Source organism: Salmo trutta, chromosome 10, assembly GCF_901001165.1.
Source record: "Salmo trutta chromosome 10, fSalTru1.1, whole genome shotgun sequence".
Taxonomy (NCBI): Eukaryota; Metazoa; Chordata; class Actinopteri; order Salmoniformes; family Salmonidae; genus Salmo; species Salmo trutta.
The window spans coordinates 10,814,361-10,940,240 of record NC_042966.1 but is presented as its reverse complement, the minus strand read 5'-3'; the positions used below and the strand labels follow the sequence as shown (position 1 = coordinate 10,940,240).

The 125,880-nt window shown below is 42.6% G+C and overlaps 3 protein-coding genes and 1 long non-coding RNA gene across 10 annotated transcripts; 2 read left to right on the top strand and 2 right to left on the bottom strand.

Annotated features, from left to right (window-relative positions):
• The first annotated feature begins 7,503 nt into the window (after positions 1–7,503).
• On the top strand, positions 7,504–20,520 carry LOC115201098 (tumor necrosis factor receptor superfamily member 13B-like). 2 transcript variants are annotated; one of them, XM_029764385.1, is made up of 5 exons: positions 7,504–9,025; positions 9,923–10,072; positions 10,407–10,523; positions 19,115–19,411; positions 19,639–20,520. In XM_029764385.1, the coding sequence occupies exons 2-5, from the start codon at positions 9,958–9,960 to the stop codon at positions 19,890–19,892; spliced, it is 783 nt and encodes a 260-aa protein (XP_029620245.1). In that variant the 5' UTR covers positions 7,504–9,025; positions 9,923–9,957; the 3' UTR covers positions 19,893–20,520. The 2 variants fall into 2 exon arrangements, with proteins under 2 accessions (XP_029620245.1, XP_029620244.1); XM_029764384.1 differs by having other exon boundaries at positions 7,504–10,072.
• Positions 20,521–21,476: 956 nt separating this feature from the next.
• LOC115201097 (ubiquitin carboxyl-terminal hydrolase 22-like) lies at positions 21,477–68,157 on the bottom strand. Of its 5 annotated transcripts, none has more exons than XM_029764379.1 (13): positions 67,571–68,153; positions 42,160–42,292; positions 38,913–39,026; positions 35,338–35,439; positions 32,227–32,393; positions 31,663–31,810; positions 28,496–28,601; positions 26,970–27,305; positions 26,486–26,612; positions 26,290–26,381; positions 25,303–25,362; positions 24,471–24,620; positions 21,477–22,876 (listed from the first exon to the last, which is right to left on the bottom strand). In XM_029764379.1, the coding sequence occupies exons 1-13, from the start codon at positions 67,688–67,690 to the stop codon at positions 22,834–22,836; spliced, it is 1,698 nt and encodes a 565-aa protein (XP_029620239.1). In that variant the 5' UTR covers positions 67,691–68,153; the 3' UTR covers positions 21,477–22,833. The 5 variants fall into 5 exon arrangements, with proteins under 5 accessions (XP_029620239.1, XP_029620240.1, XP_029620241.1 ...); XM_029764380.1 differs by having other exon boundaries at positions 28,496–28,598; XM_029764381.1 differs by having other exon boundaries at positions 27,147–27,305; positions 67,571–68,138.
• Positions 68,158–78,650: 10,493 nt separating this feature from the next.
• LOC115201095 (COP9 signalosome complex subunit 3) lies at positions 78,651–90,140 on the bottom strand. The gene is made up of 12 exons (XM_029764378.1): positions 89,974–90,140; positions 88,899–89,028; positions 88,493–88,605; positions 88,223–88,272; positions 82,235–82,327; positions 81,268–81,447; positions 80,745–80,885; positions 80,442–80,615; positions 80,054–80,140; positions 79,792–79,905; positions 79,575–79,655; positions 78,651–79,401 (listed from the first exon to the last, which is right to left on the bottom strand). Exons 1-12 carry the CDS (start codon positions 90,026–90,028, stop codon positions 79,348–79,350), a joined length of 1,272 nt encoding a protein of 423 aa, XP_029620238.1. The 5' UTR covers positions 90,029–90,140; the 3' UTR covers positions 78,651–79,347.
• A 137-nt stretch (positions 90,141–90,277) lies between these two features.
• Positions 90,278–97,093, top strand: LOC115201096 (uncharacterized). 2 transcript variants are annotated; one of them, XR_003879686.1, is made up of 6 exons: positions 90,278–90,573; positions 90,777–90,896; positions 94,209–94,269; positions 94,382–94,532; positions 94,697–94,951; positions 96,563–97,093. It is a non-coding gene; the product is annotated as an uncharacterized LOC115201096 (long non-coding RNA). The 2 variants fall into 2 exon arrangements; XR_003879685.1 differs by having other exon boundaries at positions 94,382–94,544.
• Positions 97,094–125,880: the final 28,787 nt, after the last annotated feature.

The following is a 125,880-nucleotide window of genomic DNA, read 5'->3' as shown; positions in this document are numbered from 1 at the left end:
AAGCTGTTAAGGAACCTTTTGGACGTAGAATTGGTGCTCCGGTACTGCTTGCCGTGTGGAAGCAGAGAGAACAGTTCATGACTTGGGTGACTGGAGTCTTTGACAATTTTTTGGGCCTTCCTCTGACACCGCCTAGTATATAGGTCCTGGATGGCAGGGAGCTTGGCCCCAGTGATGTACTGGGCCGTACGCACTACCCTCTGTAGCGCCTTACGGTCGGCTGCCGAGCAGTTGCCATACCAGGCGGTGATGCAACCCTTCAGGATGCTCTCGATGTAGCAGATGAAGAACGTTTTGAGGATCTGGTGACCCATGCCAAATCTTTTCAGTCTTCTGAGGTGTTGTTATGCCCCCTTCATGACTGTCTTGGTGTGTTTGGACCAAGGAACTTGAAACTCTCGACCCGCTCCACTACAGCCCTGTCGATGTGAATGGGGGCATGTTCGGCCCATCTTTTCCTGTAGTCCACGATCAGCTCCTTTGTCTTGCTCATGTTGAGGAAGAGGTTGTTGTCCTGGCACCACACTGCCAGGTCTCTGACCTCCTCCCTAAAGGCTGTCTCATTGTTGTCAGTGATCTGTTGTGTCTACAGCAAACTTAATGATGGTGTTGGAGTCGTGCTTGGTCACGCAGTCGTGGGTGAACAGTGAGTACAGGAGGGGACTAAGCACCCCCCCTGGGGGGCCCCCGTGTTGAGGATCAGCGTGGCTTATGTGTTGTTGCCTACCCTTACCACCACCTGGGGGGGGCCCGTCAGGAAGTGCAGGATCCAGTTGCAGAGGGAGGTGTTTAGTGCCAGGGTCCTTAGCTTAGTGATGAGCTTTGTGGGCACTATGGTGTTGATCGCAGAGCTGTAGTCAATGAACAGCATTCCAGCCACACCAATGTGTCGGAGGAAACACCGTACACCTGGTGACTGTGTCAGCGTGTATGCGCCCGGCCCACCACAGGAGTCGGTAGAGCGCGATGGGACAAGGAGATCCCTGCCGGCCAAACCCTCCCCTAACCCGGATGTCGCTGGGCCAATTGTGCACCGCCCCATTGGCTCGTGGTGGCCCAATGTCCTATTTAGACACTTTATGTCGGTGTTTCCTTTATTTTGGCAGTTACCTGCATCTCCTCTGACACTTTTACAGGTTGTGGTCTTTGAAACCCTGTACTGATAAAATGGTTGGTTAGTTTTATTTGAGAGGTTGAGTTAGCAGCAGTGGCACACAGTTAGCCTATTATTAGAAAGATGTTTAGAGGTTCTGTTTACTCACAATGGCCATAGAAATGGAGGAATATGTATCAGAATGTGTTGAGGTCATGTTGAATGGCTAATACTAACTAGCTTTTCATCCAATTAGCGACAGATTTTCATGTGAATATTCAAAAATCTGCATAAAAAAATTCCAACAGAAATATGTTTCCATGAAATTGACTTGTGCGTAAAAGGCTGCATGATGACGCAATGCACATAAAAATAACTTTTGCGGTTAAATTCCTATGTACCGAATAAAAAATACAAGTTAAATGGGTTTCCATGGTATTTATGATGTTTTTTTCACAAAAAATGTTGCGTTATATAACAAATGTGTCCACTCTGGCCTTAGCACATGAGCTCTAGCCAACACCTCGCACTCGTAGATACAGTGCGGGTAGGCTACCTACTATACATAATGAGATTATTATGAACAAAAGAACTAGATTATTTTTACTTGTTAAACAGCAACCAAGCATTGTTCATCATCTCATCTCACCCTCAATATTTATTGGAAATGAGCATTAAGCTCATCACCGTGCACTTTCATCACCCTGTGAAGTTCATAATAATTGATTTAATTTGTAGCCTAATAAACTGCATACCTTCCCGAGTCGTAGTGGGAGGACCACACAATATCATTGCGTGACTCCAATTTACTTTGAAATTGATTGTTATTATATCAATATTTGCTCATAAAAGCATTTCCACCACCCTTTCTCACACAATACATTTTACCGACATTAAACATTCCACCTTGTCTAGCGTATTTTGTTTAGTCAACATTTGTAAAGTTTACCGACAAATTAGCAGTTTCCATCAGGCCCCTCATGAAAAGTTTTATCCGACATGTTCTTTACTTGCATTAAAAGGTTGGACGGAAACCTGCCCACTGGACACAGACATCAGTTCAACACCTAGTTTTGATTTACATTTGGTTGAGTTGTCATCTAATGTGAATTCAACATGAAATGAACAAAACATGTCTCCATGTCATTGCATTTAGATTTTAAATTTTTTTGAAAAAAAAACACTAAATGCCCTTACGTTGATGACTTTTTGTAAATCTAATCAGTTTTCCACGTTGATTCAAAGTCATCACATAGATTTTTGGGGTTGAAATGATGTGGAAACAACGTTGATTCAACCAGCATTTGCCCAGTGGGTGGTTACTGAAACACGTAAAATCTGGTTGAGACATCAACAAAAATGTTACTAAATGTCTCCCTCATATGGTTCGTTTTGGAAATTATGTAATGTGATTGCCCCAAGGATATTATCTAGATATAGATATACAAACTACTTTGCAATGGTCAGACAAACCACTGTGGATACATTGGATATACAGTCAGGTCCATAATTATTGGAACCCTTGATAATACAATTCCTCAGAGAAAGTGGATTTTGTTTAACAAGTAATACAAAATTATTAAAAAAATATATGGTTCTACATTTTTAGCACACATGTTTTTTTTAAAATAATACTCTTGCACCCTCCCCTTGCGAGGATAACAAGGGTGAGCCTTTTTTTTTTTAAATATGAAAGATTGATAGGAGAACATGTTAGGAAGGATCTTACAGAATCTTTCCAGATCCATGATATCCCTCTCCTGCTCTTATAGACTGCCCTCTTCAATTCAAACCACAGGTTTTCAATTGGGTTCAAATCCTGAGACTGAGATAGCCATTGCAAAATGTTGATTTTGTGGTACATTAAACATTCCTTTGTGGATTTTGATTAGTGCTTGGGGTTATTGTGTTGCTGGAAGATCCACTGTGGCCAAACGTCAGACTCCCGGCAGAGGCAACCAGGTTTTTGGCAAAAATGTCTTGGTACTTGGTAAAGTTAATGATGCTGTTGAGCCCAGGACTAGCGTCATAACACCATATTTTACCGTAAGTATGAGTTACTTTTCTGCATATGCTTCTGTTATTCAATGCCAAACCCACCACTGGTGAGTGAAAAAAATGATTCAATACATTTTAGAATAAATCTGTAACGTAACAAAATGTGGAAAAGTCGAGGGGTCTGAATACTTTCCGAAGGCACTGCATATTTAATGTTATCTGCCCATAGCACTGGATAAAGTTTGATAAATGGCATTGGCACATTGGATTGGAACCAGTGCTATGTTCAGATGACATGAAAATAGAGCTCCTTGGCCACGCACACCAGTGGTGGCTCAGTGACGTTATCCTCGCAAGGGTAGAGTCCTAGACTATTGAATACAGGGGTGCCAATCACTTTGACCCCTATGTTTTTTGTTGTTGATTTTTTTTGTATTACTTGTTCAACAAAATCTCTTTATCTGAGCAACTGTAATAGCATAACATAATGTTGTTTCCCATTTTTTTGGAGCATACAATATAGCTCAGTATTTGTATAATTGATTTTATACAGTATGTTTTGCTCATCTTTATCAAGGGTGCCCATAATTATGGACCTGACTGTACTTACTCTGTTAGGCTTGAAGAAGGCTCTTTGTCCATACAGCCAAACAAACAGACATTGTGAGATCCTAAATGGTTTATCTGAGAATACCTGGGTGGAGATCATTTGTTCGATTTCTCATTGTATTCAAAGTCCACTGTAATATTTATGTTGGTTTCATATCAACTGTCTGTTTACTGTAAATACGTCATATTGTTGCTACTGTTGTTGTTACTACTACTACTACTACTACTACTACTACTACTATTACTATTACTATTACTATTACTACTACTACTTGCAATTAAAACAGTTCGATTTAAAAATGGCTGGCTTCACTCGTTTGGGTTGACAAATTTGTTAGCATTTCCAGTGCTGTTGAGGTTTGAGTGTGTTGACTTGTTTGGGTTTTCCTTCTTCCTCCTATTTGACTGAACATCTGTTTGTAGGCCTATTCTGAGGGTTAGTAGGTTTCTGTAGGTGAACTGTTCAAAAACAGGTTGCCTGTTTCTACATGATGTCTACTAGTACACAGAGAACTAGTACACCAGGTGCAGAGCAGGGTACAATTATGTGTCGCCGTTTATAGTTTCACAGTGACTCAACACACATATCTTTATAGCTGGGAAGTCATTGCAAATTCCCTTCCTTTGCAGTTGTGTTGTTATTAAAGTAAGTAGGGGAGACCAGGGTTGGTTCTCAGCACAAGCATACTGTACATACAATGAGTAAACAAAATATGAAGAACACCTGCTCTTTCCATGGCATAGACTGACCAGTGGAATCCAGATGACAGCTATGATCCCTTATTGATATCACTTGTTAAACCCACTTCAGTGTAAATTAAGGGGAGGAGACAGGTTAAAGAAATATTTTTAGACAATTGAGACACGGAATGTATATGTGTGCCATTGTCACGTCGGTATAAAGGGATCGGGAGACAGGCGCAGGAATGCGTAATAGTTTTTTTTTATTTACACAAATTACAGCGTGCCATGTAAAGGCACAGAGACGAAGACCAAACAAACACGTATACAAAACACAGGGTTGAGACCCAAACAAAAGAGCGAGGAGTACCTCGAATAAATACACAAGCGCACAATGATACAACACAGGACGAGACCCATAATCATCTGCGCAATACAAGCGGCACGAAAGTCAAAACAACACAGCACAGGTACTCACATGACCAACGGACATTGGAACAATAATCAACACCCCAATGGAAACCAAAGTGCACGTTTAAATAATTACAATCAGTGGGAATGGGGTCCAGGTGTGCGTAATGACACAATTCCAGAGGGATCCGTGACAGCCATTCAAAGGGTGAATGGGCAAGACAAAATATTTAAGTGCCTTTGAACAGGGTATGGTATTAGGTTTTATTTAACTATTTAACCTTTATTTAACCAGGACGACACTGGGTCAATTGTGCGCCGCCCTATGGTACTCCCAATCACGGCCGGATGTGATGCAGCCTGGATTTGAACCAGGGACTCTTGCACTGAGATGCAGTGCCTTAGACCGCTGCGCCACTCCGGAGCCACTGCCAGGCGCAACAGTTTAAGTGTGTCAAGAACTACTGGGTTTTTCACACTCAACAATTTCCTGTGTGTATCAAGAATGGTCCACCACCCAAAGGTCATCCAGCCAACTTGACACAACTGTGGGTAGCATTGGAGTCAACATGGCCCAGCATCCCTGTCGAACGCTTTCAACATCGTGTTGAGTCTATGTGCAAAAAAGTGGGATGGGGGGGTGCGACTCAATATTAGGATGGTGTTCCTACTGTTGGTATGTCACGACTGTTCAAATGGTCGAACCAAGGCGCAGCGTGTTCGTAGTTCCACATCTTTATTAACCGTGAAACTAAATGCAATACACCAAACACTTGAAATAACAAAACAACAAACCGTGATGCAGAGAGAAAACACACTACTCAAAAATGAATCACCCACAAAACCCAGGAAGAAAAACCCCCTACTTAAATATGATCTCCAATCAGAGGTAACGAGGACCAGCTGCCTCCAATTGGAGATCAACCCCAAAAAAACAACAACATAGAACTTAAACATAGAAATAGAAAACATAGAAAAACACCCCCTGTCACGCCCTGACCTACTCTACTATAGAAAATGACATCTTACTAGGGTCAGGACGTGACATGGTATGCTCAGTGTAAGTCATCTATATATCATGGGCTAGGCTCTGACAATGGGAATTCCAAACCACCAGTTTGTATGACTCATTTAAAAATGTATAGAAAGACCAAAGTCTTGGGGTGAAGTGGGGACTCTTTTTATCCTCATATCTAATTCCAACATGTAGTTACTAGCCAGTCAACTTGTCACAATGTTTGCTAGTAGCCTATTAATTTTGTAACAGGAAATAAAGCAATATGGCATACAGTCTTAAAAATAGCTTTTCATTGATCAAACGATATTCCTGAGAAATGCAGTGTTTTATGCCTTGAGAACAACATATTTTTGTGTGTGTGTATGCACATGCATGTGTGTGGGTATGTGACAGGAAATAATATGTGTGTGAGAGAGAAGCAACAAAGGGAGCTCTTTATGGCACAAGCACAAAAGAGCTTGGGATTTACTATATGCTGGCAGGGGCAATGTACCCTGAACAATATGGTTAAAATTAGTTAGATTGCGACAACCAATCCCCATTTTTTTTTTCATAATGGAGTTGATAGTAACAACCCCAGATTCCATGTGGCAACAATCCCCAAACTCAGCAAAAATGCTAACTATAATGCTAGTTACCACATTGCTCACATCTGTAGCCATGAAATGCTTTGAAAGGCTGGTCATGGCTCACATTAACACCATCATCCCAGACACCCTGGACCCACTACAATTCGCATACCGCCCCAACAGATCCACAGATGCCCTTTCCCACCTGGACGAACGGAACACCTACATGAAAATGTTGTTCATTGACTACAGCTCAGCGTTCAACACCATAGTGCCCTCCAAGATCATCAGGACCTCTATACCAAGCGTTGTCAGAGGAAGGCCATAAAAATTGTCAAAGACTCCAGCCACCCTTGTCATTGACTGTTCTCTGTGATTCTGCACGGCAAGCGGTACTGGAGCGCTAAGACAGGGACCAAAAGGCTCCTGAACAGCTTCTAACTACAAGCCATGACTGCTGAACACTTAGCTACCTGGGCTATTTGCATTGACCCATTTTTTTCTTGCACTGACTCTATGCACACTCACTGGACTCTAACCACACACTCACACACACACACACACACACACACACACACACACACACACACACACACACACACACACACACACACACACACACACAACATATGCTCACACACAGTTGAAAAATATATGGCAAATAGAAATCCAAAATGGATGGTGTTAAGAGATAGATGGGAGGGGTTGAAGGGGGCTGAAGGGTGGGACTAATAACAACAAGATAACAAATGTAAAACATACGGGGTCTGTAAAATGATTATAGGTTCATAAATGTTGTGAAATAGCACAGTTACAAATAGAAATCAAACTGGATGGACATTAGAAACAGAGGAAGGACTAAAAACAAACAAAATATAACTATTGTAAAATAGATTGTGTCTATAAAATGTGTATAACATGTATAAACCAAGTGTATATTCTTAAAAAAGTATGTATATCTATATAGGTGTGTGTATGTATATATGTATGCATACGTGTATGTATATGGATATATTTACCCCAAAAATATATGGGGGATTGGAAATGATGCAGACAATTACATTGATGGAAGCAACAATCTTTCCGCAATATTAAGCTGATCCACCCCTTACATTTAAAAAAAAAAAACATGCTCACACACACAAAACATACACACACATGCATATTGCCGACACACACACACTGCCACTCTTTTTATTATCCGTTTTTCTGTCCTGATTGCCTAGTCACTTTTACCCCTACCTACCTGTACATTACATATTACCTCAATCACCTCAACTACTTCGTACCCCAGCATATTGACTCGGTACTGGTAGTCCTTGTATATAACCTCATTATTGTTATTTTATTGTGTTACTATTTCTTATTTATTTTTGTTAATTTTCTTACTATTTAACTCTGCATTGTTGGGAAAGGGCTCGTGAGACCACACCTGTTGTATTCGGCCCATGTGATGAATATAATTTGATACTTCCATAATTCAAGAAAATATCAACACATATAAAAACACATACAGTACATTCCCATCACCTAAATGTTTCGTCATGCCGATATTAATTGACCAGGTGGATGAGTTCTTTCCAAAAATGCACACATTTTAAATTTAGAATGATTACACAGTGCTCTCTGGATTGGTAGTAATAAGCAACGGGAGGGACAACCAACCTGTGACACAACCAACCCTGGTCTCCCCTAAGTAGCCTTGCATGAGCGAGCCGGAACAGCTCATAGGAGTCCATCTCCTGTGTCTGTAGCGTGAGGCAGCTTGATGTACAAGTATAGCCCCCTGGAAAGTATGTGGCTAGTCTATAGCAGATGCTTACCCCCCAATTATATCTCCTTAATGCTACGTGGCAAGCAGAGACACATCAGGTCTTTGGTATGAATCTGCCCGGGATCAAACTCTGAACCTTCCGATCTCAGGGCAGACACTCTAACCACAAGGCCATTGAGTGGATGCTGTTATTACAGCTTAATCTACAAACTACTTGCATGCATGTAAAAACATAAACATTGATTTAAAGTAAATCTGCTGTGTGTAAGTCTAGCAATATTTATGAACAGTAGCTTATGAAACAGATATGCATGCATACTGTATCTAACCTCTCTGTCAAATTATTATTAAAAACAGACAATTGTTATTCTGCAGAACACCTGTGCAAATGAACAGAATATGGTTATGCAGGACAGGTGAGTGCATGCTCTTTCAAATAGCATAGTAAGATGGTCATGGAAGTCTATTGCAATATAAGAACCTTACGTTATATTGCTCTCCAAGTCTGCATTCTCCATGAACTTGACACAGAACTGACATTTTACCAATTGTACCGTGTATAAATGACACACCACTGAAAATAACTTATGGTCTCATTCAACATTTGGGAAAGGTAGGCAAATTCATATTTCTTAGTAATAGTATATACATAGATATGACAAAACTCCACATTTTAGTCACAATTCGCACCTATCAAGCCTGACTCATCATAACTGGAGAGGAGCTTACCTTCAGTGCAAGGGGGAAGTCCCAGAAAATGCATTGTGGTTGCACCCAAATCAGCCCCTAACTCCAATACATGTAGCCCAAGGTCACTGCAAGAGGGGCACATTTCAAGCTGAGGTCCTTAGAGGTCTTTCTTCTCTCTGTAGGTAAGTCATACGATGTTATGTTTCATTACATTGGGCATTGTTATTCCATTCCATTATGAGATTAAATTTTTAGTTACAAGTGAGCTGGTTAATGAGTAAACTGTTGACGGTTTATAACTTTTTAAAAGATGGATGTTGCCTTTGATTATTCATAGACCACCTGGGAATGGTATTGAAGGAGAACATAAAAAAAAAAAAGGTTTACTTATCGGATATCCAGACTTAAAGATCAACATCATGCCTTGAATACATGACTTACTGGTGTAAGCAATGAGCCACTGCTTATGCTACAGAGTGTTACACCAACCAAGACACCATTGATCATATCATATGTGGTAAAAGGAATGAATAACCAGTAAAGGCGTTAAAGGGTATTGTTGGAGAACGATTTCGGCAAATTCACAGATAAGAACAAATGTATAAGTCCATTTTATGAAGTTGAAGACCAAGGCGAGGCGTAGCTTCATTTGTGGAGCGTGTTATTTCTCCAGCTCAGTGATTTTGTGCCCAGTAGAGCACAGCGCAGTATGCCTCTGTCAAGAAAAGTGTATTTAAATCTTTGAAGTTGTGTATAGAGGCTTGTCCTCTCTTCTGATACCTTCTAGAGTTACTTGGACAGAATAATATACTGTACATGAGTAATTCATTCTTTTTTTGTATCCGGTTTGTTTGAGCCTGATTGTCTGCCTGTAGACGAACCTACACCATCTAAAAAGTAAAGAAGAAAAATAGAACACAAAATCTAAGGATTCCATCATAAATGTAAAATCTGGAAGCCTAACCCCCCAAATCAACTTGATTAGTGTCAGGTTTGAATCAATCCCAATCAAGTGATACAAAGCTGATTACGCAAGGATTCCATGAACTGACCCTGATTTCCCTCTGCCTGTCATTCAGTGAGTCAGAGTGTGAGTTGACACCCGAGCTGAGCCATGGGGTTAGGCTGCCATGAGGGTCACTTCTGGGATGGCCTGGTCAGGAAGTGTCTGACCTGTCAGATGGTCTGCCAGCAGCCTCACCACCACCTCAGATGCATCGAGTACTGCGGTAAGTTCACACACACAAACGCTCACCGGAGGAAATAACACATACACTTAAGAAGTCAACGAGAGGTCAACGCACCGCACGATTGTCCATATGACTCAGTCCTCAAAGTTATACACAGAGATACATACATGCTATATTTCATTCTATGGTGTTATATCAGTGGTAAAAGGCTCATACAAAGATCAATGATTCTCGAGATCCTTTTTGTGGGGTTAAGTAACAAGTATAGCCTAGTGCAATTGTGATTGATACATAGCAGCCATTTTGTATCAAAACACAGGCATGTTATAATACGTATACCATCCCTGTGCCATTGTGTGTATGTTTGTGCCAGTGTCTCTAGGGTGTAAGGCAGTCCCAGGGCAGTACTACGACAGGCTGTTGAAGAAGTGTCTGACGTGCGCTGTGGTGTGTGGCAACCATCCCGCAGAGTGTTCCCACCAATGTCAGGGTGAGTGTGAACAGTATTATTTTTGTATCACATATGTTCTCTCTCTCTCTCTCTCTCTCTTTCTCTGTAAAACACTCACACACACACAGGCAGGTACACACATACACACACAGCTCTCACAAACAGTCATAAGAGTTTGTACACGACTAAATAATTAATTGAGCCTACAGCCATCTCCAAAATAGTTTCTGGCTGATGATCCAATATTTAGACACATTTTTTATTTAGAAAATTGGTCCAAAATTCCATGACCCAGAAGTACTTTTTTAGTGTTGCTGATGACACGCTGATCATGTGATGAGTTCGCAAATCAAATGCCCCACGTTAACCTTTATTTATTGTAATTTAAATTATTTTGTAATAGTTAAGTCTTGAGTTAGATTACATACTGTAGCTACCTTAATCATTATTTTAAGTTATTTCAATGACTTCACAGCAATTTCTTGCTAACCGAAATGTAACTAGCTAGCAGGCTCAACTAAATACAAATCCCTCTAGATACAGTGTGCAAAGCTGTCATCAAGGCAAAGGCTGTCTATTTGAAGAATCTCAAATATAAAATATATTTTGATTTGTTTAACACCTTTTTGGTTACTACATGATTCCGTATGTATTATTTCATAGTTTTGATGTCTTCACTATTATTCTACAATGTAGAAAATAGTAAAAATAAAGAAAAATCCTTGAATGAATAGGTGTTCTAAAACTTTCGACCGGTAGTGTACATACCCCATCAGACACGCCACTATGGGTTTCTTCACGGAACACAAACCAAAACAGATTTAATGCTTCGCTCAGTTATGTATAGAGTCATGTCATCATGGAATGATCTCCCACCAGAGGTTTCTCAAGCAAAAAGCAAGTTTAGCTTTAAAAAACAGACAAAAAAAGATCCTGTATCACAGCACCTCTCCTCTTTCTAAAGATCTAATTTAACTCTACTGTATATAAGAATATGAATATGTACTGTATATATGAATAGTGCAAATAGCATTTTTTGTTGTTGTTTCTTGGTGTCTTCCCAATATACAGTGCTTTCAGAAAGTATTCACACCCCTTGACTTTTTCCACATTTTGTTGTGTTACAGCCTGAATTTAAAATTGATTCAATTGAGATGTTTTTGTCACTGGCCTACACACAATCCCTATAATGTCAAAGTGTAATTTTATATATATATTTTTTTACTAATAAATAAAAAATTAAAAGCTTAAATGTTATGAGTCAATAAGTATTCAACCCCTTTGTTATGGCAAGACTAAATAAGTGCTTAACAAGTCACACAATAAGTTGCATGGACTCATTCTGTGTGCAATAATAGTGTTTACCTTGACTTTTGAATGACTACCTCATCTTTGTACCCCACACATACAATTATCTGTAAGGTCCTTCTGTTGAGCAGTGTTCAAACACAGATTCAACCACAAAGACCGGGGAGGTTTTCCAATGCCTTGCAAACAAGTGCACCTATTGGTAGATGGGGGGGGGGGCATACATTGAATATCCCTTAGAGCATGGTGACGTTATTAATGACACTTTGAATGCTGTATTAGTACACCCAGTCACTACAAAGATAGAGGCCTCTCTCGTAACTCAGTTGCTAGAGAGGAAGGAAACCACACAGGGATTTCACCAGGCCAATGGTGACTTTAAAACAGTTACAGAGTTTAACGGCTGTGATAATAGAACACTTTGGATGTTTCAACATTGTAATTACTCCACAATACTAACCTAATTGACAGGGTGAAAAAGAAGGAAGCCTGTACAGAATTTAAAAAAATATTCCAAAACATGCATCCTGTTTGAAACAAGGCACAAAAGTAATACTGCAAAATATTTGCCAAAGCAATTCACTTTTTGTCCTGAATACAAAGTGTTATGTTTGAAGTAAATCCAACACATTACTGAGTACCACTCTCCATATTTTCACTCTTAGTGGTGGCTACATCATGTTATGTGTATACTTGTAATCGTTAAGGACGGGAGTTTTTCAGGGTAAAAAATAAACAGAATGGAGCTAAGCACAGGCAAAATCCTCGAGTAAAACCTGGTTGAGTCTGCTTTCCACCAGACACTGGGAGATGAATCTTTCAGCAGGACAATAACCTAAAACACAAGGCCAAATCTACAGTACACTGGAGTTCCTTACCAGGAAGACAGTGAATGTTTCTGAGTGGCCAAGTTACAGTGTTGACTTAAATCTATAATCAAGATAAGACAAAACTAGAGTCTGCAGGACTTGCTTTTGAGAGTGTGGTGTCAAAAAAGTAGAGCATCTCTTTATTACGGACAGACATCTCCCCATCTTTACAACCATTGAATATATGTTTTGACCATGACAGTTTACAATCAATCAAATTTATTTCCAATGCCCTTTTTACATCAGTCGATGTCACAAAGTGCTATACAGAAACCCAGCCTAAAACCCCAAACAGCAAGAAATGCAGATGTAGAAGCACAGTGGCTAGGAAAAACTCCCTAGAAAGGTAGGAACCTAGGAAGAAACCTAGAGAGGAACCAGGCTCTGAGGGGTGGCCAGTCCTCTTCTGGCTGTGCCAGGTGGAGATTATGACAGAACATTGCCAAGATGTTCAAACGTTCATAGATGACCAGCAGGGTCAAATAATAATAATCACAGTGATTGTAGAGGGTGTAACAGGTCAGCACCTCAGGAGTAAATGTCAGTTGGATTTTCATAGCCGAGCATTCAGAGTTAGAGACAGCAGGTGCGGTAGAGAGAGAGAGTCGAAAACAGCAGATCCAAGGACAAGGTAGCAGGTCCGGTGAACAGGTCAGTGTTCCATAGCCGCAAGCAGAACAGTTGAAATTGAAGCAGCAGCATGACCAGGTGGACTGGGGACAGCAAGGAGTCATCAGGCCAGGTAGTCCTGAGGCATGGTCCCAGGGCTCAGGTCCTCCGGGAGGGGAGAGAGAGAGAGAATTAGAAGGAGAATACTGAAATTTACTCAGGACACCGGATAAGACAGGCGAAATACTCCAGATATAACAGACTGACCCTAGCCCCCTGACACATAAACTATTGCAGCATAAATACTGGAGGCTGAGACAGGAGGGGTCGGGAGACACTGTTTCCCCGTCCGACGATGCCCCCGGACAGGGCCAACCCGGCAGGATATAACACCACCCACTTTGCCAAAGCACAACCTCCACACCACTAGAGGGATATCTTCAACCACCAACTTACTACCCTGGGACAAGGATGAGTATAGCCCACGAAGATCTCTCCCACGGCACGAACCCGAGGGGGGCACCAACCCGGACAGGAAGATCACGTCAGTGACTCAACCCACTCAAGTGACGCACCCCTCCTAGGGACAGCATGGAAGAGCACCAGTAAGCCAGTGACTCAGCCCCCGTAATAGGGTTAGAGGCAGAGAATCCCACACTGTCAAAAATATTGTCCCCCTTTTACTTAAACATTTTTGGTAACTATTTGCCTCAGCTTTTTAAGTAAATCCAACAAGGAGGATGTTTTAAGTGTAATATACTTTGCTTTTAGTATATAACAAACTCAAATATATTAAGTGCAAACAACTAACTGGATCTCAAAAATTCATTTCATTCAACTTTATTTTATCAGTTTCAGAACTGTTTTTTTGTTGTTGACCTGCTTAAGTCATTCAAGTCCCAGAACTAATGTTATAAGTTTGATATACTTAATGTAATCAGCTACAGAACTAATATTGTAAGTTTAATTTGCTGAATTTACTCAGTATCGTAATTGATATTCTGTTTTATCTACAAATGTTTTTTGCTCAGTTACTTATGGTACTCAGGTTAGTAAAATGTATTTAAATTGGGTTCGTACTACTCAAATATATACTCACAACTATACTTAAAAAGCTGATGCAAATAGTTACCTCAATATACTTGAGATAATTTACTTTAATTATTATTTCTATACAAGGGAATATGCAAAAAGAAACAACAGTGTTCAACTTCAGACACCTTTATTTTGAATAAATGTTATCATTTTATCATTTCTTCGAACTTCAATCTCAAATTGCCCCTTAAAGTTTCTCGAAAATCTACCAAGTTTCTATAATTCATATTTGTGCCGGGAAATACCTCAAAAATCAGAAGTGCGAATTTAAAGCTTTTAAAACCAAGATACTTTTACTCGGGTTTCTCCCCCAAAAAGATTGTTGCTGTGCCACTTTGTAAATATTTTACAGCAAGTGAAACTGATATTAAAGAAATGATAGAGTAACTTTGATCGACAATGACATTGTTGTGAATTGCTAAACAGGCCGGTTTTGAGGTTTATCATGTTCCACAATCAATTCAACGCATTTCAGCTGTAGGCTACCTTAATAACACAGAGCGGTCCCCGAGTTGGCCATAGCGTTGTCAAATTATACAAACTTTGTAACGGCAGTCAAACAAAAGAAAAATGACCAAAGTTGCAAAGCTTGCTAGATAACCTCTAACGAATGACATAATATGTCCTATTTGGTCAAATCGAATTAGTGATTATACAAGTAGCAGATCAGCTTGAATAATGGGGAGATGAAGAGAGGAAAATGCTTAAATATCAAGGTATAACGGGGACCAACTCTGTTAATAAAATCCATATCTACTCTCAAACCAATTAATGATCACATATTCTCTACCAAAGCTCTCATATGGACAGAAATACGGGGAAAATGTTATAACAATGTTATAGCAATATTTTGACATGCATAGAGCTACAACTTCGAGTTTTCCAGACAGAGATCAACTAACCAACTACTGTGTACAGACAGAGAATCAGTGGGAAAAAAATCACATTGATTAATTATCAGACAAATCACAGGCTTTTGGTCGGGACTATGACAGGCTACTATGCGAGTGAAGAGCAAAAACTATTTGCATAAGATGCTAGCAAAATGTTCTGATCAGCTAATATATGAGAAAACTAGAATGAAGATGATGATTAGCACTCACCTAACATTTTCCCCAGCCTAATAATCCAAACGGAGATTCTGCGAAAACAAAGATCTGATTAATGTATCTAGACGAGTCCCCTACACTCGTTTCAAAAAGGCTGCTGTCCCAATCAAAACAAGTAGGGGTGCTGAGGGTGCTGCTGCATCCCCTGAAAAATCTGAATACAAAAAAATATAATTTTTTAAAAAATATATTTTTTCACAAAGTATTAAGCTGGAGCTTTAAAGTCCTGTATTAGGGGAATGATATAGACGTCTGCAGCGCCCGCGTTTCAACCTACTTGTAGAGAAATGTCAATGCCATTCTCCTCTCTTTCATGTTGACTAAACGGTCTGTGACTCTGTCATACAGTACACACTTTTTTTGTTGTTGTCCTAGGCTACCTCTCTAGCCTAACTTCCTTTCATGGGCAACGTTAGTTAGTTAACATTAGCCTTGTACATCTACTGTAGCTACATATTGAACTTCCATCCACTCAGGCCAGGGGCACAATATATGAATTTATAATCATTGGCCAGTTATAATCACTGGCCAGTATAGATAATTAAGTAAAACCACGAGTCTAAATCCCTATCTCCATCCATGGCTAATTTAGGAAAGGGACAATTTTTGCTAGCTAGTCACCGAGGGACAACAACACAATGAGATGCAACAATTGAAGTTGTTTCTGTCAATGACATATAGCTCTCGATTTGATTGGAGTGAAGGCAAATTCAAACTGGCTTGCCTTAACACTCTTTTTTTTGGTGTGCCAGGACCATTCACAGTTGAGCTCACTTGGTTTAGTTTAATGCCAGTCGGCTGTGATTTTATACTTTTTTTATCAAGGGAGGCCAAATGCTTGCTGGCTTCCCTTGCATTCAATGCTATGGGTGGCAACAATGTCATACTCTTTTTGACCAAACAGCATCAGATAGATGGCCTACACATACAGAGACAAAGGAACGCTGTTTCACTTGCTCTGATGATTTCTCCGGTCGGATATATTCAGCCTCTTGAAAATGGAAGGAAAATAATGAATCACAGAGACAAAATCTAAATTATTTTATGTTTTTTTCTTAGTACATATTTGGGGAAAGCCTGGCTTCCCTTGGCATATATGAATACACGCCACTGAGTGTCAATTATGCCTTTGCTTTGAATTTATGGCGACTTTGTATGAAATAAATACACTAGGCTAAAGGCTTCCACGCAACAACCTGTTAGTATAATGTGATATTTTATTTTTTGCTTATCTGCTGCTGTGTATTTTTTCGAGTTGCGACATTGGTAGAAAATATTGTAGTTTTCTAGGTCTTGTCATTACCTTTTTTGGGGAAATGTGAAGAGTGGTCCCAGGACAGTCCCAGGTTCCCGGTTACTCATGTTATTCCCTAGAGGGGACTAAGCACGCTCCTCTGAGGGGCCCCCGTGTTGAGGGTCAGCGTGGCAGATGTTTTCTTGCCTGCCCTCACCACCTGGAGAAGTCAGGAAGTCCAGGATTCAGTTGTAGAAGGTGTTCAGTCCCAGGGACCTTAGCTTGGGATGAGCTTTGATGGCATTATGGTGTTGATGCTGAGCTGTAGTCAATGAACAGCATTCTCACGTAGGTGTTCCTTTTGTACAAGTAGGAAAGGGCGGTGTGGAGTGCAATAGAGATTGCATCATCTGTGGATCAGCTGGAGCAGTATGCAAATTGGAGTGGGCCCAGGGTGTCTGGGATGATGGTGTTGCTTTGAGCCATGACCAGCCAGCCTTTCAAAGCATTTCATGGCTACAGGTGTGAGTGCTACGGGGCGATAGTCAGGTTTAGATAGGTTACCTTGGTGTTCTTGGAAACAGGGACTATGGTGGTCTGCTTGAAACATGTAGGTATTACAGACTTGGTCACGAAGAGGTTGAAAATGTGAAAACACTTACCAGCTTGTTAGCGCATAGAAGGCATTTAGCTCATCTGGTAGGCTTGTGTCACTGGGCAGCACGTGGCTGGGTTTCCCTTTGTAATCCTTGATAGTTAGCAAGCCCTGCCACATCCGACGAGCGTCAGAGCCGGTGTAGTAGAATTTGATCTGTCCTGTATTGACGCTTTGACTGTTTGATGGTTCATCTGATTTTTTATAAGCGTCCGGGTTAGTGTTCCGCTCCTTGAAAGCGGCAGCTCTAGCCTTTAACTCAGTGTGGATGTTGCCTGTAATCTATGGCTTTGGGGTGGGATATGTATGCACTGTCACTGTGGGGACAATGTCATCTATGCACTTTTTCATGAAGCTGGTGACTGATGTGGTAAACTCCTCAATGGCATCTGATGAATCCGGGGAACATATTCCAGTCTGTGCTAGCAAAACAGTCCTGTAGCTTAGCATCCGATTCATCTGACCACTTCTGAATTGAGCTTGTCACTGGTACTTCCTGTTTGAGTTTTTGCTTGTAAGCAGGAATCAGGAGGATAGAGTTATGGTCAGATTTGCAGAATAGAGGGCAAGGGACAGCTTTGTATGCAGCTCTGTATGTGGAGTAAAGGTGATCTTGTCACATCCTGACCCTTGTAAGATGTCATTTTCTATAGTAGAGTAGGTCAGGGCGTGACAGGGGGTGTTTTTGGGTGGTTTTCTGGTTATCTGTTTCTATGTGGGTTTCTAGGTTTCTATTTCTATGTTGGGGTTGTTGGGATGATCTCCAATTAGAGGCAGCCGGTTCTCGTTGTCTCTAATTGGAGATCATATTTATGTAGGGGGTTTTTCCACTTGTGTTTGTGGGTTGTTAATTTGTGAGTAGTGTGTATTTCTCTCTGCGTCACGGTTTTGTTGTTTTGTTATTTCAAGTATTTGGTGTATTGCAACGTTTCACGTTAATAATAAATATGTGGAACTACAAACACGCTGCGCCTTGGTCCGATCACAGCCGTGACAGATCTAGAGTATTTTTTCCCTTTAGCTGCAGAGGTGAATTGCTAGTGAAAATGAGGTCAAACGGATTTCAGTTTTCCAGCATTGAAATCAGTGATTGTACATTCGCCAATAGAACAGAGGGTAGAGGCGGTTTATTTACTCACTGACGTAGTTTCATCAGGGTGCCCCCTCGTCGGACTCTATATCGCCGTCTGTTGGGGATTAGGGCCTGGTCCCATGTAAGCATTATGTCCTGCCGGAGTCAGGGAAGTAGGATTCTTCATCCATATCGAGGTTAGTGATCACTGTTCTGATGTCCAGAAGCTCTTTTCGGTCATAAGAAACAATGGTGCAAACATTATGTACAAAAATATTTAAGATCAGGGCAACAACAACAAAAAAGACAAAATAGCATAATTGGTCAGGAGCCATAAAACCGTTGCCATACATTCCAGCTTCATTCAGCGCCAATGGCTGAAATGTATTGTCTACGTCCCAAACGGCACCCTGCCATAAGGCACTGTCCAAAAGTAGGGCACTATTTAGGGAATAGTGTGCCATTTGGTGTCTTTTCTAATTCAGTCACATTTAAATAGGATAACCTTGGGATTAAATGCATTTGGTTTTGATCTTTTGAACTGAGAACCTCCTAGAAGTAGAGCTTTGACATTTGGAAAGGGTGCACACATTTGTTTAGACTCACTTTGCATTACATGGATGTTATTGCAAGGCAAATAAGAATTTAAATTAATTTAAGTAATTGAATTCACCTTAAGCCCAACAGCCTGACTTGAGAGCAACCTTGAGGCCTGTGGACGGGACAGTCTACCAGAACCCTACCACCAGGGAGGACTCCCTACTCAGTGGTCTGCCTAACTCAGTCATCCTGGTGTACTCTCTGCTGGGCTTGGGTCTGACTCTGCTGCTGTTGACCCTGTCTTTGGCCCTGCTTGTGCTGCTGAGGAGGGCCAGTGCCAGAGGTCCCCGACCAGGGGCCACACAGAGCAGTCCCACCCAGGGCCGTGGAAGCCAGGAGGCCCAAGAGCCTAACCAGCACAGCAAGTCCTCCAAAGGTCAGTTTGGGCACAACTCTAGTCTAAAACATAGCTCAGGGCATGTCTTCATTAAGCCAGAGTAGGAGTGCTGATCGGGGATCAGGTCCCCCTGTCCATTTATTCCTATTCATTAAGATCTAAAAGGCAAAAATTATCCTAGATCACAATTGAATAATTCAGCATGGCTTCTTTTAGCTTGTTTATATATCTCTCTCTCTGTGTGTATGCATTCGTACCATCTTTAGACAACCTGATGGATCCATCCCTGCCCAAGCTGAACAGCGTGACAGCGGGCCGTTCGTCCAGCCCAATAGAGACCTGTGTGTGTGTTCACTGCTTCCCTGACCTCAGAGTGCCTGGCAGAGGAGAGAAGCAGCAGAGACCCCCTCTCACCCTCTACCAGCAGGCTGTCCCCCAGGACGTCCACACTCATACCAGACCACTCACTTGTGGATCATCAGAAAAAATAATCTGCTCCCCCTCTCAGCCTAGCTTCTGACAGGAGCAGAACTGAAACCCACTGGACACTACGGCAATCATCGAGATCCTATTAAATTACTAGAGGGGCTATGTCATAAACCCTCAAAGTTCCATAATGGGGTGAAAATGGCAGCAATCTTGGTCAGGGAAGAAATCCAAAACCAGTCTAATTGGAATGAATGGCAGAGGCATAGGTGACGCATTTCCTGCTTTTACTTATGCAGGAAAATAAAAGGAAGGCAGGTGATGTATTAGAAATAGTGTAATTATAATTATAGTCAACTTAAAATAGTGTGGTAATTATGAATACATTTGATACTGGTTTTATACCAATTTTCTGTACAAATACCTTCTAAAAAACATGTAAACAGACCAATTGTCTGACTTCTTGGAAAACGGTGTGCTATTCTATGATACAATATCAGTACTTGTTGCATTTAGGTCTCTAAGTCATATCATCAACTGATCTGAGCCAGTGTATGGCTGTGTATTGATTGCCTTGTTTGAATGGAATGTTTGCTTGCTGTCAGTTAATTAGAAACATTTATGGTGTCATTCCTCGAAAACTGGTTGGCCAGCTAGCTAGCAAACACCCATACTGTCATGCCCTGATCTGTTTCACCTGTCCTTGTGATTGTCTCCACCCCCTCCAGGTGTCGCTTATTTTCCCCAGTGTATTTATCCCTGTGTTTCCTGTCTCTCTGTGCCAGTTCGTCTTGTATGTTTCCAAGTCAACCAGCGGTTTTCCAGTTCTCCTGCTTTTTGCATTCTCCTTTTTCTAGTCCTCCCGGTATTGACCCTTGCCTGTTTCTGGACTTTGTACCTGACTGTCTGACCATTCTGCCTGCCTTGACCACGAGCCTGTCTGCCACTCTGTACCTCTTGGACTCTGATCTGGTTTTGACCTTTTTGCCTGTCCACAACCATTCTCTTGCCTACCCCTTTGGATTAATTAACATTGTAAGACTCCAACCATCTGCCTCCTGTGTCTGCATTTGGGTCTCAACTTGTGCCTTGATACACACAGAGCAGATCAATTCTTCATATTCATTGTTTTACACTATCACAGCACTGGCAAACCAAGGTTGACCAACTCCCTGACCATCATGGATGATCTTTGGACCATCATGAGGTTCATGGCCGTTCTAGTATTATAGTTCTATTATAATCGCAATAAACAACCCTAGACATATTTGACACCGCCCACTCCAGGATCAGCTTGCCCTCCACAATCCTAACCTGAACCATTAGGAGGAAAAACAAACTCTAAACTGTCCCAAGATCAGCCACATCTGTGGGTAACTTCACCTGGCCTACACCATCCAGACCAGAAACAACTCTCACTGTGACGTGAGAAGTCTGGAGAGCAGAAATGAATAGGTGGTGAAGGAAAAAGGATACACAAGAAACGGTATTGAGGGAGTGACACACAAGGGAGTAACAGAGAACATGATTTATGCCTGTATGTACTCACCCCAAACAAATGACACCTGCTGCATCTCTCGGGAGATATTCACATGTGGGTGGCCTCCTTGCGCCATGATTCAGCAAAGACCTCCAGTAAATCTTGTACAAGTTAATAAAACCCTGAAGCACACGAGAGTATAGATATAGATTTTTATTGTGTGTGTCTCACCATCAGTGTCCAGTTCTTGCAGCAGATAAAGTGTGGGGGATGTATTTTGACTAGCATAATAACCCTTGACCTTTTCCAGCAACATGGATAAAGGAACTCAGTTTATACCTTGGTTTTCTTTTTTAACATACATACTTTAACATACATAATTAACATGTGAAAAAAAAAGTACTGATTCAGTACACAAACATGCGCACAACACATGTGCGTACACCCACACACACACACAATTAGAGCAACATGTGGCCAAAGTTTAACACTGTTGGATCGAGCCGCGGCAGGATACACACCGTGTCAGAATAGTTCTCATCTTTTTCTTAATCACAACAACGCATCACCTGAAACATCTTCACAACCATGTCAGCAACAAAATAATTATCCCATCACAAGAAACAAACAAACAAACCAACCAACAAATGTGAAAAAGGCTCCACAACAGCAGTCTCATGAGAAGAAGCATACATTTTTCAAAAATACATGATTGACTGCACAACATAACAAGGACAGGGGTTCGAGGGGGGGGGGACATTGGAAACTGTGAACAAGGATTCAAATGACTTACAAAAATATACTTCTATATTTTCCCTGCCCTCAAAGAAAAAAAAAAAAAAAAAAAAAAAAAAGAGGGGGGGTTTTCACAGAACAACAACCTCCCGTTCTCTGCCTCCATCTTTTTTCAGTAAAAAAAAAAAAAAAGTGCGCTAGATTCATCATACAGTATTTTCAAAACTAAAAAGTTCAAACAACGATTATAGTCATCTCTTCTTGTGTTTGCAATGTTCTTAATATCATTTCTCAGCTTGTTTTGCATTCAGAGCAACAACAATGCATATAATGAACTTAGACAACCAAATGTCTTCCCTCAGAAATGTTTGGTCACTTGGGAGGTGGGTGTGTGTGTGTGTGTGGGGGGAGTGGAATTATGGTTTTCAGAAAAATAATACAACGTGAAGTTGACTGTTTTTATGACTTGTGGCCACTGTCGGACTGTTCCTTCATCTGCCCGAAACGAGAGGAGGAGAGCGAGAGAGCGAAGCACCTCATCTTCCAACAAAGGCTTCTCGTTTCTCTCTCCATTCTGCAATCTTCCCCCTCCCCTTCCTCCTTTCCGTCCTATCAAGTAGATCCTACGTAGTAGCTTCCATGCAGATTGGTTTTGGAGTGTCCTTTAGTTAGAAAGGATGCGGGATTCCTTTTCCTTTGCCTCCATTCCCACAGCTTCAATCTTCACTGATGTAGAGTTTCAGGTAGGCTTGTGTTATGTTGCCGTTTTGTTGTTGCGCAACTCTTGGTGGCGGTTGACATCAGTGCTGAAGGAAGCTGGCTATTCATACTCCAGAAACTGTTTATGGTAGAACAAAAGGTACCTGACAACAGAAAAAGAATCACTGATAAGATTTCACACTCAAAATATATTTTTCTCATTATCATGAGGAATTACACAATGTAGAAGCTACTGCATAATAAGGATACATGGAAAGAAGAGGGGAGATGGAGTTTTGGATGAAATAATATACACAGAGTGTACAAAACAAAACACCTTCCTAATAGCAGGTGTTCATAATGTGGCTTTGAAGTTCCTTAAAAATAAAAAAAATAATGTAGCTTTGAAGTCTACTGATTGACCATAAAATATAAACTGGGCTACAAGTAAGTTCAATGGAGAATCTCCAAGTGCTTTTTAGTCCTGGACTAGGCTTAATTGACGTCTGGGAAACCTCCCCCAAAAGACAGAGTAGGTAGAAGTTGCCCCTAACCCCTGACACCAGATCTGCTATATGTTTAACCCCGTAATGGTAAAGGTAAGGATTGTATGAGCTTTTAACCCATAAGAGTCTAAGCCCTCTCTAAGCCAGGTGGGGGTTTCTACATTTTAGTCATTTAGCAGACGCTCTTATCCAGAGCGACTTACAGGAGCAATTAGGGTTAAGTGCCTTGCTCAAGGGCACAGACAGATTTTTCAACTAGTCGGCTCAGGGATTCAAACCGACCTTTCGGTCACTGGCCCAACGCTCTTAACCGCTAGGCTACCTGCAGCCCAGTTCTACTAAGCTGTATGAAATAGTTTTAAGAAGGTCATACCGAGGATAATTTAGCTATTTGATTTTGAATGTTAGGACCCCTTAAAGTACCGCAAAAAAATATAATTTGATGAAAAACGATTTTTTGGCTAACTGCTATTAGCCCATACAAAACGCATTGACTAACAAATTCACTACATGGAACAGATCGTTCCCCTAAAAAATCGAAAGGAAGTTTGTTCTGAAGTGGCTGACTATCTGAGAGATAAGAAAGATCAGGACACATTTGTATTATTTTTATTTATCTAACCCCTTATTTTTGGCACTAAACAGTGTCCATATATACTTGCATTAATGTTTTCTACCGGTACCAGGGAACCTTCAGACGAGTCTTGTGAGGCCTAATCATCCTAGAGCAAAACAACATGACGTGTTCTTGAGAGTCTCACCTTTCTACAGAGGGGTCATATTAGTGTGTAGCCAGAACTGTTCTGACGCTACCGACAGAAGTTGGCAGATCAGCTGTACCGACTTCAGACCAGTCCCAAGACGCGTGTGGGGTTCAAAGAGCAAAGCGGAGAACACCACCGTGTTCGTTAGAGTCTCATCTTTCCACAGAGGGGTCAAAATAGTTTGTAACCCATTCGGACGCTACAGACGATTTTGTGAGGAGAATACATTTTCACCACGTCTCATGGTCTGACAAACGCCGCTCTAGCGCTGTGACCGCAGATGCGGAAGTGCGACATCGGCGGATACGGTGGATTGAGACGCATTCAATGCAAAAAAAACAAAAAAAACACACATCTGTAGCTTAACCTGACAGATTTCTGTGGGGATTTTTTGTATTATTACGCTAATTCAATTTCCGCAGGGGAGCGGACGTCGAGCTTAGGGGGTTAGCACCGTAAAGGCCGAGGTTGCAGCGGTCTGAGCTCACCCTTCACTGTCCAGCACGTCCTTGTTGCTCGCCTTGGTGATGATGGCATCGTCACACTTGAACCACTGGTCCATGTGCTGCCGGATGAACGTGGTGTAGTGACCGCTCTCCAGAGTACCCTGGTGGTTGACCACCGCAAACAGAGAATACCTGGAGGGAGGGAGGGAGGGAGGAGAGGGGAAGGTATGGAGAGAGAGTGGAGGGAGGGAAGGAGGGGGAGGGAAAGGGAAAGAGAGGAGAGAGAGAGCGAGGAAGGGAGGCAGAAAATGGGTGAGAATTGGTTCAAATCAAAGCAAAAGAGAACAGAGCAAATTCACTGTCATTATATATTGTTCTTTACATGCAACATACACTGAGTATACCAAACATTAGGAACACTTCCTAAAATGTAGTTGCAACCCTCCCTTTTGCCCTCAAAACAGCCTCAATTCGTCAAGGCAAGGACTCTACAAGGATGCTGGCCCATGTTGACTCCAATGCTTCCCAATGTTGTGTCAAGTTGGCTGGATGTCATTTGGATGGTGGACCATTCTTGATACACACGGGAAACTGTTGAGCGTGAAAAACCCAGCAGCGTTGCAGTTCTTGACGGACACCGGTACTTAAATCTTTTGTCTTACCCATTCACCCTCTTAATGGCACACATACACAATCCATGTCTCAATTTTCTCAAGACTGATTGAAGTGTATTTAAAAAAAAGTGGCATCAATAAGGGATCATAGCTTTAACCTGGAATCACCTGGTTAGTCTATGTTATTATGGAAAGAGCACGTTTTCGGAATGTTTTGTATACTCAGTGTAGTACCAGTGTTAGAGGGACAGTCCACTTACTTATTGTCGTTGAAAACGTCTACTGACTGCTGGTACTGTCCGTTCATCCTGTTCTCTTTACTGAAAGACACACGATCAGACAATATGTCAGCAACAATGAACAAAGACCATCACACTAAGCCATCCTCTAGCGTAATACCACACGTATACATTACAATCAATCCTCAGAGCAGGCCTCCTCAGTGGCGCAGCGGTCTGAGGCACTGCATCTCAGTGCTAGAGGAGTCCCCACAGACCCTGGTTCGATCCCGGGCCGTATCAAAACCGGCCGTGATCGGGAGACCCATAGGGCGACGCACAATTGGCCCAGCGTCGGCCAGGTTAGGGGAGGGTTTGGTCATTGTAAATAAGAATTTGTTCTTAACCGACTTGCCTAGTTAAATAAAGGTTAAATAAAAAAAACACCTTAACACCTCACCCTTTCTGGCACTGGTTCTAATAAGGCCCCTGACTGACTGCTTCGTCCAATATGGCGCATCCCTTTCATACGTACGTACACCCATTCATTCAATTCATGCAGTTCCAGTCATTTCTCTCTGGAGGAGAGAGATTTGAGTCCCCTTCAGCAGCAGGTGCTGTTTTGACATGCTGCACATCAGGGGATACGCATGGGGAGTCACGGGTTGATGTGTGTGTGTGTGTGAGCGCACACCTGTGTTTGGCTAATTAAGTTAAAAACACCAATTACACACACACACACACGGCAAATGAATGTGGCTGGTCGGGCAGCACATACACACACGAATTACGCGCACACCTATATAAGTCTATGCCTCTCAATCGACTCAAGGGGCTTCCTTTCCCAGGCTCCTTCATGTCACTAGCACTGATTTAAGAATCAGCAGGTGAAGGCTACATAGCAAAGAGACCATCAGCGGAGTGACTTTCACTTCTCTCGGATCAGTGCAGATGAAGAATAATATGAATAAAGGAAGGGTCTTCGGACTATTGAGATGCAGCCCTTGTCTCCGCATTGTTCAGACTGACCTGGAGGCCATGAAGGGAGTCATGTCCAGCTCTAAGGGGAACGAGACGTACGTAATGATCTTCCTCCGCAGCTTCGCAGAGTGTTCAAACCTCTGGGGGGGAGAGAGAGAGGTTAGAGATATTACAGTGCTAAAGTTGAGCTCTCACACTTCATTTCTTTTACACAAATACAGACAAAAAACACACGCGCGCTCACTTTGAGGTGGAAACACGCCACAATGGGGAGCTTCTTCATAGTCAGCTGTTTGGTGGACTCCTGGTAACTATGGCAACCGCTACACTTAATCTTGGCGCCGCTCCCTAAGTGCTCTGGTCGGGTAAACCTGCAGAAGACGGACCAGGGTCAGAACCCACACCGTGTGTGTGTGCGCGCATGATAGAAAGATGGACAGCAGAACAGAGATACACAGAGAAGGTTAAAGCGATGATGTGGAAGGAATTAGCCAGAGGGATGATTACCAGCATAGACAGAAAGTGGGAGTGGTGGCCCCTGATAGATGAAGAGAGAACGAGAGAAAGAGAGCGATAGAGAAAGGGATGGTGATAAAGGGATGAGTAGAACCTGCCTAGACAATCAGTGAGTGTGGTGGCCCCTGAGAGAGGGGTAGAGTGATGAGATACCTGCTTAGACAATCTGTGAGTGTGGTGGCCCCTGAGAGAGGGGTAGAGTGATGAGATACCTGCGTAGACAGTCTGTGAGTGTGGTGGCCCCTGAGAGAGGGGTAGAGTGATGAGATACCTGCATAGACAGTCTGTGAGTGTGGTGGCCCCTGAGAGAGGGGTAGAGTGATGAGATACCTGCGTAGACAGTCTGTGAATGTGGTGGCCCCTGAGAGAGGGGTAGAGTGATGAGATACCTGCGTAGACAGTCTGTGAGTGTGGTGGCCCCTGAGAGGTGGCTCTCTCCGTTGAGTGTGCTGCCGTCTCCCCCGGGGCTGAGGGGCCAGAAGGGCGTGGACGACCCCGGCAGGTCCAGACTGATGTCCCAGAACGGGTCTATCGTTGTGGAAACACCACTACAGGACGAGAGGGGAGGGGTCTGTTAGGGAATTACTTTTGGGCTTTGACTGACCCAAAGCCTATGAATCCATCTTATGACCCCTACATTTTAGTCATTTAGCAGATGCTCTTATCCAGAGCGACTTACTGTAGCAATTAGGGTTAAGTGCCTTGGCACATGAGATTTTTCACCTAGTTGGCTCAGGGATTCAGTTACTGGCCCCACGCTTTTAACCGCTAGAATACCTAAGTAGCCAGTTACAACACTTAAACAATGTTAGCTTGCATGCGAGTGTGAGTGTATATATAGACGAGTTAGCTGACAGTCACGAAAACGATGCGCACGCTTCAATGGGGTAGAAGTCGGAGTTGTTGTGATTCGGGATGGCTACCAACAATGACAAGAAACTGTGATGCGGGGAAACATTAAGCGACTCGTTTCCGCTAGTTTCTTGTTCTTGATACGATGTCTTGTTTTGAGGTATTTCCACTGATTTCATGTCAATCCTAATATGGCTCAAGTTTGCTAGCTAACCAACCAACAAACATCTGTAACGATGAATTTGAGCGACAACAAGTGCTCACTGTGCAAATTAACTTATGTTTTGATGAAATATTGGAGACGGAAAATTGTTTCCATCTTGTCACCAATCTGAGCCAACCCCGTCTGTTTTGCCCCCTAGTTGCGTCCACGTCGGTTTTGTTGCTAAACAACCAACCCGTCTGTACACATTTACAAAACGTAGCACAAATGCTTCTCAATCAGTGTTGCAAACTCCACACGTAATCACTGATTCTTTGTGAATGAGTAAATATTGTGCAATACTCCGTGTCCACCAGATGTAGGTAGAACACTATGTCAGAGTCTACACTGCCCAGTAGGGTGCCTGGCTGCTACAGCAGTGGGAGTGGAGCAACGGGTGATGTGTGTGTAAAAAAAATTATAAATCAGTCCCACTCTCCTTGACTCACTGCAGAGAGGGGGTCTGACCAGGGCTGAGAGTGAGTGATGTAAAACAAAAGAAAATGTTTTTAAAAGTGCTGGTTTGAAACCTGATCAACATGATGCATCAATAGTACACACGCCCACACAAACAAACAGTAAGGGTGAAGCAAAGATGTAGAGGAAAGAACTTTCACACGGCTGACACACGCGCACACACACACACACACACACACACACACAGAGAAAGATGGAGGAGCATACTGGCAGACTTGACAGGTGACGTCAGACTGCAGACCCCCAGTGAAGATTTGGTCGATGATGCAGTTGCAGTTATTGGGGTTGTTGGCCTTCTTCCCGTTATCATCTCCTTGGTGAACATCGAGAGGACAGGGACAAAAACACACGATTGAGAATTAAAGCTTGTCGACTGCTGCAGAACTCCCCTCCCTCCCCACCACAGTATCAGAGAAAGACAAATCGAGAGAGAAAGAGTGGAGAGAATGAGGGATGTTGAAGGAGGACACAGAGCTAAGCAAACACAATCAGCACTTATGTAAAGAGGCTCTTTGTCTGTGTCAATTAGCAGCCCCTCATCTCAGCTCATCCAGGCAGTCAGATTGAAGAAAATGACTGGTCTGCTCTCTCCTCCTCTCTAGTTCATTCTCCCCCAATCACTGCTCCCTTCCTTTCCCGTATTCCTGCTTTTCCTCCCACCATTTGACTGTAGCAGAAGTAGAGAGCGTGGGTGCCATTTGAGTAGAGCGGTCTGCTTTCTACAATCTGATTGTCTGTACAAGTTTGTATGAGTACATGTACAGTGCCTTCGGAAAGTATTCAGACCCTTTGAGTTTTTCCGATAGAGCCATATTCTAAAATGTATTAAAAATAAATCTCAGCAATCTACACACAATGCCCCATAATGACAAGCGAAAACAGGTTTTTAGAAATTTTACAAAACGTATTAAAACGAGAAATACCTTATTTACATAAGTATTCAGACCCTTTGCTATGAGACTCGAAATTGAGTCCTGGTGCATCCTGTTTCCATTGATCATCCATGAGAAGTTTCTACAAGTTGGAGTCCCCCTGTGGTAAATTAAATTGATTGGACATGATCTGGAAAGGCACACTGTCACAGCAAAATCCAAGCCATGAGGTCGAAGGAATTGTCCGTAGAGCTCAGAGACAGGATTGTGTCGAGGCACAGATCTGGGGAAGGGTACCCAAAGAATTCTGCAGCATTGAAGGTCCCCAAGAACACAGTGCCCTCCAACATTCTTAAATGGAAGTTTGGAACCACAAAGAGCTGGCCGCCCAGCCAAACTGAACAATTGGGGGAGAAGGGCCTTGGTCAGGGAGGTGACCAAGAACCCGATGGTCACTCTGACAGAGTTCCTCTGTGGAGATGGGAGAACCTTCCAGAAGGACAACCATCTCTGAAGCACTCCACCAATCAGGACATTATGGTAGAGTGGCCAGACGGAAGTCACTCTTCAGTAAAAGGCACATGACAGCACGCTTGAAACCAAGATTGAATGCCAAGTGTCATGTCTGGAGGAAACTTGACAACATCCCTACGGTGAAGCATGGTGGTGGCAGCATCATGCTGTGGGGATGTTTTTCAGCGGCAGGGACTGGGAGACTAGTCAGGATCGAGGGAAAGATGAACGGAGAAAAGTACAGAGATCCTTGATGAAAACCTAGTCCAGAGTGTTCAGGACTTCAGACTGGGGCAAAGGTTCATCTTCCAACAAGACAACGACCCTAAGCACACAACCAAGACAACACAGGAGTGGCTTCAGGACACGTCTCTGAATGTCCTTGTGTGGCCCAGCCAGAACCTGGACTTGAACCTGATCTAACATTTCTGGAGAGACCTAAAAAATAGCTGTGCAGCAACGCTCCCCATCCAACCTGACAGAGCTTGAGAGGATCTGCAGAGAAGAATGAGAGAAAATCCCCAAATAGAGGTGTGCCAAAGTTATAGCATCATACCCAAGAAGACTCAAGGCTGTAATCGCTGCCAATGGTGCTTCAACAAAGTACTGAGTAACGGGTCTGAATACTTATGTAAATATGATATTTCAGTGTTTTGTTTTATTATAAATTAGCAATATTTCGAAAAACCTGTTTTTGCTTTGACATTATGGGGTACTGTGTGTAGATTAATGAGGGGAAAAAACAATTTAATACATTTTAGAATAAGGCTTAATAACCTCTTTGGGCTAGGGGGCAGTATTTTGACGTCCGGATGAAAAGCGTGCCTAAAGTAAACTACCTGTTACTCAGGCCCAGAAGCTAGGATATGCATATAATTGGTAGATTTGGGTATAAAACACTCTAAAATAATGTCTGTGAGTATAACAGAACTGATATGGCAGGCAAAACCCCGAGGACAAACCATCCAAAACAAAAAGATTTCAGCCTACCACTGTTTCCAATGGCTGTCATGTTTATTATGAGGCACAATCCTCCCAGAGTGCAGTTCCTAGGGCTTCCACTAGATGTCAACAGTCTTTAGAAAGAGTTTCAGGCTTGTTTTTGGAAAAATGCGCTAGAATTTGTAGTTTTTCTAAGTGGCTCCCATTTTGACTGTAGTGTTTTCATGCGCGTGGATGAGAGCGCGTTCTTTGTTGTTTATCTCCGGTAAAGACAATAACGATTCTCCGTCTTAAATTTTAGCGTTTATTTACGTATTAGGGTACCTGAGGTTTGATTATAAACGTTGTTTGACTTGTTTGGAGAAGTTCATTGGTAACGTTTGGGATTCATTTGGTATGCATTTTGAAGCAGGGAAACCGGTGGATTATTGAATGAAGCGCGCCAGCTAAACTGAGTTTTTGGGGTTATAAAAGAAGGACTTTATCGAATAAAAGGACCATTTGTGATGTAGCTGGGACCTTTTGGAGTGCCAACAGAAGATGATCTTCAAAGGTAAGGCATTTATTATATTGCTATCTCAGACTTTTGTGGCGCACCTGCCTGGTTGAAAAATGTTTTTCATGCTTTTGTATGCGGGGCGCTGTCCTCAGATAATTGCATGGTGTGCTTTCACCGTAAAGCCTTTTTGAAATCTGACACAGCGGCTGGATTAACAAGAAGTTAAGCTTTATTTTCATGTATGACACTTGTATTTTCATGAATGTTAAATATTTCTATTTCTGTAATTTGAATTTCGCGCTCTGCAATTTTACCGGATGTTATCGAGGTGGGTCGCTAGCGGAACCCCTGCGCCAGAAAGGTTAAACGTAACAATGTGGAATAAGTCAAGGGGTCTGAATACTTTCGGAAGGCACTGTATGTGGGTGTAAGGCTGTGTAATGTATTCGTGTTTGCCACTGTATATATAAAAAGGTAGGTCTTATAATGTAGTGTGTGTGTGTTCCTGCGCGATTCTATGCGTACGACCCCTGTACTATGATGCAAACCTTTGCAGTGGCGGTGCAACACGTCCAGGGCAGCGATGAGGAACTCGTGGGCATCCTGCTGCTCGTAGCCTGCTAGGTGGCGCGCGTGAGTCCACACCAGGTGCAGCAGTCGGAAGGGAATGTGGGGCGAACGGTGGCCCGAGTAGAACTGACAGAGAGAGATGAGAAAAATAGGAGGAAGAAAGAACGGAAACGTTAAAGGTGAAGGGAGAAGGAGAGGGGGAATGGAGAGAGAGAGAAAGTGAGGCGAGGGAAAATAAAAAGAGGTGTAAGAGAGAATAAGGGTTGGAGAAGGGGCGGGATGAAACAGGAACTTAAACCATGCAAATCCCACCACGTACTGATTCAATGTGACAACAACCTCGCTAGCTAAGTACTTCCACTACAATGGTTTTAGAGGGAGAGAGGGGGGAGAGAAAAATAAAAAGAGAAGATAGTTTTGGGTTGAGAGAGATTTAGAACAAGAGCGTTAGACAGCAGTAGAGGTGGGGTGGGAAAGAAAGAGGGAGGAGAATGGAGGAGGTGTGCGAGCCTGAAAGAGAGAGATATTTTGAACCCCCTTACCTCCTGAAAGAGCTGGGACATCTCACACACCAGACAGGAGTTGGACTGCATTTCACACTTGTGTCTGTCGGACAGGAAGAAGTCCCGCAGCAGGGGTGTATGGGTGAGGGCCTGGACGATACAGTTCATAAAACACGTGTTGCCCAGGTTGATCAGACCTCGAAGACCTGACGGCGAGAGGGGAGGGTTAGAGGTCGAGCAAGAAAGAGAGAGAAGCAGGAGGCAGAGGAAGATGGAGAGAGAAAGGAAGACAGGTAAATGGGGGAAATAAAGAGAGCGCTTGAGAGAGAGAGACATGCAGAAACAGACATAATACCAATCTTGAATATCAATCTTGAATATCATTTCCAGTGCCAAAACCAATACAGTAAATGAGAACCAGTGGAGACATGGCTGTAACAGATGGCCACAGTGGTCCCTAGACAGAGGCTGGAGTGAACACAGCAGCCTCACACTGGCAGGAGGGCAACAGGGTAAGACCCACTGAGCTGGGATACCCTGACAGGTAGGGTTGCATGCAAAGCTACAGGTAATTTACCGAAGTTACTGGAATTTTCAGTCATTTGGGTAAATAACAGGTAATCTACGGCAATGTATGGTAACTTTGGTAATTTATACTTGAATAATAGTCCCCCGTGCCCAAGAAAGCCAAGGTAACCTGCCTAAAGGACTATCGCCCCGTAGCGCTCACATCTATAGCCATGAAAAGCTTTGAAAGACTGGTCATGGCTCACATCAACACCATGACGCAATCTCTATTGCACTCTACACTGCCCACCTGGACAAAAGCAATACCCAAGGTAAGAATGCTGTTCATTGACTACAGCTTATCATTCAACGCCATAGTTCACTCCAAGCTCAGGACACTGACTGAACACCTCCCTCTGCAACTGGATTCTGGACGTCCTGACCGGCCGCCCCCAGGCGGTGAGGGTAGGCAACAAGACATCCGCCACGCAGACCATCAACACGGGAGCCCCTCAGGGGTGTGTGCTCAATCCCCTCCTGTACACCCTGTTCACACGCGACTGCATGTAAGACGCCAACACCATCAAGTTTTCTGACGACACGACGGTGGTAAGACTGACAAAAAACACATGACAATGATGCAGCCTATATGGATGTTGTCAGAGACCTGGCAGCGTGGTGCCAGGACAACAACCTCACCATCAGCAAGACAAAGGAGCTGATCGTGGACTACAGGAAACTACAGGAAACAGAGGGGCGAGAATGTGCAAAGCTGTCATCAAGGCAATGGGTGGCTACTTTGAAGAATCTCAAATACAATATATATTTTGGTTTAACACTTTTTTTGGTTACTACATGATTCCATATGTGTCATTTCATAGTTTTGATGTCTTCACTATTATGCAGAAAATAGTAAACAAAGAAAAACCCTGGAATGAGTAGGTGTTTCTAAACTTTGGACTGGTACTGTAACTACCTCAATTACCTGGTACCCCTGCACATCGACTTGGTACTGGTACTCCCTGTATATAGCCATGTTATTTTTGACTCGTTATTGTTATTCTTTATTCACTATGTGTTTATTCCTCGTGTCTCTACGTCATTTAATGTTTTATCTTTAACTCTGCGTTGTTGGAAAGCACCTGTAAGTAAGCATTTCACTAATAGCCTACACCTGCTGTTTACAAAGCATGTGACAAATACAATTTTGATTTGAATAACTTTTTATAAAATGAATCATATATACAGTATAGATGTGTTATATCTCTGTCCATGAGTTTCTAGTAGATAGACCATATGGTTCAAGAGAAAAATAGCCTAATTAATGAAAAAAAAAGCATTGAAATCAACAATGGCATTATTTTCAATTATCTCTTCTAAACTTATTATACAAATGCCACGAAAACAAAGACATAATGACATACACTACCGTTCAAAAGTTTGGGGTCAGTTGGAAATGTCCTTGTTTTTGAAAGAAAACGCCTATGTAGATATTCCTTAAAAAAAATCAGCCGTTTCCAGCTACAATAGTACATTTATAACATTAACAATGTCTACACTGCATTTCTGATCAATTTGATGTTATTTTAAAAAATGGCAATTTTTTTTAGGCTTTTCTTTCAAAAACAAGGACATTTCTAAGTGACTCCAAACGTTTGTGTATTAAAAAACACATTGCCCCTGACCAGCTGCTCACCCTAGAACCCTGGGGTGAGCAGCATGTTGCCGCCCCCCCCCCCCCCCCCCCCCCCCCCCCACCACACCATTACACACAGTACAGGGCATCTTGACAAAAAGACAAATTGAGATTTGCAAGTGCGAGAGAGACAGCGAGCGAGCATGAACGTTTAGCACCTAGCAGTAGCATACTGCGATGCTGTTTAACACCACTCATCTCCAACTCTGTCTGAGCTGCTCCATAGCTGTGTGGAGGAGGAGGGGTGAGAATTAGAGAGGGATGAGAGAGAGGAGAGGAATGTCTTATTTCTCCACTGGACAGCACTTCCTAAATCCCTGATCAATAACTCTCTCTCTCTCTCTCCCTCCCTCCCTCTCTCTCCCTCCCTCTCTCCCCCTCCCCCTCTCTCCCCCTCTCTCGCGCACACACACTTTCCCAGATAAACACATTTTTCAGACACAGCCAACAGAAGTCTCTGCAATGAGATTAAGGAGAGACTGGGGGTTCTATCCGCCCACAGACATCACACAGTCTGTACTGCAGATGCTGTCATCACACTGAACCTCATAGGAAATGAACTACGCCCATATAGAGAGAAGCAGACTAGAGCTGTTCGCCCTAGTCCCTTCCACAAACCCTTCTGTGTTGGCAGGTCTGAATGGACCAATATGGCGGGTTCAATATGGCAATGGCTCCACCAAGCCTTATAATTTCCTTCTGCCATATTGCTTATCCCATTATTGGGATTCTTCAGATTTGGAAATACAGAAAGGGGAGAGGGTATGGGCTAGGCAGGGGTAAGAAGCTAGGATAAGGGACCAGGGAGTATGGTTGGTTTTCAGACCAGGCACAAGACAATCCAATTTGTAAGTCGCTCTGGATAAGAGCGTCTGCTAAATGACTTAAATGTAAATGTAACTCTTGCTGTAGCCAGACAGTGCAGCACTGGGAGGAGGAGCCCTTACCGATGGTGCAGTTTGTCGTCATTTTCCGACGCTTTGGATTGTGCCGCAGCAGCTCCAGCTCTCGTTTGGTAGGCTCCCACGTCGAATACTTCTCCCCTACACCTGACACACACACACACACACACAAACGACAACAGGAAAGAAATCAGTAAAAAAACAAGTGCAAGGCGGAGAGCTAGAGAGAGGATGTGAGGACTTAGATTTAACTAGATAGGTAGCTTTACCTTAAACCTGAAAGGAGGGGAATAGGAAAACCTACATGGCCAATGCAGTGGAATCTCTAGATAATATGCCTTTTATATATACCAGAGGTGCAGTAATGTACTGCACAATAAAGGGAAACCCCCCAAAATTATTGCGATTTTGGTCCCAAATATTGCGATTTTTACTTGCGATAGTCAAGTTCTTCCACACCGACCAAAACCCTTTCTGTATGGACCTCGCTTTGTACACTGGGGCATTGTCATGCTGAAACAGGAAAGGGCCTTCCCCAAACTGTTGCCACAAAGTTGGAAGTAGATAATTGTCTAGAATGTCATTGTACGCTGTAGCGTTAAGATTTCCCTTCACTGGAACTAAGGGACAGGTAACATTCTCCAGGCATCTGCCAAACCCACTCCAGCCAACGCTTGGCATTGCGCATGGTGATCTTAGGCTTGTGTGCGGCTGCTCTGCCACGGAAGCCCATTTCATGAAGCTTCCGACAAACAGTTATTGTGCTGACATTGCTTCCAGAGGCAGTTTGGAGCTCGTAGTGAGTGTTGAGGACCAACGATTTTTATACGTTAGGTGCTTCAGTACTCGGCCATCCCGTTCTGTGAGCTTGTATGGCCTACCACTTCGTGGCTGAGCAGTTATTGCTCCTAGATGTTTCCACTTCACAATAACAGCACTTACAGGTGACGGTGACAGCTCTAGCATGGCATAAATTTGACGAACTGACTTGTTGGAAAGGTGGCATCCTATGACGGTGCCACGTTGAAAGTCACTGAGCTCTTCTGTAAAGCCATTCTACTGCCAATGTTTGTCTATGGAGATTGCATGGCTGTATGCTTGATTTTATACATCTGTCAGCAACGGGTGTGGCTCAAACTGCCGAATCCACCAATTTGAAAGGATGTCCACATACGTACTTACAGCGCATTCGGAATGTATTCAGACCTCCAAATTTTGTTATGTTACATACTTATTCTAAAATTGATTAAATTGTTTTTTTCCCCCTCAGTCCACACACACACACACACACACACACACAACACCCCATAATGACAAAGCAAAAACTGTTTTCTAGAAATATCCCAAGTATTCAGACCCTTTACTCAGTACTTTTGGCAGCGATTACAGCCTCGAGTCTTCTTGAGTATGACGCTACAAGCTTGGCACACCTGTATTTGGGGAGTTTCTCCCATTCTTCTCTGCAGATCCTCTCAAGCTCTGTCAGGTTGGATGGGGAGCATCGCAGCACAGTTATTTTCAGGTCTCTCTAGAGATATTCGATCGGGCTCAAGTCCGGGCTCTGGCTGGGTCACTCAAGGACATTCAGAGACTTGTCCCGAAGCCACTCCTCTGTTGTCTTGGCTTTGTGCTTTGGGTTGATGTCATTTGGAAGGTGAACCTTCACCCCAGTCTGAGGTCCCGAGCACTCTGGAGCAGGTTTGAATCAAGGTTCTCTCTGTACTTTGCTACGTTCATCTTTGCCTCAATCCTGACTAGTCTCCCAGGCCCTGCCACTGAAAAACATCCCCACAGCATGATGCTGCCACCACGCTTAACCGTAGGGATGGTGCCAGGTTTCCTCCTGACGTGACGCTTGGCATTCAGGCCAAATAATTCAATCTTTGTTTCATCAGACCAGAGAATCTTGTTTCTCATGCTTTAGGTGCCTTTTGGCAAACTCGAAGCGGGCTATCAGTTGCTTTTTACTGAGCAGTGCCTTCCGTCTGGCCACTCTACCATAAAGGCCTGATTGGTAGAGTGCTGCAGAGATGGTGGTTTTTCTGGAAGGTTCTCCCATCTCCACAGAGGAACTCTGGAGCTCTGTCAGAGTGACCATCGGGTGCTTGAGACCAAGGCCCTTCTCCCCCGATTGCTCAGTTTGGCCGGTAGGACAGCTCTAGGAAGAGTCTTGGTGGTTCCAAACTTCTTCCATTTATAATGATGGAGGCCACTGTGTTCTTGGGGACCTTCAATGCTGAAATCATTTTTAGGTTCCTTTCCCCAGATCTGTGCCTTGACACAATGCTGTCTCCTCAATGTATTTGAAAAATATTTCCACCTCTCTCCCTTTCGATAACCACTCAGCATGAAAGAGAAAAAGTTAATAAAATAGGCCTACTTGATTACTTCTTTTTCCTTCCCAAACTAGCCTATATATCTGTGTCTTTCCCGAGCTTACTGGCTTGGGAAACTGAGGGCCCATAATATCTTATACAATGTTGCAATTTTGCTAGCATGAGCTTCAGGCCAGACCCATTAGTTAATAGTTAAACCAATGTTTCAAGTTAGTTGCAGACAGGCCATGCATAGCCAATGTGATTTATTGGATATCCATTTTTTTTTAATGGATATTTTCTACCTGCAGGCTGCAATGTTTTTATTTGTTGTCTTTATAGGCTATTTTTACATACATTTTCATTTAGATAGAATTTTGATACCACATGACATACGAAGACATTATAATAAATTAAATTAAACTGTTGCACAAAAAAGTGCATATGAAAACCATAACTGGCACGCAGATCAGGTAGAAGTGGTAAGATAAATTGAAATTCCACATCAGAAAAGGTTGCTGACTCCTCGTGTAGCCAATTACCAGCAACTTCAGGAAAGTAACAGCAGAATCTGCCAAAGCCAGTAGGAGCAGTATGGGGATGGTCGGGTCAATTTTTTTCTTCTAGTTATCCTGATATCTGGCTCCCCTCTTGTTTGTGTCTTATTTCGAACAGTACGCTTAAAGCATCAGACAAGATCGATGCATATAGGGTGTGTCTATGTGGGAAAAAAATACACGTTTTAAAAAAGTTGAGACACTTCACACCACTTAGAGAAAAAGGGATTTCGTAGCAGGTTAGGAGTGCATTTTCGCTAACCCTTTTCCTAACCTTAACATCAATCTCCTAACCTGCTATCGAAGTAGTGTGAAAAGAGTGTTTCCCAGATTTAGCTAGCAAGCGATTAGCATTAGGGGCACTTTTGTAGCTTGCTCTAACCAACTTACTAGCAAGTTACAGAAAAGAATAGTATAATGCAGAAAACGTGGATTTATATTAAGAAGCAAAATGGAAAGGTGCGTTGTTCTTTTTTGGAAAGACCTGTTGACTGCATGCCGTTGTTTGGTCAATGCATTGCACTGTAGAGTGAATCTTGAGCATGAGAAACTGCCTGCTTGAGTGACAGGGGGGCAGGGCTTGGTGAATGGGACTGGGTACAGGCCAAAAGAGAGAGCGAGAGAGAACGCTAAACTCGAGCAATAAATCAAAAAGTTTAAAAAAAACAAAAGCTGTGATTATAACCGAGGTGTCACTGTATAAGTCAGAGGGAAATACTGGGGGGATTGAATAGGGGAAAGAACTTACCTTGCAATTTCCACGCTTTCCTTTGTTCCTCTTTGGCAATCTGTTCCATATCTTTGTCGTATATGTAGTCTTGGCACACAAAGCAATATATACCTCCATACAATAGATCTATAGCTGGAAGAAAAACAGAGACAGAAAGAGAATGAAGTGACAAATGATAAATGGGGAGGAGAAGGAGGTATGAAACAGCTCAAGGCTACGTTGGAACATTCTGTTCATTTGTAGCTCTAGGGGTGCATCCTAAATGGCACCCTACTCCCTATATAGTGTACTACCTCTGACCAGGGCCCAGTGCACTACAGAGGGAAAAGGGTGCCAATTTGGGGTCGCAAATCCAAGATTTGTCCTGGAGAAAGGAGTAAGCAGCTAGCTAGCGCTCTACCTCTGCAAGGCCAGCTTACGCACTGACATCTTGACTTTCTGATAACATTCTTGGCGTAGAAAAAGATCCGGGGTGAGAGGGAGGGATTATAGTCAATGTGACGATGTGAACACATCCCCACTTGATAATGTTTTGATAAATGTCTATTTATGAACGTAGTGTAAAGTGCCCCCCGTTTTCTAATACCATTGTCAGCCATTGTTGATATCTTCACACCACTTCATCTGAAAATCCGACTTTTCACAGTCAACTAGTCAGCTACCATGCATGCAGGTACCCACACAGACAGAGGACAGAAAGAGGATAGAGCCAGGTAAAAGCTTCACCTCTCCCTATTCCTCTCTCCCCCCCTCCTTCTCTCATATCCTCCTCACCTTCTCAGCAACCGCAGCTCCAATACCTGTTTGCAGTTCCCATGACAACCTGCCTATGCAATTGGCTGCTTGAGGCAGACATAACAATCATTAGGTGTATGTGGAGAAAGCACGGGAATGCAGGTTGTGTGTGTCTAAATGATCGCCTGAATGATTCATTACGGGTATTAAAATGTGGATAGATATGCTGTTGACTGGTGTCCCAGCTGTGACTGAATGTATTGAAATGACAGACTGGGCCCTGCAGGTGTTGAAGAGTACCAAGCTGCAGCTAATAGCAAAGAGTGGAACATCAAGTCTGCCTGTGGATTCAATTCACACACCAAACCAAATACAACCAGTTTTACAGCTGTAATATGTTGTGGATATTGGACATAAGTGCTTATAATGCTGTCATTACAGTGAAAATATAACTTTCCTGCAGATTGCCACATCAAACGAGGGATACAATTTACCTAAAAATCGGGCACAAAAATAGGATAGAGAGGCTGAAAAAGTAAAACACTAGCCTTAGGACTCAGATTGAATAACAGCCACACTGTTAATGGCACAATAAGAGCTGGAGAGAGAGAGAGAGAGAGAGTGAGAACAAAGTTGCGTAACAAGGTGAGACTTGCTGAGAGAAGACAAAATGAAAATAAACCCACAGACCTTCATGTAACCATGGGAACCGAGAAAAAGGAGGGAGAGAAAGAAATAACCCGATACAGGGAGAAACAACATGAAGAGCCAAAATAGAGGAAGAACAGACCAAATATCTGAAAGGAAGAAAGAAACCCCCCCCCAAAAAAATGACTGCAAAATGAAGGAACTGGTTTAATTGAATTGTGTTGGGTTTTTATTAAGACATGTTAATTACTCTGCGCACTCATCTAGTGAGATCGGCCGTTCTTTTCTTCTCCTCCCGCTGTAGCGTAAATCTATCTATCTATCTATCTATCTATCTATCTATCTATCTATCTATCTATCTATCTATCTATCTATCTATCTATCTATCTATCTATCTATGGCCTATAGGCTAATAGACCTGGGCTGCAATGCACTGAGCTGCTCAGGCACATTTGTGCAACAGAGAATCAGCAACCCCACTGGTGCCTAGTGCTTATGTGGCCAACTACACAGGCGACATTCAATAGCCCCTGGGGCATCAGTCCTGGCGTGTTGCATTGTGTTGCAATGATGTTGCGTTAGGTTGCATAACGAGTTGGTGATTTATGTCGCCATCAGCTCCATCTCTGATGTGGTACAGCGACGATAACCCAAACAAGGTTTGTCGACACGTTCATCTTGACATTGGCTCATTTGGGGTTCTGCCACCATAAAAACCCTTGAGCGGAACAAAAGGACGTACATTTTTATTTACTGGGTGCTTATTACCCTCCTCAACAGTATAATTAGCTACTTAGCAGCCTTTGTTCGGGCCCCGTGTGTGATTGGAGGCTGAATGGGGGCGGAGGAGGGGCGGCCGAGGCCTGCATAGTTAAGCGAAGGGGGTAATTAGGAGTCTTTAATGTTTCAGGGGTGTGGGACCTGGCAGGGGGCGGAGTGTCGTGGTGGTGCTGTACAGGTCTGACGTGTCAAATATGAACGAAGTAAGACGGAGGAGCAGAGCACATACATTTTTTTGTAATTATCCGTGATCATTTTTTAATATTATATATAAAATAAAGATCTAGTGCCATTTTTTTCAATTTTAAAACGGGCGCCATTTTTATTATTATTTCTTTCTTTCTTTTTAATCGGGTGCCAGCACGCTTCTTTCTCATGTCAGGCAGTCATGTGCGAGGTTCTACATGGTCTAAATAACTCAACTGGCTGTCTGTAAAGAGAAGGGCGGGCTGTACGTTGATCCTGCTGCTCTGATTGGATAAAGTGAAACTGTATTTCTCTGTCCACTCGCGTCATAATTTCACCCAATCACTTTTCCTTGCATGTTTTTCGGTTTAGATTGCTGCTGCCTGCTACTATGATAAATTACACGGCGAGGACGTTTGCTATGAAGCTATCAATGTGAATAATATCTAACAAGCGGGGGCAAGGGTAAGGGGGGAAAAAAAACGAAACGCTGATCCGCATTCTAACTGGTTGACAGCAAACTTGGCTGCACGCTGCAAGCTCAGACACCCCTCTGTGCGCTGCTTCTATTCTGCAGATTCTCTGCAGTGAGAATGTGCAGGGAGGTATTTTGCCTATATCTACTTAGGCATATTAAAAAACACTTCAGTTTTTCTCCAATCCTGAGTATCATCTGATCCGACTAGCAACTGTCGATTTGAGTATAGGATGACCAGTACGGCCATGTCGGCACAACACTATTCCTATGGCTTCCCCTCTGTGAGGGCAGTGTAGAGCTGGTGTGGACTCAAGCTGTGGTCCATAGGAGAGGAGGAGAGCTATACGACAGCACCGCCCAACCTGACAGGACAGTGAGCAGTTTGATGTGATGTTCTCAAGCGTTTGTTGCGCTTGTGTGTGCGCGTGCCCGTCTTACCTAGATTGTGTCGTTTGTTTTTGGCGTGCTCGTGGATGTGTTTCTTGGCGAAGCAGCCGAAGAAGACGCAGTAGAGGCAGGAGTGGAGCCGGTTCAGGTGGGCACCGCACATGTGACAGACACACGACTTGGCCTGCGGGGGACGAGAGAGATCCACAGGTTGAGGATCACTGATAGAAACCAAAAGCGTCATCATCACCATCATCAACTCACAAAGACTCAGGTCGGTCAATCAGACCGGATTTATCCGGTTTATAGTGAAAGTCGGCAGCCATGTTAGAGCTTAATGGAGAGAAAGTCTGCAATGAAAAGAGGAGCAAATTTACATTGCTGTACTTTACTTTCTTTTCACATAAGACAAACAGGCTGAAGAAAACACCTGGCATCTCTGGGACACAAAGGGATGGAAGGCACATGATAAAACACCACATCCATTTTGTCATGGAGAGAGAAAGCCAGTGTCGTTTTCAGCTGGCGTGTGGGTGTTTGCTTACACTGCCCTTGCCTCATCTCTGCACTTTTCGCAAGGTGGAAAAGATCACTAGCTTCCACACCTGCCAAACCCCTCCCCTGACATCATCAGCCTGGAGATCACAAGTCCACTACACACAATGTATTCTCAATAAAGAGAACCCATCTGGCATCATATCAATCATATAGGTAGGCCTACAACCAGATCTGGAAATAGACCTAGATTTTTGGTTCCCTTTTCTTTAGGCTGTTTTTAGGGTAGCCTTCCTGTTAGTTGCTTTGCTGTAACATTTTGCACCGAGCCCATTTCGGCGTGGCAAGCTGTCCTGCCACAGTGTCCCTGGTGACATGCCACCTGAATGAGCTGAGAGATCATAGTGACACGTGACTATTGCCTCGGCCAAAATCCGTTGGTGAGGTGGAAGCACAAATCACACACACAGAGACAGAAACGGAGAGGAGAGAGAGAGTGCACGCGTGAGAAAGAAAACACAGACAAGACAAAAACTCCATAAAACCCTGGGGCCATACTTGCGAATATTAGGAAAAGTTTAAGCATCAGCCAATTAAAATCATTGACGTAGTAGTACGTGATCAAAGGCTACATGTTAGCCTTTCCCATTACATAACCTGGCTCATTTAGCCCCATGTCATCCTCACCAGGTGGCCGTGATTATATCCGGTTTTAATTCCGTATCAGCCAATTAAAATTGTCGACGTAGCTGGACGCGATAGAACACTTCTCCGTGACAGCCTCCTTAACAGCAATCAAAACGGCACGGTCTGCTAATCAAAGTTAGCTAAAACACGCACCAATTTTCAAATTGGACAATTAGGCTAGCTCACAGTGTTGCGAGCCTGGAACCTGGTTATTTTATCCATTTGCGGCAGGTTCAAATCCCAGCTGAGTTTTTTTTATTTTGAAATGTAGAATTACATTTATTGTGCTAGCGTGTTGTGAAGAGAAGGCCAGCCAAAACCTTTTAAATGAAGATTGAATACATTTAAAGAAGAGCTTCTTGTTGGAGTCCCTCTTGCAGACCGACACATATGCTACTGGCACTGATACATAATAAATAATTGCTGCTACTATAGCCGATATTATATAGATGTTCAGGCCTACACTTACATGTACTTGGGATGCAAATTTCAGACAATTTTGTTGCCAACTAACCAACCCTCATTAACCGGTCAACAAACAGCAATTTTTTCCCTAAACAGTAAAATGTGACTAACAGAAAATGCATACAAGGAACGGACATTTTTCGTTGAGAGCTTAATGAAAACATCCAACAATAGCAAGCCTATGGTCTTACAGTCAAAAGGCTATAGCCTATTATCGAACATGCAACATCAAAGTAGCCACCCTTTGCCTTGATGACAGCTTTGCACACTCTTGGCATTCTCTCAAACAGCTTCATGGAGGTAGTTACCTAGAATGCATTTCAATTAACAGGTGTGCCTTATTAAAAGTACATTTGTGGAATTTCTTTCCTTCTTAATGCGTTCAAGCCAATCAGTTGTGTTGTGACAAGGTAGGGGTGGTATACAGAAGATATCTGTATTTAGTAAAACACCAAGTCCATATTATGACAAGAACAGCTCAAATAAGCAAAGAGAAACGACAGTCCTTTACTTTAAGACATGGTCAGTCAATCTGGAAAATTTCAAGAACTTTGAACGTTTCTTCAAGTGCAGTCGCAAAAACCATCAAGCGCTATGATGAAACTGGCTCTCATGAGGAAAGGAAGACCCAGAGTCACCTCTGCTGCAGAGGATAAGTTCATTAGAGTTACCAGCCTCAGAAATTACAGCGCAAATAAATGCTTCAGAGTTCAAGTAATAGACACATCTCAACATCAACTGTTCAGAGGAGACTGCGTGAAATCAGGCTTTCTTGGTTGAATTGCTGCAAAGAAATCACAACTAAAGGACACCAATAAGAAGAAGAGACTTTCTTGGGCCAAGAAACATGAGCAATGGACATTAGATCGGTGGAAATCTGTCCTTTGGTCAGAGGAGTCCAAATGTGAGATTTTTGGTTCCATCCGCCATGTCTTTGTGAGACGCAGAGTAGGTGAATGGATGATCTCTGTGATGGTGCTTTGCTGGTGACACTGTCGGTGATTTATTTATAATTCAAGGCACACTTAACCAGCATGGCTATCACAACATTCTGCAGCGAAACGCCATCCCATCTGGTTTGCTTTTTTTTCTCCATTTGTTTTTCAACAGGACAATGACCCAACACACCTCCAGGCTGTGTAAGGGTTATTTTACCAAGGAGAGTGATGGGAGTGCTGCATCAGATGACCTGGCCTCCAGAATCCCCCAACCTCAACCCAATTGAGATGGTTTGGGAAGAGTTGGACCGCAAAGTGCAGGAAAAGCAGCCAACAAGTGCTCAGCATATGTGGGAACACCTTCAAGACTGTTGGAGAAGCATTCCAGATTAAGCTGGTTGAGAATGTAACTTTTTTTGGTTACTACATGATTCCATATGTGTTATTTCATACTGTTGATGTCTTCACTATTATTCTACAATGTAGAAAATAGTAAAAATAAAGAAAAACCCTTAAAATGAGTAGGTGTCCAAACTTTTGACTGGTGCTGTAGATTCAATGGTTGTAAAGATGGGGCTGAGGTCTGTCTGTAATAAAGACATGCTCTGCTTTTTTGGCAACACATCCCAAAAACCAAATCCCGCAGGCTCTAGTTTTGTCTAATCTTGATTATTGTCCAGTCGTGTGGTCGAGTGCTGCAAGGAAACACCTAGTTAAGCTGCAGCTGAACAAGAACAGAGAGGCACGTCTTGCTCTTCATTGTAATCAGAGGGTTGATAAGAGTTGAGGAGAGACTGACGGCATCACATTCTTTTTATAAGTGACATTAATGTGTTGAAAATCCCAAATTGTTTGCATTGTCAACTTACACAGCTGACACACATTTACCCCACCAGACATGCCACCAGGGGTCTTTTCACAGTCCCCAAATTCAGAACAAATTCAAGCGTACAGTATTATAGAGACATTATTGCATGGAACTCCGTTCCATCTCAAAATGCTCAAGTGAACAGCAAACCTGGTTTAAAAAAACAGATAAAGCAACACCTCACGGCACAACACCTCTCCCCTATTTGACCTAGATAGTTTGTGTGCATGTACAGTTGTGAACAAAAATATTGGCACCCTTGCACTTTTTTCAAATAATGCACCATTTCTTTCAGAAAACTGTTGAAATGCAAAACATATTTTGGTATCCACATATGTATGGTCTTCGGTGTGCAGTTGAATGAAACAAAAAAAAAAATCTAAATAATTTACTAAATCTTAGCCAATTCCACAAAGAAATCCTAAAAATGGCCTGGAAAATATTACTGGCACTTTCTAGTAGTTAGAAATAATTTGATTTCAAGCAGGTGATTCTCATTTACTTTGGAATTGATCTCACCTGTTGTGAGTTGAAGGTGCCTGCAGTATAACAATCACGTATTCAATCAGTTTGAATAGAGAGAAGGACTTATTCTCCTGTTGTGTCACTGTGTGTACCGCAATGAGCATGGACAAAAGAAAACCAGAGAAATATCCGAGGAGGTCAGACAAGATTGTAGCCAAGCATGGACAATCAAGGCTACAAGTCTATCTCCAGAGACCTTGATGTTCCTGTTTCCACTGTACGTAATGTTATCAAGAAGTTTAAGGCCCATGACACTGTAGCCAACCTCACTGGACTTGGTAGCAAGAGAAAACTTGATGGAGGATTGGTTGAATGGTGGAGAAAGCACCTCCGTCAACTGCCACACAGATTCAAGCTGATCTTCAGACACAATGGATGACAGTTTCAACTCGCACCATCCGTTGCCAATTCAATGAAAGGGGGTTATATTGGTAGTAGAGCCAGAAGGACCCCACTGCTGAATGAAAGACATAAGAAAACCCGACTGCAATATGCCAAAACACACCTGAACATGCCAAAATCCTTCTGGGAGAATGTCCTGTGTTCAGATGAGACCAAATTAGAGTTTTTTGGTAAAGCACACCATCTCTATGTTTGCAGAAAACAAAATGAAGCTTTCAAAGAAAATAACACCTTCCCTGCAGTTAAAGCAAGTTGCTTTGCTGCCACTGGCACTGGGTGCCTTGAACGTGTGCATGGCATCATGAAATCCGGTGAATACCAAGGTATTTTGGAGTGCAATGTCGGACCCAGTGTCAGAAAGCTGGGTCTCCGTCGAAGGTCATGGGTCTTCCAGCAGGACAATGACCCCAAACACACTTTGAAAAGCACCCAGGAATGGTTCAAGACAAAATGTTGGACTGTTCTGAAGTGGCCAGCAAGGATTCCAGATCTAAATCCCATTGAAAACTTGGGAGAGATCTGAAAACAGCATTTAGGAGAAGGCACCCTTCTAATCTGGGAGAACTAGAGCAGTTTGCACAAGAGGAGTGGGCCAAAATTGCCAGTCCAGAGGTGCAGGAAGCTTATTGATGATTATAAGAAGCGCTTGATTGCAGTTATATTGACTGAAGACTGTGCTACCAAATATTAAGTCTAGGGTGTCAATAATTTTGTCAATGCCATTTCTGTTTATTTTCTGATTTAAATGGATATATTAAGTTCTGAATCAAAAACAAAGGTTCTGTAATATTAACAGTGAAATAAAGAATTGTGGAGACCAAATATTGAATTTTAAAAAACTGTGAGTTACTTGAAAAAACTGCAAGGGTGCCAATATTTTTGGCCACGACAGTAATGGTATTGATATGTAGGCTACGTGTGCCTTTTTTAATTGATGTAGTTCTATCCTTGAGCTGTTCTTGTCTATGAATGTTCTGTATTATGTTTCATGTTTTGTGTGGACCCCAGGAAGAGTAGCTGCTGCTTTTGCAACTGCTTAAAATGTCATTTACAAACATTTGCCAAAATGCAATTCGGGTCCATATGTGACAGATGAAAATCTTAGAAACTTAGAGGGGGAATCTAATAGCAACAACTAGGATGTGTTGCTAATATGACTAGGATTGTGCCTTTGGCTTCTGGACAACGAAAGAAAGTTGATATGAAAACCAATAGAACAGGAAAGAAATGCTGGTTAATGGCACGAGGAAAGTCTTTATAAAATAATTGCCTCCACATTTCAATGGTTGGGTTTTGGCTAGGCTAGGCTACTAAGACATGCCTCATTATTTGAAGTAAAGTAAAACGTTCAGGTTTCAAAAAATTATACTGCCTCAAGTTCAGATTGTAAAGTGGTGGGTGACGCGCTGATGCCTGCCTACTGTCGTCTATAGCCTACGCACTTGAATGGCGAATGGGAGGCGCACTTTAATTATGGAGTTGGGAAATAAAAAGCGAAGGGGGCTTGAACCGAAGATAAATTAGCATTGTCGTTTTCGAGTCAACCGTTTTAGCAGTGTGTGCCACCAGGAAAGCAATGATGGTTACTGTCCATGACAGCTATTTGACAAGTCCATAAGGTTCTTCGACAAAGAAAATAAACAGTACAATAAACTTTAACGTTGTATAGACCTCCTTTATGTACAGTGGTTCTTCCTTTAAAAGTTTTGAGCTTATGCCGCGACCGTTAGTGGTAGATTGTGGCATTCTGTCATTGCACCACACTATCACAAGGGGGAGTTAGAACGCTGATCTATCGGTGGCACAAATTGACTATCTTTTGTAAATTAAGGGAGGTGTGTTCAGTCCGAGAGTCTCTCTTCTCTGGCACTAGAGTCCTGCATCAGGCAACAACAAAAATAACTGTCCGTGGCCTGGAGTTAAGTCAACTGATGCATTGGAGGAGAGTCGAGATGGAGTCACAATCCATGCCAGGCACACCTGTGAGCTTTGGAACGCCACCTCCTGTTTGTGAAGTCTGCAAACAACGTGTCCTTGATGGGCTAGAAGCTATCCACCCTTGATGGGCTATCAGCAGGACAATAGACTCTTGCCCGAGTTTAGGGACTTTAAATATACAGTTTTAAATGGATGTTTGCAAGACATGTCACTTCTCCCATACATCTTTTGCATAGCCCACCAAATGCACTGTTTTCTAACCACATCTGGATGGATCCATAACGAATTACTATGGGAATAAATATCACTGAATGATAGAGCATGGGGACTGGTCTTTATAAATTAATCAGATTTTTTATGTGGAAATCTAAGGATTTTTATTCTCTTCACTCACAGTCACAAGGCCTACTCCCGACTGGTCACATTGTACAGCGCCATATTTTCCTACCTGAAACCCTTAATTAAAATCGCTTTAACCGTGATTGTAAAATTAATCAAGACTCCCTTTGTAGGGCGGCAGGTAGCCTAGTGGTTAGAGCTTTGGACTAGTAACCAAAAAGGTTGCAAGATCGAATCCCCGAGCTGACAAGGTAAAAATCAGTCGTTCTGCCCCTGAACAAGGCAATTAACCCACTGTTCCTAGGCCGTCATTGAAAATAAGAATTTGTTCTTAAGTGACTTGCCTAGTAAGATAAAGAAAAAATTAAATGTTGTTTTATAACTAAAATAAGTAAGTTAGGCATAAACAGCTACAGTAACAAATTCATTTTGGTTTTCTTGGAATAGAAACACATTGTACAGTGCCATATTTTCCCAATGGAAACCCTTAAGCCTACAGTACATCGGCTACAGTTAGAAATGCATTTTCGTTTTTCTTGTAATAGAAAAACCATAATATTCATCAAATTAATTAAGCTACATTTCTAAAAATCAATCCCATAAAGTCTGTTCTATTCAAGGCTCCCTTTGACTCTTAGGCCTACAGCTCCATGTCATTTCAAAAACGTAGCTTCTCAAAGATGCCCTCTGGTGGGAAAACTAGCACTAACCACCAATAGTGGCAACAATGGCTGACACTTAAATAACGTGCCATAGAATTTTGCAGCAGCACGCAAGGTGTTCTGCAGTAGGACGCAACTTTTAAAGGAAGAATCCCTGTATAGACCTCCATCGTTTCTCCGTAAAAGCACATGGTGTATGTGAACTGGATAAGCAAAAACATGGGATTTAGTCATATGCGAAATAAGCCTCATGAACTTTGTCTAAGGTAATGTTAGCGTAGTCAAGGGTGCGATGATCATGCAATATTGGCACTCTACACTTGACAGACCAAGTGAAGGGGAACAAAAGTAAACCTTGAATTTGGAGGTTTAAATATACCCCTCTCGTGGCCAAGTTGACCTATTTTAAGAAACACTATTGGTTTGTGGAGAAAAAGTTTAAGATCTTCGATAGGCTGATGCGGAATTTGTTACAGGAAATAATTACGGCCACCTGGTGAGGTTAGAATAGCGCTGAATGTGCCATGTTACATAATGGGAACAGCTAACATGTAGCCTTCGATCATGTGCAACTTCGTCTACGATTTTAATTGGTTGATGCTTAAAAACTCTTAACGTTCACAAGTATGGCCACCCTGAGTCTGACACGCACTCCAGGTGTGTGAACGTTTAAACCTTAAAACAAAGTTGGGACCCTTAATGTTAAGAAAACATTTCCATTTGTCACATCCCTAACACACACTGCTGGATGTTCTGCACTCATGTTGCAAGGTATAGCGAAACTTCTGTACTTTTTTTCGATACTAGAATTTGTGTTACTTCAATCAAATGTGTCTCCCGTAGTAGTTTACTGATTGAAAGAGGATCCAGTTGGTCTACTGATTGAAAGAGGATGAAATTGGTCAATCAGCACAGCCAATGTCCCCTTATAGCACGAGCGCACCGTGCCTGCTCCACTTTCTCCTTGCCAGCTGTAGCCTGTCCTGAACCACTGCACTCACTGGGAGTCTGGGCTGCATCATGTTAGCTCCCCACTCATGCTGCACAGAAGTTAACACACTTCAATAATGCAACACGGAATGTAGAACTACTGCAAATTGTTAAAAGGGAGAAAAAAAAAGTACAATTTCATATTCAGCATCTCCACCCCAACATCAACATGTGAAATGCACCATTTTCACATGTTGGGGTGGTGGTACTGGAGATTATGAATGCAAACCATGCGTGTGGTGTTTGATTTCATTCCGTTCCAGCCACTAGTATAAACCCGTCCTCCCCAATTAAGGTGCCACCAGACACCTGTGATTCACCTGTATTGCGAATAGACCTAGGCTACATCTTGATTAAACCAGCTTATTAATAGAGATGTATCATTCAAATCAACTATTACTATTATGTTGTTATGTCGTTAAATTGGTCAAAACTAAGTCAAATCGATTGTATCACTGTATAATTGATTCATTAATGCATGGCTCTCTCTTGAACTCAAAAGAGCTGTTCTGTAACCGGCAAATACGGCAAAATACGTGGGTATCGTGACAACAGGATTCTGCACTGCAGTACAGCTGCTCTCAGCCTCCCTCTCCTTGGTCTGTCCCAATCTCACAGCCTGCCCTCTCACACCCCCGCCGTCATACATCTCTCCTCCACTGCTCCCTCTTCCTTTCTATCTATTCCTCTCATCGTTCTCTTCACTTTCTCCATCTGTATTTTAACCAGTATGGATGCATTCTCTATCCTCTCTCCTTTTCACTTTTTTTCCCCACAGTCCTCCATCCTTTCCCGCTATCCCTCCTTCTCTCCTCTGTAGCAGGCAGGCCAGGCAATGTTGTCAGCAGTCTTTCCTGTTGGTGTTGATGTGCTATTAGGGGGTGCATCGATCACAGCCTTGCCCGTGACCAGAGCATCTGATAAAGAGGGCTGAAGACAGATCAGATCAGGGCCCATCTTAAGTTCATCATTACAACCTTCGTAGGACCTAGGCTTGGGCGGTATCCAGATTTTCATATTGTCATACCCTCCTTTCATACCGGGATTTACGGCATTACCGGCATAGCACACAAGGGGGCGCTAAAATGCAAGAAAAGTCCATTGGGCCTCTAACCAGACTGCAAAATTAGCACAAACTAAAAGTGAAATCACATAGCTAAATGTTAACGAGCTAAAACTAACCTAAACTAATTGCAAAAACTGGCAAATCCAGCTTATAAAAAGTTAAGCATAGCTAGCAGCTACCAAATCTTTTTATTTTTCAACTGGTAATTAAAGTGTGCCTCCCATTCACCATTCAAGTGCAGGCAACAGTCAATAGCAGTAACTGCATAAAGTTAGTGTGAAACCAAGGTAAATAAAAACAATTTTTCTCAGTTCCACGCTATCAGCAGTTACTGCCTTTTTGCTTGGTAGGGCAGCATTTCACACGCTAAAGAAATTAGCGTGTGGAACTCATAGCCTATAGGCCAATGTATCAGTAGGACAATAACTTCCATTGGGCTTTCACACTGAGGATTGGTGATTATCAAATGGGAGATTGTTGGAAAGATTTTTCAAATAACTTACTTTGAGGAACTATAGCTTTACTAAATTATCATTCGCAATGGATGTTAAAAACACTCCTACATTTCAACGCAGCAGGCCAGGTACTTCTGTGTGCGCGAGCTCCTTCAACATTATCAGGACAGAGAAATCAGTTTACCTGTTTATTGCTCACATGGAGCACTCCAAACAAAATAAATCTCGTAAATTATGGTTATGAAATGAACCAAAACTTGTTTGTTTCTCACAAATGTAGCAGTTCGTGAACTCTGCAAACAACATTTCCACTCCGAGACTGAGAACAGTAAATGGCAGGGCTAGAGCGGTGCTTGTCAGACAATGAGACATCCCGGAAAAAAATGGCTCTTCTCACTTAAACGTCTGTAGCATCCGAACAGTTTGACCTAGAAACTATTACCACTATATGGAAAAGGGAGACTCAAACGCGATGGTGTTCTCCGTTTTTCTGTACGACACCCACAAGTGTCACAGGATTTTTGTGCCTACCCAAAAAAGGGGTTAATGTGTTTAAAAAAAAAAAAATTATAAGATATCTCCTAGATTTAGGATAGACACATCAAAAGCCTTGTTTCTTATTAAAAGAAATGACTGTCCTTTTTGACATTTATGAATGTGTTGTTCAATGCGTCTCTATGGCCTTTAGTAGTAAAGGCCAAAATACAATTTTTATCAACATTTAATATTTTCTTTTGATACCTAAAGGGGTACTAAAATTAAAAATCAAATAGCTAATGAACCATAATATGACCATCTTAAAACAATTCCATATGTCAGCATAGCAACCCACCCCCAATGTCTTAGACGCTAAATAAATAAAATAAATGTAACCAAATGACGGGGATTAGCTGTAAATTTACGACTGGTGACATACACTTAGGTTGGAGTCATTAAAACTCGTTTTTCAACCACTCCACACATTTCTTGTTAACAAACTATAGTTTTGGCAAGTCGGTTAGGACATCTACTTTCTGCATGACACAAGTAATTCTTCCAACAATTGTTTACAGACAGATTATTTCACTTCTAATTCACTGTATCACAATTCCAGTGGGTCAGAAGTTTACATACACTAATTGACTGTGCCTTTAAACAGCTTGGAAAATTCCAGAAAATGATGTCATGGCTTTAGAAGCTTCTGATAGGCTAATTGACATCATTTGAGTCAATTGGCAGGGTACCTGTGGATGTATTTCAAGGCCTACCTTCAAACTCAGTGCCTCTTTGCTTGACATCATGGGAAAATCAAAAGAAATCAGCCAAGACCTCAGAAAGAAAATTGTAGACCTCCACAAGTCTGGTTCATCCTTGGGAGCAATTTCCAAACGCCTGAAGGTACCACGTTCATCTGTACAAATAATAGTACGCAAGTATAAACACCATGGGACCACGCAGCCGTCATACCGCTCAGGAAGGAGACGCGTTCTGTCTCCTAGAGATAAACGTACTTTGGTGCGAAATGTGCAAATCAATCCCAGAACAACAGCAAAGGACTGTAATGGTGAATTTATAAAAAATAAAATAAAAAGGGCAAACAATTCACACAATGAAACAATGAATGTGCAAGAACTGGAGGGAGACAGCTGAGCCATTCTGGAGAAACGCGCCTATATCTACGCCACACACCCCTCACCTTCTTCTTATCTCAACATTTGAAACAATACTCAAGACACATTTTAGATCCTTTTCACCAACAGCCGCAATTCAATAATAAGCTAGGCCTCCACACGCGCTGCCCAAATTACAGGCTTCCCAAATAGACATAGGCCTACGAGCTTGTGGTTTGAAACGATCCACAGGAACAACAAAAAAATTAAAGAAGCTAATGATCCTCAATTCCTCTGTGGCCATGTCATGCTTGTTGGTGAAGTATTGTAGGCAGACTTTTGATCCAACCCTGTTCAAACACAGCAGTCAGCTTATCAAGGTCCTGTTAAGCAGCTGATGTTTTACAATGTGGCATGTTCGAGCAGGGCTGGAGCAAAAGCCTGCACACCCAGTAGCTCTCCTGGAGGATGGTTGGCCACCCTGCAATGTTACAATTACAACCAAAATAATTCCCTCATTCAATTAACCAGGGATCAAATGGCTAAAGTGGGGGATTTAGCTAACGAAAGATGTTTATCTATTTGTAAGGTTAAAATATTCAGTGTTTGATCTTGACAGCATAGGAGTTACTTGTCAATTAAAATATTTCTGTAACTTTGTCAGAATTGGCCAGTATTGAATCTTAGACAATGTTGAGTTTTACAACTGGAGTATGCAGCATTGGTTTCATCCACTGTGCACCCGTATCAACTGTGTGTCGGCCATTTGCAATTATACACGAGTGCCTGTGGAAGATTATTTTAGTACATCGGACATGACAATAATACATGCTAATAGCTAAACAGCGAGATAGCCAATTCAAAACATACTGTGTAGGTTGGCTGGTTATCTAGTTAGTCTGTTGTATATAATCATTTTTCCTGCTGTGCAAAATGTCTCTCGCTCCTCTGCCAACGGCCCACTGGCACACGCAGGTGATGCACACACCATGACTTTCCCAGGATATTCATTGCTGACAAAAAAAAAATAGCTGTAACTGGGCAAATAACTCAAATGTGCACACTGATCTGATCTGAAAGAACGCATCTCTCGACTACATGATTGAAAAACCACTCGTGTCGGTCAATTCAGGCCTAGAATATTACATGAAAGTAAGACATTTAAGCGCGTTAACCCTCGCAAGGCTGCCCGCCCAGGCGGCATTCCTAGCCGTGTCCTCAGAGCATGGGCAAAACAGCTGGCTGGAGTGTTTACGGACATATTCAAGCTCTCCCTATGTCCACCACCATTGTTCCTGTACCCAAGAAAGCAAAAGTAATTTAGTTCAGTTACCATCTTCTGTCATCATGAAGTGCTTTGAGAGGCTAGTTAAGGATCCTAGAACCACTTCAATTTTCTTACTGACCCAATAGATCCACAGACGATACAATTGCCATCGCAAGAGGAATACCTACGTAAGAATGCTGTTCATTGACTATAGCTTAGCCTTCAACATCATAGTACCCTCCAATCTCCTTCCACACCATAGAACCCCACCCTGTGCAACTGGGTCCTGGACTTCCTGACAGGCCCCCCCAAGGTGGTGAAGGTAGGAAACAACACCTCCACTTCGTTGATCATCAACACACAAGGGTGCATGCTCAGCCCCCTCCTGTACTCCCTGTTCATCCATGACCGTGTGGCCAAAAACTCAATCTTTGCAGACAACAACAGTAGTAGGCCTGAATACCAACAATGACGAGACAGTCTACAGGGAGGAGGTGAGGGCCCTGGCGGAGTAGTGCCAGGAAAATAACCTCTCCCTCAACAAAACGAAGGAGCTGATTGTGGACTTCAGGAAACAGCAGAGGGAGCACTGCTTGAAGTCATAAACAGCGCTCAAGCATTGCTAAGAGCTGCTGGAAAACGCAGTAGAGTGCTGTTTGAATCAATGCTTACGAGCCTGCTGCTGCCTACCACCGCTCAGTCAGACTGCTCTATCAAATCATAGACTTAATTATAATAAACACACAGAAATAGAAGCCTTTGGTCATTTTATTTTTTCACCTTTATTTTACTAGGCAAGTCAGTTAAGATCAAATTCTTATTTTCAATGACGGCCTAGGAACAGTGGGTTAACTGCCTTGTTCAGGGGCAGAAGGACAGATTTTTACCTTGTCAGCTCAGGGATTTGATCTTGCAACCTTTTGGTTACTGGACCAACACTCTAACCACTAGGCTATCTGCCGCACCATTAATATGGTCAAATCCAGAAACTAGCATTTTGAAAACAAAACGTTTATTATTTCAGTGAAATACGGAACCGTTCCGTATTTTATCGAACAGGTGGCAACCCTAATTCTAAATATTGCTATTACATTGCACAACCTTCAATGTTATTCTGGCAAATCAATTACGGTCTTTGTTAGGAATAAATGGACTTCACAGTTCGCAACGAGCCAGGTGGCCCAAATTGCTGTATATTCCCTGACTCTGCTTGCACTGAACGCAAGAGATGTGACACAATTTCGCTAGTTAATGTTGCCTGCTAACATGCATTTATTTTAACTAAATGTGCAGGTTTAAAAAAAATATACTTCTGTATTGATTTTAAGAAAGGCATTGATGTTCATGGTTAGGTACATTTGTGCAGCGATTGTGCTTTTTTCACAAATATGCTTTTGTTAAATCACCCATTTGACAAAGTTGAAGTAGGCTGTGATTCGATGGTAAATTACCAGGCACCGCTTTGATTATTATATGCAACGCAAGACAATCTAGTTAACCTAGTAATATCATCAACCATGTGTAGTTAACTAGTGATTATGTGAAGATTGATACATTTTTTTTAAGATAAGTTTAATGCTAGCTAGCAACTTACCTTGGCTCCTTGCTGCCACAAGGTCCTTTTGATGCTGCACTCGCGTAACAGGTGGTCAGCCTGCCACACAGTCTCCTTGTGGATTGCAATGTAAATCGGCGTCCACCGATTGTTATGAAAACTTGAAATCAGCCATGCCGATTAATCGGTCAACCTAATACATAGGCATGGATTCACTGGTCACTTTAATAAATGGAACACTAGCCACTTTAATAATGTTTACATGCTGCTTTACTCATCTCATATGTATATACTGTATTCTAGTCAATGCCACTCGGACATTGCTCGTCCTAATATTTATATTTCTTAATTTCATTATTTTACTTTTAGATGTGTATTGTTGTGAATTCTTAGATACTACTGCACTGTTGGAGCTAGGAACACAAGCATTTCGCTACACACGCAATAACATCTGCTAAATATATGTATGTGACCAATAAAATGGGATTTTGATTAGATTATACTCCGATGCGCTCTGCAGATTGGTAGGACAGTGTGCAAAACATTGCATCCGGAGGACACTGATACAATTCTGATCGGAGTAGCCTAATTGTTTGAAAGTGATTTTTGTTTACTTGTCCATTCGGACAACTTAAATCTATATTTTTGTTGTCTGACATTTTTTTTATTATTTTTTTTTACCCGCAAGCGGACAAGCATTAATGTTGAGCCCTGAAGCCATTCTAGTTGATATACCTTTAGATTCCCCCTTTAAGTTTCTTTCTAACAGAGATTTTAATCTCTGTCACAAATGGAACTGCTATCAGGATCGCTGTTTAGAATGGTGTATTCCCGCAAATTTTATTTTGTCAAATGTTTCAAAATGACATTTTATTGGCAGCTTCATTACATGTGTTGCATGTTCTATTAAGACGCATTACCACAATCTAAATGTGATTTATTACCCTAATCTAAAATGTGATTTCTGTCATTGAGCACTGTGGGTAGACAACCTAATGGGATATGCACCAAATGCATATGGGTACGGTAAATTTCGCAAATGGGCGGTAAATTTAAATCTTCCCGTCACGTTGTCTGGCTCCGTTTTCTTAACGAAAACCCTGACACACACGCACAAATGATACAAGCACAAACCCATTCATGCTGATGCATTTTAGCTCACACACTGGTGTTCAATGTGGAAGTGGAATTGGACAAGAGTGAGCGAGGCATAAGAATGTTGATTGGTCTTCTTCCGGGATGACATCAGTGCTTGGCTGGGCCAGAGTGAGAGAAGGGCTGCTCTGTGTTGGCGAGGGGGCATGGTGCAGTGAGGGTGAAAGGGGGCTAGGCAGCAGAAGTGCAACAGTGGCGACTAAATCAGACAAACATCAAAAGGAGAGGCGAGCAGCAGGCTGATGGAAAGATCCCGTGAACTGACCAAGACTCACTGTAATGCTCGGACTGAAAAACAGAGAGAGACAGAGAGCGTGACTGTGAAACGCAAGACATGATGGGATAGAAAGCAAATGAGCTCAGAAGAGCCAGATAGATCAAATGTCATATGCTTCATAAACATGTGTAGACTAACAGTGAACTGCTTACTTACAGGCCCTTCACAACAATGCAGAGAAAAAAAGAGATATAATAGAAAAACAACACAAAGAAATACACAATGAAAAACAATAACTTGGCTACACACACGAGGTACCAGTACCTACCTAGTCCTGTGCAGGGGTACCAGGTCATTTAGGTAGATATGTACATATAAGTAGGGATAAAGTGACTAGGCAACAGGATAGATAAACAGTAACAGGAGTGTATGTTATGAGTCAAAAGAGTTAGTGCAAAAGCTGTTCAGTGTCCTGTTGGTTCCAAACTTGTTGCATCGGTACCACTTGCCGTGCAGTAGCAGAGAGAACAGTCTGACTTGGCGGCTGGAGTATTTTACAATTTTTAGGGCCTTCCCCTGACACCACCTGGTATAGAGGTGCTGGATGGTAGCGAGCACAGCCCCAGTGATGTACTGGGCCGTACGCACTACCCACTGTAGCGTACTCCTGGTCGGAAGCCAAGCAATTGTCGTACTAAAAGGTGATGCAGCCAGTCAAGATGCTCTCAATGGTGCAGATATGGAACCTTTTGCGAATCTGAGGGCCCAAGCCCAATCTTTTCAGCCTCCTGAGTGGGAAGAGGCTTTGTCATGCCCTCTTCACGACTGTGTTGGTGTGTGTGGACCATGATAATTCCTTAGTGATGTGGACACCGAGGAACTTGAAGCTCTCAACCTGCTCCACTACAGCCTCATCGATGTGGATGGGGTGTGCTCGGCCCACTGTTTCCTGTAGTCCACGATCAGCTTCTTTCTCCTAATTACATTGAGAGAGGTTGTTGTCCTGGCACCACACTGCCAGGTCTCTGACCTCCTCCCTGTAGGCTGTCTCATCGTCGTTGGTGATCAGGCCAAACTTAATGATGGTATTGGAATTGTGCACGGCCACGCAGTCATGGGTGAACAGGAAGTACGGGAGGGGAGTAAGCATGCACCCCAGAGGGGCCCCGTGTTGAGGGTCAGAATGGTGGATGGGTTGTTGCCTACCATCACCACCTGGGAGGTGGCCCGCCAGGAAGTTCAGAAGCTAGTTGCAGAGAGCAATGTCTAATTCCAGAGTCCTTAGCTTAGTGATGAGCTTGGAGGACACTATGGTGTTGAATGCTGAGCTGTAGAAAATATTATGGATATACTGACAAGATACAGGTTTCTCTGCCCTAACAATGGGAGTCGTTGTCCACAAAAAGACATCTATCTCTCACCTATCCTTTCTTTGGATTGGTGGATACATCTCATTATTGTAATCTTTTTTGAATATTCGATGAGGGTTGTTGACGTCACCCGTCGGTATTCAATGGAAAGAGATGCTATGCTACTAATCTCATTCCATGAATATGCATAACCATCGAGACAACTCCAATATAGTTTTTTCTCAAAGTTGATGGAGGAAGACAGATTTTCTGCCAAGTTGGGCCTTGCTCTTCCTCGTCGGCTATAGTCAATGAACAGCATGCTCACCTAGGTGTTCCTTTTGTCCAGATGGGAAAGGGCAGTGTGGAGCGCAATAGAGATCGCATCATCTGTGGATCTGTTGAGGTGGTATGCGAATTGGAGTGGTTCTAGGGTGTCTGGGATGATGGTGTTGATATGAGCCATGACCAGCCTTTCAAAGCATTTCATGGCTACAGGTGTGAGTGCTACGGGACGATAGTCAGGTTACCTGGGCGTTCTTGGACACAGGGACTATGGTGGTCTGCTTGAAACATGTAGGTATTACAGACGGTCAGGGATTGGTTGAATATGTCAGTGAAGACACTTGCCAGCTGGTCAGCACATGTTCTGAGTACGTGTCCTGGTAATCCGTGTATATTAATCTGTTTAAAAGGTTTTACTAACATCGGCTACGAAGAGTGTGATCACAGTCATCCAGAACAGCTGATGCTCTCATGCATGGTTCAGTGTTGATAGACTCGAAGCGAGCATAGAAGGTATTTAGCTCATCTGATAGGCTTGCGTCACTGGACAGCTCGCAGCTGGGTTTCCCTTTGTAAATCGGAGATCGTTTTCAAGCCCTTCCACATGCGACGAGAGTCAGAGCTGGTGTAGTAGGATTGGATCTTGGTCCTGTATTGATGCTTTGCCTGTTTGATGGTTCGTCTGAGGGCGTAGCGGGATTTCTTATAAGAGTCTGGATGTGTGTCCAGCTCCTTGAAAGCAGCAGCTTTAGCCTTTAACTTCTTATGGATGGTGGCAGTATTGAGTCGCTTGGATGACTGACGTGCCCAGAGTAAATCACCTCCTACTCACTCCCAGAAACTAAGATATGCATATTATTAGTAGATTTGGATAGAAAACACTCTGACGTTTCTAAAACTGTTTGAATGATGTCTGTGAGTATAACAGAACTCATATGGCAGGCAAAAACCTGAGAAAAAAATCCAACCAAGAAGTGATTTGTAGTTCTTCTATCTACTGTCTATTCAAACGACAGTGTCTGTGGGGTCATTTTGCACTTCCTAAGGCTTCCATTGGCTGTCAACAGCCTTTAGAAATGTCTTTCATGCGTCTCCTGTTACTGGGCAAAGAACAGCAGCTCAGTTTATCAGTGGACTGCCTGGGAGCAGAGAGTTGTTTACTGCGCGTTTGGCGCGCCGCTCATTTGAATACGCTATTGTCCGGTTGGAATATTGTCGACGTTTTAATTTAAAAAGACCCTAAGGATTGATTGTAAATATCGTTTGACATGTTTCTACGAACAGTAATGGAACTATTTGACTTTTTGTCTCTTATTTTACGCACACGCGTTATGCCTTTTGGATAGTGATCTGTACGCACGGACAAAACTGAGGTATTTGGACATAAATATGGAGTATTTCGAACAAAACAAACATTTCTTGTGGAAGTAGGAGTCCTCGGAGTGCATTCTGATGAAGATCAGCAAAAGGTAAGAGAATATTTGTAATACTAATTCAGAGATTTGTTGATGCCAGAACTTGGCGGGTAGCTGTATAGCTTGCTTCGATGGCTGAGCTATGTACTCAGAATATTGAACAATGTGCTTTCTCCGTAAAGTTATTTTGAAATCTGACAAAGCGGTTGCGTCAAGGAGTAGTGTATCTATAATTCTTTCAATAACTGTTGTAAATTTTAGCAATGTTTATGATGAGTATTTTTGTAAATTGATGTGCATATTCACTGGCGGTTTTGGTTGGAATACATTTTCTGAACATCACGCGCCAATGTAAAATGCTGTTTTTGGATATAAATATGAACTTTATCGAGCAAAACATACATGTATTGTATAACATGATGTCCTAGGAGTGTCATCTGATGAAGATCATCAAAAGGTTAGTGAATATTTTAGCTGAACTTTTGGTTTTTGTGATGCATGTCCTTGCTTGGAAAATGGCTGTGTGGATTTTCTTGTGAAGTTTATGTCCTAACATAATCTAATGTTTTGCTTTCGCTGTAAAGCATTTTTGAAATTGGACACTGTGGTTAGATTAAGGAGAATCTTATCTTTAAAATGGTGTATAATACTTGTATGTTTGAGAAATTTAAATTATGAGATTTTTGTTGTTTTGAATTTGCCGCCGTGCACTTTCACTGGCTGTCGTCATATCAATCCCACTAACGGGATTCAAGCCATAACAGGTCAGTGTGGCTGTTGCCTGTAATCTATGGCTTCCGGTTGGGAAATGTACCTACGGTCCTGAAGTAAACAAAAATGTTATCCTTAGGCTATATTTCAGAGCTAGTATATCAAATGACAGACGCCCTTTGATATAAACATTACATGTTTATTCCAGTCAGAACGCTGCAGCATGTTTAAAAGGGATACTGTGATATTTTGAGATTCCGGAAGTTTAATTACCCAGAGTCTGAGAAACTCATGGATACCATTTTTATGTCTCTGGGTGCAGTTTTGAGATTATTTAAGTTAGCATATCATGAGCTTAGCACAATTGCTGAAAGTCTTCCAGTACGGTAGCCAGCAGCCTTTCAAAAGCAGGGAAATAGACCTAACTACTCCAAAGCTGGGTGGTTGGTCATTTATAGTCTTAAAAAGCTAGTAATCCATTTTATAAATGGTAACTTTACTGATAATCATGAGAAACGAGATCTATCCACTTCCTCATTGTGTCCATGAATTATGAAGAAGCATAAATATGCAACAGTGTGTGTGAGGCTGTGTGTGCAAGCCACTCCTCCTACCATTGCGCTAGGACACACACACACACTCTAAAACCCAGCAGGGACTGGGCATGTGGACAATGACCTGCAGTCTCCAGAACTAGTCTCTCTCAAGAGGTAACATAAATTAGAAAATAACCTTGAGCCCCTCATCTCAACCAGCAGCCTGGAGATCATATGTATTCTGAACACACTCGCTGTAGCCTAATATTATATATATGAGCATGAAAAATGGCTGCTGGTTACAATGTGCATGAATTATTGATGTACTGCTGCTATATAGCTTGTTAGGCGCTACGATTTCCTCAACAATTAGATAACTCAAAGACCCATCTGCAAAGAGGAGTGGCTGGTCCAAGGTGGTGAGGGGACTTCACACGGTGTGCTCAAAACAACTGCTTCTTCTTCTTCAAATGGAGTCTTTGTGGGGTTTAGGAGGTAGGCACAGTATCAAAAGAGAAAACAGACTAGGTTGAGACATGGAACAGGTTTGAAATAGAACGATACGGGGAGGTAATACCTGCATTTTCCCCGATTAGAAACTCTCCTTTTTATTTTCTGTTTCAAAACGTTTTGCTACAGTGTGCTGTACAGCACAACCTGGATGGTTGCCAACGGTATGTCACCTCATCTCTTTGGGTCTGTTCATCGTAGGGCAGAAACGAGGTGTTTATAAAGCAGACCGATGAGCAATTCGACTGCTCATTAGGAGGTCCTCCCCAGATGGTTGATCTGTTAGCTCTCCTCCTCCATCCATGCAACATTCACTCCATTTATCCTAATTGAGGTATCCATGGAGCAGGGGCAACTGCATGTGGGGGGGGGAGTGAGTGGGAAAGAAGTGAGAGTAAGAAAGGAAGGCATAAAGAGAAAGAGGGCGAGAAAGTAATTGACAGAAAGAGGGGGCAAAAAACGGAGCAAAAAGACGCTAGTGTTTAAACTGATGATAAATCTTTGTGTAGTCCCCGCTCCACACCCCCCCAGACAGTCGCGCCAGCCCTGATTAAAGACAAGCCTGGTCTGTGACAGCTCTGAACACAGGTGTCACCGTCCCTCCCCATAACTCACCACTACCCAGTAAATAGGTAGGTTTACATTACCAATCCATGCAATAAATCTAAGATTGCCGGGCCTAACACACGATGACAGTACTTCAACGTCTTATATGATTGGGTGGCGTGGAGTCAAACAAATATAGAGGCTCCAGCAGAAATGGAGAGTTGGTGGGTGGGGGCGGGGTTATGAATTGTCTTATGAACTGTCTGTTTCATGCAGCATCAATGACTTTATGATCCATGGGCCCCCTTTTCAAGAGCCATGGCAGATTTGTCTGTAGCATTACTGATACAAACCAGCAGTCTTATGAGGACTCTGTCAGTACTGCTCATAATGTTTTTAGATAGTGAGGTGGTTACCGTTTACCTTACCATTACTGGCTACACTGTGTGTGTATTGTTGTTAAGCAAGCTGAGGTCCCCCCGAGAAGAAACAGTTACATTTCTTCAATGGTGAAACCATTAAGAAGGAAGCCACACACTGTACATTTGAAACCTTCACTGCAGCCTCTCAGTGTAACTTGACAGATGAACTCAGAAAAAAACGCAAGGGTGAGATAAGTTGGTTTAAATAGGCCTAACCTTTGAAAATATATGCGAATGGAAATTTCACTGCCCACCCACACTAACTCCCACAGGTATAGTCTCTAATCTAGCTAAAATTACAGCAGTTACACAATATATAAGAAAAAGTATGTGGACACCAATTCAAATTAGTGGATTCGGCTAATTTAGCCACACCCTTTGCTGACAGGTGTATAAAAATCGAGCACACAGCCATGCAATCTCCATAGACAAACATTGACCTTACTAAGAGCTCAGTGACGTTCAACGTGCCACTGTCATAGGATGCCACCTTTCCAACACGTCACTTCGTCAAATTTCTGACATGCTAGAGCTGTCCCTGTCACCTGTAAGTGCCGTTATTGTGAAGTGGAAACGTCTAGAAGAAACAATGGCTCAGCTGCGAAATGGAAGGCCACACAAGCTCACAGAATGGGCCCGCCGAGTGCTGAAGCGTGTAAAATCATCTGTCCTCGGTTGCAACACTCACTACAGAGTTAAAAACTGCCTCTGGAAGCAACGTCAGCACGAGAACTGTTTGTCAGGAGCTTCATGAAAGGGGTTCCCATGGCCGAGCAGCCGCACACAAGCCTAAGATCACCATGCACAATGCCAAGCATTGGCTGGAGTGTACAGCTCACCGCTATTGGACTCTGGAGCAGTGGAAACGCCTTCTCTGGAGTGATGAATCACGCTTCACCATCTGACAGTTTGACGGACGAATCTGAGATTGGCGGGTGCCAGGAAAACGCTACCTGCCCCAATGCATAGTGCCAACTATAAAGTTTAGAGGAATAATGGTCCGGGGCTGTTTATCATGGTTCGGGCTAGTCCTCTTAGTTCCAGTGAAAGGAAATCTTAACGCTAGAGCATACAATGACATTCTAGACAATTATGTGCTTCCATCTTTGTGGCAACAGTTTGGGGATGTCCCTTTCCTGTTTCAACATGACAATGCCCCCGTGCACAAAGCGAGGTCCATACAGAAATGGTTTGAGATTGGTTTGGAAGAACTTGACTGACCTGCATAGAGCACTGACCCCAACCCCATCGAACACTTTTGGGATGAATTAATACGTTAATGAGCACTGCCTGTATCCAATGGGAGCATGGGTTACATTAACATGCTATGGACATACATGTAAAATGTTGATTTTACAACAGCTAGTTAGTACTCGGGTGAAAATGGACATAAGATTATCAGTCGTATGTTGTGTCTGTCTGTTCCATTGCGGTACTGATGCACCAACAGGACCCTACCCACAAGCCATAAGACTGCTAAATAATTAAGCAAATAGCTACCCGGACTTGCTACATTGATCCCCTTTTGCACTAACTATTTTGACTCATAACATACGCTGCTGCTGCTTATTATCTATCCTATTGCCTAGTCACTTAACCCCTACCTATATGTTCATATGTACCCAAATTAATTTGTACCCCTGCACATTAACTCGGTACTGGGACCCCATGTACACTGCATGTACAAAACATTTCTTACACCTGCTCTTCCATGACAGACCAACTAGGTGAATCCAGGTGAAAGCTATGATCCCTTATTGGATGTCCCTTGTTAAATCCACTTAAAATCAGTGTAGATGAAGGGGAGGAGACAGGTTAAAGGAGGATGTTTAAGCCTTGAGACATGGATTGTGTATGTGTGCCATTCAGATGGTGAATGGGGAAGACAAAAGTGCCTTTGAACAGGGTATGGTAGTTGCCAGGCACGCTGGTTTGAGTGTGCATTGCAACGTGGAACTGCAATGCAGCTGGGTTATTCACGCTCAATAGTTTCCTGTGTGTATCAAGAATATTCCAACACCCAAAGGACATCCAGCCAACTTGACAACTGTGGGAAGCATTGGAGTCAACATGGGCCAGAAAGCATTCCATGGGGAACGCTTTCGACACCTTGTAGAGTTTAAGCCCCAATGAATTGAGGCTGTTCTGAGGGCAAAATGGGGTGCAACTCAATATTAGGAAGGTGTTCCTAACGTTTTGTACACTCAGTGTATATACCCAAGTTATCATTGCTCATTATATATTTATTCCTTGTGTTAAAATTCTATGTTTCTCTGCATTGCCGAAAAAGGCCAGTAAGTAAGCATTTCATAGTTAGTTTACGAAACATGTGACAAATACAATTTTATTTGATGAGCACTGATGGCGTACCATAAAAGTAGATATATCAGCGGTATTGCACATTTGGATGAGACAACCAAAGTACTGTGTTCATGTTCTTCAGGAAGCATGGCATGATTGACTTATTTTCAATGTAACCACAAGATACTTTCCAGAGAGACTAGCAATGTAGCTAGCTGGGAATGCAATGACGTTACTCTTAAAACTGTAAACCCAATTTGTTTTTTCCAATTCAATTCAGTCTGGTATTAGAACGGTAGCCCCTACGCGCAAAAGCGGTGTGTCTGCGGAAAGCTGAGTATCTTGGCTATTGACCAGCCAGTGACCTAATTTCAAGATGGTTGCCATCTTCATTCCAGTTAGGGTTGCGAAGCACAAACAAAATAAACACGGAATACATTGATACACACCGATTGCCGGGACTCCACAGACCATGAGAATATCTTATTTGTCTGCCTGTGATCTACCGTTATTGATCACCAGCCCCGAGAGTCAAAATATTTTTTTTTACACAACATTTTCACCAAACGTCTTACAAGGTACGCTTAGATTTGGTCTGTGTTTGAGCTATAGATACATGGTGGGTATGAAATTAATCTTTAGGTTGGTAGGAACAAATCTAGCCCATCTCCATGATGTATGACTTAATGGCAAAATCAAAATGTCCGCTGAGTGACTAGGTTGGGAAAAAAAGAAAATGGAAAATAAAACCACTTGGATGTTCCCCGACACCACCACAATGTGTGTGAGAGGTTGATGTGGTAGAAATGTTGTTTTTATAGTGAACAATAACTTTTAGGCACATCCAGTGTGCAAATACAGTGCAATTACCACATTCGGACCCTTTGGAGAGTTTAAAAGGACACTTGAATGTACCCCGGATACCACATTTCTAGTTGTTAGCTCTATCAACTCCATTTTTTTCCTGATATTGTTCACATGCTGTGGAAGCCATCTGATGAATGTTCAGCTCTAGTCATCAATAACTCACTTATAGCTTGTCAATGAAAGATGACTCAAAAACGTATGTGCTTGATCTTGTGTATTCGGGAACTATGTAACTCCTATCTTCTGACAATTTCCTCAATCTCCCAGATGTTCTCTTTCCAAATATACTGACCTGCATAGAGCACTGACCCCAACCATATAATAAGTTATTGCATGTCAGAATCATGTAACTACACATGAATATCAGTTACTTTTGTGTATGTCTATTTAGACGGAAATCTACATTTTGCCATTGCATTTAAGTTTTGAACTGGGACTGCTTACTAAACAGGCTCGCACACACATAGGCAGAGTTGACGCTCAGATTTTGTGATGCAAGAGACGCAGGGGGTTTAGGTAGTAAGCTGAGCTAACTAACAGTCTCTCTCACACACCCCTCAGTCCTTGTCAATTCTGTCTAAAACTGCAGCAGTCCGCGTCAGCCAACTTACAAGTGCCCAAGCCGAGAAAAAGACATGCCTGAAAATGTGTACCTAGCTAACGTTGGACAAGGTCTATCCGTGCAAGGGAAACAGTAGCATATATCACCAGTTAATCGAAGAAAAAAAACAGGGTCTTTCACACACTGTACGAGTTGCCTCATCGCGTGTGGATTGGTAACAATGACGATGAACGACAGCTAGCCAGAGATGTTGTAGGCACTGTTCTCTCGAGAAGCGGTCTGCATACATGTTCTGAGCTAGTTAGTAGTAGCTAACGTTAGCTAACTAACGTTTAAAATGTTTACCTTGCGTTTCCTGGTTTCGACAGACCCACTCCACACAAAGCATTGGTAAATGACCCGTAGATTCTGTTTCCAGTTATCCACTTTGAACCCGTTCACATGGGGGCACCCGGCTGGACTCATGACAGTAACAACATTCGTTTTGTGTATTTTTAGCGATGAAGCGTGCTCCGTCCTAGTCCTGACGTTAAAGAATTAGCTAGCTAGTTACGTTTAACGTTAGTTAGCCAGTTATCCGCCGATTGTTCCGATTCGGCTAGCTTGAGAGGTAGCCACAGCTAAATCGGAGGTAAATGCAGTACACATCAAAGCAATCCTTGAGTAATCCCATTCCAGAATTTTTACTTATTTTCCCCCAATTAAATCCCCATTTGGGTGGTATTGGTCGTTGTCCACACTTCGGAAGCTATATCCTTAGTTCCAGTTATTTTAGCTTGCTAATGTTCGGCAATGGAATTTCAACAGAACACCGCGACCGTTGCTGCAAGCCCCACCTCATTCATTTCTCGATCGGCCAATGGAAAGGAGTGCCTGGTTTTGATTGGCGTGTGTGGGTATCGTTTCCGTATTATGTCCCGCCTCTATTTGGAAACTGATATTGTGATTGGCTCAATTATTTATTACGAGCCTTATCCGCTCGTAAAACGACTCCCATTGGTTACATGAAGCGCTGGTACTGAACATTAGACTCAAATATTGTTATAACTAACCTAATTTTTCTATTTGTGTTACACTGTTCGAAACATATACAGAGGTTTTCTAGTTTGGGCGGAAGACCACCATGCTTCCTCTCCAGTGGTCCTCTTTCCTTGGTGGACACACTCTTTTCACGACATTTCGCCCGGTGGGCGGCGCTATACATCAAGGTGGGCGTACAGTTCCGCACGCATATGGGTGTACACAGGGCGAGAACTGAACCAAGCACTTGCTTAAATCCGGATCTAATCCGGATCGTGGAATCTATTTAACCCACTGCCTAACTACAGTATGGATGTTACTGTTTTATCAGGGTGTAACAAAGATAAAGTAATGTCATTGTTGAATTCACATTATGTTTGCTATTTCATGCAGCCACAGAATAGAAAGAAGCTAAACAAAGATTTTGTATTAGAATTTGTTTAAAGTTCAGAGATATCGTTCACGCAAAGTAATAACACAGGATGTGTAAGTATGCCTCCAGGATAATATAGTAAAATTGGCCTCATGTATTCACCTTATTTAAGAACCTGGAAAACAAAACAATGTCTGAACTTTCTGTTTTGTGGAGGACATCCGTTGTGGTATTCTTGCCGTTTTTGCAAACATTAGCTAGCTAGCTCAAAATGTCGTAAGATCTTTGTGTGAAAGCATCTCTTCTCCATGTCCCATGGGAACTCGGCAACCACATTTGGCAAGGAGAACGAGCAGGTGTCTTATACACTTCTAGAAATCAAATGTCCTGTTCTGAGTAAGAAGTGTGTCTCTGACTGAACTGTTCTCTGGCAAACTCACTGATGTGAAACTGGTGGATGGGCTTCCTCAGCTGCAACCTAATGGAGCCCATGGGTACTACATGCAGGTGCAAATGGGCACGTTCTACATTGGACTGGAGAGATGCAAACTACTTGTCTGGGCTCCATCCAAGCAAGTTGTTATTGATGTACCATTTGATGTGAAGTTCTGTGCTGATGTTATTCCTAAACTGAAGGCATTCTATTTCACACATATGCTGCCAAGGATAGTAGATGAGTTCCAGTCATTCAGACTAACTCTGTGCTCTAAATATGTTCATATATGTGGTATCTATGCTCGGGGCCTAATACTTTGTGTTTTTAAATAGGTCTTATATTTTGTGCCTTGTAAAGCTCTCTCTGTCAGCTCTACCTTATTATCTAAGCATAACTATTGATATGTGTTGTTGTTGTCTTGTACAGCTCTCTTCATACATGTTTATCTGATGGCTAAAGATAACTCCTTGTGATTTATTAATATTAGAATTCTACCTTGTATACCTCTTTATTTTCATATGGCACTTAATGAACTCATCTGAGCATACCATAACACATCTTGTACTTAGCAAATTACGGGGTTAATAAAACACTATGAAATTCTACTTTGTTGACATATTCTTTGATACTTAACATTCTGAAAGGAAGGACGAGGAGGCATGTCTAAGGGTTTCAAATGTCTTTTCAGTTTGATTCTGGGTTTGGTTTTCAAGGGCAAAAATGAAGAAAACAGTGTCGCACTTGATAAACAGTTGTTTTCCCTTTTGGTCTGTTAGAGACATTTTGGTGTAGAAGGAAATGTATTTTAAATAGATGTAAGAATGCATGATAGAAGCACCTAGTGGATGCCTGTAATTATCAGGAACAGGCAAAGTTACAGTACATTTAATATGTCGGAACATTAAAATAATTCAGATGAAATAGGAAACTATATATACAGTGCATTCGGAAAGTATTCAGACCCCTTGACTTTTTCCACATTTTGTTACTTTACAGCCTTATTCTAAAATTGATTAAATCGTTTTTTCCCCTCATCAATCTACACACAAAACCCAATAATTACAAAGCAAAAATGTGTTTTTGGAAATGTTTGCAAATTTGTAAAATAAAAAAAGAATATCAAGCTTCTGTAAGTTTTCAGACTCATTTCTCAGTACTTTGTTGAAGCAGCTTTGGCAGCGATTACAGCCTTGGGTCTTGGGTATGGCGCTACAAGCTTGGCACACCTGTATCTCTGCAGATCCTCTCAAGCTCTGTCAGGTTGGATGGGGAGAGTTGCTGCACAGCTATTTTCAGGGCTCTTCAGAGATGTTAGATGGGGTTCATGTCCGGGATCTGGCTGGGCCACCCAGTCCCTGCCGCTGAAAAACATCCCCACATGATGATGCTGCCACCACCATGCTTCACCGTAGGGATGGTGCCAGGTTTCCTCCAGATTCAGATTGGCATTCATGCCAAAGAGTTAAATCTTTGTTTCCTCAGACCAGAGAATGTTGTTTCTCATGGTGTGAGAGTCCTTTAGGCAAACTCCAAGTGGGCTGTCATGTGCCATTTACTGAGGAGTGGCTTCCATCTGGCCACTCTACCATAAAAGCCTGATTGGTGGAGTGCTGCAGAGATGGTTGTCCTTCTGAAAGGTTCTCCCATCTCCACAGAGGAACTATGGAGCTCTGTCAGAGTGACCATGGGGTTCTTGGTCACCTCCCTTACCAAGGCCCTTCTCCCCCGATTGCTCAGTTTGGCCGGGCGGCCAGCTCTAGGAAGAGTCTTGGTGGTTCCAAACTTCTTCCAGTTAAGAATGATGGAGGCCACGGTGTTCTTGGGGACCTTCAATGCTGCAGAATTTTTTTGGTACCCTTCTCCAGATCTGTGCCTCGACACAATTCTGTCTCTGAGCTCTACGGACAATTCCTTCGACCTCATGGCTTGGTTTTACTCTGACATGCACTGTCAACTGTGGAACCTTATATAGACAGGTGTGTACATTTCCAAATAATGTCCAGTCAATTGGATTTACCACAGGTGGACTCCAATCAAGTTGTAGAAACATCTCAATGATGATCAATGGAAACAGGATGCACCTGATCTCAATTTCGAGTCTCATAGCAAAGGGTCTGAATACTTATGTAAATAAGGTATGTTTTTTTATTTTATAAGTTTGCTAAAATGTCTAAAGACCTGTTTTCACTTTGTCATTATGGGGTATAGTTTGTAGATTTATAATCAATTTCAAAATAAGGCTGTAATGTAACAAAATGTGGAAAAAGGGAAGGGGTCTGTATACTTTCCAAATGCACTGCTATATGTACTGTATGTATGTACACTACTGTTCAAAAGTAACTTAGACATGTTCTTGTTTTTGAAAGAAAAGCAATTTTTTTGTCCATTTAAATAACATCAAATTGATCAGAAATACAGTGTAGACATTGTTACTGTTGTAAATGACTATTGTAGCTGGAAAAGGCTGATTTTTAATGGAATATCTACATAGGTGTAGAGGCCCATTATCAGCAACCATCACTCCTGTGTTCCAATGGCACATTGTGTAAGTTAATCCAAGTTTATCATTTTAAAAGGCTAATTGATCATTAGAAAACCCTTTTGCAATTATGTTAGCACAGCTGAAAACTGTTGTCCTGAATAAAGAAGCAATAAAACTGGCCTTCTTTAGACTAGTTGACTATCTGGAGCATCAGCATTTGTGGGTTCGATTGCAGGCTCAAAATGGCTAGAAACAAATAACTTTCTTCTGAAACTCGTCAGTCTATTCTTGTTCTGAGAAATGAAGGCTATTCCATGCGAGAAATTGTCAAGAAACTGAAGATCTCGTACGACGCTGTGTACTACTCCCTTCACAGAACAGTGCAAACTGCTTCTAACCAGAATAGACAGAGGAGTGGGATGCCCCGGTGCACAACTGAGCAAGAGGACAAGAACAGAGTGTCTAGTTTGAAAAACAGACGCCTCACAAGTCCTCAACTGGCAGCTTCATTAAATAGTACCCGCAAAACACCAGTCTCAAGGTCAACAGTGAAGAGGCAACTCCGGGATGCTGGCCTTCTAGGCAGAGTTCCTTTGTCCAGTGTCTGTGTTCTTTTGCCCATTTTTATTGGCCAGTCTGAAATATGGCTTTTTCTTTGCAACTGCCTAGAAGGCTAGCATCCCAGAGTCGCCTCTTCACTGTTGACTGTGGTAAACCGTGGGGTGTTGGGTTGAGCGTGCAGAGATTAACACAGAGACAGGGAAGTTTTAGTCCACAAACAACTTTACTAGGCAATAAACATAACAAAGAAAATCACGTAGGTTTGGCTCGATCCTTCTTCTCAGCTCTGGCTCTGTGTTGGTCTCTCACCGTCCTCCCTGGCGGTGTGCCACAGTACTCCTTTTATTTGACCTCCACGGCTGGTTGGCACTTTCCCCTAATTACCTCCACTTGGAGCTATCCGTGTCGGGGTGTCCAGCTCATGTACTCCCAGCAGAGGGAGCCAACGTCGCATCACGCACCTCCCCTCTATTACCATCCCCCCGCAGGAGACCTCCTGGGATATTTTTTTTCTTGGGGTTTCACATTTCCCCTCCCGATCTGGTAGCCCAGGTACTCCACCTCGGCGTAGCCCAGCTTGCACTTGTGGGGGTTCGCAGTCAGACCTGCATCCCTTTGCGCATCCACCACTGCCTGTAACCTACAAAGATGGGACTCCCAACTGTCACTGTGCACAATTATGTCATCCAAATAAACAGCCGCGTACTCACTGTGCGGCCGCAAGACGCGGTCCATGAGTCGCTGAAAGGCAGCTGGTGCCCCGTGGAGCCCGAAAGGAAGAACCCGGTAGTGGTATAGCCCCCCCCCCCCCCCCCCCCCGGGGTGGAGAAGGCAGTCTTCTCCCGGGAGGGCGCTGCCAGCGGCACCTGCCAGTACCCCTTCGTCAGGTCCAAGGTGCTGACGTATCTCGCCATCCCCAAGCGGTCGATCAGTTCGTCCACCCGGGGCATGGGGTAGGCATCGAACCTACTGACCTCGTTCAGGCCCGGAAGTCATTGCAGAAGCGGACGGTTCCTTCTGGTTTCGGAACCAGCACTATAGGGCTAGACCACTCACTGTGGGACTCCTCCAGTACCCCCATCTCTAGCATTGTCGTCGCTTCTCGCTGGACCGCCACCCTCCGGGCTTCTGGTATCCGGTATGGCCGTTTACGCACTTTTTCTCCCAGACGTGTGTGGACATGATATTGCACGAGATCCGTGCGCCCCGGCACCTCGGAGAACACGGACGTATTCTGCTGGACCAAGTCTCTGAGCTCTTGTCGTTGGGTCGGGCTGAGGTTTTCCCCCATTGCAACTTCAACAGAGGGCGGGCTCTGCTGTGGCCGGGGACACGTCACGCACTAACCATTTACACAGGTGTTCTTTGTACGATAATAAATAAAGTGTTGATTCTTTGAATTAATAACCTCTTAAGGATCAATTTTCACTTAAAATGACATACCCATATCTAAATTACTGTAGTATTTTGTCATTTTGTCATTGAACATTCCCCGTTTGTCTGTTTTATTTCGTAGTCACTCACTCTCATTTTGTCTGATGATATTGCACAGATTTGCCACTGTAGCTGATGTCCTTGATCATTGGTGTGGGTGTAACGCTCCCTGTATGTCTGACCTAGGATGCAACCCCTGTCCACAACAGCACTTCATACCCACAAAGCAGAAACCATTATTATACCAAAACCTTGACCTTGGTTGGGCTAGGGTAACAGTACTTTAGGTCTCAGGGTGGGTGACCACCACATGATGGCTACTTGGGCTTTCTCACTTTGTCTTTCCTTGATTACTTGCATCCTATCTCCCCACCTGTATTGCACTGCATCTGTATTGGAAGAGAAGGTACAAGGTCTCTCCCCTCGCACCTTCTTCTCCAATGGGTTTTTAGAAGGAGACAAGGAGAGGAATCGAGGAAGGATGAATTGAGAAAGAGCCTAGCATTCACCTGTAAACTAGTTCACATGTGCTACAAACTCACCCCTCTGCTGCACTCATTGACCTCCTCCTTCTCCTCATCGACCTCAGCAGCCAGCAGAGCAGACTGGGTGAACTGGGTCAATCTAGTACCCACAGATTTATTTTTGTGGGTATTTAATTGTGCTAGATTGACTCAGATCACAGTTGGTGGCTGAGTTAAACTGTCGGTGGGGTAGGAGGTGAAAGGGGTGTGTATGTAATAGAGGAGACTTGAAGTCGTGTCTCCTCCTGTCTATCATGAATGCATCGATATTTTAATACTGTAAGCATCTCGGCTGCGGGTGAATCTCCTCCTGAAATTTTGCACCAATTTGCTTCACTCTGCTACACTCACTGTCCTCCTTCTCCGGTGGTTGGCATGCTAGCTACAAGTGTAATTTGATTAGGGTTTGTGTCCTGGCCGGTCAGCCATACAGGGATGGAACTCATAAATTACATAGCTACTTTGCGGCCCATGTAAAAGTTACCCTTCGGTGTGGTCACTCTCCAGGGTGTTTTTCTATTGTCTCCACTATTCGCGCTCTACCCTTTTGGTTACAGTGGATGTGAGATTATTTATGGCATGCATGCCCATTGCAAACATGATGGGATTAGTATTGGCCTTGTGGGCATGTCCAATGCACTTGTGCATGTGGCTTGTCATTTCTATACTGAAACAGGATTCACAAATCCTCACATATTGTTTACATTTTTCTGAGATGTTTTCTACATCGGAAATGATACACTATTAGAAATAGGAAAAACACTCACACATCTTTGAACGTGTGTGTGTGGGAATAATTTGATTGAAACTGGCAAGATCAGTGTGTGGGTTTTTCTTTTTCATTAGACATTGAGGCTAACCATGTTAAAGGATACCAGATTTGACTTCTACACCTACTGTACATGCCGGCATGAAATTGATTATAGCAAGCCTTACCCTTGTAATGAAGGTAGGCCTTAAGGATGACATGCTCAGAAGAGACATTATTAGCAAATATCACTTTCAATAGGGGGTGCAGAAATGAATATTTTAAGGTTCATTTGATTTAATTTCAAAATACATGTTGCTTGAAATAAAGTTGCAATTTGAACTTCATGTAATGTATCATCCTGGTGTAATTCATATGCAGTTCAACATTATAACCACAAGGTGTCAGCGTTAGCAGTAGCTTTGATGTAAACAACGTGGCCATCGCACGTTGGACTCGTATGCTAGCCAGATTTAGTTGAGTTATATTGTTGGCTGTCATGAGATAAATTAATCCAGCTGCTAACAAGGTAAACTGATCTTTCTCCACCTTTACGTCACGCTGGCTCTGTGGTTTTTGCTAGCCAAATGTAACACCACCAGAACAAATGGATTTACGGGAAATAATCATTGCCCGATGATTTTTTTGTGGATCTGGTGGCAACAATTCAATGTGTATATATAATTTATTTGTTGGTTGGATCAGTTAATACGAATTTAACATTTTGTGCTAGCTAAGAACGTTAGCCAACTAATAGTCATTTCCTAGTTAGCAATTATGGCACGCTGCAGCGCCAGATGTTTACACCTAGATCACATCTACAGTGTCATTGTGCAAAATGGTAAACAGCATTAGTGGCAACCCGTCATTCAGGGCTGTTTTGCGCCCCTGCCTGTTGAGCTTTTTTTTGTGTGCCTGTTTTTCATTTTGGCTTTAGTAGGAGCCACATATCAGTTTTGCAAACAATGTAAAAAAAAATATAGATATAATAATTGAGTTAATAAAGTAGCATTCAAACATCTCTTTTTTGCTTCCTTGAGTAAGGCAGCTCCAAAACACAGGTGTTTCAGCCTAGCGCAGTGCTTTATGTGGTGGTGGGGCAGCCAGCGGAACATACGTACCGTAGGGGTTGGTAATGTTCTCTAATTGTGCAGTGATTGGCTCACTGTTCTGTCACTCATGGGGACACTACATCGCAGCAAAATCTACAGGGGGAGCTCGGAAATTCAAGCCCCTTGGGTGCTGCCATAGAGTTACATTAGAAGTGCCCATCCATGAAGGCTCAAGATCATTGGCCACAGATAAAATGACATCAAATCACGTTATATCGACCGTAGTTTGATTGGACTGATCATGTCAACATCATACTTTGAAAATCTTTGCTAGCAGTCATCATCATGAATCAAGTCAATATTTGACCGGCAAATCCTTTTCAATCCTTGTCATATGAAGACAAATTATGATGACAAATTATAGATAAATCGTGTCGGTTCTCATCGGCCATTGGACATAAACATTACATAAGTTGGAAATTGCAAATTCAACAATGAGTGGTTTGGAAGGAACTGCAAGCATTGCAAAGCAATCACTAGCCTGCTATTCAGTGGAGTGGGTGTGTGATCCAAGTCTGGGTTTAAGGGTCTCTTTTCCAAGCTTAAAAGAATAAACATTCAACATTGGCCATGCTGTCAATCCAGCATGACTTCTGCCGTGTTCAAAACAACTGGAAACTCAGAACTGGGAAATCTCAGACTTCAGTGAGTTCAAGACAACTGGGAACTCCGACTGGGAAAATACATTTTGAACAGTCATCCAACTCGGAATTCCAAGTTGGGAACCCGGGCCTCTTTCTAGAGCTCTGACCTGAAGATCACCGATGTCATCATAATTCAACCTTGTTTTTTTTCCAGAGTTCCCAGTTGTCCTGAAAGCACCATAAATCCAGAGAATTACAGACTCTGTTGACAAAATTTGCCCACGAAGGCCCGCCACACCACCTTCCTGTTCAAGTGAGCACAGCACAACAAGGTGAGTCCAATAATGTCTTGTATGCTGCTGCAAAAATTATGTAATATGCCAGGGAGATATGTATACTGTAGCTAAGAAAGTAATTCTAAGTGGATGTTGTGTAGTAAGCTGTGAGTAGCCCATGTGCCTCATCCTAATAATTTGGTCCCTTTTCCCCTCATAATTTAGCCTACTGTTCTGACTTGGTGGTGCACATGTAACATATAGCCTGTTTTCGAAAAATGTCATAGAATATTGTAAGAGCTTTCATTTTCTGCTTATATGTCCCCTTTATTTGTCCTAAAGGTTCTGACTTGGTGTACAGCGAGCATACTGTAAGAACGGCCCATGTTCGGAATTCTGTTGCTTTATATTTCAAAAGTGCTGAACAAATAATTATATTGACTATGTCCGTCCTAGCTCGCTCATTAATGTCCTAATCTAAATTACGGATTGAGTATTAAAAATCTGTTGTTCTGCCCCTGAACAAGGCAGTTAACCCACTGTTCCTAGGCCATCATTGTAAATAAGAATTTGTTCTTAACTGACTTGCCTAGTTAAATAAAGGTCAAATAAAATAAATATCTGCTTGTCGTCCCCTTAACTTATGCCAAAGTTTGTACATCTCAAATGTCAGTAGAAACCACATTTGTTAAAACAAGTCAGCCACATCAGCACATTTTTTTTAAAGGCAGTAAATGAGGCTGAATGAACTGTTTCGCTGCCAGACAAGGCTCTGCTGATAGCCAGGTGTAGCAGTGGTAAGTTGTTGGGACAGATTTATGTAGGCCCTAACAGTTTGTGGGCACTGTTTGTCACCGTTATAGTGCAGTTCATGTATTTTTTAGTGTTGTGGCTTTGCTGGCATGCATAAAAACATTTTTAGGGGGGGGGGGGGGGGTTGCCCCACCAAGATCTACATGCCAAATTCACAACATCATCTAGATAGGTGTGCAACAAAAGTTCAACATTCACCTTCTGCTACCATTTCTGTCAAGCTGTCTACGCATGTAGTTTGACGCATACGTTCAATAAATCCTACATATGCACCACACAGAACGCACTGCAACTTGCCTCCGCAAGGCAAACGCAGCGTTCCATTGGAAATGAATGTACTTCTGGTGTACCAAAATGCAATGACACTGTCGGTGGGATCGAGGCGTTACTGCATTTTGGTACACCAGAAGTCCATTCATTTCCAATGGAACGCTGCGTTTGCTTTGCAGAAGCAGTTGCAATGCGTTCTGTGTGGTGCCTACGTTGGATTTATTGAACGTATGCGTCAAACCGTACGCGTAGACGGCTTAACAGAAAATGGTAGCATAAGGTGAATGTTGAACTTTTGCAAACATACAGATGACGCTGCGTACCATTTTGCGCATTGACGCTGTAGGTGTGATTGAGGCATTACTGGGGAACCTATTGGTTGTGCGTGCATATAGAACGTGTTGTTGTTTTGACAGTCGAAAAGGTCTGTATCCAAATCAGACTTTAGTAACCACATTGTGAGCCTGTTACAAGACAAATTATTATGGATTTGAAGAATATTCACTTTGTTACATCAGATTTGTTAAATGTGCCCATTCCAGCGTCCCATTGACCTCTTTACCACATCTACTAGCTACAAAAACAACGCTTTTTGATCTTCATTTAAGGTTAGCAGTGTGGTTAAGGTTAGGTATTAAATTAGATTTTAAGAAGAAAAATGTGAGAAATGGGCAGGGTTTAGCCATAATTATGACTTGGTGGCTGTGTTAACTACATAACACACTGCAAATACCTGAGCTATCAGTAGCACACAATGCCAGAAAACTAGGGTAAACAATGCTGACAAAATAGTAATGTGACGTGATCCATTTAATGCAAAATTGTGTCAATTTACTGAATCAATTTATTCCAACATTCAACATCGCTAATCTTGAGTCCTTCCACATAACAGATACATATTTATTCAGCGCAGTGCTCATCCCACCTGCAGTAAATGCAAACTACAGTACAAAAGTACATGAGAGACCTCTAGGGGATAGAAAAAAAAACAGTGCACCATTTTTTTTATTTTTTAAAGCTGTACTCTCCTCTGTACATTTGGTCAAGGGCAGAAGTACAGTCTTGCTTTCGTTGTCAAATCTACATTTGATTTGACCCCCCAAAAATATGCTAGCTTGTTGAGGGAAATTACTGATCTTGGAAACAGGAGACTTAAGCTTTCCTCAAATTTCAAGTTAGCCTAGAAGGAAATACCAAAGAAATGAACATGCAACAGATTATTTTTTGAACAAATAAGTCCAGTTTTTATTATTATGGTTGTTAATGCAGCAGTGGCTCTTCCATCTGAACATTGATAAATAAAACACCGACAAAAAATGTTTTTGTTAAGGTTTCCTCAAGACACTGTGAAAGAAATAACCAAATTATCATTCCACACATTTAGATTTTCCTTCACCAATGTCCATACTCAATAGAATGTTTTTCCTCTTTAAAAAAAGTCATCCAACAAGAACCTGAAGGGTGGCAGCGTTCTCCCCTGTCCATGCCCCTCAGGAGTAACTTGATGTTTTGCTGCCGACATCGTCCTCCTGCGTTCCCATACTCTGAAACATACAGTGTGATACAAACCATTAGCAATCATTTTAATACTAACTAAAAGACCAGGGGTTTCGTATAAATAAAAAATACCAACAAATATTCAACCAACTAAACTGTGAAAATACTCCGCTTGGAAAACCACTAGAGGAGCCTAAAGAATGTAATTGTTGCTTCCTACCTTCTGAACAAACTGCGGGTTTACTGTGATTTCTTGATCCATGGACTTTAGTTTTTCATCCAGCTCTATACACTTCAGCATCTGTGAAGGACACAAGACAAGGCATTTACTTCACTAAAACAGTACCAAATGATATGCAAATAATTGTTGTCACTTCATTGCACCTGAATTGAAATTTCCATATAAGGATAGATAATCAATACTGCCATTCTCTTACCTCTTGGTCAATTTTGTGAAGCATTGCGGGGTTGTTGTATTTCTCCGGGTTGTCATGGAAACAGACCATGCCATCCTTTTGGTTGATACTGGCATAGATCTCACCATCTTCAATCTGTAAGGAACAGAAAGGTAATTAATGGACGAATCAATGTTAGATCTAATCTTTGAAGTGAACGCCATTTTCTTTGATACATTCAAAATTGAGTGTTCTCGGAGTACTGAGAAAGTGTGTCTATCCTCCTGCGGTCACGTTGGCTTACCATGTGCAAGACATACTTCTCTGCCTCCTGGGGCCCTGACAGCTGCACTCGACTCGCCATGTCTTGCAAGGACAGCGTCAGGAAAGTCTGCAAAGAAAGAAGGGTGGTCAGATACATTGCTTTTCCATTTGCTTTAAATCCTTTATTTACACCCTGGTAACAGGGTGAAGATAGGGACGAAGAAGTTAGATTTGAGGTGAAGGACAGGAGGTATATTTTGAATATAGTTGAGGTAAGTGCAGATGGAGATATATTAAGAATGAGAATGGTGTATTGGGGGTAAACGAGTTGAGCGAGGACTACTGATAGACATATTAGGAGGTATATGTGAGATGAGGGGTCATATTTGAGGTGAAGAAGACATGATCTGAAGGGGAAGGAAGTACACCTTTGTTAGCCTCTGGATGTTCTTCTTGTAGAGGGAGGACAGGCACTGCTTGACCAGCCCTGTGTTGTTGTCGCGTGTGAAGGTCTCACTGTGTTTATTCACCTGGGAGCGCAGTTCTGCTGGGTTGTTGGTGGCGTACACCTGAGCAAGCTCATGGTACGCGTTGCTGAGAGGCTGCAGAAACAAAAAGCAGTAGAATATGTCATATGTATAGTATGTAGTACAACAGATAATTCAAAATATAATGGCATGTTTAAGCCTTAAGGATGTGAAATATGGCCCTTTTTGGATCTTCATTCTCACCTTTATGAACCTGCCAACTATCTGTGACGTGTACTTGGGGAGCTGCTGCACTTTGCCGTGGAGAATCAGGGAGACCAGGATGTACTTCTTATAGGCCTCCAACATGATGTGACTGACAGCCATGGCTGGAGTGGTTATTGCCTGCGGGAGAAGAGATCACCAGAATATCACAGAAGGGAACTAGAGATGTAAACAAAATACTGCATTGTTGGGAAAGAGTTTGCAAGTAAACATTTCACTGTACTGATTACACCCGTTGTATCCTGTTCATGTGACAAAAAAAAAAAACACTCTGATTTGATACGTCATTGCCGTTACAGATTAAATATCAACTCAGTGTATAGTGTACTTGACTACTGTATGCATCAAAATAGTAATTTGAAGGTAATGTCAAATGGTATTACAATGAGCAAAGGTTTTACTACTAGTATGCTAAATCAATTCACTTTTGATAACAGGAACACTAGGTCACATCCAAAACAGCTTTAGCACACACATTTTAGGTTCTCAAATAAGCCAGTACCTGTTCATAAAAATACAGTGCTCTTTCAAAGTTCTTCAGACCCGTGTAGATCATGCCTCCGTAATAGTAGTAACATAGAAAGTGCTTTGCGTCGTAGGCGCCATTCTCCTTACAGATGTCCATCATGTCAAGCTCAAGAAACGGGAGGACAGGCTTGAAGCACTTTGCTAACAAGCACAGCTGTGGATGTACACACAAAAATAGTTGAGGGGTCATTCAATTTACCGTACTTTCCGGACTATAAGCCGCTACTTTGTTCCCAGGCTTTGAACCTTGCGGCTTAAACAATGATGCGGCTAATATATGGATTTTTCTCGCTTCAAATTTAAAAAATAAAAATAAATAAATAACACATTCTGTGACGTGCTCAGTTTTTTGGCGGCATGAAGCTTTCATTAGACCAATGAAATTGCCGAACGGGTTAAGGTCAAACAACTTTTTTGTTTACTGTTTAGATTAAATCGAGCGCTCTCAAACTTCCCATCATTCTGATTACAGTAGTCATTTTGTCACCCTCATCATGGCAAAGACACAGAGAAATGCATATGATGCAGCATTCAAGTTGAAGGCGATTGATCTGGCTGTTGGAAAAGGAAATAGAGCTGCTGCACGGGAGCTTGGTCTGGAGCAATGACTTTCTTGGTAGGCTACTGTTTACTGCAAATTTTTTATTTTTTGTTACAAGCCGTGTTTCGTTAAACCCTATTTATTTTTGTTACAAGCCGTGTTTCGTTAAAGCCTGTGTAAAGTTAATTTGTTTCAATGTACCGGTAGGCACCTGCGGCTTATAGACATGTGCGGCTTATTTATGTTCAAAATAATATTTTTTTTTAAATTCAGTGGGTGCGGCTTATATTCAGGTGCGCTCAATAGTCCGGAAATTACGGTAGTCTCGCAGCCAAGCATCAATACATTCCAATAATTATATAAGGTCAAAGATCCTGTTGATACAAATCAGTTTACTCACCTGACACAGGTCTGCATGAACTGAGGTAAGTTGGTTTGTGTTGATTTGCATTTTGTCTATTGCCTGTTTTAGAATGCCGACACCCCTCAATGGCTGTGAAAGAAAGAGATGCATTAAAACCATACGTAACAGAGATAAGAATGTGTCGTGAGCTCACTCCACACAGCTAGCTTGAAAATTCGCCAATGCCATCGAAAGCGCTCCTTTTCAGTGGCACAACTGGATAGTACGACGTTGTCAATCAGTGCGATCACCTGATTTGGCAAGGCAGAGGGCCCCAGGTTTGAGGCATGGTACGGTCAATTTGCCCTGAGTTGTAGTCAGAGAGAAAGGAAGCTAATCCTGCGAAGCTAGCACATTGGGCTGGGCGATATGGCCAAAATATATCACTATATTTAAAAAAATTGACAGTATGGCGGTATTTTATGTTTCTGAATAATACAAGTTAAATATGTTTAATGATATATGATTTTATTAGTCACATGCACAGGGTTGCCGATGTACTTGCAGGGCTCAGTTAAATTCTTAATTGGGGGGGGGGGGGGGGGGGTTGGCCTTTCTCCATTCTGATGGTTTTATACTCAACCAAACTCGGACAAAACTGACAGTGAAGTAGTCCAATGTGCAGAACCTTTCATTTAATTTAGCACTAGATCATTATTGACAGTATTGTAAAAACCCATACTGGTATGTGGATTCATGATATATCGCCCAGCCCTAGTTTCACATATCCTTCTTTTGAAAAACACATGCATTACACTTAGATCACGTAGAATGAACCGATATTAGTGATGGGGGATCGATAGTTACATATCACAATATTATTTTGGACAATATTATAGTGCCCTCCACTAATATTGGCACCATTTTGTAAATATGAGCAAAAGAAGCCGTGAAAAAAAATGTCTATTGTTTATCCTCTTGGTCTTTCATTCAAAATATTCACAAAAATCTAACCTTTAATTAAAGTAAAATAATTTGCAAGAAAAATTACACATTTTTCTCAAATATATATGTGTGCCACAATTATTGGCACCTCTTCATTCAATACTTCGTGCAACCTCCCTCTGCCAAGAAAACAACTCTGAGTGTTCTCCTATAATGCGTAATGAGGTTGGAGAACACATGGCAAGGGACCTGAGACCATTCCTCCATACAGAATCTCTCCAGATTCCGAGGTCCTCTTCAGATCATCCCACAGGTTTTCTATTGGGTTTAGGTCAGGGGACTGGGATGGCAAAACCTTGATTCTGTAGTCAGTGAAACATTTTTGTGTTGATTTTGAGGTGTGCTTTGGATCATTGTCCTGCTGGAAGATCCAACCACGGCCCAGTTTAAGCTTTCTAGCAGAGGCAGTCTGGTATTGATATAATATCTATAGAGTCCATGATACCATGTATCCTAACAAGTTGTCCAGGGCATTTGGAAGAAAAACAGCACCACAACATCAAAAGACCCACCAATGTGGCAGGGCTTGAAAACTATTACAGACTACAAAGGGAAACCAAGATGCGAGCTGCCCAGTGACGCGGGCCTACCAGACGAGCTAAATGCCTTTTATGCTAGCTTCGAAGCAGCAACACTGAAGCATGCACGAGAGCACCAGCTGTTCTGGATGACTATGTGATAACGCTCTCGGTAGCTGATGTGAACAAAACCTTTAAACAGGTCAACATTCACAAAGCCGCTGGGCCAGTCGGATTACCAGGACGTGTACTCAAAGCATGCGCAGATCCACAGATGATGCAATCGCTATTGCATTCCACACTGCCCTTTCCCATCTGGACAAAAGGAACACCTATGTGAGAATGCTATTCAGCTCAGCGTTCAACAACATAGCTTAGTGATGAGCTTCGTGGGCACTAAGGACTCTGGAACTAAACACCTACCTCTGAAACTGGATCCTTGACTTCCTGACGGGCCGCCCCCAGGTGGTAAGAGTAGGCAACAATACGTCTGCCACGCTGATCCTTAACACTGGGGCCCCTCAGGGTTGTGTACTTAGTCCCCTCCTGTATTCCCTGTTCACCCACGACTGCGTGGCCAAACACAACTCCAACACCATCATTAAGTTTGCTGATGACACAACAGTGATCACCAGTGAACACTGATCACCGACAACAATGAGACGGCCTATAGGGAGGAGGTCAGAGAACTGTCAGTGTGGTGCCAGGACAACAACCTCTCCCTCAATGTGAGCAAGATAAAGGAGCTGATAGTGGACTACAGGAAAAGGCGGGCCGAACAGGCCCCCAATTAACATCGACAGGGCTGTAGTGGAGCGGGTCGAGAGTATCAAATTCCTTGGTGTCCACATCACCAACGAACAATCATGGTCCAAACATACCAAGACAGTTGTGAAGAGGGCACAACAAAACCTTTTCCCCCTCAGGAGACTGAAAAGATTTGGCATTGGCCCCTAGATCCTCAAAAGGTTCTACAGCTGCACCATCGAGAACATCCTGGCCGGTTGCATCACCACTTGGTATGGCAACTGCTCGGCACCTGACCGTAAGGCGCTACAGAGGGTAGTGCGAACGGCTCAGTACATTACCGGGGCCAAGCTTCCTGCCATCCAGGACCTATATAATAGGCGTGTCAGAGGAAAGCCCATAAAATTGTCAGAGACTCCAGTCACCTAAGTTATAGACCGTTTTCTCTGCTACTGCACGGCAAGCGGTACCGGAGCACCAAGTCTAGGACCAAAAGGCTCCTCAACAGCTTCTACCCCGAAGACATTAGACTGCTGAACAATTCATAAAAATCGCCACCTGACAATTTACATTGACACCCCCCCTCATGTACACTGCTGCTACTCGCTGTTTGCTTGTTACCTATGCATAGTCACTTCGCCCCCACCTACATGAACAGATTACCTCAACTAGCCTGTACCCCTTCACACTGACTCGGTACCGGTGCCCCCTGTATATAGCCTCGTTATTGTTATTCTTATTTTGTTACTTTTTATTTTAGCCTACTTGGTAAATACCTTCTTGAACTGCAATGTTGGTTCATGGCTGGTAAGTAAGTATTTCACGGTAAAGTCTACACTTGTTGTATTCGGCTCATGTGGCAAATAAAGTTTGATTTGATACTTCACAGTGGGGATGAGGTGCTTTTCTGCATGGCTATCTTTCTGTCTACATCAAACCCACTTCTGGTGTTTGTTTCCAAAAAGCTCTTTCAGTCTCATCTGACCATAGAACCCGGTCCCATTGAAAGTTCTAGTAACGTTTGGCAAACTGTAGGCGCTTGAGTTTGTTGTTTGATGACACCAAAGGCTTTTTTCTGGCAACACTCCCAAACAATTTTTGGTTATGTAGGTGGCATATGATTGTAGTTTTGGAGACTTTCCAACCCCAAGACCCAACTAACGTCTGCAAATCTCCAGTTGTGATCCTTGGAGATTTTTTGGCCACTCAAACCATCCCATCACTGTGCGCAGGTTCAATATCGACACACGTCCTCTTCCAGGCAAATTGTTAACATCTTTAGTTGCTTTAAACTTGTTAATTATTGCCCTGATAGTGGAAATTGGCATTTTCAACAGTTGAGCTATTTTCTTATAGTCATTTCGTGATTTGTGCAGCACAACAACCTTTTGTCGCACATCATTACTGTATTCTCGGGTCTTTCCCATAGTGATGGATGACTATGGGAAGATGGCCTGTGTGTCACCTCATATTTATACCCAAGTGAAACAGGAAGTCATGGCTTACTACTTAAGTGTTCCTGATCACTCAGGTGAACTTATAAACGTAAAATATGAATGGGAATATACTTCAGTTAGATTTTACTCATAAGAATTTCTAGGGGTGCCAATAAATGTGGCACATATGTTTTGGAGAAAAATATTCATCGCACATTTGTATTATTTTTTTTTTTCTCCAATCATTTTACACTGCTCAAAAAAATAAAGGGAACACTTAAACAACACAATGTAACTCCAAGTCAATCACACTTCTGTGAAATCAAACTGTCCACTTAGGAAGCAACACTGATTGACAATAAATTTCACATGCTGTTGTGAAAATGGAATAGACAACAGGTGGAAATTATAGGCAATTAGCAAGACACCCCCAATAAAGGAGTGGTTCTGCAGGTGGTGACCACAGACCACTTCTCAGTTCCTATGCTTCCTGGCTGATGTTTTGGTCACTTTTGAATGCTGGCGGTGCTTTCACTCTAGTGGTAGCATGAGACGGAGTCTACAACCCACACAAGTGGCTCAGGTAGTGCAGCTCATCCAGGATGGCACATCAATGCGAGCTGTGGCAAGAAGGTTTGCTGTGTCTGTCAGCGTAGTGTCCAGAGCATGGAGGCGCTACCAGGAGACAGGCCAGTACATCAGGAGACGTGGAGGAGGCCGTAGGAGGGCAACAACCCAGCAGCAGGACCTCTACCTCCGCCTTTGTGCAAGGAGGAGCACTGTGTCTGCTCAAACGGTCAGAAACAGACTCCATGAGGGTGGTATGAGGGCCCGACGTCCACAGGTGGGGGTTGTGCTTACAGCCCAACACCGTGCAGGACGTTTGGCATTTGCCAGAGAACACCAAGATTGGCAAATTCGCCACTGGCGCCCTGTGCTCTTCACAGATGAAAGCAGGTTCACACTGAGCACATGTGACAGACGTGACAGAGTCTGGAGACGCCGTGGAGAACGTTCTGCTGCCTGCAACATCCTCCAGCATGACCGGTTTGGCGGTGGGTCAGTCATGGTGTGGGGTGGCATTTCGGCCCTGGGTTCCTCCTAATGCAAGACAATGCTAGACCTCATGTGGCTGGAGTGTGTCAGCAGTTCCTGAAAGAGGAAGGCATTGATGCTATGGACTGGCCTGCCCGTTCCCCAGACCTGAATCCAATTGAGCACATCTGGGACATCATGTCTCGCTCCATCCACCAACGCCACGTTGCACCACAGACTGCCCAGGAGTTGGCGGATGCTTTAGTCCAGGTCTGGAAGGAGATCCCTCAGGAGACCATCCGCCACCTCATCAGGAGCATGCCCAGGCATTATAGGGAGGTCATACAGGCACGTGGAGGCCACACACACTACTGAGCCTCATTTTGACTTGTTTTAAGGACATTACATCAAAGTTGGATCAGCCTGTAGTGTGGTTTTCCACTTTCATTTTGAGTGTGACTCCAAATACAGACCTCCATGGGTTGATAAATTGGATTTCCATTTAATATTTTTGTGTGATTTTGTTGTCAGCGCATTCAACTATGTAAAGAAAAAAGTATTTAATAAGATTATTTCATTCATTCAGATCTAGGATGTGTTATTTTAGTGTTCCCTTTATTTTTTTGAGCGGTGTACTTCAATTAAAGGTTCCATGTTTGTGAATAATTTGAATGAAAGACCAAGAGGATAAACAGCAAATAAATGTTTTCCACAGTCCATTTTGCTCATATTTACCAAGGGTGCCACAAAATTAGCGGAGGGCACTGTATATTGATACTTTGGCTCCAAGTATCGATTTGTAAAAAAAAAATACAAAAAAAGGTTTGGTAGTGTGCACTAGTCGGCTGTACCTATGCCAAAACTCCGGTATTTTTCATCCTATGGCATGTTCGCCATCTTTTTAAATAGTGAGCCAACATGTTTTTAGCACTGTTATTTCCAATGACTGATCAAAACAAACTTTGTCATACCTCTCTGCAGTCATGCCTCTCTGCAGCAGACATATAGTGAGCAATATGTTTGGAACATCAAATCAGAATACATAGTGCATCGTCACCTAAGTATTGTGATAATATCGTATCGTGAGGTCCCTGGAAATTCCCAGCCCTAATCAATATGCATTCTCATGGGTTGTCTTTTTGTTTTTGAAATTATGTAGAATAGTAATACCCTAATCTGGGTCGTATCTTGTAAAAACATGAGTCATTTCGTTAAATAGAGCATGTAAATGTGTTAACAGACAAGTAAGTTCATGCATTAGCTCTTCTGGTTTAAATGTTTTGCCCCCGTTTGGCAAGTCCTACCTGTTTTCGTTCTACAAGGGCATTTGTCAACTGATGGCAGAGGCCGGCAACTGTGAAGAGAAATAATAAAAGTAGTAAGTAGGTTTAACAGGTTCAATCAAGCTAAATTAATTTTGCCCTGAACATTTGACCTTGAACATTCTCCACATTCCTTAGGATTTGACTCTAATAAATACAAGATGTTAACACCTCACGGAGTAAACCATTCCTCTGAAACTCAGTTGAATCCAAGGCTTCTAAAAACCAAAAGTTATTTAAGTTTAGACTTACAAGTGTCTGTTGCATATCGGATGTGCTCCCCATTGCAGGTACTGATGAAGAGCTGGACTTGGGAAAAGAGCGTCTCAAAGTCAGGGATGTTTGGCATGGAGAACTTCACAAACCTGTATGAAGGGAAAGTGAAAACTGGCAGTGAGTACACAAGTATTTTTTTTTTTTACACAGTACATGAAAGCAAAAAAGATTGTAGACTATAAGACAGTTTCAACAGGCACATCATTTAATTTGAACACCAGGGGTAGAAACCTTGATCTGTGTGATATACTTCTGAGTCATGAGCCCCGAATGCACAGGTACACTAAGCAGAAAATGACTCAAAGTCATAGCCTAGATCAGTGATTTACTTATAATCATTGATCAGGGATTAAAGGACTGCAGAGGAGAGCAGGCTACTCACAGCACAGCCAGGACGCCCAGGGAGTGCTCCTGGATGTCCAAGGCCCCCAGTACGGTGTCCAGGTGGGACAGGTTCTTGGCCAACAGCTCCCCGCTCTTGTTGATCAGTTCACACAGCTGTGTCATCTGACCTGAGATGCAACATTAAAGACAATTGGTAAACAAACAATGCAGCCCTACTAGAGCTGGTTGAAGAGAAGTACAGGTCCAAATCAAGAAACAGTTAGTGTTATGTTGTTGAGTATATAACCTAAATAGTTTAATTTACACAAGTGTTTCTCCCATTTTTAGATGAGACCTCCCTAACCCAACCATTAATGTCCAGACCCAGTTCACACCCATCTAACCCAGAGATGAAAGTGTATGTCAGTCATAACTAAATATTTCATTATGTTGCTCCCATATAATGCTTATTTCTAACGATATTGTAATGCAGGCTATAAAACTCTGTACCAACAAACTAACCAGAACGTCAACTGAATACACCTGCATATGTAAATAATTAAGTAATAAAACATATTTTTCAAATATTGGGTGCCACTAAGAACATTGAGCATGCTTTTATAATGAAACCCGGTCCAGCTGCATAGTTCACATTCTTTGCAGTTACTGTAAAATATATCGGCCGGTCAAGTGTCCTGTCAAGGCCTGCACTGGGTACATTAGCTATGGAAGTAACGCATATTGCTTTACAGATGGGACTGTCGACCAATACCATTTGACAATGGCGCTCTGCAACCAATCGCGCCTACTTAGGGCGGAACTACCGGTAAGCATTCCACTGAAATATTTTTCTCGAACAAAAACAAAGTTAGATTTTAAAACACGTATTCGTTTACTGTGTTGTTATTGGTACGCTTTTAGTGTCCAGGGGTAAAAACACATCTTTCTGAACTACTTTTTTGAGGCCTCATTCCCAAAAACAATACATTTAGGGCTGTGTTTACATGATAAAGCAAAAAGGAGGATCTAGCTATCCAGTTTGGCTAGCTAGCTATGCTATCAGTAAAGCATTTCTTAGCATTGGCTAATAGTTTCAGCTCGTCTGACAACTAAAACATGTTTAATGTCCATACCTTGAGCGGAGAGCTGCCGCACATTGTTCACGAACTGCTCCAAGGCTGAAGCCATTGTTATATATGTCCAAAGTGGTAGCAATTCAGACTGTTTTTCATTCAGATGTCAGAAACAACTCCGTCCGGACTGAGACAGGGGGCCACACAGCCGCCACTGAGAGAAAAGTATCGCGAGACCTTAGTAAGAACAGACGGGATCCAACGAGATGGAACTTTAGGCTCTTAAAGGGACAGGCAGAGTTTTGCTAAATTAATTTCAGAAACCTTGTTATTGCGGTTTGCTACCATTTATTCCCCACTTTTCTCTAAACGTAATCCCCCTGAGAACATATTGTGATTGTTGTTCTTTGCTATCAATAATTGTTATAATTGGGAATTTAGCTTCCTTACAAAAGGTGGCTCACTTTTTTCCCTCACAGCCAAGTAAACACAGGAAGTGCAGTGCAGTGCGGTGGCTACCGGGTTGCAGGCAAAGATATTATAAAGTTGGAGATTTCCCACTCAACTACAGCCATGGAGGGCCAGAGTGCTGTACTGTTTTTCAGTGTTTCCTTCTAATTGGACTGATTCAGATCTGGATGGGGACACCTGTAACACAAGGTGAATTGAATAGCTCTGCAACTGCATTTTAAAATGTTCAAATCAAGTTTATTTGTCATATGGATACACGTGGTACACAGTACAATGAAATGCGTAGATGCAAGATCCCCGCTCAACAATGCGACATAATAAGAAGGAGAAAGTTAAAAGTCATAATAAATAATACATGGATTATAATGTACAGACCTTTATCCTTTTTCCAGGTGTGACTTGGCAAAACAAGATTATTGGGGGCCCCTACAACACCTCCCTGAAGCTTACCAATGAACCAGAGGCCACCCCTGCTTCCTACCCAGTACAACAGACCGTTATCAAACCATACAGTAGGCCAGCACACTCCACTCTTCTACCTGTAGCTGCCTGATACTGCTCCTCAGGATGTCTTCATTGTTCTGGTGCCTCATTGGATCAGTCTTGCGATTGACTACAGCTGCTTAGTCTTTCTTGCCAGACTCATGGTTGGCACTAATAGACTCATGGTTGGCCATTAATAGATGCAAACTGCTTTAGCGCCTATTAACAATAGTATCATCTGGTCGGGGGCGTTTTGTTAAGATCCCCGACACTCGTTCTGAGCGTTATGGTTTGTGGTATGGTTTTGGAAACATAAGGAAATATCTTTCATATCAGCGACAAATAATAATTTAAAAAAAGGTTAAATTACTACACACCTTTATAGGGTTAGCGTAAGCGTTCCCACACAGCCATATCTCCATGTTACATCACTTGTTTACGGAAGACAGACTGAAGACATAGGTGGCAAGCCACCTGTGCTAATTAGCTATCTAGCGTACTCGGAACACCTGTGTGTAAGTGTAACTGGGGAGGAAGTGTAGTTCTTCAACTGTAGGCACACACAGCTTGTCTGTCTGTGCAAACTGCTACAGTAAGTGTAAAACTTTTATATGAAAGATTCTTTCTTGTTGATATTAAAGAAAAGAGTCTGAAAACCCTACATATGGAGAAGAAGTGATCCCCAGAGCTGACTGATTCCTCCCTTCACTGTTATTTTGCTTGTCCTGCTGCATGCATGCTGTCAGCCTGTTTTGATGTAAAAATTCATGTTGATATGCTAATATTGAATGTTGTTGATGTTTACCCTTTCAGGCTCCATGGTACAAGTTTGCCTCTGGATTTTTAAACCCAACTGAGAAACTGAGGACATGTGCGTCAACTTGTTTCAGGACATTGTCTTTGACTGGAAGATGTAGGCAGGCTTTACATCTTGGGGGACTTTGTACAGTAGGCAACACTTCTGGGAGCATTTGCACCAAATTTTACAGCTGCTGTGTGGCTGACGGTTGCGGCACTAATAGCTGAGGGTTGTGACACCAGTTCATACTGATAGTCGTGCACAAGTCTGGCAGACATATCAGTGTGGATGACGGATCACCACCTCAAGCTGAACCTCGGCAAGACGGAGCTGCTCTTCCTCCCGGGGAAGGACTGCCCGTTCCATGATCTCGCCATCACGGTTGACAACTCCCTTGTGTCCTCCTCCCAGAGTGCTAAGAACCTTGGCGTGATCCTGGACAACACCCTGTCGTTCTCCACTAACATCAAGGCGGTGACCCGATCCTGTAGGTTCATGCTCTACAACATTCGCAGAGTACGACCCTGCCTCACACAGGAAGTGACGCAGGTCCTAATCCAGGCACTTGTCATCTCCCGTCTGGATTACTGCAACTCGCTGTTGGCTGGGCTCCCTGCCTGTGCCATTAAACCCCTACAACTCATCCAGAACGCCGCAGCCCATCTGGTGTTCAACCTTCCCAAGTTCTCTCACGTCACCCCACTCCTCCGCTCTCTCCACTGGCTTCCAGTTGAAGCTCGCATCCGCTACAAGACCATGGTGCTTGCCTACGGAGCTGTGAGGGGAACGGCACCTCCATACCTTCAGGCTCTGATCAGGCCCTACACCCAAACAAGGGCACTGCGTTCATCCACCTCTGGCCTGCTGGCCCCCCTACCTCTGAGGAAGCACGGTTCCCGCTCAGCCCAGTCCAAATTGTTCGCTGCTCTGGCACCCCAATGGTGGAACAAGCTCCCTCAAGACGCCAGGACAGCGGAGTCAATCACCACCTTCCGGAGACACCTGAAACCCCACCTCTTTAAGGAATACCTGGGATAGGATAAAGTAATCCTTCTAACCCCCCCCCTTAAAAGATTTAGATGCACTATTGTAAAGTGGTTGTTCTACTGGATATCATAAGGTGAATGCACCAATTTGTAAGTCGCTCTGGATAAGAGCGTCTGCTAAATGACTTAAATGTAAATGTAAATGTAAGTCCAAATACAATGCTGAAAGGCATAAATCAACAGTGCTTTGTTTAGCTAGCTTGCTGGCTAATGCTATGCAGCCCAAATGCCAAAGTCTGAACAATTGCAATAAAGGTTAAAACCAGAAAAAGTATATTTGACAGTGTCAATTAGTTTGTTGCATTAGCAACGAATCAACATTCCAAAATTGTTTTTATTTAAATGGAACCCTATTGAGAATAACACATTGACGTTCTGGACTTTCGAACACATCTCACGCTTCGTGAAGCCATTGTTTGATCACGGACAGAAATCAGTGAGGCGAGTAAATAATGTCATTACTGCCTAAGATAACTTTACGCCTATTTGGCAGAGAGAAATGTTCTTCATGACCAGTTCAAGTGTATATCCTCGTAAATGTCTTCTTCCTCTGGTGGACATGGATGGGGTCATTGCAGACTTGGAAGGGGGATTCCTTAAAAAATACCGGGCCAGGTACCCCAACGAACTGTACATCACCCTGGAGGACAGACAAGGATTCTGGGTGTCATCTCAGTATGGGAACTTGAGGCGTGATCTGTGTTGAAGTAGTTTTGAACTGTCCATTTTGCCAGTATTTGGCTCCATTCATTGTTCCCTCTATCCTTACCAGTCTCCCAGTCCCTGAAAAGCATCACCAGTCTCCCAGACGCTGAAAAGCATCCCCATAGCATGATGCTGCCACCACCATGCTCCACAGTTTTCTCCAAACATAGCACTTTGCATTACATTTTTGTTTCATCCGACCACAGCATCTTTTTAAATTATTTGTATTTTATTTTTTTATTTAACCAGGCAAGTCAGTTAACAACAAATTGTTATTTACAATGACAGCCTACCCTGGCCAAACCCGGACGATGCTGGGTCAATTGTGCGCTGCCCTATGGGACTCCCAATCACGGCCAGATGTGATACAGCCTGGAATCGAACCAGGGACTGTGACACCTCTTGCACTGAGATGCAGTGCCTTAGACCGCTGCGCCACACGGAAGCACTCATGACATAGTGTGCTCTGCTGAATGTCTTTGCTATGCGTTGTTTGCATAGCTAAAAAGTCACCATGCTTAGTTTTCCCAGAAATACTGTAGGCACTATCTTTATAGCTGGAACCTTTGCTTTACCCTTTGTTAGTGTTTCACTTTGGCCTAGCTGATGTGAACAACCATATAGCAGTTAACTTCAAGGGCAATTGTCCTCATTTAACAAATTCACAGGTCCCCCTGTTCCAACATTAGCCTACATTCTCATGTTAGGACATCTTCTTTGCTCACCTGTATGTTGTTGAAAATATTCATTGAAAACAAACTAACCCAGCTGTTTTCTTCTCTGTTTTCCAGCACAGATATTTTTATTTGCACCAGCCCTATAAAACATTATATACACTGCCCTGATGAGAAGGTAAGCTCGGAGTCAAGACAGAAATCCTGTAGGCTGGAGGCAGAGTGGTGATTGTGTTACCTCTTTCTAACAATAATGGTCTTTGCGCTCTCCCTTGCGCATGCGTGTTCAGTGTGCGTGGATAGAGAAACACCTGAGCTATGACTTCTTGGAGCAGATCATCCTGACCTGAGACAAGACCACGGTGACTGGGGACATCCTCATAGATGACACGCCAGACATCCTAGATGAGTCAAGTGTTTGTAGCAAAGCTGGAAAACTGGGTGTGTCTAAATGTATGTGTTTTGCATTTATGTGATGGTGTCATATGCATGCTACTTTGTCATACATTTAGGTATATTACAGTTTAGGTTGTTGGTAGTTAGTATTCCAGACCGTTAGATTAATCGACAAGCATTACGTGACCTTTGATGTGCCTCTGATGCAGGTGTAGAGCCCAACCCAACCTGGGAGCCCATCCTGTTCACTGTCTGCCACAACAAAAACGTATCCTCCAGCCACCGCCGCCTGCTCTCCTGGCCCGATGACTGGAGGGCCATCCTGGAGAGCAAGAGGCACTGAACCCTTAAGCACACACCAACCTCCCCTTCTCCACCCTGATGACCTACACTACATTGGGGTTCAACTGCTAGAGTGAATACCTCCACTAATACACCACAGTGAATCTCCAACTTGAAGTTAAGTGAGTATTAATCTGTTTGACCACTAGGGGGCACGCAGACTGAAGCGTGAGGTAGAAATTAGTGGTGTGCCTATCTCATCCTACTCGTAATCGTATCCGTTTTATCACACATCATAATCGAAAAACCCAGAAGTGTGCTTTAAATGCTGGTAAAGCCTATACCTTCAGGGCGCATTATTGCACTATCACTCAAATGTGCATTGTTATGCCCCTTCACTCATTCATGCACACATTGTTAAATGACCCAGACAGATGAAAATGCTCATGATTTACTTCTATTCAATTATCAACGAAACAGGCTAATAAATAGCCTAATGCATGACTGGCTACTATTACATTTACATTTTAGTCATTTAGCAGACACTCTTATCCAGAGCGACTTACAGTAGTGAATGCATACATTTCTTTTTTTTTTTTGTACCCCCTTGTGAATCGAACCCACAACCCTGGCGTTGCACACACCATGCTCTACCACTGAGCCACAGGGAAGACCGATTGACTGCATTTATTCCAGACACAGGTTTAGATGAAGGTAACGCTAGGCTAATTCGCTTGCCCCATATATTGTTTCACTTTCGAGAGGAGCAAAACTTTTCCCTCCCGACACTTATGCCACAACATTTGTACAATCAAAATAAACAATCTACATTTGTCATTTTATTTTCTACTGATCTGTTGCTCGGTAAACTTGTCTGGGCTAGAGTAAGTAATAATAGCAAGCAAGCATGGGTTTGGATCACGATTTAATGACAGACGTCGTCAGCAATGGAATATATGGACAAACAACGTAGGTCTACTGAACAACCGTATGGCCTCAGCAAAGTCGACAGGAAATAACTAGCTATGGATTCTGATTCATACGCGATGTTTGCAGAAGGGGAGTTTTCTGATCACAAATAATTACAAAAAATACTTGTCATAATCGTATTTGGAAAATTGAGCTCCATTACGGTACTCGTTTTGTCCGAGTACTCGGCACATCACTAGTAAAAATAATGAAAATGATTCTACTGTTTTTACTGTTTTCAGAGTTGACTGTTTTTACTCACTCATTACAGTTGTTTGAGTATCTATTGTCAGTTGTCTGTCTGTATGGTTTTGGAAAGTTTTGCAGCCTGTGTTTTGACAATTTGGGAGAATAAAGTATAATTTGAAAGGGATAAAATTATCCATTTTAAAAGTGGTCTAGAGTTGTTTAGTGTGGTGTGCACTTTATCCATCGATTAAGCACCATTCCTTATCAACTGACAGAGAGACTTACTATCACTCCACCCAAAGGCACACATCATTGCAAAATGTTTAAATAGTCACCACTGTCAATCACCTGAAAGATATACCACACGCATACACATTTTGTATGTTGACAAGGACATTGGCCCGAGGAGCATAGGACTCTGTTTTACATGTACTGTATGGGAATGACTCCATATTGTAAATGTTGTTTTCCACCATTGTGCCAACATACTGTAGATCAAATGGTAGCCTATTGTGGAAGGACCACCAGAGGGCAGGCTGGGCTCACGGATAGTAGCCCAACCAGGCATGTGAGTCAATGTGACCAGAGGCAATTAAGCACAGCTTACTAATGACTTATTCTCTTTTCCCTACAAGAGGGAGGAGGGAACCAGCGAAGAGGGAGAAGATAAACTGTCTCTGTAGAATGGCTACCAAGAGAGGGGAGCGATCCAAGAAGATCCATTAAGACGGTGACAAACCTGTGATTGGTGTTATAGTTTAAAGATAATCGTCTTGTGTTCCTGTGTCATCTGAAGAAGGTGTGTTTTTCTTCGGGAGATTCTCATTGATTGTGTTGGAGTGTTTGTATTGTCAGAAATCTCTCAACAGAGAACTGTGTTCAATCAAGAAAACCTACTCCTGACTCGTTTATTCCACCTTTCTGCTTTAGAGTGACACCAAATTACTTGGTCCGCTCACACTATATATATTTTTTCAACCTAGTTTAGGTCGGTTTTTATAGAGGGTTACATAGATGAATATGTTTTCAAGCTGCACCCATAGCTTATGTAATTATGTGTCCTTACCAATCCACATGCATGTACAAGGAATGACAGATATAACTAGGTGGCATGATTTAAAATGCATGTTAAATATATAACAATTATTAAAGTTGAAGAAAGTGAATATACTTACTTTTTTGAATATACATCATACATCACAAATATTTTATTTCAATATTGTCATTCATCTAAGCGTAACTTATTTGCATTAGTCGTATGTGTCTTTGTCACGGTTGTCGTAGGGTAAAGACCAAGACGCAGCGGGAAAATATATACTCATCTTCTTTTTATTTGGTGAAGAAGGGAAACGCAATAAACGTATACAAAAACACAAACGAACTGGACAGTCTTGTCAGGCACACAGCTAAACAAGCACAATCTCCCACCAACTAACAGGTGAAAACAGGCAACCTAAGTATGACTCTCAATCAGCAACAACGATGTACAGCTGTTCCTGATTGAGAGCCACACCAGGCCAACACAGAAATACAACACTAGACCAGCCCCCTAGAAATACAATACAAGAACATACCCAACAACCCGGAACACCTAAATCAAACACCCCATCTTACATAAATACATATCTAATAAACCCCGAACCACTTAAATCAAATACCCTTTCTACATAGATACACCACTAAACCCAGAAACACTCTACACAAAATAACCCTCTATATAAACACATAACCAAAAACATGTACAACAAATACCCTCTGCCACGTCCTGACCAAACTACAATAACAAATAGGTCCTTTACTGGTCAGGACGTGACAGTCTTATTGTTAGTGAGACAAAAAAAAAACTTAACCTCAAAATATCCTATACCCTCTGCTGTGAACAAATATGGTCAAGCTCTTCCATCAAAAAGCATGTATATCTCTTTGCAGGCCTTGCAGTATATTCACAAAGTGGTCTAGTGAAGAACTTATGATCAAGTTGCCTTTATTAACAAAGAACAACACTGATTGCGAGCAAACACCTAAACGGGTAACCATTTTGTGCTATTTGTTGCAATGGTGTCAGCTATTGCTGCTACTTCCTAAAATGTGGTCGCAGGCAGCATTGTGAATGGCCTATAAAGCTTCTTAAATGTTTCATCCATCACTCCTAGTGAGAGAATGTACTGTACAGTACTTACACCTAGCTGAATGTCTCTAGCGTCTAATTCAGTTGTACAAAATAATTTGAAATTGATGCTAAAATATTGTTCATTGGTAGTTCACCTATTGTGAGTGTCCTTTCCCCCAGTGATTCACAGAGCGGGCATAGCAAGCTTTGGCCTGACCTCTATGTGGCTCTGGTTCTAACTGTTTTCAGTCTAACCATATCAGCATGATGTTGTAGCTAACTAATTTTGAATCTTGTTTCACACAATGCCTTTGTACCAATGCCCCCTCCTTTTCTCTCCTCCCATCTCTGATGTTAATCAAATTGTAAAAGCACTGGTAGGCTTTTCTTGTGTTGATTTTTAACCTTCCATGTGTCTTTACAGTTGTCATGAAGGTAAGGAGATTAGGAAAAGAATGTTGTCAAGACTGTTGGACCACAAGTGTTGTTGTTCACACACGATTGCCCTGATGATGTCTGTCTATGGGGCGAGTTAGGGTTAAGCGATATGTGTGTGTGACCACTGTCCACTGCCCAGTCAACCACTGCGTCTCACAAAGCCTCTTCACGTCACTGCATCTTGTCAATGATTGCCTCGTGTCTTTGGTGTTGAATAATATGCCAATGTGTTTTTTTGGAGAACAGAAAATACACCAAATGTTGCCATTAACAACCGATTGAATAAAGAATGCAACATATTGAAAATATAGAGTATTCAATGATTTATTGAAAGTTTTACATGATCCTTTTAAAGGTCAAGTAGGAAAAATGTCTTGAGTTTAGGGGGGAAACATCTCCAGATTCAGCAGTAGGGGTCACTCTTACCACGCACTTCAGACCCAGGCACAGTAAAGCTCAACATATGCATTTGTTTGTTTTAGTGTTTCAGATTATTTTGTGCCCAATAGAAATGAATGTGAAATAATATACTTTGTCATTTTGGAGTCACTTTTATTGTAAATAAGAATGTAATATGTTTCTAAACACTTCTACATTAATGTGGATGCTACCATGATTACGGATAGTCCTGAATTAATCATGAATAATGAGTGAGAAAGTTACATAGGCACAAATATCATACCCCCAAGACATGCTATAACCTCTCACCATTACAATAACAGGGGAGGTTAGCAGTTTATATCATACCCCCAAGACATGCTATAACCTCTCACCATTACAATAACAGGGGAGGTTAGCAGTTTATATCATACCCCCAAGACATGCTATAACCTCTCACCATTACAATAACAGGGGAGGTTAGCAGTTTATATCATACCCCCAAGACATGCTAACCTCTCACCATTACAATAACAGGGGAGGTTAGCAGTTTATATCATACCCCCAAGACATGCTAACCTCTCACCATTACAATAACAGGGGAGGTTAGCAGTTTATATCATACCCCCAAGACATGCTAACCTCTCACCATTACAATAACAGGGAGGTTAGCATTTTTCTGGGGGGGGTATGTTTTTTGTTGTTGGGTAGGGTTATTTTCTGTTGCCGCCCACCAGAACAGTGCATAACTCAGGGAGTCCAACCAGTACACAGAATCACAATGTTGTGTCTCAAAACTAAGTGTAAAAACCTACAGAGTACTCAGAAATGTTTTTGAACGAGGGAGGCCTACAACCAACCATAAAACATATATAAATAAGGGACGTTTGTGTGGGCAACAAACTTTTGAGAAACAATATTTGTGCAGTCTTTATCTAGCATGTAGGCATTGTTATTGTACTTTTACGTTCATTTTCTAAACTGTTCTCTTTTAAATATCCAGGAAGACGGACCATGGAAAAACTTGCATAAAAAGAAACAGTATCACCAAATGGAATATTTGTCCTCATTGGGATCCAAATGAAGTACTGTGTAGTCATGGAAAGTGTTGAACTGTTATGTAAACATACTTGGTAATACATAGATAGAATAGTACAGTGGTGGAATGCCAGCAGTTGTGTGTTGTAAAGTGCGTGAGTCTTTGGATTTAGAGGTAACCCTTCATTTTACAGCCTGGTAATTACTAGATATTAACAAGGTAAATACCTAGGAGCAAAAAGTAAATACATGGTAACAATTTAGTACCAAACGTACTTCCTATAAACCAAGCAAGTAGGTACTACATACTTAATTAGTAAATACAAAATAATAAAATGTAATGATATAGTATTCCCCTTTAGCCCAAAGGTAAGTATTGAAGACCTTATGAGTACAACGTCTATTTGCGCACCTACTGGATGGAAACTACAAATGTAATGGCTGTGCTCAATGCAAAGGCACTTACAAATGTAAATCCTTCAAACACCCCCAAACAGGGAAACAGATCCCAATCAAAGGTGTTATCACGTGTCTCCACTAAAGCAGTTACTTATCTTATAATTTGTCCTTGTGGTAAAAATGATGTGGGTAAAACAAAGCGTGAATTAAAAGTACGTATCTCAGAGCATTGTAGCACCATTAGGTGCAAAAACTCGACTTACCCAGTTGCGGCCCACTTTTTGAAAGAAAACCACTCGATTTCGTCTCTACGTTATATCGGCATCGAACATGTCACCCTCCCTAGGAGAGGGGGTGACCTCGACAATTTATTGTTAAAACGAGAGGCTGCCTGGATCTTTAATTGAATTTAACTTGCTCCCTTCGGTCTCAACGTAGACTTTGATCTGAAGCCATTATTGTGATTTTGCTATTGTAAATGTTTGTATGCTTATGTAGCCAAATTGTATCTATGATCGTACACTATCCATTTATGTTTTTTGTATGCTATTTTAATATATATGAGAATTAACCAATGATATCAGGCCTCACCCAGCCATGATTACAGACACCTGTGTGTCTTTTGACACTATATAAATGAGTCATCCCGCAGTGTTTGTCATTATACCCTGATGAAGACAGCTTGTCTGTCGAAACGTTGGACATAAATATTTTTGCATCTGAGCTCCTACAGTGTGCGGCTCTCCTTTATTTTTTTAAGTGTTCCACTCCGCTAGCCAGCACCTCGCCTAAATAGGTGTGCGTTTCTTTCGCCTCTAGATCATTGCTAGACAACCATCTTAAGGTCTTGCCATAGATTTTCAAGTAGATTTAAGTCAAAACTGTAACTCCGCCACAACATTCACTGTCTTCTTGGTAAGCAACTCCAGTGTAGATTGGACTTGTGTTTTAGGTTATTGGATATATTTATATATTTCCGGATATCAGATATTTTATTATATATAAGGACCAGACATGTTCCAGATATGCATGTCCTTAATTTCATATATGCAGCAACAATATTCTCCGTAATGGGAAAGTTTCTACGTGCATCCAATCCGGACCTCAAAAATCTCACTGCTACTGTATGAGCCCTGGGAGATATCTGAGGTGAGATAAATTGAAGACACGAACCTGATGCGTGTGCACCCACTCACATATATATTATATCTGGTGCATGAAAGAAAAATATGGATTTCATATCTGTCAAATTACTGAGCATGTGCTGAAAACTCAGAAATGCATCAGAAATCCTCCCTATTTTCAGCATATCGAAAAGTATATATAGATCCGCATATGCACCTCAGCCAAGAGAAGCATTTGTAGAATCAATATAGCTTCATATCTTGAATGCGCTGAGAAAACACAGATATGCGATGTACAGTGCTTTGGGAAAATATTCAGACCCCTTGACTTTTTCCACATTTTGTTACGTTACGTTATTTTATTCTAAAATTAATTAATTATTCCTGCTGAGTTAGACAGCGGGCTGCCATTTCACACGAAATCTAGCACTGTCTACACAGCAGAAATATGGTGTTTCGGACAAAAGTTGGATTCAGATGTTTATTTGATAGCGAGGGACACATTTCACTTTATGTCTGGTAAGTAGAGTTCCTAGAGTTTATACATATATCCTTGTTGACGGGAAACATTTTTTTTGTGAAGCCGCCATATTGGAGTAAGGTTATTTTCCGTTGCCACCCACCAGATCCATGCACAACTCAGGGAGTCCAACCATTACACAGACTCTCAGTGTTGTGTCCCAAAGCTTTCCCTATTGACAGACTTGTGAAAACCTACAGAGTACACAGACATTTTTTTGAAAGAGGGGGGCCTACAACCAAACATATAAATTATATGTAAATAAGGGGCGTTTGTGTGGGCAATATGTGCGCAGTCTTTATCTAGCATACAGTATAAGCATCATTATTGTACTTTTTCCGTTTATTTACAATACTGTTCTCTTTTTCTGGATATCTATACTCCTTACGGTTTTCACTTCAAATTAGCAGACCTAACAGGAGGGTAGATATTTAGGAAGACGGACCAATGAAAAAAAAATCACATAAAAACAAAGTAGAAAGAGCTAGTATATTTTTCCATTTGGTGATACTGTGAAGTCAGTCTGAAAGGAGAGGACATTTCCTCTACGGTGGATGACACACCCGTAATTCCTACTGGAATCTAGCCAGAGTGAGGATATCTAAAAAATGTGAACTTTTAATCACTTCCAACCAGCATTGAAAATTATTGTTGGATAGGGAAGATTTATTATTGAGACTACCTAAATCAAAACTATACACTGGAACAAAAAGTCCAAACATTAACAGATTGGATTAGTTTAGAAAAAGGTATGTTATTTATGTTTGTGTAGCATAAGATTGGTTGATTAATCAATGTACATGCATAAAACACAGGTATTGAAACAAACAATTCTGAAAATCAACCTGCAGTAGAGCATGCTAGGAAATATGATCGTGATGGGTGTGGTTTTGAGAAAACATACATTTGTAATTTTACTCAATAAGCATGTTCAAATGCAGCTCACTTTGAGCCGAGTTTGTTGATTCAACATACAATTGTAAAGGCCAATTCAAACGAAAAGCGTTTTTTTTGTGTATACATGCTGGCATTAAAATGCACAGGAGTGAATGAGAGAGAACAACTGTTTAGAGCAGGCAGGTACGGTGGCTCCTGTAGGACATATAAAGTGAGTTAAAATGAACACACAACAATAAGGGCTACATAGCGAATATAACAAATACAACTGTTTATTATGGATTCTCAGGTGTACACCTTACAGTGAAATGCTTACTTATGAGCCCCTAACCAACAATGCAGTTTACATTTTTGGGGGATAAGAGTAAGATATAAAAGTAACAAGTAATTAAAGAGCCGCAGTAAAATAACAATAGCGAGACTATGTACAGGGGGTACCGATACAGAGTCAATGTGCAGCAGCAGCGGTTAGTTGAGGTAGTATGTACCTGTACATGTAGGTTAAGTTATCAAAGTGACTATGCATAGATGACAAGAGAGTAGCAGTGGTGTAAAGAAGGGTGGGCGGGGGGGGAGGGGGGGGCACTGTAAATAGTCTGGGTAGCCATTTGACTAGATCTTCAGGAGTCTTATGGCTTGGGGGTAGAAGTTGTTTAGAAGCCTCTTGGACCTAGACTTGGCGCTCTGGAACCGCTTGCCAGGCTGTAGCAGAGAGAACAGTATATGACTAGGGTGGCTGGAGTTTGACAATTTTTGGGGCCTTCCTCTGATACCGCCTGGCATAGAGGTCCTGGATGGCAGGAAGCTTGGCCCCAGTGATGTACTGGGCAGTTCGCACTACCCTCTGTGGTGCCTTGCGGTCGGAGGCCGAGCAGTTGCCATACCAGGCAGTGATGCAACCAATCATGATGCTATCAATGACGCAGCTGTAGAACTTTTTGAGGATCTGAGGACCCATGCCAAATCTTTTCAGTCTCCTGAGGGGGAATAGGTTTTTATCGTGCCCTCTTCATGACTGTCTTGGTGTGCTTGGACCATGTTAGTTTGTTGGTGATGTGGACCCCAAGGAACTTGAAGCTCTCAACCTGATCCACTACAGCCCCGTCGATGAGAATGGGGGCTTGTTTGGTCCTCTTTTTCCTGTAGTCCACAATCATCACCTTTATCTTGATCACGTTGAGAGAGAGATTGTTGTCCTGGCACCACAAGGCCAGGTCTCTGACCTCCTCCCTATAGACTGTCTCGTCGTTGTCGGTGATCAGGCCTACCACTGTTGTGTCATCGGCAATTTTAATGACAGTGTTGGAGTCGTGCCTGGCCATGCAGTCATGAGTAAACAGGGAGTAGAGGAGGGGACTGAGCATGCACCCCTGAGGGGCCCTTGTGTTGAGGATCAGTGTGGCGGATGTGCTGTTACCTACCCTTACCACCTGGGGCGGCCTGTCAGGAAGTCCAGGATTAGTCCCAGGGTCCTTAGCTTATTGATGAGCTTTGAGGGCACTATGGTGTTGAACGCTGAGCTGTAGTCAATGAATAGCATTCTCACATAGGTATTCCTTTTGTCCAGGTGGGAAAGGGCAGTGTGGAGTGCAATAGAGATTGCATCATCTGTGGATCTGTTGGGGCGGTATGTAAATTGGAGTGGGTCTAGGGTTTCTGTGATGATGGTGTTGATGTGAGCCATGACTAGCCTTTCAAAGCACTTCATGGCTACAGAGGTGAGTGCTACGGGTCGGTAGTCATTTAGGCAGGTTACCTTAGTGTTCTTGGGCACAGAGACTATGGTGGTCTGCTTAAAACATGTTGGTATTACAGACTCAGACAGGGAAAGGTTGAAAATGTCAGTGAAGACACTTGCCAGTTGGTCTGCGCATGCTCGCAGTACACGTCCTGGTAATCCGTCTGGCCCTATGGCCTTGTGAATGTTGACCTGTTTAAAGGTCTTACTCACATCGGCTGCGGAAAGCGTGATCAGTCTTCCGGAATAGCTGATGCTCTCATGCATGTTTCAGTGTTATTTGCCTCGAAGCGAGCATAGAAGTAGTTTTGCTCGTCTGGTAGGCTCATGTCACTGGGCAGCTCTCGGCTGTGCTTCCCTTTGTAGTCTGTAATGGTTTGCAAGCCCTGCCACATCCGGCGAGCGTCAGAGCCAATGTAGTACGAATCGATCTTAGTCCTGTGTTGATGCTTTGCCTGTTTGATGGTTCATCGGAGGGCAGAGCGAGATTTCTTATAAGCTTCCAGGTTAGAGTCCCGCTCCTTCAAAGCGACAGCTCTAGCCTTTAGCTCAGTGCGGATGCTGCCTGTAATCCATGGCTTCTGATTGGGGTATGTACGTACGGTCACTGTGGGGACGACATCATCGATACACTTATGGATGAAGCCAATGACTGATGTGGTGTACTCCTCAATGCCATCGGAGGAATCCCGGAACATATTCCAGTCTGTGCTAGCAAAACAGTCCTGTAGCTTAGCATATGCTTCCTGCTTTAATTTTTGCTTGTCAACAGGAATCAGGAGGATAGAATTGTGGTCAGATTTGCCAAATGGAGGGAGAGCTTTGTATGCGTCTCTGTGGGTGGAGTATAGGTGGTCCAGAGTTCCTTTTCCTCTGGTTGCACATTTAACATGCTGATGGAAATTTGGTAAAACGGATTTAAGTTTCCCTGCATTAAAGTCTCCGGCTACTAGGAGCGCTGCCTCTGGGTGAGTGTTTTCTTGTTTTGCTTATGGCGGAATACAGCTCATTCAATGCTGTCTTAGTGCCAGACTCTGACGGTATGTTAACAACTACAAAGAATACATATAGGATTGAGTTTGCTCAACATTTGGGCATTCAGCTGAACCAACATACAGTGCTGCTTTCCAAAAGCAAACATGAATTTGTAATTTTACTCAACAAGGTTTTTAAAATTCAGCTCACTTCGAGCAGAGTTTGTTGAGTGAACAAACTTTAACATATTAGCTCAAGTTCTTGTCTATTTGAAGTCCACTCAACTCACAGAATAAAACCGATTAAGCAATTGGTTAAGGTATCTTTTTTACAGTGTGTCTGTTGTGGAAAATGTCCAGTTGTACACACAAACACACACACAGTGTCCATTCATCCTCCATCAGCATCCCCTTAAATTGGGTTATAGTATCTGAGAGGTCTGACACGACTGTTTGCTCAGTGCTTGGCCTTTGTCACCACTCAGAAATAACATGGGTCCCTATTGTAATACATTTCTGTAACACTGACACCGAGCATTCACAACACAATCACATATAGTTACAGCAACACAACACAGGCAGATTATCTGAGCGACCACAACACAACAGCACTATCCGAAAGACCAACCGACAACAAGCCAGTTGCATTGAAGGTTTTTGGAAAGGTAGGTCAGTGCCATGGATACACCTACGCAACATCCACGGCCATGGAAGAACCAGCGCTTCCAAGGCCGTTTGCAATGACATTGTATTTGAATGTGATCTTTTTGCGTTGGTGCTTCCATGGCTCTGGATGTTGCGTAGGTGTATCCATGGCACTGACCTACCTTTCCAACAACTAATTATAGGTAATTGGGTCAGAATGTAAGGTACTAGATTATGCATATAATAACAACACTTTCATTTATCCAAGAGGTTGGTGAGTAAACACAGCACATTTGCGAGGGGTTCCTAACATGAGTCATTAATGTCTATACGTAAGCAGGCATAGACTGGTGGCATAAATAATACAAGCTTAGCGCAAAAACAGAAAACAACATTCCAATCAATCCATACAATGCCGAAAGCATACAGACATTGACATCACTCGCTGACGCATACGCTCGTTATAGATGTGATTGGTATGCAGCTTGGGTGGAAATGTGAATGTATTAGGCTTTCGAATTTTGACTTGTCTGGGTAGACTAAAACAGCGCAACATTTTAATCACCAAGCCCCGAGGCATAAAGAAAGATGCATGCTAAAAATATCAGGAGGTTTTTTTATATTAGTTGGAGGAATTGTGACTCACACATGGAGCAAATACTTCAAAATGTCCTTATTGGGAGGTGGAAGGAGGGGTGAGGTTTAAAAATGTGTTTTACAGGATTGAAGCTTCTACCAGACATTGTTTGGAGGGAAACAGGCCCAAAATAGACGTGTTTTGTCATAGCATTTCATACTTGTGTCTAAATATTTAGAACATAAACATACTCCCTTCTTAGAGTGTATGTCAAAATGCTTAATTTTACAACTGAAACTCCACTATTAAGACTGTCCTACTAAAGGATTAGCAGCAGTTTCAGTAGAACAGAGAAAATTACTAGGCAGGGAAATTCTCATTATAGTCACGTCACACACAGGAGGTTGGAGGCACCTTAATTGGGGAGGACGGGTTCATGTTAATGGCTGGAGCAGAATCAGTGGAACGGTATCAAATACATCAAACGCATGGTGTTTGATGCCATTCCATTCTCGCCGTTCCGGACATTATTATGAGCCGTCTTCCCCTCAGCAGCCTCCTGTGATGTCACAGTAGCAGTCTATTCGAAAAAAACTTAGATCACATTTCAATGCTTTTGTTTCTGCAGAACACAGGTGAATCATCACCATCCTGGAAGTTTCTGTATGCTATTTCATTGAAACCACAAAACTCTCTAAGCAGGATGCAGAATATAGCCTGATCATTGACTCCCAATGGGACCAGTGGACAGTGGTGGTGTCCATCTGCAGCCTGATTGTGATTGTCTGTTGCTAGGCAGACTAACCACCCTGGTAAACACATTGAAAGTGTTGATGATTCAGACACGTGTTATAACTCCATCATGCTCTGACATGCTGTCGCTCTTCCCAATTTGGGGCTATTTTAGGCTCTATAATGATTGTAGGTGGTTTATTTTCTCTTGGGCCCAGCGCCCAAGCAATTTTTTCACACTCCGCCTTTGGAGCACAGAGAACGTATGGATAGAGATTGAAGGCAGCTATTAACTTGGCACAAGGCTGCAGGCCTGGAAATGGTCACCAGCTCAGATCATCCTACGTTCCTGTTCGGTTCTGGAGGGAGTGCCAATCCATCCATGACCAGCTCCCGCTGCACACACATACACATGCCACGCACACGGCATCATCACACACTCTGATTAATTCATGCTACTGCCAGTGTCAATGGGGGTGTGTATCCGTCTCCGACACCTCAACAGCTTGAGGAAACACACACACTGACTCAGAATGGAACTTAAATAGGCAACTGATCACGCATGTACTTACGCACATGCCACATGATTTTGTACAAATCATTTTGAGGGTTTACTCTCTGTAATCCTTTAATCAATCCATAGTGATTTCTTATCTACGTGATCATATGCAAAACAACTCAATCACTACTAGACAATAACCAAACAAAAAACAAGTGACTCACTGTTATTTGTCCATTGAACAGTTTTAAAGTGTGCAACACTAACAGTAGTTTCTGCAAAGGCAACATGCAAATTAGTGTGCCGGCAGAGAAAAGAGAGAATGAAGACATTTTAGAAGGCCAACACGACACAGAGAAATTGCAACAAGCTCTCACAGTCTCATTGCAGAATTAGACGTTTCTCCAAACATCAAATTTGTGTGTTTTTGATGCTCTGGGTTGATTTCTCCTGCTCAGTATTGTTCTGTTTCTCCAAATGTCAAATTTCCAAACTTAACACTTAGAAGGTTAAGGGTTAGGGTTTTGGATAGGGTTAAAACATTAAGTTTAGGCACTCATTCCAAATGGTTAAATTAAGGGATAAGGTTTGGGATAGGGTTAAACCCAACCAAAAAATTAGAAGTGTCCACCACTGGAATCAAACATGCAACTTTCTGATCCAGAGTTGTGGGATTATGCCCATCATACAAACCCCGTCCACAATACTCTAGCAAAATCCAAGCCTACTTGATGGTAATAGCGCTCACTGTTGCCCCTAGTGGATGGTTGTGCTGTTCATTGACTACAGCTCAGCATTCAACACCATAGTGCCCTACAAGCTCATCATCAAGCTGGAGGCCCTGGGCCTCAACCTCGCCCTGTGCAATTGGGTCCTGGACTTTCTGACGGGCCGCCCCCGGTGGTGAAGGTAGGAAACAACATCTCCAACGCGCTGACCTTCAACACTGGGGCCCCACAAGGGTGCGTGCTCAGCCCCCTCCTGTACTCCCTGTTCACCCATGACTGCGTGGCTATGCACACCTCCAACTCAATCATCAAGTTTGCAGACGACACAACAGTACTAGGCTTGATTACCAACAATGACGAGACAGCCTACAGGGAGGAGGTGAGGGCACTCGGAGTGTGGTGTCAGGAAAACACTCAATGTCAACAAAACAAAGGACATGATCAGAGGGAGCACCCCCCTATCCACATTGAAGTGACAGCAGTGGAGAAAGCAGAACGTTTTAAATTCCTCGGCGTACACATCAACGACAAACTGAAATGGTCCACCCACACAGACAGTGTGGTGAAGAAGGTGCAACAGCACCTTTTCAACCTCAAGAGGCTGAAGAAATGTGGCTTGTCACCCACAACCCTGACTAACTTTTACAGATCCACAATCGAGAGCATCCTGTCTGGCTGTATCACAGCCTGGTACGGGAACTGCTCCGCCCTCAACCGCAAGGCACTCCAGATGGTGGTGCAGTCTGCACAACGCATCACTGGGGGCAAACTACCTGCCCTCCATGACACCTATAGCACCCAATGTCACAGGAAGGCAAAAAAGTTCAATGACAACAACCACCCGAGCCACGGCCTGTTCACACCGCTACCATCCAGAAGGCGAGGTCAGTACAGATGCATCAAAGCTGGGACTGAGAGACTGAAGAACAGCTTCTATCTCAAGGCCATCAGACTGCTAAACAGCAATCACTAACTCAGAGAGGCTGCTGCCGACATGGATACCCAATCACTGGCCACTTTAACAAATGGATCACTAGTCACTTTAAACAATGCCACTTTAAATAACACCACTTTAATAATGTTTACATATCTTACATTACTCATATCATATGTATATACTGTATTTTATACCATCTATTGCACCTTGCCTATGCCGCTCGGCCATCGCTCATCCATATATTTATATGTACATATTCTCATTCACCCCTTTTAGATTTGTGTGTACTAGGTAGTTGTTGGGGAATTGTTAGATTACTTGTTAGATATTACTGCACTGTCGGAACCAGAAGCACAAGAAATTCGCTACACTCGCATTAACATCTGCTAACCATGTGTATGTGACCAATATAATTTGATTTGAAGGCATTTCCCGATGTCCTCAGGACATGGATAAACGTCCAATTTTGAAGTCCCTCTTGAGTGATTTACCTGGAAATTGAGTTACTCCAACTGAATGAAAAGTGCAAAAACAGTGGGGTGCACTCAAAATGCAGGTCTCTAAGTGCGTCATTGCCCTAAATTATAAATCTCCTCACTTAACAAAAACAATTGGGATAGACACTGCCTGTCTATTCAAACTCTTTCTGGGAATAAATAAGAGGATGATTCCTTGAAACCCTTGCAGTGTTATGATTGGGTTGTTCTGCCTATCGCAATAAGTTGTCAGAATGGTGCATGCAGTCAGGCTGTCACGATACACTTCAATAGCAGGAGGGGTGAAGTCAGGCGCAGGAGACTGAGGTCCGTGAAACACACATTTAATAAATCCTTGAAAAATTGCTGCAACAAGGCAGGGTGCACAATATACACAAATGGGGAACAGCTCCAAAAGTACTGAGGGACGGGACGCAGCCCGGCAACACTAATGCCTAAAACACGCAGTGTAAATAAGGAACCACAATATTCCCCTTCGTGCCCAAAAGGCATGACAATAAACAATCCCGCACAAATCCCCAAAAAAACAGACACACTAAATACCCCATTAATGAACTAACACAGAACAGGTGCAGACCTAAACAGACATAACCAAAAGACACAGAAACATAGATCGGTGGCAGCTACTAGGCCGGCGACGACCGCCGAGCACCGCCTGACCGGGGAGAGGCGCCACCTTCTGTGGACGTTGTGACACAGGCGCAGGAGAGCAGAGAATTGGGAGCAACGTAACTTTACTCAATATAAAATAAATGGTGCAAGGTAAAACAATACACTTGCCCAAACACAACACACGAATATCAACTTTACGCACGGGCAAGACAAAGCACCAACAATATCGAAACATGACAATAAACAATCCCGCACAACACCATGGGGGAAACAGAGCGTTAAATACATGAACAATAATTGGGGAATGAAAAACAGGTGTGTAGAATCAAAGACAAAACAAATGGAAAATGAAAAGAGGATCGGCGATGGCTAGTAGACCGGCGACGCCGACCGCTGCCCGAACAAGGAGAGGAACCGACTTCGGCGGAAGTCGTGACATAAGTGTAATTGCCAAGAGCCAACAACTGAGCTATAGTACCAAAGCAGTATAGAGGGGCTGTGGGAGAGAGGAAAATATGTTGACGCTGCAGGAGCCTTAACCCTCATATGACCGACTTGGGTCATTTTAACCCCAGCCAAAAACACCAACAGTAAGTCTGCTTATAGAAATTTGATAAAAAAAGGACCTGTACTTGTATCTAGGAGACATAATTCCAATTTATCCATACCCCCATATGGTGGAGAGGGACCTGTATCAGTGATTTTGACCAGATAGACAGATCGTCTGCCGAAATATAGCCCATGTATTTGCCTAAGATTGTACTCTTCAATACCACGTATCGTATTACTGTCTGCGAAACCCAAATTAATTCTATGTTTTTGCATATAAAAATCTGCCAATAGTAGACAGTCTGCCAATGGTATACTTGATAGAACTGCAATACAGAATTCAGACACCATCTGAACATACATAGAGATCTGTATTGGTGTGTTATTCTCCAAAAAGTAGTTATTCTAGGGCAAATCCAAAAATGTCAATACAGGTTTCTCTGGAGACATAATATTAAGTTATGCATATCCTCAGAGGGTGGAGGGGGGCAGCATCCCGGAGTCGCCTCTTCACTGTTGACATTGAGACTGGTGTTTTGCGGGTACTATTTAAGGAAGTTGCCAGTTGAGGACTTGTGAGGCGCCTGTCTCTCAAACTAGACACTAATATACTTGTCCTCTTGCTCAGTTGTGCACCGGGGCCTCCCACTCCTCTTTCTATTCTGGTTAGAGCCAGTTTGCGCTGTGACCCCAATTTCTAAGTGACCCCAAACTTTTGAACGGTAGTGTACATTATGGTGTGTTATGCCGTCAACATACTGTATGGACACACAATATTAATGTATTTTATTTATAAAGCGAAAAATATCAATTTGTTTGTCACAAACAGTGGGCTAGTGTTATCCATTTAGCACAGACCAGCTCTGTCAGTGTCACAAGGCCCCATGCCAAATAAACCACCTGGCTGCAGGTGTATGCTACTGACTGAACATACAGTATGCTTAGTCTAATACAGTGACAACTTAAAGATACCAAAAACTATTTAGTCCTATCAACGTAAGCTAAATATCATGTGGCTGTCCATGGTACTCTATCTCGCTCTGTCTGTGTGTGTGTGTGTGTCTCCATCCATGGCTAATTTAGGAAAGGAACAATTTTAGCTAGCTAGCCACCGGAGGATAACGACACAACGAGATGCAACAATTACATTTTTTTCTGTCAATTACGTTTTGCTTTTGATGTGATTGGTGTGAAGCCAAATCCAAACTTTGTTTTTGGTGTGCCAGGACCATTCACGGTTGAGCTCACTCAGTTTAGCTCAACACTGATTGGCTATTCCTTTATATAAAAAAAAATAGGCCAAATGCTCTCTTGCTTCCATTGCTATTTAATTCAATGCTACGGTTGGCAACAATCTCATATTCTTTCTGACCAGACAGAATCAGTTAGATGGGCTCTAAATACGGAAACAGAGGGGCGCTGTTTTGCTCACTTTGATGCTTTCTCCGGTGAGATACATTCAACCACTTGCAAATTGAAGGACAATTATGAAACACAGAGGCCAAATATGCATTATTTTATTTAAAATTAAGAATAATTACACATTTCTGGGGAAGCCTGGCTTCCATTGGCATCCATGAATACACGCCACTGTTACCAGTAGGAGACACATGTATTATTTTGATCGTACTGCCTTACTTTCAGCTAGGTTATTCTGCACAGTCTCTCTTCTCCTGGTGTAGAGCAGACAAAAGCTATTGATGCTGTGATTTAGCCTTTAGTATGGATGTTTCTGTGCACTGAAAAGAAAGACGGTGTGAGACTAAGTAGGGTAGATTCTAAAATATTGATTTTATCAGTGAAGGAAGACGGTAAAAGCAACAACTTGATAGAATAGAATAGCATAGAATACAAGTTTGTTGTCCATTGGTTACTACGGAAAATTGTCTTCTGCCTTTCCCAACACCCCCAGATACACACACAAACACACACACACACGCACACTCACACACATACACACATGCAAACACACTTTAAGAGGCACAGGGTCAGCAGCACTGCAGCACCCCTAGATGGAGAGCAATTGTAGGGGGTTAAGTGCCTTGCTTAAGGGCACAATGGCGGAGATGGTACATTGGATAAGAGACTAGCAGCCTTCCAGCTGCCAGTTAAATTCCGACTGCTGGTCTGCCTCTCTAACCTCTAGGCTACTGCCGAAAATAATTGGAACCTCCCTCACATGTTCAGCGCCTGCAGTGCTAGAAGTTTGCACATGTCATGCTGCATCTGGCAGGGAGTTTCATTCCTCCATCTATCGCTTCCAGGCACTACAGAGGGTAGTGCGGCCCAGTACATCACTGGGGCCAAGCTTCCTACCATCCAGGAACTCTATACCAGGCGGTGTCAGAGGAAGGCCCTAAAAATTGTCAAAGACTCCAGCAACCCTAGTCATAGACTGTTCTCTCTGCTACCGCATGGCAAGCGGTACCGGAGCGCCAAGTCTAGGTCCAAGAGGCTTCTAAACAGCTTCTACCAACAAGCCATAAGACTCCTAAACATCTAATCAAATGGCTACCCAGACTATTTGCATTGCCCCCCCCCTTTAATGTTGCTGCTACTCTCTGTTTATTATCTACATTGACTACAGAGAGCGTGATCACACAGTCATCCGGAACAGCTGGTGTTCTCATGCATTCTTCAGTGTTGCTTGCCTCGAAGCACGCATATAATTCATTTAGTTCATCGGGTAAGTTTGTGTTACAGGGAAGCTCGTGGCTGTGCTTCCCTTTGTAGTCCGTAATAGTTTGCAAGCCCTGCCACATCCGATGAGCGTCAGAGCCAGTGTAATAGGATTCAATCTTAGTCCTGTATTAATGCTTTGCCTCTTTGATGGTTCGTCGGAGGGCATAGTGAGATTTCTTATAAGCGGCCGGGTTAGTGCGCAGCTCTAGCCTTTAGCTCAGTGTGGATGCTGCCTGTAATCCATGGCTTCTGGTTGGGGTAAGTACGTACAGTCACTGTGGGGACAACGTCATCGATGCACTTATTGATGAAGCCAGGGACTGATGTGGTGTACTCCTCAATGCCATCAGAAGAACCCTGGAACATATTCCAGTCTGTGCTAGCAAAACAGTCCTGTAGCTTAGCATCTGCGTCATCTGACCACTTCACACTCTCTTCATTACTCATGTGATATTTCGGACTCATATGACTCATATGACTCCATAGAAATAGAATCTCTATGTAGCCCCCATCCCAAGTGCATGCAATGAACATTTGTACCTTCTGGTACATACAGTGCATTCTGAAAGTATTCAGACCAACTTATTCTAAAATTGATTATATCCTTTTTTCTCTCATCAATCTGCACACAATACCCCATAATGACAAAGCAAAAACAAGTTTTTATAATTCTTTGCAAATGTATTAAAAAACGGAAATACCTTACAATTGGTTCATTCATGTCCCTCCTCTCCCCTGTAACTATTCCCCAGGTCGCTGCTGTAAATGAGAATGTGTTCTCAGTCAACTTACCTGGTAAAATAAGGGTTAAATAAAAAATAAATAAATCTACCCTTTACGATGAGACTTGAAATTGAGCTCATTTGCATCATGTTTCCATTGATCAACTTTATTGGAGTCCATCTGTAGTACATTCAATTGATTGGTCATGATTTGGAAAGGCACACACCTGTCTATAAGGTGCATGTCAGAGCAAAAGCCAAGCAATGAGGTCGAAGGAAATGTCTGTAGTGCTCCGAGACAGGATTGTGTCAATGCACAGATCTGGGGAAGGGTACCAAAACATTTCTGCAGCACTGAAGGTCCCCAGGAACACAGTGGCCTCCATCATTCTTAAATGGAAGAAGTTTGGAACCACCAAGAATCTTCCAAGACCTGCCCGTCCAGCCAAACTGAGCAATCAGGGAAGAAGGGCCTTGGTCAGGGAGGTGACCAATAGCCCGATGGTCATGTTGACAGAGCTCCAGAGTTCCTCTGTGGAGATGGGAGAACCTTCCAGAAGGACAACTATCGCTGCAACTATCGCTGCAGCAACCATCGCTGCAGGTATAGACAGACCATGACCAGTGACCTAGTTGCTGTCAAGTGAGGGTTGAATTATACTTAGTGTGGCTGCTGTGGTGCAGTTCCAGTTCTGGACAAGAGACCTGTGTAGCGTTAAGGTGAAAGATGACACCTTTATATTACATGAGATAAAAGAGAAGTGAAACAGGTTTTTGACGAAGGCTGAAGAGGAGTGATGAATTTTGTGCACACATTTGTTTACATCCCTGTTAGTGAGCATTTCTTCTTTGCCAAGATAATCCATCTACCTGACAGGTGTGGCATATCAAGAAGCTGATTATACAGCATGATCATTACACAGGTGCACCTTATGCTGGGAAAAATGAAAAGCCACACTAAAATGTGCAGTTTTGTCACAGATATCTCAAGTTTTGAGGGAGCATGCATCTGGCATGCTGACTGCAGGAATGTCCACCAGAGCAATGGCCAGAAAATTGAATGTTCATTTATTTTCCATAAACCGCATCCTACGTCGTCTTAGAGAATTTCGCAGTACAGTATATCAATTAAGAACTGTGGCTATCAGCTTCAGTTATGTTGCTTGTAGCAACCCAGATGCAAACAGTTTTGAAGTAACAAAAGTTTATTACAAAAACAGGGGAGCAGGCAAACGACAGGTCAAGGGCAGGCAGAGGTCAGAAATCCAGAGCAGAAGACATTTTGTTTATGATGAGATGAAATTCAAATTAAATGAAAATGCCTAGAGTGATGAGATTTAAAGGCAGAAGGTCTACTGAGTTCATAAAGCATGGATGAAATATTCAATTTTATGAATCACTGAAGACTCAGTTGATAAAATGCAAAACACCACTTCTGAAGTAAGCTACGATTTTGCATGTAAGCCAACTTTACAGTGCCAAACATGAATGGCTATGCTTACAAACTTTAGGAAATATGTTGTCTCTGATTACTATCTGACACCAAACCATGATTGCTGGCGATGGCGAGGCAGTTCGACAAGCTGCTTTTGGGTTCACTTTAGTTCCAAGTCTACTCTTATGCAACCATATAGCTGTGAATGGTGCAGCAGAAATCGGCCTGTGGACCTGTGGACAGGAGGTTCCACGGCCAGGCAGGACACGACCATAAAAAAGCCGCCAGTGTTATATGGTGTTCCATACGTTCTAATATAATTAATAGAGAGGAGAGAGGGATAGCGAGGAGAGAGGAAACAGCACAACACATTAAGGGGAAAGTGTAGGCCCGTGGGCTACAAACCTGAAACCAAACATAAAGACCTATACTGCAAACACACGCTAGATCCGTGCTAGATCAACATGACATAGACAGAGACCTACAGTGAGGGAAAAAAGTATTTGATCCCCTGCTGATTTTGTACGTTTGCCCACTGACAAAGAAAGGAACAGTCTATAATTTTAATGGTAGGTTTATTTGAACAGTGAGAGACAGAATAACAACAACAAAAATCCATGTCAAAAATGTTATAAATTGATTTGCATTTTAATGAGGGAAATAAGTATTTGACCCCCTCTCAATCAGAAAGATTTCTGGCTCCCAGGTGTCTTTTATACAGGTAACGAGCTAAGATTAGGAGCACACTCTTAAAGGGAGTGCTCCTAATCTCAGTTTGTTACCTGTATAAAAGACACCTGTCCACAGAAGCAATCAATCAATCAGATTCCAAACTCTCCACCATGGCCAAGACCAAAGAGCTCTCCAAGGATGTCAGGGACAAGATTGTAGACCTACACAAGGCTGGAATGGGCTACAAGACCATCGCCAAGCAGCTTGGTGAGAAGGTGACAACAGTTGGTGCGATTATTCGCAAATGAAAGAAACACAAAAGAACTGTCAATCTCCCGCGGCCTGGGGCTCCATGCAAGATCTCACCTCGTGGAGTTGCAATGATCATGAGAACGGTGAGGAATCAGCCCAGAACTACACGGGAGGATCTTGTCAATGATCGCAAGGCAGCTGGGACCATAGTCACCAAGAAAACAATTGGTAACACACTACGCCGTGAAGGACTGAAATCCTGCAGCGCCCGCAAGGTCCCCCTGCTCAAGAAAGCACATATACATGCCCGTCTAAAGTTTGCCAATGAACATCTGAATGATTCAGAGGACAACTGGGTGAAAGTGTTGTGGTCAGATGAGACCAAAATGGAGCTCTTTGGCATCAACTCAACTCGCCGTTTGTTGTGCGTTCAAGACGCTATCCGAAGGGTAACGAAGGGTGCCGCGCCCGGCGCGTTTCGTGACAAAAAAATTCAAAATATTCCATTACCGTACTTCGAAGCATGTCAAAAGCTGTTTAAAATCAATTTTTATGCGATTTTTCTCGTAAAAAAGCGATAATATTCCGACCTGGAGTCGTTGTTTTCGTTCAAAGACAGAGAAAGTAAAATGGACTCTTCTCGTGCACACGCGCGCCAGTCTCATTGTTCTCAGATCGACCACTATCCAAATGCGCTACTGTTTTTCAGCCATGACCTGCAAAGTCATCATTCAATGTTCTGGCGCCTTCTGAGAGCCTATGGGAGCGTTAGAAAATGTCACATTACAGCAGAGATCCCCTGTTTTGGATAGAGATGATCAAGAAGGCCAAAAAATGGTCAGAGAGGGCGCTTCCTGTTTGGAATCTTCTCAGGTTTTTTGCCTGCCAAATGAGTTCTGTTATACTCACAGACACCATTCAAACAGTTTTAGACACTTTGGAGTGTTTTCTATCCAAAGCTAATAATTATATGCATATTCTAGTTTCTGGGCAGGAGTAATAATCAGATTAAATCGGGTACGTTTTTTATCCGGCCGTGAAAATACTGCCCCCTATCCATAACAAGTTAAGTTATGTGGCTAGTGATACATTTTTTTCATTATTAAAGTGGCTAGAGATGAGTCAGTATGTTGGCAGCAGCCACTCAATGTTAGTGATGGCTGTTTAACAGTCTGATGACCTTGAGGTAGAAGCTGTTTTTCAGTCTCTCAGTCCCAGCTTTGATGCACCTGTACTGACCTCACCTTCTGGATGATAGCGCGGTGAACAGGCAGTCGCTCGGCTGGTTGTTGTCCTTGATGATCTTTTTGGCCTTCTTGTGACATCGGGTGGTGTAGGTGTTCTGAAGGGCAGGTAGTTTGCCCCCAGTGATGCGTTGTGCAGACCTCACTACCCTCTGGAGAGCCTTACGGTTATGGGCGGAGCAGTTGCCGTACCAGGCGGTGATACAGCCCGACAGGATGCTCTCGATTGTGCATATGTAAAAGTTTGTGAGTGAGAACAAGGTTACCCAAATTCTATCAGCATATTGAATGTATTACTCGAGATGGCAAAACTCTGGATCACTGCTATTCTAACTTCTGCGATGCATACAATGCCCTCCCCCGCCCTCCCTTAGGCAAATCTGACCACAACTCCATTTTGCTCCTCCCTTTCTATAGGCAGAAACTCAAACAGGATGTACCCATGACAAGGACTATTCAACGCTGGTCTGACCAATCGGAATCCACGCTTCAAGATTGTTTTGATCACGCGGACTGGGACATGTTCTGGGTAGCCTCAGAGAATAATATTGATTTATACGCTGATTTGGTGAGTGAGTTCATAAGGAAGTGCATAGGAGATGTTGTACCCACTGTGACTATTAAAACCTACCCTAACCAGAAACCGTTTTGCATTCGCACAAAACTGAAAGTGCGAACCACCGCATTTAATGATGGAAAGTTGATGGGAATATGGCCGAATACAAACAGTGTAGTTATTCCCTCCGCAAGGCAATCAAACAAGAGAAATGTCCGTATAGAGACAAAGTGGAGTCACAATTCAATGGCTCAGACACGAGATGTACTGTATGTGGCAGGGTCTGGTGACAATCATGGACTACTAAAAGAAAACCAGCCACATCATGGACACCGACGTCTTGATTCCAGACAAACTAAACACCTTTGCCCGCTTTGTGGATAATACAGCGTGAGTAAGACATTGAAACGTGTTAACACTCGCAAGGCTGCCGGCCCAGACGGCATCCCTAGCCATGTCCAAAGAGCATGCTCAGACCAGCTGGCTGGTGTGTTTACAGACATATTCAATATCTCCCTATCCCAATCTGCTGTCCCTACATGCTTCAAGATGGCCACCATTGTTCCTGTACCCAAGAAGGCAAAGGTAACTGAGCTAAATGACTATCGCCCCGTAGCACTCACTTCTGTCATCATGAAGTGCTTTGAGAGACTAGTCAAGGGTCATATCACCTTCACCTTACCTGTCACCCTAGACCCACTCCAATTTGCGTACTGCCCCAATAGGTCCACAGATGATGCAATCGCCATAACACTGCTCTATCCCACCTGGACAAGAGGAATACCTATGTAAAAATGCTGTTCATTGACTACAGCTCAGCATTCAACACCATAGTACCCTCCAAGCTCATCATTAAGCTTGAGGACCCGGGTCTCATCCCCGCCCTGTGCAACTGGGTCCTGGACTTCCAGACGGGCCCCCCCTTGGCTGATCCGCAACACTGGGGCCCCACAAGGGTGCGTGCTCAGCCCCCTCCTCTACTCCCTGTTCACCCATGACTGCGTGGCCATGCATGCCTCCAACTCAATCATCAAGTTTTCAGACGACACAACAGTAGTAGGCTTGATTACCAACAACGACGAGACAGCCTATTGGGAGGAGGTGAGGGCACTCGGAGTGTGATGTCAGGAAAACAACCTCTCACTCAACGTCAACAAAACAAAGGTTAGGAGCCCGTAAAACGGCAGCCATCCCCTCCAGCACCATTCTTGTTAATATACACATTCCTCACATGGCTAATAGGAAAGAAGAGAAGAATGAGACGCAATGTCGATGATGATACGTTTGTGTTCATTCCCACCATGCCTCTATAATAGGAAATAGTGTGAATGTTATGCCTACAGGATGAAGTTAAATAAGCATTCAGACCAGCCTTCCTGATTTGAATTTTCGTAAACTCCATTAGTCTCTATAGAGAGAAAGACTTCAAAAACGTTGCGGTTGTGTCTGCTGATTTGTGTGTGTGTGTGCGTGAGGGAGTGTGTACGGGCGGGAGTGAGAGAGCGAGTGAGCGAGTGCATGTGTCTGCCATCAGAAAGTTAGAGAGATTAAACGATAACGCTGGATCAAAGGCAATCTATGATACAGTAGCCTCCTTTTGTATGTGTTCAAGTGAACAGTCAACAGAGGACACTCTTTGCCAGTAGCACACAAATGTGTTATTTTGATCATGTGGCGGTACTTTCAGCACGTTATCCTGCAAAGGCTTTCTCTTCTTCTGTGCACTGAACAAAAATACGCAGTGTGAGACTTTGTATGTAGGGTACATTCTAAACTAAAGTATTGACTTTCTCAGTGAAGGAAGAAGGTAAAAGCAACACCTCAATTTGTGAGTTATTGACGAAAAAGGTTTGGATCTTCCTTCAAATGTTCAGCGCCAACAGTGTGAGGAGTCTGCAAGTGTCATGCTGCCTCTGGCAGAGCAGTATCATTTGTTAGTCTGCCCTCCTCCTCAATCTATCGCTTTCACACCATCCTCCCTTACTACCCCTGTGTCCAGGAGCCAGGCAGGGCTCTCTGTCTTACAGTGTGGCAGTGGTACGCTCATACACATACACATAATCACAACCATACACACAATGTGCATACGCATGCACGCACAAATGCATTTACGCGAACCCTGAAAGCATACAGTGCTCTTCCAGTTTTTTAGGACTTAGTAGAACATAGTACATTTTGGGGGAAAAACAACAATCCCTGGTTTGTCATTAATAAGAGATTTAGGCCAATGACTCCCATAGTGGACAATCACAGTGTGTTTTACTGATAAAGGCCAATACTTCTGGCTGTGGTGTGACGCCTAAAGATGCAGAAGGCTGTTGAGGGGATCTTTCATTTAGCTCTGGTTGGACTCTTGGGAGGGGAAAGGGCACTGGAAACCACACTGAACTTCTTACACCACCATTGACTATAGATTAGTTAGCTAGTTTGTTTGTCGGCCCGCCCATATCTCAGTCTAGGCTACATTCCACTGACCAGTGCGTCTCAGATTGCCTTCTAGATCATAGTGAATACAATAATTGTGGATTGGGGGAACTGATCCTCGAGCAGCACTCATACTCTGAGATGCTTTATGAAATACAGACCCAGGAGTTACAGTGCATTCAGAAAGTATTCAGACCCCTTCCTTTTTTCTACATTTTGTTACGTTACAGCCTTATTCTAAAATTGATTAAATTATTTTTTTCCCTCATCAATCTACACACAATAATACCCCATAATGACAAAGGACAAACAGGTTTTTAGACATTTTTGCAAATGTATTAATAATAAAATACTGAAATACCATATTTACATAAGTAGTCAGACCCTTTGCTATCAGACTCGAAATTGAGATCAGGTGCATCCTGTTTCCATTGATCAACCTTGAGATGTTTCTAAAACTTGATTGGAGTCCACTTGTGGTAAATTCGATTGATTGGACATGATTTGGAAAGGCACCCACATGTCCACATAAAGTCCAACAATTGACAGTGCAGGTCAGAGCAAAAACCAAGTAATGTGATCGAAGGAATTGTCTGTAAAGCTCAGAGACAGGATTGTGTCGAGGCACAGATCTGGGGAAGGGTGCCAAAACAATTCTGCAGCATTGAAGGTCCCCAAGAACACAGTTTGGAACCACCAAGACTCTTCCTAGAGCTGGCCGCCAGTCCAAACTGAGCAATGAAGGGCCTTGGTCAAGGAGCTCCAGAGTTCCTCTGAGGAGATGGGAGAACCTTCCAGAAGGACAACCCTCTTTGCAGCACACCACTAATCAGGTCTTTATGGTAGAGGGGCCAGACGGAAGCCACTCCTCAGTAAAAGGCACATGACAGCCTGCTTGGAGTTTGCCAAAAGGCACCTAAACAACTCTCAGGCCATGAGAAACAAGATTCTCTGCTCTGATTAAACCAAGATTGAACTCTTTGGCATGAATGCCAAGCGTCACGTCTGGAGGAAACCTGGTACCATCCCTACGGTGAAGCATGTTTGTGGCAGAATCAAGCTGTGGGGATGTTTTTCAGCAGCAGGGTCTGGGAGACTAGTCAGAATTGAGGGAAAGATGAACGGGGCAAAGTGCAGAAAGATCCTTGATGAAAGCTTGCTCCAGAGCGCTCACGACCCTAAGCACACAGCCAAGACAACACATGAGTGGCTTCGAGACAAGTTTCTGAATGTCCATGAGTGGCCCAGCCAGAGCCCGGACTTGAATCCGACTGAACATCTCTGGAGAGACATGAAAATAGCAGTGCAGCAACGCTCCCCATCTGACATGACAGAACTTGAGAGGATCTGCAGAGTAGAATGGGAGAAGCTCCCCAAATACAGGTGTGCCAAGCTTGAAGCGTCATACCCAAGAAGACTTGAGGCTGTAATCGCTGCCAAAGGTTCTTCGACAAAGTACTGAGTAAAGGCTCTGAATCCTTATGTATTTTTCAGTTTTTTTTAAACATTTGCCCTAAATTCTAAAAAACTGTTTTTGCTTTGTCATTATTGGGTATTATGTGTAGATTGAAAAGGTAAAACAAACAATTTAATAATTTTTTGAAAAATGCTTTAACATAACTGTCCCGTCCTGACCAGTATAAGGGGTTATTTGTTATTGTAGTTTGGTCAGGACGTGGCAGGGGTGTGTTTGTTTTGTGTTGTCAGGGTTTTTGGGTAGTGTTCTATGTTTTGTATTTATATGTTCTATTTTCTAGTTATTCTATTTCTATGTTTAGTTTATTGTTTTGACCTTCAATTGGAGGCAGCTGTTCCTCGTTGCCTCTAATTGAAGGTCCTATTTAGTAGGGGTGTTTTTCTATGGGTTTTGTGGATAGTTGTTTCTTGTTTAGCTGTGTGCCTGACAGGACTGTTTTCGTCGTTCTTTTTGTTCAGTGTTCATTTATTTAATAAAGAATAAAATGAGCATTCACATCCCCGCTGCATTTTGGTCCAATCACTACGACGCCCGTGACAATAACAAAATGTGGGAAAAGTCAAGGGGTCTGAATACTTTCCAAATGCACTGTACTATCAGTGTGTGAATGCAGTCTGGACAAATATGTAGATGTACACATTTTCTTTCATTTTATTCTGCTACAAAACAACACATTATTGACTTCTTTCTTGAACTGTGCTAACAATTGACAAGTGACCCTGTTGGGAAGGTAGTGAATTGAGCAGTAATCAATGTTTGTGACTGTTAGTGGGTGTGAAAATAACAAAATTAGGTTTATGTAACTATAATTTCAAAGGTGGTCCTGGGTTGGAAAACTTCATGTAAATCAGTAGTATGACAATTAAGGTCGAGAGGCATTGACTTACAGAACAATTGTAGGTCTATACAAAAACAACTGACTTGAAAAACCCTCGCTGTCCAGTTCTATCCTCTGGCAGATACACAATGTGAACAATCTCTGCTTTGGATAAGTCATCTTTATCCATCAGATGACACATTCAGCTCCTTGTGTTGGCCTACAGCAGCATAAAGGAGACCAATGCAATCCTTTCATGTATTGACATTTTGAAATATATGTCCTTGGGCAGAGATATATCAAAAGTTGTCAGTGAATATCTTAGACTGCTAAAATGGAAAGTTAAGGACTTGGTATTCATGAAAAAACATTTAAATTTACTTAAGTATTCACAGCCCGGAGTCAATACTTTGTAGAAACACATTTGGCAGCTATTACAGCTGTGAGTCTTTTTGGGTAAGTTTCTAAGAGTTTTGCACTCGTGGATTGTACCATATTTGCCCATTATTTTTTATAAAAACTCTTCAAGCTCTGTCAAGTTATTGTTGATCATTGCTAGAGAGCCATTTTCAAATCTTGCCATAGATTTGGCCTTGTGTTTTAGGTTATTGTCCTGCTGAAATGTAAATTTGTCTCCCAGTTGCTGTTGGAAGGCAGTGTCATGACTCTCCTATAAAGATCTGAAGGATCAGCTTACAGTGGGTCCGCTCTACAGCGCCCTCTCTCTCCCGCAAAGGGGGAGAGGTGGAGTAGGCCGCTTTATGGCGCTCGGAAAATACTCTGCTTCTGGGCTCTATAGTATGGAGATTGGAATGTAACTATGGAACACAGAGAGACACTTGGCCAAACCTTGACAGCAAAAGGTTGAATAATTGAACAGTATTTCTGTATTCCAGACAGTTGGAGTGGTCCGTGGACACTTAAGGAACAGTAATGTTGAGTTTGTTTCATTTGGTGACCTCATGAAGGACAGGAAACACACATTATTGTTTCTTTGTTTGTATACACTTCTCAATTATGGGGTTTGCATCTGAATGTTGTATAAAATTATTAAGCATAAGAATACTTTTGGAAAGATAACAATGTGATCTTAGTCTTCTAAATGAAAATTGTTTTTCATAGTAACTTGTGATCAGTCAGTGGCCACGCCCCCGTGAGCACAGACATAAAACCCAAATGTCATGGAACGCCCCTTTCCACAGAGCTAATAAAAGGACTCGTGACAAAATTTACATTTAGTCAAAAACGCAGGGACGGGAGTTCCCACGTTGAAATGGCTAAGAAATCTACAAACTAAAAACCAATTATTCAGGCTGCAGCTGTTTAAGTACTTTAGTCTGGTAAAAGCATCTGATCTAAGAATAATGGTACTCTGAAAGATCCATTCTCAAGAACATTGCCGAATGGTACTTTGATGTATGCATTATAACAAGCTACAACTACGAAAGACTTTGATCTCTGGTGGACAAACGAGAGACTTTCTGTCGACTGACTATCCAGCAGACGGACCGGCGGTCACAGAGAGGGAAAACAAAGGCATACACTCATAAATATGTCAATTGCAATATGTTTTCGAATGAGTGGTTGTTCATGTTCAAAGTATTATCATTTCCATGAGTGGAGCTATTGACTGTAAGTACGGGGGTCCACTCTGAGTTTCCCGCTCTTAAGATGGCCCCACCCCTTTCCTCCGTCATATCGGCTTAGCCCACTAGGGACTTTTCAGTGTATCATGTCAGTAACCAATGTTACTATTGTGTGTGTATTCATGTAATTCTGTGATTGGTTTTGTTAGTTAGTAAATAAATAATTAAGCCAATTTGTATATTGCTGATTCATGATTTATGATGCCAGGGTTCGTGCAGACATCCAAGAGTTTGTGACGTTCAGGAATGAGACTGGTGAGGTAATAATACATTAATAGAAGACTGTAATAGATAAGATAATAAAATATCTGAAGAGAAAAATTGCAACTCTATAAACAACATTTTCCCGTGATAACCCGACTTCCTAGTTAATTAGTATTCCGTGATTTGTTTAATCACGGAATAATTACACATAGAGAATTGATTTTATAATATAACAGTCTTCACATTTAATGACAGCAAACGCTACAACCAGGTTTTCCACTAGGATTTTGCCTGTGCTTATAGCTGTATTCTGTTTATTTTTATCTTAAGAAACGAACTAGTTCTTTCCGATGACAAGCATACCCATAACATGATGCAGCCACCATCATGCTTGAAAATATGGAGAGTGGTACTCAGTCATGTGTTGTGT

Coding starts and splice junctions, on each gene's coding strand:
- LOC115201095 (XM_029764378.1), bottom strand. CDS start 90,028: ATGGCTTCAGCCTTGGAGCAGTTCGTGAACAATGTGCGGCAGCTCTCC. Junction 79,656..79,791: donor TTCACAAAATTGACCAAGAG/GTAAGAGAATGG, acceptor TGTCCTTCACAG/ATGCTGAAGTGTATAGAGCT. Junction 79,402..79,574: donor ACCCGCAGTTTGTTCAGAAG/GTAGGAAGCAAC, acceptor TGTATGTTTCAG/AGTATGGGAACGCAGGAGGA.
- LOC115201098 (XM_029764385.1), top strand. CDS start 9,958: ATGGGGTTAGGCTGCCATGAGGGTCACTTCTGGGATGGCCTGGTCAGG. Junction 10,524..19,114: donor GTGTTCCCACCAATGTCAGG/GTGAGTGTGAAC, acceptor ATTCACCTTAAG/CCCAACAGCCTGACTTGAGA. Junction 19,412..19,638: donor GCACAGCAAGTCCTCCAAAG/GTCAGTTTGGGC, acceptor TACCATCTTTAG/ACAACCTGATGGATCCATCC.
- LOC115201097 (XM_029764379.1), bottom strand. CDS start 67,690: ATGAGTCCAGCCGGGTGCCCCCATGTGAACGGGTTCAAAGTGGATAAC. Junction 35,440..38,912: donor GAAAGCGTGGAAATTGCAAG/GTAAGTTCTTTC, acceptor TGTGTGTGTCAG/GTGTAGGGGAGAAGTATTCG. Junction 24,621..25,302: donor GACGTTTTCAACGACAATAA/GTAAGTGGACTG, acceptor CCCTCCCTCCAG/GTATTCTCTGTTTGCGGTGG.